Source organism: Macrobrachium rosenbergii, chromosome 54 (assembly GCF_040412425.1).
Source record: "Macrobrachium rosenbergii isolate ZJJX-2024 chromosome 54, ASM4041242v1, whole genome shotgun sequence".
NCBI classification, from domain to species: domain Eukaryota; kingdom Metazoa; phylum Arthropoda; class Malacostraca; order Decapoda; family Palaemonidae; genus Macrobrachium; species Macrobrachium rosenbergii.
This window is the reverse complement of record NC_089794.1, coordinates 38,448,711-38,592,889: the sequence shown is the minus strand read 5'-3', so window position 1 is coordinate 38,592,889 and position 144,179 is coordinate 38,448,711. Positions and strand designations below refer to the sequence as shown.

Genomic DNA, 144,179 nt, shown 5'->3' with positions numbered 1-144,179 from the left:
GAACAGACTTCTTGACTTTGCTCCCCAGAATGTAATCATATCAAGTGTGCTTGTCATTCTGAACAGACTTCTTGACTTTGGTCCCCAGAATGTAACTAGTTCTTGTTTTTCCATAGTTCATTTTACGACAGTCATGATGATGGTAATACAGTATTATAATTTGTGTTCCTTGGGCTTTTTTTTTACAAGTTTTTTGTGTTTTTTATTGCATTTCATGGTGAAAGTCTTTTTGTTAATGCCACTACCCACTCTTAAGTATTCTTTTTACTTTTATAGCCTGCTTGTTTTCCTAATACTGTACAGGATTCATTGGTTAGGAATTAGTAATTTTTTATACCAATTTTAGCTTGGTATTTCATTTAAAATGATTGTGAATAGTTTAGTGGCTCTTTAATATTTATTTAGAGAATTTCAGTGGCTTAGCACACTTCCTTTTTTTGTTATGCATGTAATACGTGATTTGTTGTGCATATTCACAGTGTTGATTTTCCTTATTTGGATTAATTCATTGTAAGTTGGGAAAAGTGCTCTGAGCTTGTAATGGATTTACGGTTATCTTGACAAACTTTTGGTTTAAGGTCTAGAAAGTGATTCAGGCTCTCATCATTAAGATATTTATTAATTACTAGTTTTTCATATTTAATTTTCATTAGCACCTGTCATATGTATTGAAGTAATGTCATGGCAAGCTTACAGACACTTTATTTATTTTTTAGGGATCAATTTTGTAACCTAGATGTGCCTCGCAAGTTATTAAGGGGTGGTCCCAGTCCTGTTGGTAAAACTATAATAGTAGAAAGCATTACAGTTACCCCAAGGCCTCACATAAGCATCTATTATCCTCTGATTTAGACATACCCTTCAGTTTTTGAGTTTCAGCTTTGTCTTCCTCCCTGAGACCACTGATTCAGTTCCTGTTCCCTCTTAAGACCTCTAGAATTGGGAGATTGAAAACCTGTCTCTGTTTCATTGTATAAGCAAATGGAATTGAGCTTGCGTAAGCTTTTTGAGAATCTGCAAAATAATTTGTCTCCCTCTTCTGAAAGAAGTGATCATTCATCAAGTCCTGCTTGTCATAGATCAAGTCCTGCTTGTCATAGTAGATGAACTTAATTGTTCAGCCTATATAGATGCTGAACCGTTACTTCAGCATTTGAAGTTAGTGCTTCACCAGGAGTTATTCCAGTAAGGTAGCACTATTTTGGGAATTGCCTAGCTCCCTTATTGCCGAATGTTAGGGGGCAAACTGGTGCACCTAGCTCTCTTTGTTTAATGGCACGCTGACAATTCTTTAGTCTAAGACCAGGGCCACTGACTCAGTAGTTGTCAAAGGGAGTGATCATAAGGCATGTTCACACTTCAGAATCAGAAATAAGGAAATGCTACCATCCTGCTAAACCCCTCGGTGGTTTTTGCTTATCATTATCCAGCAAAACCTTTTTCCAGGACTGCTAGTCAGCAGTTTTGTGCCTTAGAGTGTGAATGAAAAGATTTCTTTCATAGATTGTTTGAACACTCCTGTGGCAGCAGACTTATGCAGTAAATCCATATGCAAATATAGTAGCACAGCAAGTTTTAGCAGTCTTGCTTCTACTGATTGCCCTAGTTACTTACTACTGTGCAGTGAGGTTTATCAATCAACTGTGCTGTTTTGCAGACAGGTGAAAGTAGTGAGATCCTTTGAATCTGTACCCTTGGAAAGATGTTTTCAAAATGTAAGTGCTCATTGATAGGGCACACAATGAGTAACAATGTGTCTTAAATCAGTGCTTCCTTGCACACTTGCTAAACCAGTGGATATTGACTTGCATATTTTGAGTGCAGCCTGCTGCCTGCAGTGATTGAGTTACCCTTACCATCACCCTTACACACATCAGCTACCTCTGCCACTGATGACACTCATCGTTCATGCGGTAAGCTGGCAGACTCCTTGATTGATGCCTTTTTCTTCCCACCTTGCCCTCGACCAGAGCTTCTTCCACTTTGACATGATAGTTTTATTGCCAGTTACTGGAGGAATGTCCAGTACAGACAAAGCACAAAATTCCTTGTCAGTGCTATGTACAGTATTTATATTACTAGCAGACCTCCTGCAGTTATTTCTCCTGCTTCTAGCATTAATCAACTGCTAGGGAAGGTTGGTGTAGAGTCCTCCTCTCAGTTGAAAAAAGATCTGAACTTAGTTGTAGGGCAGCCCACTGATCCATAAATATGTATATATATATATATATATATATATATATATATATATATATATATATATATATATATATATATATATATATATATCTGAACTTAGTTGTAGAAGCAGCCCACTAGCTGATCCATATACTATATGTCATAGTATATATATATATATATATATATATATATATATATATATATATATATATATATATATATATATATATATATATATATATATATATATATCTGAACTTAGTTGTAGAGCAGCCCATAGCAGATCCATATACTGTATGTATATATATATATATATATATATATATATATATATATATATATATATATATATATATATATATATATATATATATATATATATATATATATATATATATATATATATATATATATTATGGTATATATATATATATATATATATATATATATATATATATATATATATATATATATATTATCTGAATTCAGTATTATTTTATCATTATTTTTCATGGGGGCACATGCCCAGGTCACCCCCCCAGATCTGCTAGTGGAGCAGCCTCCTTTGGATTCACCTTCAATTAGCACTAAGCTTGTTCAGAAATGTACATTTTACACCAGTCAGTAACCTCAGCATTTCTGCACAGAGGAGAAACCTTGTTCCTGCACTGCCTATAAATCAGTGTACAGTGTAGTTTATTGGCCTCAAAGAGTCAATGCTTTGGAGAGGTTCTTGAGATTTGCATTCTCCACACAGATTGTGAAGATAGTGGTTCTGAAATTCTCTTTCACTGTGAAGTTTCTTTAAATGAAGCTATCAACTAAGTGAGTAGGATAATGTATCTAGAAAAGCAACAGAAATCTTCCTGTTCTTGAGTATCCATCCTTGGGTTTTGAATTGCAGATAGCTGCTGTTGTGGATGCTATCCTCTCTGACAGAGGAGAGTGTACAGATCAAAGGCTCCCAGAAGGTACTATAAATGGGTGGGATGTTAAAACACACACACACACACACACACACACACACACACACACACACACACACACACACACACACACACACACACACACACACACACACACACACACACACTCTCTCTCTCTCTCTCTCTCTCTCTCTCTCTCTCTCTCTCTCTCTCTCTCTCTCTCTCTCTCTCTCTCTCTCTCTTCAGACAGGCATCCTCTGGTTTGTAAGACTAATATAATAAGGATGTTTCCTTGACCATACCAAGGCCCAAAGTGGTTTTGACTCCCATGGGGGTAGATTCCATGGAATTTTGCATGTGGGAATTGCTTGTCACTGCCAACTAACATGAATGGCTGTCAGGTGTGACAAGTGGACTCCTAGAGGGTACTGCAGATAACCCAGAGATTTTAAACATCTAACTTACCTGGTAGTTATATATATAGCTTAAGTCCCTGATGTCACGGCAGAATTTCAAAAACTCGTGGCAATCGCCGATCGGTAGTCAGGTGAACCACCTGTGCGCCCTCTACCCAGGTACCTGGAACCATTCCAACTATTCCTCAGATCTTCCCTGCCGCTGTGTCGGTAACATCGATGGAATTTCGCTCGTAGGCTGTGTTTTTGCAACTTATTTTGGTGAAGTACACTTTGGCTTGGCTTTCGCTTGTTCGCTTTTGGATTTTCTTATAACATATCTGACTTCATCAGTGTGAAAAATGTGTGTGTGGGGATGCAAGCGGCTTGCTAAAGTCTCCTTGGATCCCCACTTAGTATGTCTGAAGAACGGGAATGAAAGACCGGCTCAGAAGAGCCAAGAGTACTGTTTCTCACTCTTCTTGATATAACCAGGGAATAGTTAATTCTTTTCCCTTGATAACTATCCTATTGATCCTTCTCCGTAGTGGTAGTCTCTGAACCCCTACTGAAACAGGTAAGGACCCAATACTTAATGATTTGTTGGCTGCCATTCAGACCCTGGCCCAACAGGTAAAATCCCTCTCAGAAGACAGGGATAATATGTGATCGATAATAAGAGATCTAAAAATACAAGTGTTAATATGTTGTTAGTGCAAGTGCAGTGGAGGGTGCGACCGCTCGGTCCTGTTGTGCTCCTAGTCCTAGACCTCTTCCAAGCTCACCAACCCTGTGAGAAGGAAAGTCGACAGACGAAGGGAGGCAAGAGGCTTTAGCTACCGAAAGAGTCGTCCCCTCCAGCGTACCTGTTGACGTTTCCCAGGGCGCTCACCCTCGCCATAGGAAAGGCGAGGTTAAAGTGTTTTTCGTCCATTGGTTGCTGTATGTCAACCGGAGGAAGCTTTTGACCGATGTCGCACAGGCGGCCAGTTCTCAAGTAACCTCTAGGTTTGACGGGACAGCGAAAGTTAGAAGTATGGACGCCAGGGCGTCGGGCGTCGAAGCTGGACGCCAGGGCGTCGGCGTCGAAGCTGGGCGCCAGGGCGTCGGCGTCGAAGCTGGAGCGCCAGGGCGTCGGCGTTGGCGTCAAGTGTCGAAGTTAGACGCCAGGACGTCAGGCGTCATGAAGCTGGACGCCAAGACATTAAGCTTCAAGAAAATGGACGCCAACACGCCAGGCGTCAGAGACTGGACGCCAGGGCGCCAGGCGTCAAGATGATATTTTGAAAGACGCCGCTACTTCCGTCTTCGGAAAATCGGAAGAAGAGAATGATAATATCTCGCATTCTCCTGTGAATCCTATTGTAGAGATTTCTGACGAAGACAGTATAAAAGGCCATCAGCTTTTATCAGACTTGAAAAGGCTTATGAAGCTATTTTCGGAAATTTTTCCCAGAGAAATTTATCCTGACTGCTCCTCGTTCCCGCCTTCAGAATTTACTCTTGTGAAGGCGTCTAAGAGGGCAGCATTTACGAAGAATGGATACTTTCGAAGGAGAAACAATGAAAGACAGCCTTTGTTTTCCTCCAACCAAACTAGCTCAAGGTCTAGCGTTTAGTATCAAACTGGAGAATCGTTCGGCCTCGGAATACCTGCCCCCTTCCCAGGAACCTTCTCGAATCTTGTTGACTCTTCTCGTCCAGTGGCCATCAGAAGTTGTTGTCGTGGACCACCCCCTCAAAAGAATTTGGAGATTTAGGAAGGAAGATGGAATTATTCAACACGACTGACACCGAAGAACTCATATATCTGATGTCGTGTATGGATAAAGGACTCGGAGATAGTGCAACGAATCAACTGCACCTTTCTCAGCGGGACTCCTGAAAAAAAGGGCCCATCTTTGCTCTTTCCTGGCTAATGGGGTCACGTCCAATCAAAATCAGAATTGATTTATACCTCTTTTTTCCTCTCACCCCTTCTCTCAAGGTTTGGTATAGAGGCCTTTTCATCTTTGGCCCAGAAAACCACGTAAGATTTAAGATCTAAAACAGCAAGAAAAGTCCTACCTACGACTTTCATCGCTAAAAGAGTAAGGCTGAGGTTCCTGTGTTTCAGGTATCTCAGCTCTTTTCATGGTCGACCCTCCGATAGAGGTTCCTCTAGGGCGGGTAGATGAATGACAACGAGAAGAGGCTCTACACAGGGAAGAAGGAGGACCTGCCTTTCTTCTCCTGCAGACTGCGGTAGGAGCCGGACTGTCCAGCCTGAGTAGGCCCCCTCTAGTAACAAGACAATTCGACCTTTCTGCCAAATGCAACGACAGAACCAAGGCAAAGGTTCTACAGCAACAAGTGTCTATGATGTTGCAAAAGGAGACCAGACAGAGAGTTCAGGATCCGAATTCCCAGGATTCTACATTCGGTTATTCCTGATCCCCAAATGCTTGGGGGGTTAGAGACCGGTGCTAGACGGGATTGCACTCAATTTTTTTTTTTGTGCAATAAACAAAGGTCGCTATGGAAACGACAAAATCGGTTCTAGCAGCGGTCAGACAGCATGACTGGATGGCCTCATTGGACCTCCAGGATGCGTATTTTCACGTCCCCATGCACCCGATCTCCAAGAATTTTCTGAAGTTCGTCCACGGGAAAGGTTTTATAGTTTCGGTCTCTCTCTTTCGGCCTAAACAGACAAGGTTGACGTCTGGCTCTGGAGCCGAGACCTCTCAAGAGCAAGTTACCCAATATTGAGGGACGTCATGATAACACTTCATAGACTACAGATTGTAGCCACAGCAGCAGCCGAGGCTCTTCCCTTCCAGCCCCAAGGGTAGCTCTCCTACTAAGAACAAACGTAGACAGTTCTATTCAGTCAGGATACCGGGCTGCAAGAGCGTGGCGGACACTGCTCTGCCTTCCGTACATCCTCCTCTTCCTCCTTCGGATTGGTACTCGTCTGCGGAACCCCTCCACGGTCCATTATTGACGATGAGAAGGAAATAATTGCCGTAGTTGAGGCTTCCCCAGCCTGTCCCCAACGGCAGGAAGCCCCGCATATAGCTTTACTATAAAATATGCAGCAGACTTTGTCTTCCCGGCTGCAAGCGTGACAACCAGGAAAACAGAGGAAGGATAATAGACGTCCAACTAAAGCTTCTAGACGTCCAGAAGTTTAAGACGCTGAACGTAGTGAATGAAACTCTAGACGCTGGATGCAGTGGCGTCAAGCATCTAGGAGTGAAATACCATGATGACAAGCGTCAATGAACCCAAGACGTCAAGCGTCAAGGCATTGGGCGTCAGGGCGTCAGGCTTCAAGATATTGGAAGCCAAGACGTGGAGTTAGCTCAGGACGCAAGATGCACTGGCATCAAGCGTCTAACAAAGAATTAGGTCTACTGATAAACAGATAGAAATCTCAGCCGATCCCATCCCAAGAGGTTCTATGCCTTAGGATGAAGATTCAGAGTCATGATTTTCGGGCTTTTCCGTTTATTGCAAAGACAGGACAAGCCTCAAGAAAATTTCAGAACTTTATAAAGAGACAGTCATGCTTGGCAAAGGAATGGATGAGTCTGCTGGGAACCCTTTCCTCGCTGGAACGGTTTGTCTCCTTTGAGAGGTTAATTCTATGCCCGTTACAGTTTCATCTAAATCGGAACTGGGACAAGGAAATAGAACTGGAGACCAAGTGCATCCCCATTTCGGAACCAATAAGACCGTATTTGTAGTGGTGGAACGTCCCCGTCAAGCTCCAGGAGGTCCCTTCTCTATATTAGAGGAACCCAGACCTAGTGTTGTTATCCCCAGCGTCGGACTCAGTATGGGGAGCAACACGAGGGAAATAAAAAGTCTCGGGCTCCTGGACCAGAGAGCAGGAGAAGTTAAACATCAATTAGAAGGAACTAACTGCAATCCTTCTAGCTCTCAGGGAGTTCGAACACAGTGGGGAACAAAGAGGTGCAGGTCAACACCGACAACACGGCAGCGTTGGCCTACATCAGCAAACAAGGGGGCACTCACTCCAGGTCTCTATACGAGACAATAAGAGAATCTCTTCTTTGGGCAAAGGAGGAGAGTGTAAAACTAGTAACCCACTTTATCCAAGGGGAGAAAAAATGTGAGGGCGGACATTCTGAGCAGGAAATAAAGTCCTCTCAAAAGAATGAACGCTACATCAGGACTTTGGGGACGTCCTTGCATAGATCTCTTCGCCACAGCGCAAACGAAGAGGTTGGACACTTACTGCTCTCAGTACCAGATCCCGGGGCTATATACATAGACGCAGCGTTCCTGGTGGACTGGTCCAACTTGGACGTGTATGCATTTCCCTATTTCAAGATAATACACAGGGTACTGAAAAAATTTGTGTCACATGAGAGGACCGGAATGACCCTTGTGGCCCCTTACTAAACAACAAGAGATTGGTTCCCAGAAGTACTGGATTGGATGGTGGACATCCCGAGTAGCCTACCTCAGAGAGTAGATCTACTCAAACAACCCCACTTGGAAAGATACCAAAACCTACAAGCGCTACTAGTAACTGCTTTTGGACTATCGGAAAAACTCACAAGAGCCAGAAGTTTTTTGAAGGAGGCAGCTGGCGCTATCGCAAATCAAGGAAGTTATCCACCATTAAGGTATACCAATCCAAGTGGGAGGTATTTAGAGGATGGTGCAAGGACAACCATGTGTCCTCTTCCAATATTTCTGTAACCCAAATTTGTATATAGAGAACTCACCAGCATGGAACCTAGACGTGGTCCTGAGGTTCCTCATGGGGAGTAGGTTCGATCCCTTGCAGAGGACATCTTTAAAGGACCTCACCATGAAAACTCTTTTCTTGGTCAGTTTGGCCGCAGCGAAAAGAGTTAGTGAGATACATGCTCTCAGCAAGAATATAGATTTTATACAACTTCCTTGCAAAAATGAATACTCGTCACAACCCTAGCCCAGAACGTTCGAGATTCGAACCTAACGGACATAACAGGGGAGGAGAGAGAGAGAGTCCTATTCCCGGTAAGGGCTCTAAGGCTCTACCTGGATAGGACAAAGGACTTAAGAAGGAATTCAGAAGGGCTTTGGTGCTCAGTCAAAAAGCTCTCTGTATAGATGTCGAAGAATGCTCTGTTTTATTTTATCAGACAGTTGATAAAAGAAGCAAATATGGAATGTAGAGAGATAGACTACAAGATTCTGAAAGTAAAGACGCACGAGGTCAGGGCAGTAGCAACCTCTGTAGCTCTTAAACAGAACAGGTCCCTGCAGAGTATCTTGGACACGACCTTCTGGAGAAGCAAGTTAGTATTTGCCTCTCACTATCTAAAACAAGTCAAGACATTATGCGAAGATTGCTATACGCTGTGCCCGTTTATAGCATCTAATTCAGTAATGGGAGAGGGGAATACCCTACAATCCCATAAACCAATACCCTTTTTCTTACCTTGGAATTGAGAATTTTTATGGTTGTTTGTGAAGACTGGACGCAGTCTTCCGCAATCATTGGGATGAAAGTTCCTTGGTAGAGCCCGGAACAAGGGTATTGAGAGGAGGTCTAGTCACATAGAGGTTATACACCGGTTGACAGCCCCTAGAGATTTTCAGCCCCCTGGGTGGATCGCTGGATCTCTTAAGGAATGCAGACATAATGAGAGGGAGTTCATTGAAGTCAGCTTCCTTAATCCAATCCTATAAAATAATACCCTTTGTTCTTGCCTTGGAATGGTTGAAATTTGATGGTTGTTTGTGAAGATTGAACGCAGTCTTCCACAATCATTGATTTTAGTCAGATGATCATTTTGTTCCTTGGTGACGCCCAGAACAAGGGTATTATAGGTTGTCTGTCACATAGAGGTTGGTACACCGGTTGGCAGCTCCTAGAGGTCTTCAGCCCCCTGAGTGGATCGCTGGACCTCTTAAGGAATACAGACATAATGAGGCGGAGTTCATTGAACTCAGCTTCCATAATCCAATTCCATAAAACAATACCCTTTGTTCTTACCTTGGAATGGTTGAAATTTTATGGTTGTTTGTGAAGATTGAATGCAGTCTTCCACAATCATCAATTTTAGTCAAATGATCATTTTGTTCCTTGGTGGCGCCCGGAACAAGGGTATTATAGGTTGTCTGTCACATAGAGGTTGGTACACGGTTGGCAGCTCCTAGAGGTCTTCAGCCCCTGAGGGATCGCTGGACCTCTTAAGGAAAGCAGACAAAATGAGGGCGTTCATTGAAGTCAGCTTCCTTAATCCAGGTAAGGACCTTAAGTTGGTTTATTAACCCTTAAGCAAATTCCAACGATGTTGGCTGTCTCTGACCCTCCACCAAAGGTGTCAATCAGCTATATATATAACTACCAGGTAAGTTAGATGTTTAAAAATGATATTTTCATAATAAAATAAATTTTTGAACATACTTACCTGGTAGTTATATATAATTAAATTCCCACCCTCCTCCCCTCTAGAGACTAGGGGCATGGAAGATCTGAGGAATAGTTGGAATGGTTCCAGGTACCTGGGTAGAGGCGCACAGGTGGTTCACCTGACTACCGATCGCGATTGCCGCGAGTTTTGAAATTCTGCCGTGACGTCAGGGACTTAAGCTATATATATAACTACCAGGTAAGTATGTTCAAAAATTCATTTTATTATGAAAATATCATATTTAGTGAATTTTATATCCTTAATATCCAGATGGTGGCTAGTTTTCATACTAACCGTATCCTGAAGAAGAGAGATATTCAGAAAAGTCTGACTAATTTGTTCCTCTAACTTTGAGGGCCTGAGGACGTCTGACAGTGGGGATTCACAGGCTTTATACTACCCAGCTAATTGGGGTGGAGATTACTGAGAAGTCGCTACCCTTACCAGAACCACCATGGGGTTACTTGCCACCTCAACTCTGTCACTCACACCAGTATCCTAGTAGCAGGAATTGTAGGAACTTTTGTAGGTTGCTTGTTTCCTCGTATTTCAGGAGCAGACAGTTATATATGTCTTCTGCCTCCCAAGTCAGGAGGCCTGATGCTGACACACTCATTTCCTGTGACCCTGATTATTCCTTTTTGTTTGAACAGAGGATACCTCCCCAGATGGTTATTGCAGAGGGAGATGAAATTCTGGGCCACCAGATCCTCTTCTATTGGGGCTTATTTCCAGAAATTCTGAAAGCGCTGGTTTGAGGAATAACTGATCCTAATGTGTTTTTGATCTTGAAACTAAATTATTAGTTGCCCTTCCAGGAGGCAAACACCCCTTTGATGCCAGAGCCTAAATCATGACAGGGGAGTAAGATCAATGTGTTGATGAAAGTAGCCATAGAAGAGGTATCTGGTGATTCCAGGGGTTTTTACACAAGGATTTGTGTTGTCATTAACCTTTTCTTTACCGACAATTTGTTTGCGGGTACACAGAGTACCACCATTCAAGACTGTTGCATAGTAACAGGTGCATGAAGGTGGTGTGCATGTACTACTAACCTTCCTCTTGTCAACTGTAGACCTCTTATGATTTCGTAAATTTGGTTTGAAGGGTTTGGAGCAAAACAAGCATTATTGCCACTGCCAGGCATATGGTGAAATAAAACAACATAATTGCTGGGTCTAGATTCAGACATTTGGACATACAGTAAACCCACCCGTATTCGCGGTCTCACTATTTGCGGACTTACCTATTCGTGGATTTCTCTGTGGAATGTATATACTGTACACATTATTTGCGGAAAATTCGCCCATTCGCGGTATTTTTCATTGAAGGCTTTTTTGTGTTTAAACAATCAAAATAGGCAGTTCTAAGTGTTTTTAAACGGGTTTTAAGTATTCGCGGATTTTAGCTACTAGTGGGGGTGTGCGGTATGCATCCCCCAAGAATACGGGCGGTTTACTGTATACTGTACTGTGTAAACATACATGAATACATACACATTCGCAAAATAGTCTCTCTCTCTCAGATAAATGAAAAAATATAGTATAGTATTTGGAAACAAGTGTAATCTCTCTCTGAAATAGATGAAAAAGTGTTACATGGCAACACTCACTGTATTCATGTTTGGCGAGTGGAAGGGAACGTCATTTCGCTTTGTGCTTCTGGGCAGTATAGATGAAGTATCTAGTAGGCTCTGGATACAGTTGTGTAAATTCTCTCTCTCTCTCTCTCTCTCTCTCTCTCTCTCTCTCTCTCTCTCTCTACTTCCTTGTTGACTCATGTTGGTTGATAAATCTGTGGTTGTGTTTCTATCACTCTCTCCACCCTTTCTATAAAATATAATTTAGGCTGTAAGCACGTTTACGTGCAAAATGAGTGTCGTGTTTAGTACCAGCCCCTTGGGGATGTACGTAAAAAGCATTAATATATATATATATATATATATATATATATATATATATATATATATATATATATATATATATATATATATATATATATATACACATACATATACATATATATATATATATATATATATATCTTGTAATTTCCACAATGGTCCGTGGATGAAGTATATAATAAGTCCTCACGTGAAAATGAAAAATACACGATGGTACCAAGACTTTCCAACTTTTAATAAAAGTTGAAAGTCTTGGTACCAATTCCTTTCATTCACTTGACTGACTTATATATATATATATATATATATATATACAGTGAACCCACCATATTCGCAGGGGATCGTCCCACAACCCCCCGTGAATGGGTCAAACACGTTCCTTGAATGCTTAAAACCCCTCTAAAAACACTTAGAACTGCCCATTTTGATAGCTTAAACCAAGAAAAACCCTGTAAAAATGCTTATACCTGAATATTTTAATAGTTCTATCATAAAGAGTGCATTTATTCATGAAAATTATATGAAAATACAGTAATTAGTGAGTATTTCTCAGTGAAAAATACTGCGAATGGGCGAATTTTTTATATATATGAATGATGGCTAGATATGTTCCACAGAGAAACCAGCTTGACAATCGTGAGTCCATGAACCATGAGAACGACTTTCAATACGGTTGGGTTTACTGTATATATATATATATATATATGTATTTTACAAAAAACACATACTTAAAACATCTAAAAAGACTATCACATACACGTATACAGAGTATACATGCATGCACACAAAAACACATTATTATATATATATATATATATATATATATATATATATATATATATATATATATATATATATATATATATATATATATATATATATATATATATATATATATATATATATATATATATATATATATATATATATATATATATATATATATATAATATATATATATATATATATATATATATATATATATATATATATATATATATATATATATATATATATATATATATATATATATATATATATATATATATATATATACATATACACATACATACATACATACATACATACAGACATATCTCAACTAATATCAAACACTATTTGAGACTTGCAGATATGTAAAGTATGTCATTACTGAGAAATTTGGTTTGCAGATAGGCGAATGCAATGTTAAAGCGTCTTGAATCACATTTTGCTGACAACCTCTTTCTGGATGGAGACAGTATCTGCCTGTTGTTCCATTTGGAACAGCAACTTTTGGGCATCCCTGGGTTTGAGGGGTGTGCTTTTTTGGTCCCAGTACCCATGTTTCTTACTATATTACTCAGATTTGTCTGACTAGGGTTGTCTTTCAGATCGAGGACCTTTTGTTTTGGTATGGCCATGGCCTCACAGGTCTTCACTAGGGTCATGGTCCCAGTTGCTTTCTGGGCTCACAAGAAAGGCATCAGGCTGTTGAGGTGCCTAATTATTGACTGATCATGGTACCATCCTCTGTAGAACTTAGGGAAACACCTCAGTTTTCATATCACCTGTGCCAATACCTGGGCCTTACCATCAACTGGGACAATTGGACCTGGCTTCAGCAAAAGAGGTACAGACAGTCCCCGGGTTATGGCGGGGGGTTCCATTCCAGTGGTGTGCAGTAAGTCAGAAATCGCCGTAACCCGGAACATCATATGATAAGTGTATAAAAATGAGAGAGAGGCTTTAGTTACCATGCTTACGGTGCTGTAATTCCGGAACATAAGCCATAACCCGGTACCAATTTATTGATGAATATATCTGAAAAAGCTCCGTAAGTACGGATTTGCAGTAAGCCGACACTGCCGTAACCCAGGGACTGCCTTACTTTTATGTTGTGATGTGGCTGGATATGCCATTTTTGGCATAACCCAAGATCAAGATAATACAAAGGCTCCATGCCCTTTAAAAGTTTGTAAAAATCTCATTCCCACTTGCAAAGTTGTGCAAAGGTTGTTATGCCATGTGAACTCCTTGGAAAGCTAGTTCCTCACAGCTGGTTCAGAATAAGATTGCTGCAACTGGAACTGAACTGACAGTGCTTTTCCATATAGCATCCAGACAACCCCCCACCCTGTCTAACCCTTTGTGATGTCAGACTACTCCACCACAGTGGCTTATCTCAGGAATGAAGGTGTCACCAAATCTCTCTTGCAAAACACTGATTATGGGCAGATTATTACAGTATCACTGTAATCCCTAGAAACATCCAAGGGAAATACATTGTGGTAGCTGACACTAGCCTTATGAGTTCCGTGGACTGTATATGAGGACTAGTATTAACATTTTGGTCACTCCAGCTATCCCCATATGAATCTATTCCTTTTGTACATTGGAATTAGAATGAAATTTGTTGGAACTCATTCAGATGGATTGAATGGACCATAAATAAATAATTAGCAACTTATCAGTCCATGGTCTCTTGAATGGGAAGGAAGTTGGTTGTCTGCTGCATTTTTTTAAAGGAAGATACTAGTACTAATCCAAAATTTCTGTAGCCCAGTCCATCTCTTGGCAATTCTGGCCTTGTTGGAGTTATCAGGCCTTAGCTCTTCAAGTGGATGGGATGTTAGGTGATCTTAGAATGCTGTGAGGGAAGGTGAAGATCCTGTCCAAGATTTCCCCAGTATCATGCACATCCCCCTGTGATCTTGCCATCTTCAAGTTAAAGGTTGCTGGATTATGATGATATTGATGGTCTGGTGTAAGAATCAGGTGATCCTGAAAGTTATATAAGTGTACATTATGATTGGGGATGAAGCAGAGATTTGTGGAGTCTTTTTGCTGATGTGATATATTTGTGTGTTTCATTGGGGAAGCCACACCTGGGCCAAAACTTCTCTATTCAGCTACATGTTTAAGTCAGAGGTCCTTTATTCCTCACACCGTTGGACTGTGGAACAGTTTCCCTGAGGATTTTGTACAATTAGAACCTGAAAAGTTCAAGCAAAGATGCAATGCATTACCACCCTAAAACAATGTGCCTTGTATTTGAATAATTTACTTACATTGAAAGCTATATATTTATTAATTTAATTTTTTTTCTTTTCTGATAACTGATCTCTTCTGTATATATTTCCTATTACCTCATGTTAATTATTTCAATTGAAAATCATATATTGAATATTAATAATTGTTATATGTGCTAAAAAATTGTAGATTGTTTATCCCTTTGTATGTGCATTGCATTCTCTTTCCATCTCGGTATATTTTTTTAATTGGTTGCCCTTACAGCTTATCTGGTCCTGGGTAAGTTTTTTGGAGCAGACAGGACAAGTACTTCTGGCCAAGTGGACTTTATATCTTGAGAGTTGTAGCATGTTTTGGAAATAGTGGGGAACTCCTTTAATAGACCAAGCAACCAGCCCAGGTGAAAAGCTTGCAGAGTACTGCTCAGCTCTGACGGAGTTGGTGGCTTGAGCATTCATTGCTTTTATGGTCTGTGGGAAAATGTGGAGGTATTAGCATATCTACCCTGTTCCTTAATCAGGCCAATGTTGGGCAAACTGCAGCAACCCAGCAGTGCCTCGTGGACCCCCATATCCCTCTTTAGCTGAAGCAGGCCCAAATGTTCTGGTGGACCTCCCAAGAGCCCTCCATCACCGAAAGAAACTGCTCCATCAGCCTCAGCTTTGGAAGTACTACTGGATACTCAGCCTCTTTAATCCTCATGCATGGAGGCCGTCTAGCGATGTCTCATGAGGAGAGATTTTCACTGCTCGCTGCCTGTATTCTGCTAGTAAGGGACTTTTGATTTTTCTTGCAGAAATTGAGAAAGGTGGCAGTTTCTGCCATAAATAGTGATTGCTTTGCCCTCTCACTTGGATTTGAGAGCTGGGCATTTTAAGTTACACCCCAGAATGACTTGACTCCCAGACACAGTTATTCAGCAATTTACTGGCTTCAGGTCCTTGCCCTGAAACTCAGTGCCTAAATAGCAGCAAGTTTCCTGCTGAAGTAGCAGTAGCCATTCAGGCAGTCATATGACTATACTTGTTAAGCCAAAACTAGTACAGTTTTATCAAATCAGTATTTATTTATAGTATTTATTTTAATTTACCCTCCTACCAACCCTTTAGAACTTGCAGTCTGGCCAAACAGCACTTGACATGACCATTTTTGTAAATGGAGGCCCTTTGGAGCTTAAATGGAAAAATAAGAAGCTGGAAGTCTTTTTGAGTGTGTTTGGAAGAGAACTAACGTAACTGAAGGCAATTGTAAAGTGAGTGGTGGTTTGATCCAATCAGGTTTGTTTTAAAAACTGTTTTTTCACAGAATGTTCATTCCTAAGCAAAGAATCACATGATGCTCTGCCTGTTTTTTTTTCACAATGTTTCATTCTTAAGCAAAGAATCACATGATGCTGTGCCTGTTTTTTCACAGAATGTTTCATTCCTAAGCAAAGAATCACATGATGCTGTGCCTACTTGGGAAGAGATCTACAAAGAAGTCATAGTAGAGGGTAAAGGGGGTTTGTGCCTTTCCCTCAATGTTGCTTTTGTAGCAGTTCTATCATCTCTTGGTACTACGGCTTACAATGTTGCAGCTGATTATGTAGCAACCAACTCGAGAGGTGTACATGCGCTCTCGATTATTCATTTAAGTGATGGTAGCAATGTGAGCAAACCATCCCATGAACATTCCAAAAGCAGCATTGTTACAAGGAGTAAATCTGGAAACCTTGGAAAAGTTTGTTACAGTTATGAGGGCTTTGGAAGTGTTGAAAGTTACGATAGAGATGATGAAGATGCAAGAAACATTACAAGATTCAGTATGCACAAAGTGCCTAACAGTTGTGTCTATTTAGTGGATGTTGGATGTGGTTATCCAACTCTTCAAGCTATAAACTTGAAAGAAGATTTAGAGAAGGTTTTCAAGGATTGTGGCTTGGAATACTGCATCATTAAAAAAGGCCACAACTATCTGAGAATGCACCGTAAAGGTCATGATTTGGAAGAACCAGAAAAGGCAAGTATATGATATTCATTGTTTTTTATGAGTTTATCTCTAGATGACTGTACTTGTTATTTTGTTGGAAATTCTGTGTATCAGCTGTAGAATTTAACATTGTTGTTGCTCATCCTTTTCTTTTACATTATCAACTAATTTGCTATTTGTCTTCAGCAATTTTTATCATGTTTTGGTCTCTTGGTATTATATTTATTAAAGGTCACTTGAGGTAATAGGAGATAAAACACTTTACACATTTCTGTTTTATTCACAAATAAATACATATGCATTTACATATAAAACTAATACTCACATACATGCGCTTGTTAATTAACCCAATACTAAACTTGACCTATAACCTTCGTAAGTATTGGTTGGACAAATAATGAAGCAAAAGTTATTGCATACAACAATGCTGCCTTTATAAAGTAAGCAAATGCAACTTTGTTAGAGTTCACAATTTTCATAAAAAAAAAACCCTTAAGGAACTGATAACTGCACTGAAGTTTTTTTCAGAACACGTATCTAACATTAAAACGTTTTGTTCTTTTAATTGGATATCATATCTCAGTACTAAAGTTTATTCACTAGCCAGAGTATCATATACATGTTCAATACAAGACTCTCCAGTTAGAAAAGGACAGGATTCTTTGTTAATAAAAGTGTATCTTAATCCTTAATGGACGGGCATCATCATAAGATGATCTATAACAGGTTTTGAGTGATGGACGGGCTAACTCATACGAGTACAGTATTAATAGTATGCGCCATACGATTTGGATGAATTTAGCGGGAAAGATGTTCATATCACTTCAGCGGTTGATAAAAGGGATTTTGACAAAGGAAAAATCTATTTCTGGGGGAAGACCTGTGTCACCCAGTGAAATGGTTCCAATAGCACTCATTTCTAGGCATAAATATTGCTAAATATACCAGAGAAAAAGCTATCCACAATGGCGGGTTACTACCCCGGAGCGGAACACCATAACGGGTGTCGGTATGCACTAGGGGTGAGCGGATTCCACTATCACAGGCCTTCGTCCAATAGATCTCTCTATTCTCAAATTCCCAAATTGGGTGAGCCGCATCAAAGGTTGCCCACCCGCTTACCCACTAGGCGTCACCACGTGACCGCGTCGTCATCCCAATATTAGCACCCACCAAGCTTGGTATATCACCCGGGTGGGAAAGAAAGTGCAGGGATGGGTCACTGGGTGACACAGGTCTTCCCCCAGAAATAGATTTTTCCTTTGTCAAAATCCCTTTTCTGGGCTCGACCTGTGTCACCCAGTGAAATTGTAACAGAGAATCAGCCACACAAGAGCTTGGTGGTACGCATCAAAGATTACCTTAATGGAGCTAAATAAAACTAAGAGAAAACTTTACTGTGTTTTAATATTCTCAAGTTATAAGACCAACCACAAATTCAAAACTATGAGGCACACAGTCTAAAATCATAAAATTAACCAAACCAAGACACTTGAGGCTAACAAAATATGAACAAAAACAAGGTAACTGTGTTACGTGTATTGGTCAGGCTGTGAAGCAGATCTGACCTAAGGCTAGACGTAGGGCAAGCAGGCGAGGCAGGTAGGCTAGAGACTACACCAATAGGTAAACAAGGGTAACAAACCAAAAGGACAAGGAACAGTCATAAACTAATCTTGAGCAGGACCAGGAGGAACAATACTTCCTGCAGCTACTGTGGGATATTTAAGAGCCTCTAGGGACTTAAGATAGTGGCGTTTAAATACTGTTGGTGATTTCCAGCCCGTATATTTTTTAAGGTCATCAAAATTCATATTATGGAAATAGTTAGTTGAGGTGGCCACCGCACGAACATCATGTACCCCAGGTACTGACTCTGGGTTTGCTTGTTTAATGAAATAAAGAATTTGTTGCCTGATGGCCTTTAGGGAAATATTACCTCCATTTTCCCTAACAAAAAGGGGGCCTGAAGTTCTTCTAGATGTTCTATTTAAATAAGCTCTTAAAGCATTGACTGGACATATAGACAGATCCTGTGGAAGGGGAATAATCATCCAAGGAGACCATCTATTCTGTGGATCTTCGTTCTTTGCTAGAAAACTGGGGTCTGGAGACAACAGAACTTCACCTGACGGGAGGAAATCAACATAATTGGGCTCTCTAGAAAGAGCTGACAGTTCAGAAATTCTAGCTCCTGAGGCTAGACTTACCAAGAATAATGTTTTTCTTAACAGACTCGGGTATGAACATAAACCGTTATCAGTGTCGATGCCAATTTAAGGCACGTCATTTAAGTACCAGGAAACCGTATGTGGGACGGGTTGTTGGTCTAAAGACGAGCACATGCTTTAGGAATTGACGAAAAATAGGAGTCTGTAAGATTAATATTAAAACCACGTAAAAATATTTTTCTTAAAGCAGATTTTGTTGTAGTAATAGTACTAGTGGCCAATCCTTTCTCGAATAGTGATCTGAAAAAAGAGATCTCTAGGTTCGTGGTCATTTCATGAGCTTCAGATTCCTCAAAACAATGCTAACTTTTTAACTGCTGAATCATACTGTCTGAGAGTAGATTCTCTCTTATCTGATTCTATGAATAATGTATTAAGAGGGTCAATGTTAGTGCCTTTCTGTGCTGCAAATTTCATGAAGTCCATAAAGCTAGGGCATTCAGAATTCTTGAGGAAGCTGACAGTCCGAGTTTGCACTACTTGTGTCAACTGTGGGTTGGGGATATGTTTGTGCGTGAGCTTCAACTCTAGCAGTAAAGGAAACCAACTGCTCTTCGGCCAGTTGGGTGCCAGTAGTGCCACTTAACCTCTGAAGGATCTGAGTTTGTGTAAAACTTTCATTAACAAATTTATTGGTGGAAACAGATAGATCCTTTGCCACCTGTTCTAGTCGATTGACATCGCATCTGTGGAATAAGCTAGAGGATCCAGATTGGGAGCCACGTAACATGGAAGCTTGTGGTTGCTCTCTGTGGTGACGCCAGCGGGGTTGTTCTGGACAGTGAATCTGCAATGACATTTTGAACACCTGCCAGGTGGGTGGCTGACAGGTGCCAACGATGTTTCCTTGCTAGGGAGAAAATTGCGATCATTACTTGATTGATATGGCTCGACTTGGAGCCTCCCCTGTTCAGGCAATGCACCACTACTGTATTGTCCAGCACCAGTCTGATGTGAATCTGTCTGGCTGGCCGTAGTTTCTTTAATGTTAGAAATACTACCATTGCCTCTAGGATGTTGATATGGAACTGGCGGAATACTGTCAACCACGTTCCTTGAACTTTCTTGAGTTGGGAATATCCTCCCCAACCGCTTAGGGAGGCGTCCGTATGGATCACAAGTGAAGGAGGGGGAAACTGGAGAGGCACTGATCTCGACAAACTCTTGACTGTCGACCATGGTCGAAGCCTTTTCCTCAATATCTGCGGAATCAGAGACAGCTTGTCTCTGTTCCTGCTGTTGGCTCGTTTCCGCCATATTCTGTTTATATCCTTCAGTTTGGCTTTCAGCAGCAAGTCTGTTACTGAAGCGAACTGAAGAGAGCCCAGAATACTTTCCTGGGTACGACAAGAGGCTTTTTTGTTTTTGAGGAACTGTCTGGTAGCTTTGGCTATTTCCTTCCTTTTTGCTGGTGGTAGCGACAGTTTGTGTGTGCTTAGGTCCCACTGGATTCCCAACCACTGAAATTGAGCTGCTGGAACTAGACGGGATTTCTTTCTGTTTATTTGGAAACCCAGGTACTCCAAGAAGTTGATTACTATGTAAGTTGCTCTTCGACATTCCTTGACATTGGATGCCCAAATTATCCAATCGTCCAGATATGCTGCCAGCATAATCCCTTGGGTCCGCAGCTCTTGTACTACTGTCTCTGCCAGTTTGGTAAATATTCTGGGCGCTATGTTGAGCCCGAATGGCATGACCCTGAACGAGTATGTTTGTTTTCCTAGCCTGAACCCCAGGTAAGGGGAGAAGTTTCTTGCAACCGGGACGTGATAATATGCGTCTGTAAGATCTATAGAGGTGCTGACGGCCCCACAGGGAAGTAGGGTCCGTACCTGCGAGATTGTAAGCATGCGAAACTTGTCGCATTGAATGAATGAATTGAGACGAGACAGGTCCAGAATTACTCTTTGTTTGTCTGAGTCCTTCTTCGGAACACTGAACAGACGGCCTTGAAATTTCAAGTGTCTGACTTTCTCTATTGCCTTCTTTTGCAGAAGTTCCATTGCAAAGTCCTGTAAGTCTTGGGATGGATGTTGATAGAACCTGACTGGTGGAGGAGGCCCTTTGCTCCAGCTCCATCCCAGACCTTTTGAGATTATGCTGTGAGCCCACGGGCTGAAGGTCCAATGGTCCCTGAAGAGATGTAATCTCCAGCCTACCTGGGGTGTCTCATTGATTGGGGGAGGTCCTACTTCCTCTGATTCCACGGCCTCCTCTTCCACGTGAGAGGGACCTGGATGTTGCCCTACCTCTGTAGGCGGCTCTAGCTCTGCTTCCCCCCGCATGCCTATTGTAGCCTCGAAATGTCCCATGGCCCTCAAACGAGGCGTTGAAAGCTGGGGACGTCACGAAGGTTGGCGTAGCAGAGGCTTGCTGAGCCGGCTGCACCAGTACGAACTGCTGCTGAGGTTGTGCCTTAGATGTAGAAGGCTGGCCGACCTGTGAGACCGGTACCGCTTGAAGCACTGTTTGAGCTTGAGGTTTCTTAAAGCTCTGGAATCTCCTGAACCTTTTCCTTTCTTTAGGTTGAGGTACGGAGGTCTCAGAGAACTTCCTCTTGAAAGGAAGGCCCCACCGAGAGCGGAGACTCTGGTTCGCTCTAGTTGCCTCCGCCATGACATTATTGACCTCATCCTCTGGAAAGAGGTTAGGTCCCCAGATAGAACTCTTCACCAGTCTATTGGGCTCATGCCTGATGGTGGCCTCTGCGAAGATGTGTTTCCTGCAGTTCGGCAACTGTAGGAGCTCAGCACAGGACAGAGGGGGATCAGTGTGCCTTGAGACTTTGTGTGGGAATGTATTGCCCCTCTCTATCCCATGACATATTTTTATTTATTTGCTTGTAAGTATACCCTGGGATTGCTGTTGGTTTTAGTTCTTATCTTTTATGATACAGGCAGTCCCTGGTTAAGGGCGTGCTCGGTTAATGGCGATCCGGTTTTACGGTGCTTGTCTAGCGACGAAAATCGTCAATTTTCGGCGCCGAAAATTGCCAATTTCCGCTTATTGGCGCCGATACATACCTAACAAAGGCATCGATAACCGAAAATCAGCACTTTTCGGCACCGATAAGCCCCAAAAATTGCCGAAAAAGCGCCGGAAATCACCAATTTTTGGTTAGTGGCGATTTTCAGTTATCATCACACCTCCAGAATGGAACCCCCGCCGATAATTGAGGACTGCCTGTAGTATGTCAGCTACAGTTGTAATTTTACAAAGAAAAGTGCAAAGAAATATCAGAAAAAATATCTATACCTCACAAAAAGGTACTGCATCTCCTCATCTCGGTAAATCTCGTAAATATTTTACAATAAATATAAGCAGAATTTGGTCTGATTTTGGTTCTTATCTTTTATGATATTGTGTGAACTGTATTATAATTGTACAAAATAAAATAAAATAAATTATTAGAAGAACTTGTATAACTTTGCAAAATTAGCATATTTTTACAAGTGTCTTGGAAAAGATGCCCCACACTGGGTTGTAAATATTTACTTTCAACTTCCCGTGGAAGTTTTAATGTTAGGTAATCAGCAGTAGGTAAAGGTAATGTTTACCTTGTACATGGTTAGTTTGTCTGTGCCAGCATGGGCCTTTACAGAAAATTTTAAGGATTTTTTTCTTACACCAAGTGCATTTGCATATTTTTCTCTTTCCCCTGAAGTGTTATTTTCTTAAATTGGCCAACCTTAAAGTTTGCCCTGGTCTGGGGGTATGTTTGATATATATTTAGCCTGTTCCTTAAGGGTTAATCACTTCACAATTGCCTGAGTTGCACATACCAAGGAGTGGCGGAAGAGAAAGTACTTGTATACACTCTTAAGTTCTTACACTGTTCCTCACTACTTTTGAAGCGTTTGATATTTCTTGCATGCTGTAGAAGCCTTTTACTCTTTCACATGGCATCAGATTAGCTCCAGGCAGTGATGATGCCATCCACAGTTTCTACTTCTCCTACAAGTCAAATAAATCCCAAATTGAGAAACTTCCAGCTCATTGTGTTATCATTACAACAATCCTGGAAAAGAAAAAATTATGGGAAGGAAAACATATAAACAAAATAAAAAGTAGAATCCACATTATGTCTCGATCAAGGGTCGTGTTTTACTATACAGTACTTTAGTTTTCGTATGATAAAAAATTAGTAAATGCAGTATGCCCTTTATTTGGATTTGATGAGAAATATTGCGATAAAGATTAAAAATATTTGGTTATTGAGAAATTTTTCGTAAAAACCAGGCACTAGTACTAAGGAAATATATCATAAGTAGCATACTTCATGCTCACTCTAAGTTATGTATACTTTAAACCTTGTGTATTATGTATATTTTATGCCTACTTATTATTATTATTGTATTCAAGTTAGTGGATCTTTTCGCAGAATAATTGTACATTTGTTTCAGGAACTTTTTTTTATGTTATTTTAGTGTTTCTAATGAATAATTTCTGGTTAATCTTTCTTTGCAGAAGTGCCTTAACAGCAAAGGTTGGCTTCCTTTCTTTTCTTTTCGGAATGTTCCCCAGCCTTTCAGCTCCTTCCAGTGTTCAATGAGAAGTATCTATGTTAACAGAATTACCTCATCATATTTTTCTGAATTACATGCTGTTCGATATTTTAGCCAAAAAGAAATGATTGCTGTGAAGAATGAAGAACTTATCAAGTATTTAGGGGAAGCTACAGAGGAGTACACTGCAGATGCTCCGTCCAAGTCCGACGAAGGTTATGCAGAGAAAATGATGCAATTCAGAAACAGAGTGAAGCTGAAAGAAAGTGAACTGACTGAAGAGTTACACAAAAACTTCCCTATGATCCCCAGGTGGGAAGTTGAAAAAGCTGTGTTGTGTTACACCTCTCGGAATGAGAGTGGCTTGACGAAAATTGTGGGATAAGTCTGAGGAGAATAAATAGATTCATATACTTCGTGGTTAGATTGAAGGTAATATTGCATTCCTTTATCAAAATGTGGAGCTTTTGCTGTTGATATGCATGTATTTTCTTTTTTAGTATGGAATGTTTTGCATAGGTATTTGCCTCTTGTGTAGCATTAACCTTTGAACACTGAGGGTGAAAGAGCCCACTCATAAATTGCATGAAAGTTATTTCTATGTAAAGTTCCTTTCTGTTAGGTTTGTGAATTTGATTCAGGGAATTGATGTCTTATGTGTATGTAACGGAATGATATGAAGGAAGTTTACTGTTTTTTGTATCAGAGACTAAGAAATCGTTTTTCAGGAAACACCTAATTAGCAAATAGATAAAGGTTTTCTGCTCTCACAAATATAAGTGTACTTTTGACCATTCAAGTTGCTGATTGACTTCATATACCCTTTCATTTTCATGAGGTAGTCCAAGTTCACAGGTTGTGGCATGGTGAGAAGCTGTGGCACTGATCTCCTTACTAGAAGTGGGTTTTGGAGATTTCTTTTGGCTGTGCTTCAGAATACTTTTGGTAGGAGGGGCTCTCTAGAAATGGGTCAGCAGGAAGAAGAATCTCTTTCAATGAGGTTAATCAGTAGCAGAGGATGAAAGGTCAACCACAGGCAGCTAGCACTCATGCAGCTGAAAACGCAGTTGTGACTGCAGCCATTTGATATGTCGTACAGTATATAGATGCAAGTGAATATAAGGGAGCAGTGACGCCATGGGGACAGTCAAGACTACAGTCGTCAGCAGTTACCAGGGTGCACAATATCACTGAAAGTAAGGTGGTTAGTTGAAAGTTTCAAAACTGAACGCGATTACTTCAAGACAGCAGGAATCACAAGAAGTGGCAGTGACGTCTTAAGGGTCACTGGAGTGATCTGGGCATGTGCAAAAAGTTTTTGTCTTTCAAGACCCATGAAGAATGCAGTTCCAGAGATGTGTGGATGGAAGGAGGATATGTACAAGTACAGTAATCAGTTTATAGACAAACATGTCTTAGTGTGAAATCAATGTATCTTATGTGCCCAGACGATGCGTTAATAAACGTGAAAGCGCTTGGTACTGAACTTCTGCCTGTCATTTTCCTGTGGGATTCGCTTATATCTTATACATATGTATAAGTAATAGAAGACCAGTACCCAAGTCCTTTTCCTTTAGTTAGAAAGGCGTTCTGTTTGTCTAATCAGGACCAGTTGTAAGGGGTTGCCTAAAGGGAAGTTGTAGTATTCATAATGTGTATACATTATTGTAGAAGTCATATGTAAAAAAAAAGGGACAAAACTAACTAAGGTACCTGTGCAGGGTCCCCCTGGGTTACGATGATTCAGTTTACAATATTTTGATTTTATGATGGTGATAGTGACAATACCCATCCAGCAGAAACAGTATTCCAGGTTTTGAATTTGGATTTTTATATAATTAACTTACCAAGTAATTACATAGCTATAGTTTCCTCTTGCACAGCATCCTAATTTCAAAAATTTGTGGGTAACGCTTCGAAGTTCAGTGCAGACGACTGGTCCCACCCACTAATGGGAATACCAGGAACGACTTAGCAGACAATCTCATTCTGTATCTGCTGCACTCGAGTAAACACCGAGTGTCGATGGCAGCTTTGTTCTTAAATTTGCCAGTTGGAAACCAGAATTCAGTGAAGTATTATCATTGATTTCAGGTAGCCTTCAAGCCTACAATTTTCAGGATCAGTATTTTATTGTTTTGTTATTAAGATCTGGGTCAAGTTTACTATATTTCACTACAGTAGCAATTTTGCAATCAAATGGTTTATCTCTGGTAGCGTAGTTTACCGTGCTACCACCTTTACTGGTTAATGTAATAACATAAACATTGCATTCTTTGCTGAGCCAGTATTTGCGGTATTGAATTACTTATCTGCAAGTCTCAATTAGACCTGTTGCTGGTCCAAGGTATCAACAGATAGCCACTGGAAAGGCATCTTACTGGATGTGTAGTGAAGGGGTAGCTATCTGGTCCCTTGGATCTCCTAAACCGAGTTCCTGTCAGACTCCCATGCACCAGGGAGGAGGCATACTGAAGTCCATGGGAGTCCAGAGGGGTTTGCCTCTTGGTAGTTACCCCTCAGTCGAGCCTGCTGTCCGTAGGTGTTGATGGGCAGCCACTGGAAAGGCATCCATAGAGATGTACTTTTTTGAAGTTTGGTAGCCTTCGGTTAACTCTTTCGCTGTAAAACTTCCAATTGTGCTGTGCTAGCCAACAGACTTCTCCTTTGCTGCAAAGCTGTCACTTAAGTAGCAGAAGCTCCTGGCTATATCACCACATTGCTACAGGTTAAGTGAAGTCCTAACCAGAGGCATGCAGAGTGCCAGTATTGGCGCCAAGCGGAACATCAGCGCCCGAGCGCTTAGTAATGTCTGAACTTCCAATGGCGCCAGAGCTCGTCTTCATATAGAGATTCCAGCACCAGCTCTCATGCATCTGGCATGACGCCAGTCTCTCTTTAGCTTGGCGCCTGTCTCTTCTAAGAATGTACTGTTGTTCTTTTTTGTGTGCAATTTCCAGTTGAACACCTCTTCAAGTGGCCAACTCTAGTCTCTGCTCATCGGGTGTCCTCCTTCAATATCGGACTCCCTCCTTTGAGTACCATACAACCACTCTCAGGGAGTTTTGTCTCTTTTCAGCCTGTTCCACCTTTACCTAGAGTTCCAGACGGGCCAAATTGCTCACTTTTGTGACATCAGTTAGTGTCTCAAAGCTCTGTCTTTTGCAGACAGGGACTTTTGTGTACAAATGTATGAGCCTACTGAAGAAGGCTGTCACCTCTACAGGGAATTGGGAGTCTGACTGTGGTTTTTTAAGGAAGCAAGACAAGTGTTTTTTGTCCTTCCCTCCCTCTGAGGCTGAGACAGAATGAGTCTTCCTGGCTGAAGTTCTTGTCAAGATTTTGAAGTAAGGGTCTATCTTGACTTACATCAGGAACAGGGGCTAAAAAGATAGAAGTCTCTCAAGTGTCGCCAAGGGACATTGCTTCGCAGCTACTTTCAGACAGCATATATCATCGGTTGGTTTTTTCCCTTTGGTATTACGATATCTTCCCTGGTGACCATTCTTTTATGGAAACTTTTCTTGGGCCCCAGGCAGAAAGAAGCGCCATCAACCCTCTCTCTAGTGGCGCTCATTCCTGAGCGCCTGATCATCTTCAGAGCTCCTGACTCCAGCTTTATGGTACCTGGCACCGAATCCCAAGCACCCGACACCTGTTCCAGAGAGCTCGGCTCTTTCTAGCCATACTAGGCTCCCAACGCTGAATGCCTAGTTCCTTTTCACATTTTTTATTTTTATTTATTTATTTATTTATTAATTTTTTAGAGCATTGTGTTGGACTGCAGCAGAAGTCATTACTTAAGGTTTTGTTCAAGACCGTTGTTACCCATGGCCAGACTTTTGTGTATCTTATGGACTTTCCAAGTTCTTTTAAGCGTGTCAGATATTAGTTTTTAACCAAGTACAGTTCCACATATGTTGTCATTTTGTATGAGGTGTCATTGAGTCCACGCAAGGCATTATTGCACTAAGAAGTTGACCCTACCCTGATGGCCACGTGTCCATGGCTGTCAAGTATCGACAGGGTCGGGAACTAGTCCATTTGGTTGTCTGTGAGTCTGCACAAGGTTTTACAGGTTTGTTCTCTTGCAGAGAACAACCGTACCGTCATGTCGTCCATTCTCCAGGGCAATTGGTGGAGTTCTTGGATATGTAGGATACTTCAATTCATGTCCACATGCAAACTCCAAAAGATATCTCACCCCTGTTCTACGAGACAGGGTCTTCCAGTGCGAGAATTTAGGCTTCAACATCTAAGGCATAAGACTTCTCTCAAGTCCTCGCTCTGCTTACTTTTGTCTTTCGTTCTGAACATGAACTTCAGCCTGTCCCACAAAACCAATAGGGACAAAGAAACATAACTGGACTCCAGTGTTTTTCCCAAAGACCTGGTTTTCATTGGACTTAAGGTGGTATCTGTCCGAATTTAGACTTGGAAGAAGTCCCTCATCATGAGGCTGGTCTTAGACTGCTTCTCACTCCTTGCTTTAGCAGAGGAAACCTGCTCGGGAAACCGGGAAATATCTGGGACGTGCCCCAGGGGGAACGAACCCTCACATGTATGTCAGAGAGCTGAGAGCCATTCGTTTAAGACTTCAGTTCTTCTCAACCCTCGCTCACTCCTAGACTGTGGTATTACTTCACACAAGATCACAGTCCTTACTTTTTTACATTAGCTCTCACAGTCCTTACTTTTTTACATTAGCTTTCACAGTCCTTACTTTTTTACATTAGTTCTCACCACCAAGTGACAAGAGGGTTTTTCTGCGGACGATAAATCGAGTTTTTTCTAGTCCAGCTGGAATTTCTGGTGGTTAAACTGAGCTGTCAGAAAATCACTCTTACTCTCAAGTGGACCTTGAATCCCCTGAACAGTCGGGTTATGTGCCTCTATGGGGCAGGCAATCATGACTGTCTGCCACCTTAAAGGAATCTTCTAGTCTGGGCAACAGACCCTTTACTGCAAGACCATTCCAACCTAGGCCTCTAAGCTCTCCCACTGTTCGACATAATTTATGGTTTCCAAATTGCTACAGTTGATTGGTAGACTCTCCAAGAATCCTTCCACTATTGTTTCTTCTCGAAGAACCTCACTTCAAGAGACACTAGATGGTGGTACGCACTTACGCAAACAGGCTTTGGGCTTTCTGGGTGCTTGTCAGGAAGGAGGTGCTTTTTTTCAGAGAGACATTTGAAGATGCAGACATCATCTTCTGGCTCAGTCTACCAATCTTGAGTGAACGATGTTCCGAATCAGGTGTCTCAGACTCTTAGGTTTCTTCTTGTGAGACACTTATGACTCAATGACAGCATTACCTTTTTTATTGGAGAGGATTTAGAATCTCTAATGTTCCTCTTTTTAGGGGTATTGAGCTATGCCTGACTCAGTAACGCAGTTTGCTCTTTTACACTCAGTAACGCAGTTTGCTTTTTTACCTTGGGGTTTTTAACTGAGAACGAGGACACTTTCGTAACCAGGAACTTAATGGAAGAGAAGACGGTCTTGACAGCTGGGGACAGTGCTTCGGGCTCCCAGGAGCACCCTCTAGCCTGAGCCTTTACCTTCGTCTGACTTCCAGCTTGCCTGGCGCCAGCTCTTCCCCGAGCTCCTAGGAGTGCCTGTCAGCTCCTGACGAATTAGTTATCTGGCGTCCAGCTCGGCTGGCGCCACCTACACCCGGGCGCCAGCTTCCGATCGTTTGGTGCCAAATCTCCCCACATCCTTGGCTCTGGGGAAGAGTAGGGAGCTCTCTTTTATGTTGGAATTTTCAGGTATTACCTGAGCAGGATTGGAAGCACAGAGGGCCAGTCATAACCTTTAGTGTTCTGACAAGGACCCTTTTTTCGCTCTGTTAGAACGCACTGATCTTCTTCATGTATGGATTTGCTTTATGAGACCGTTCTTAGTTCCAGGAGAGTATTGGGCCTACTTTTAAGTGAAAGCTAAAGATGCCAGAACAACTTCTACCTCATTAGCCTTCATGCGTATACGTCCCTTACGTCCATCGTACAATCGACCTACTGGAAGTGTAATCGATTTTTGTTTCTCACCTTTTCAGAAAAGTTTAAACTGTGTTAAAATTTTTTTGCAGTACCTTGTTATTATTAGTAACTGGCTTGGGATTGCGGAAGGAAGCATAGGATTTTCTCCTACTATCCCTTCACCTTGTAGTAAGGTGCCAAGTTTTGTGAGAGCCAGGGGTTACTATGTACCTGGAGCACCCACCACTCTCAGTGGATGGGTTGTGGTCTTTATTTCAGTGCAGGTTGTTTTATTGTGGTACTGTGCCCAGGGCAAGGGCACGTTTTGAAGTTTTGCTAGCCTTCGATTAACTCCTTCACTGCAAAGCTCCCACTTAAGTAGCAGACGCTCCTGGCTATATCGCCACGTCGCTACAGGTTAAGCTGACCACCAACCAGAGGAAGTTTTCTGCTGCAGGCTCTCTTAACTAATAAGGAATGACAAGCATTGTTTTCAATGCTAGCAACTTTTCTATTTCAAATTCATTACATGTCTTAATGTTTTGGAGTAGAGTTTGTCGATGTATCCCACCTCCTGTCAGTGTGGGAATCAGCTATGCAATTCCTTGCTAAGTTAATTATATAAAAATTACATTTTTATGATAAAGTTTTTTACAATATATGCTTAACAAGTAATTACATGATTGGAGCCCTCCCTCCCGTCCGATGGACATATGGCATAAACAGAATGAGATTGTCTGCTAAGTCATTCCTGGTATTCCCGTTAGTGGGCGGGTCCAGTCATCTGCACTGAACTTTGAAGCGTTACCCGTGAATTTTTTAATTTAAGCTGCCATGCAAGAGGAAACTATAGCTATGTAATTACTTGGTAAGCATATATAAAACTTTATTTTATCATAAAAATGTCATTTTTGCAGCAAGCAATTTTTAGTATGATGCTCTCATGTGAATGCGGGGCATCTAGGGAGCAGTAGTGCTCCTCATCTTCCAGATTACCACATGGCCGCTAGCATATACAACAGATATTTCAGTAGTGTTCTGTATTGTCATTATATTTCTGATACCCCCTGTATCTATATTGTGTTTTTCTGCATCCATCATGTCTACAAAATGCCCGTCTGTGTCTTTTGCTACTGATGAAGAGAAGAGAAAGGTAGTTACTCGTGAGCTAAAACTTAAGATGATCACAAGCATCAGGGTGGTATGCCTGTAATGGCCATAGCATGGGAACTTGAACTTTCATAGTCATGATCTTGACCATCTTGAAAGATAAAAAACAAATTTGTGATGCTGTAGAATCTTTGGCATCCAGTAAATTCACTGTCGTCATGTAAAAAAGATCTGGGCTGATTGATGAGATGGAGAATGTGTTACATGGATGAAAGACCAAATACAGAAAAAAATATATACTGCTTTACTCATTGAATCCAGGCCAGTCAAGAGGTCTTTTTGAAACCCTTAAAGATCGTGTAGCTGAACCTATGTACATGCAGCGGGTGGTTCCAGTGCTTCAAAAGGTGTCATAATTTTCATAGTGTGGAGGTGGTAAATATATCAGTGTTTAAGGAAGAGTTGCATTAGGTAATTGTGGATGAAAAATGTTTTACCATTTAATTCTTCAAACTTCCTCAGGCCCAGTGGTGTTTTCATATCTGTATGTTATCAGTACATTATTATATTATTCAATAAATTATGAGATGTTCAACAATTCATTATAAAATATGTTTGATATTAATGATTTTGCCCTTTGTTATGCTACTGTATGTGTTCTGAGTATAATTAAGGTAGGCTAGGCAAGGCTAGCCTATGAAGTTTAAGATATGTAACGTATACCTGTATTCAAATTTATTTTTAATTTACGACATGTTCACTTTAAGGTATGTTTTATGATTACTTCTGACATCTGCATTTGCTTGAGAAAAATATTGTCTGGTGTTGCTTTTTGTACATTGCAAGAGAAACTGCATTAGAAACTTCCTTCTAAAGTTCAATGTATGTTAGTTACAGCAGAGCTGGGTTAAAGCAAATTGTAGTGAGATTTTAAAATTTTCTTCCAGATTTTACCCCATTGGAGAATCTGTGCAGAGGTTGCCTCAAAAGGACCTGGTACTTGGTGGTTATCATATTCCTGCAGGGGTTAGTAAAGACTTAATTCGGATTATTGTTAGATTGTATATATGTAGTAAAACAGAAATGCTAGAACTATTTACCTCAACACAAGATCATAGTCTGAATCCTCTAGATATTATATTAACATATTTTTAGAAATTTTTGTATGTTTTGTTTGTTTTTATTTTAAAAGTGTAGCATTGTAGATCTTATAATTGACTTGGTGCATTTCCTGTAGTCCATCTCATGAATCAAGCAAGACAAAAACATCACAGTAGTCTACAGTTATGTGTTGAATGGCAAAGTGGTACAAGTATTTCCTCTGGGAAAACATTGGGTGTGTTCATTTTCTACTTCTTTGTAACTTGGTCTCCATTCATTCATGGTAAACTTAAAGATGTAGACATTCAGGGTTACTAACTTCTACGTCTCAAATGAATGGTAGGTGTGTTTCTGTGCCAAATCTGAGGAGACTTAGTAATTAATTACAAGGATTTTGTTTTTTTACTGTATGAGGTCACTCATGCCCGAGTTATCAGAACCTTGATCCCTGACTGATAGAAACCCCCAGTTCCTTTCTGTGATCTCCCAGCATATGGAAACACCTGAATTCCAATTTGAATATGTACAAGATTGAAGGGGCCATACAGTGAAACCAGTTTTTTTCTTTACAAATTTTTTTTGTACAGATCTATCACTCACATGTGAGTTACCTTCTCTCAGCCCCTCTTAATCCCTTCATAATCTACACAGATGGATCCAAAAATGAAGCTGGAGTGGGCTCATCAGCCTATTCAAGTGATAAAACTATCCAAATGGGCCTTCCTCTAATATCATCAGTATTTACAGCAGAATTAACAGCCATACAATTGGCTCTCAAGATTATAACAAAAAAGGAATTCCTTCAGCACTCATATTGAGCGACTCAAGAAGTGCAATTGAAGCAATAGGATCATTTAAATCAAATAATCACCTTGTCCAAAATATACAACGGGAAATACATCAGTTAATTACAAACGGCCTTCAAATTCAAATTTGTTGGATCCCAGCCCATGTAGGCATTGAGGGTTAATGAGAAAGCAGATAAAGCTGCAAAATTGGCTTGTACAATCCCCCCAACTACTATGAAAGCACCCATATCAGACTGGCTAGCATCAGTTAAACCCTTAATTTATAGGGATTGGCAAAATGATTGGACAAATATACCCCACAAAACAAACTAAAACAAATTAAGAACGAAGTTAAAAAATGGCATTCTTCTACCCAAAAGCAAAGAATCAATGAGGTTATTTTAACAAGACTCAGAATAGGACACTCCAGACTCACACATGGTCATCTGATGTCAACTCGCACACAAACCCAATAACTTGTGAAAGATGTAACATCCCAGTAACAATCAAACACATCTTGATTGACTGTCCCAGATGGCATCATGAAAGAAAGACTTATTTACAAAATAAATCAATAAAGGATATTCTAGCAGAAGGTAATAACTTTTCAATTAATAATATCATTCTCTTCCTAAACAAAATTAAATTGATAAGTAAAATATAATCTTCCCCCTTTTTTTTTTCTCGATTGTTTTTTTTTCTAATTCCCCTCCCCCCTTTTTTATTATTTATTTATTTAGTTAACTACTTAATTTTTTTATGTACTCTTTCCCCATTCTTTTCCCAGCCCGAGAAGAACCCTAAAAGAGTTCAGAGGTCTGGTTAAAACAGAAAAATTTTTCCTCTGTCAAAATCCCTTTTATAACTAACTCTCAGCCCCTCTGGTCTTACAGCTTCATTTCCAGTTTATAAGAAAAGTGAGGTAGAGATGGATGGGTATTGAGGGTCCAGGTGTGGTAGTCATGAAACCACCATTCTTGTTCTTACTGTTAGATAAGACTGTTGAGTCTGGGGTCATTTGAGACTTCAGATGTAGGCACAAGTGTGATTGATGAGTTTGTGTGAAGTAACAAGTATTGTGTGATAGAATTTTTCATTTTGGTGTAGATTTCCACTTATTCTTTTCTTTACAGACTTATGTGGATTTGAATCCATTTGTGTGGTTACAGAGCGAACAATATTTCAAAAGGGCTAAGAGTTTCCAGCCTGAGCGTTGGCTAAGAGAGGCTGGCGTAGGACCACTTGTTGATCCATATATACTCAACCCATTCAGCATTGGTACTCGTATGTGTGCAGGTTTGTAGTTCACTTTTCAGTTGGCAGCTGATCAGTTTATTTGTATTGTCTTCTGTTTGAGTGTACAGAAACTATTGTTGGCTGTGATGGGCTGCTCGTCAATGATTGTTGCACTAAACATTTTTATTTTTTGGTCTTGGTGCTTTTGTGCTGGAGACATGGTTTTAAGATTTTAGTTTGAGATTGTGTGTAGTTGATAGAAGTTTCCTTTAGGAATAAAAGTGAAAAGGTATGGAAATCTAAAATTATTTCTTCCAATATTGTGTGAAAAAATTTCTTTGCAAAAATTAAAATTGAAAATAAAGATGTTATAGCCTTTATACAAAGTATCTTGAGGATAAGAATAAACTCTTAAAAGCTGAGGAATTTAATTTCTTTTGCTGTGAATCAGCCAGTTTTTGTGGAATGGCTTTTCTATCGAGACTGGGCATCATAAAGATACTTTCTTAACCATTTTAGAGAAGACCTGTCTGCTGGAGGACACCCTGACTCAGTTTGTTTTTGTTATTATTATTACTAATATATATACAGTACATATATAATGTTTATGCATATTATTCATTTGTCTGTTTCTCTTTATCCATTCTCTTTTTTTTTTCATACATGAACATTGTGGGAACTTGGCCTTTATGCCTTTCCATTTGAATGTTTGATAATTTTGAGTAAACATGTAAATAACAACCACTGATATTAATATCTAGATACCCATTCATCTGACCTAAGGAGTGTGTTAAAAAGGACCCAGAATATTTGAGCATGGAAAAGTTTTGAGTCGGACAGCAAAGAAGGAAGAGTTCAGTGGTAAGAATTAGCAGCAAACACAGCAAGTTATGTTGCTAGGGCCAATGAGATGCTGCAAGTAATCTGTAGTACAGCCTGTAGTGTTATGTACAAGGCTGATTGTAGGCAGAATATGCATGAGGCCTTCTTAAAAAATCTGTGGGAATTGGAGAGCACTTTGGTCATACAGTACCTAGGTGCTCAAGCATTTTTTTTTTTTTATTTTACAGGACGTAGGTTTGCAGAGCAGGATTTATACGTAGGGCTGTGCAGACTTCTGCAGAAATTCCGAATTGAAGCCACAAGTTATGAGCCTCCTGAACAAGAATGGAGAATTTTGCTGAGACCCAAGACACCCTTACCTATTCGATTTCTTTCCAGGGAGTAAATTTCTGTTATTTGGAATGAATTTTACCTACTGTTAAAGTTAGCTTATATCTTTGCATCATTAGGTGCAATCGGCATTCAAAATAAACAAAATACATGTAACACTTGGCTAACCTGCTAGGATTGTCTGTAATCACCTGTTTCCCAACCAGGTGGCATTGGAATGTTTATGGTCTTGACATAATTCTTCCTGCTGTGTCCATGTTCATATGGTGTGAGTCAGCAGTATTAATTTTGACTAATTCTGGCTGATTTCCTCCTGTATGGTATTGTGCTTGTTTTCTGGTTTTGTGTTAAGTCATTTTGTGTGCTTGTTCCATGTGAATAGGTTTCATCTACTGAATTAATAAATAATAAATAATTCACAGAAGCAGATATAGAAGCATTAGGCTGTACTGGAACAAGTTTTGTGTAAACCAAATGTTTTGTAGCTCATGATGGCCATGTGTGTGTGTGTGTGTGTGTGTGTTAGCTTACCTGTAGGGACATGAGTGTGCTTTTTCTTCTCATTGTGAAGAAATAATTAGTGATCTGATGAAAGGATGAATAATTTTGTGAATAATTTGGGAGATGCAAGAGGCTGATAGATTACATATGCAGTTTGTTAGGGCCGGCCATAAGCCTACTCAGTCTTTTCCTTTTTGTTTTGCTTCTGGTGTTGATTCTGTTTTCACTCCCTCTACTCTACCTTTTTATGCTCCCTGTGTGGTTCAGGATAAAAAGGGTAGGTGAATTTAAGAATATTCTTTTATTGGCTAGACATTTGACTGTATATATTGTGGGTGAAGATCACGGTTCCCCCCATAGTGATCGACCTTTTTTGCCTTCCCCGTGAGAGAGGAGGTGTTGGAGCCTTTGTATGTTTGTAGCCTACCCTCTGTACTGCCATGTCAGTTGGTCTTCACCAATGACAGGGAACCAAGTTGTCTCGGGGCCAAGGTCTTTGCCCTTCTCCACCTGTCTCTCAACCATCTTCCTAGTCGAATTTGACGCATTCTCCGAAGGATTTATTTGGTAGGGTTTGGTGCTCACATTTACTAGCTCGCATATTATCCTGTTTTTCGAGAGACTGAGAATGATGTGTGTAAACTGGTGGAGTTATCTTGGGATTATAGACATGGTATTACATTTACTTCTGTTGTTAATCATTTACTTGCCCTGTATCGTCTTCCATGTTCGACGTTAACCCTCCCCCTCTTTCTCAGTTCCTCCTATCACCTTGTATTTGTTGCCTTTGACAAATGTTCTTATTTGTACAAGCGACTCATCTTCGTCCATTGCTCTTTGTCTAGATTAAGCTAGCCATGTGCTAGGATGGGCTCTTGCTCCTCAGCAATCACCTTTTTAAAGCATTGTGAAGATGGCTCCAACTATCCACCTTCCGTGGTTACGTCATACAAGAACCCTGTACCTTCTCCCATCCAGCTGTCTTTCTCCCAGCTGACTGGTACTTATCACCGTCAATGTTGACGTCCCCAGGTATGTCTCCCTCTCTGGCATTTATTGTTTCTCTGGCTACACTAACCCACCATCATCATTCAGTGAGGTAGTCAACTAACTTTGACAGTAGGTAAGATTCATTTCAAATAATGAAAATTTTTATGATAAAATTAATTATTTGGTTATTTACCTACTGTTAAAGTGGAAACTCGCCCAGCCTCCCCATATCTTAGTGGGTGGTCATGAAGAATTCTGACAAGAAAGTAAACATTCCCACACTACCAGGTGGGAAACAGAGTACTAGCGGGTTAACCAAGCATTATTTTATTTATTTTGAATGTCTGTAACACCTAATGATGTGAAGAAATGAGCTAACTAGTAATAGTAGGTAAGTATCCAAAGACTTAATTTTACCATGAAAATTTAAATTTTTTTTAAGAAAGTAGAATTTGGACCACTGTTATCAACTTTCAAGCCCTATTACTGTTTTTATTTGAATGAAATTGCAGTGCAAAATATATTTGATCAGGTTGTAGAAAGTGGAGAGAAGACTAACAGAAGATAGGTTTGAAAAGACCAGAAAGATTGATAAATAATAAACCTATGGTAGAATGAATACAGTAAACCCCCCTTATTCACGTTCTCATGGTTCGCGGGTTTCTCTGTGGAACATATCTAGCCTTTATTCGCGGAAAATTCGCCCATTCGCGGTATTTTTCACTGAGAAATATTCACTAATTACTGTATTTTCACATAATTTTCATGAATAAATGCACTTTTTGTGATAAAACTAGTAAAATACTCGGGTATATGCATTTTTACAGGGTTTTTTTGTGTTTAAACTATCAAAATGGGCAGTTCTAAGTGTTTTTAGAGGGGTTTGAAGTATTTGCAGATTTTAGCTATTTGCGGGGGGGTGTGGGACGCATCCCCCGCAAATACGGGGGGTTCACTGTAATGTAAAGTCTTTCAACATTATGGTTGAAGTTGAATTTACGAAAGTGGTCAAATGACCATTTGAACATTCCATTTTTTACTTCTATGATATATGGTATTTCTAAGAGGAAAAGTGATATGTTCATTGATTATATGGAATTAAGCTAGGACCTTGCTTTCTTTCGGCTGCTAAGTTTTGGGAATTTCTTTTAAGTTTTATTTTTACTGACTTTTAGTGTCCCAGCCTGTAAGAGGCAGATAAACTTATCATCTGGGATCAAGCCCCACTCTGTGGCCTTCGCCCTTCATTTCCTTGTTTTGTATTGGGCTTAGGCTGGACATTGTTATTACATATATATTAAACAAGATCCCTGAGACACCTTTCTATTCTAATATGGCTTGCCCTATGTATTACTTTAACAAGATCCCTGAGACACCTTTATATTCTAATATGGCTTGCCCTATATATTACTTTAACAAGATCCCTGAGACCCCTTTCTATTCTAATATGACTTGCCCTATGTATTACTTTAACAAGATCCCTGAGACACCTTTCTATTCTGATATGGCTTGCCCTGTATATTACTTTAACAAGATCCCTGAGACACCTTTCTATTCTGATATGGCTTGCCCTGTATATTACTTTAACAAGATCCCTGAGACACCTTTCTACTCTGATATGGCTTACCGAGAGGATGCATTATGAAAAGAGTGGAAACTGGTGCAAGGTGATGTTAAAGAAGTTGGTCAAGCGTAATGGAAAAAACTAAAAGGAAGAGATGACAAGTAGTGGTTCCCCCTTGTCTGTGGGTGTAATACCCCTAGATTCACTCTTCCATAGTTTATTGCTGTCTCCTTCCCTAAAAAGAAATTAAAGTACAAAGCTCCAGAAGAGTGAACACTATAAGTTTCCATCTGCTCAAGAAGTGATTACAGTCAGTAGCTGAACCGGGTTTATAATTGTAATGATGATGTAAAACATTCATTATTTGTATATTCACCTCTTTAGCTTTGGTATATACAGTGTATTTATGCACATTCATGAAAATCACATTACGTATTGGGTTACGTATGGTTCACTGTTTTCTGCAGTTTCCACTTTCGCTATAGGTTCTGGAAAGTTATCTGACATATGGATATGGGGGTCTACAGAGTACAGTAATGTATGAACAGAAAATATAGTGAAATTCATGCCCAATTTGTAATAATCCTTAGTTTGCTTGGTGAAAATTATCAGAATATTTGAAATGCTCCCTGTGGAGTAATTATTGTTGGTGTTACTATAATATTTAACATTCCTTTTCTGTGAATTAAATATTAACATATTTTTTATATTGAAAGATTACATTAGTTTTCCAAATTGCTATTGTAGATTGTCAGAGCCTGATAAAGACCTGCATGAAGTTTTTGCTAAGGATACTGGGAGGTATATTTTGACCAAAATTTCCAAAAATTATTAGCTGACAAAACTTGAAAAATTCAGTTTCACAAAGTAATGTGAGTGTTAATGCATGAATAAATGAACGTACTTTTAATGTTACATACTAAAAATATGAATAAGTATGTAAAAAAAATTTATTTGTGAATTATGTAAAAGAATGATACAGGCAACCCAATATAACTTAGTGAAGTGTGTTTTTGGGTTGTAAGTGTTGAAACTTCGACAAGAGAGATTGTACTCTCCCACAAGTTGTGGTATAGTTTTATGTATTCTCTTTAAATTTATGTAAAGTGGAAATGCGTTTTATGCAGAAGAAGGATGTTATGTTTTGTTGTGCTTGTATTTAGTAATGGAAAGTTGTTTTGGGTGTTTCGTGTATTTAATTGTAAGTATACGGGTAATAGTGCTTAACTACCGGCATTGGTTGTTTGCCCGGTGGTTAGTCGAATGTTTGGTGTTGGCTAAAGATGGCTTTGAGAGTCAGTCTCTTCACAGCTTTGATACAGTGTGGTTCGAGCTAGTAAGGACTCAAAAGGGGAATGTAACCATAGTTGTTGGTGCCTTCAAATCCACTTAAGTATTCCTTGTCATCTTAAAGTACATTAGGGAAAAGTTCCTTTAGGAGATATGCATATCTAAATGTAAGGAGAATTTCTCGAGGTGTGCTTTGGATGAGGGTTACAAAGTAGAGATTGTGCTCATGCCAATCTGATTCTACCATATTTCAAGCTAGGAAAATTGAATGCGTCAATGGTAAGTTTACTGTATATCCTTTATGTTTAGATTAATATACCCAACGCAATGCATTGATTTAATTGCAATTTGAACTAGCATAAGAATGAAGTAACCTGGGTGTTGTAGTATAAGACTTAGGCTGCGATTAGGTTAGCATGTTTCGAACCGTATAGGCTATACAATAACACTGACAATTTGAAATGCTCTACTGTACTTATTCTGAATGAGTCAGAATAAATTGGTACTGTGACCAGGATCTCAGCGATTGGTTGTTATAGCAGAGATCTGTATAGTTGGGTGTTTATGAAATTTTAAGGATGTTGTGTTACTTGGCGATAAAGATAAAAACGAGACCGGCTGATGGTGGCAGCCATTTTAGAATTATTTGTGTTAGCCTAGCCTGAAATGGATGACATACTTAAGTGAATTTTAATTTGAAATAAAACCCAATGTTGTACATTGTGCATATATGTGTGTAGTCAAGGGCACACACACTGTATATATATAATATAACTGGAAGTGATCTACCATTGATTAATTTGGAGAGGTGTTGCCAACTTCTGAATACTATATTTGCTAATGCAGTATACATATATATATATTTATATATATATATTTTTTTTTTTGGAGCTGGCAGTTTGTACACTTTAGTAATTAAGAGTATATATATTTGGTTTTGGTAAATCATAGGCTAAGACATCTGACCTCTGACCTGGAATAGTTAAAGAGGAGACGGGGGTGGGGTTTTAAGTCTGTGATAACTAACTGGACAAAAAGGTTGAAACCACTATTGATGCAGGTGATATCAATAGTATTTCTTCTTTGAGAGACTCATTGAAGGGATATTTGCAGAAAATCCAGAAATTGGATAATGAAATATTGGATCTAACAGATCCTGGAGGACAACCTGACCAAATTATGAATCAAGCTGAATGTAGCCTAAAGGTAGGCACTTAAATTCATAGACTAAACTCCTCCATCACAAGTCTTTTAGCTGTAAGAGGTGAACCTAAGCACCAATACTGCCTGATAAAGCTAGTGTAAAGTTACCTAAATTAGACCTCAAACATTTCATTGGTGATGTATCAGAATGGAATTCATTTTGGGAACTTTATGAAGTATCAGTACACCAATGTACTGATTTTGAGAATATACAGAAGTTTTCTTATTTGAAGGGCCTATTGGAAGGTGAGGTTCTGGCACTGATATCTGGTTTTAAATTAGAAGGTGATAAATATTTACAAGCAGTGAACCTATTAAAAGAGACCTATGGCAGAAAAGGCGAAATCAAGTTGTGTTTAGTTAGAAAACTCGTCCAAACTGAGACTCCCAAGGCAGATGCAGAATCGCTACAAGGTATTAGAGCTCAATTCGAAGGCTGCATAAGATCATTGGAGAGTGAACAGCTGGAATTGAGTGAATTGTATACATCTTGCTCTAACCAAACTACCAAGTAGTGTAAGTGAAATAATAAAATGAAGGTGTGGAGAAGATTGGCTAAAATTTGACACCTTATTGGCTGAAATTTGACACCTTTAAAAAATATCTTGAAGAAGAAATATGCAATTTGAGGGCATTTCCACAGACAACCAGCAAAAGCTAATACATTGACAACGGTATCTGCTTTCGCAGTAGAACAAGGACAATCTGTGAGACCAAAATAAACATTGGTAAGGCCTAAAGAAAGTATGAACAAAGCCAAGGAAAACCAGGATAAAGGATGTGCACTTTGCGGAGGCAATCATATATGGCCACATTGTAAATCCTATATAACCAGAGGAGGAAAGATAGAATGACTCAGAACTCTGGGTTTGTGATTCATAGCTGCATCCAATAAACACTTCAGTTCCGACTGTGGCAGGCAAGGTTGTAATAATGGCTCCACTGTTAGACATCATAGTGCTATATGCAATCGAAACCAGCCAAATAAATCTAAGATAGGTGGGGTACAAGTTGGAACTCTCTCTTTGACAAATACCGGCCAGGGAAATAAGATGGCCAGGAAGTCGGTCTTACCTACAGCCACAATAACCCTAAAGGGTAAAAGAGGTCGTATTGTGCAAAAGAGAGGGTTGTTGGACACCTGTGCCAAGAGATCATTTATAAAGAAATGTGCTCTTGAGGGACTACACTATAAAAGCAAGGGAGTTGAAAATATATCATTGAGAGGTTACTTAACTTTACACCAGTTAAGGAATATGAAATGGTGAACATCGCTGTACCTCACCGGGGTAGATTAATAAATATGAATTGTATAGCCTAGGCGAGCTACCAGAATTTACAAAGAAGTTCGACGTTAAAAAGAAACTTGAGGTCGTTGTGTAGAAGGAAAATCAGCTTGGCTGATAAAGATTTTGATCTACCCATAGAGAAACAATCACCTATTGAATTGTTAATAGGGGTTGACAATGTGTACATCTTACACCCAGGGTTAAGGAAATTTGAAAATTTAGTATTACTACCGACCATATTTGGTTGTGTGGTAACCGGGGCATGTAGTTCTCCTCCCACCAAGGAGAAACTGGCAGTAGAAACTGACAACATAATTATGGCTGAAGGGGCTACTCATTTAAAGGATCCAAAGGAAGATCTTGAAACTTTATGGAGTTTAGATCATTTAGGTATTGACTGCAGTGAAATAACGGAACAGGAACGGAAAGTATGGGAGAACTTTGAGAGTACTATAATTTATTCTGAAATTGACAAACAGCATGTTGTGGCATAGCCTTGGAGAGGCAATAAAAGATCAACTTCCAACTTTGGGTTGGCTTTGAATAGATTAAAACAACATTGTGTCAAGTTTCAGAAGGACGCTCAGTATCTAGAACACTACCAGAAAATCCTGAAGGATCAGGAGGATAGGAGATTCATAGAGAGAGTGGAATATTTTAAAAGAGAGGAAGACTGTCATTTCTTGGCACATCATGGTGTTAAAAAGGACAGTGCAACAAACCACTATTAGGATAGTACTTGACTGTTTGGTCAGACAGGGGAAAAGTGGGTTAAGCTTGAATGATTTTTTGTGGATGGGACTACATATAACAGCTGACCTGCTCAACGTTCTGCTGCAGTTTAAAACAAAATTGTTTGCCTGTATTAGTGACATAGAGAAAGCATTTTTAATGGTGCAACTCATTGAAGAAGATAGAGACTACACTAGGTTTTTGTGGTTGGAAGATCCAAAAGATCCAACAAACCCTAACAGTAAATTGTCAGTGCATTGGTTTCGAGTTGTTTTGTTTGGAGCTACGTGTTCTCCCTTTCTGCTGAATGCAACGATTAAGAAACGCCTATCTACGGTAGAAGGTGACATAGAAAGGATGAAAAGAGGACTATATGTAGATAACTTGCAGTTCACTAGCAATGATGATAATGAACTGGTAAATTTTTTCTTTGAAGCAAATAAGATATTTGCACAGGCATATCTGTATCTGAAAGAATGGATGAGCAACAATGACTCATTGCAAACTATTGCGAGAGCATATGGGATTAGTGCCAGAGCGCAAACAACTCATAAGGTCTTAGGTCTGAACTCGGACAAAGAAAAAGATACCTTGACGTTACAACCGACAATAAATACTGTAAGTCCAGCCAGACTAAGAGGGAAGTGTTGAGAACTGTTGCACGGATTTACAATCCATTAGGGCAAGGATATACCTGCAGAATTTGTGGAAGCAACAGCTAGATTGGGATGAACAACTCCCAGACCCATTACAGAACCAGTGGGTTGAGTTATCCGAAGACTTGGAAAAATGTCTTGATATTTCCTTTCCTAGGATTACTAGCCTAGGAAAGGGGGACTCCTTACACATATTCTGCAATGCCAGTGAGTTAGCATATGGTTGTGTAGGTATAGAGTTAAGAACGAAAACTCTTATTTAATGATGGCAAAGGCAAGAGTAGCGTCCTTTAAAGAATTAACTGCTCCAAAACTTGAGTTGATGGCATTGTTGTTGGCAGCAAGAATGGCCAAATTTGTTAAAGAATCCTTTGAGAAGGATGAGTTTTCAGAACTGTTTGATTGGTTGGACAGTAAAGTCGCCCTAAGTTGGCTATTATCGAATAATGTTCTCTGTATTTGTGAAAAATAGAGTACAGGAAATAAACTCTTCTAATTCCAGAGGCGGTCTTGTCCTATGTGCCTACAGATGATAATCCCAGTGACTGGTTGACACGTGGGAAAAGGACAGAAATGATCTTGGATAGTTCTTTCTGGTGGGAGGGACCCCTTGATTAAAGAATTCCTCTTGGCCAATAGATAGGTCATGTGTTGGTGGATCACTTGTGCGGGGTAGGGAAGAGAACGTTTTGGTCAATACGGGGACAACCTGAATGGTAATACTCACTTGCTGAATTGGGAGAGATTCAGCAAGGTTAAAAAGGTCTATAGGACCACAGCATGGATCCTACGATTTTTTAACAATTGTAGGAGTTCAACCAGTATGAAGAGGCTTGGTGAACTGACCTTGGAAGAAGTCCAAGAGACAAAGAATAAGACTATTGCCATCATACAAAGGGAATTTTTCCAAGGGGACTACGAGAGTTTGATGAATGGAGTAAGAAAACCAAAACTAGCTCTTGCACACCAGTTGAATCTTTACCTGGACAACGGGGTAATAAGGTGTAAGGGTAGAATAGAACATGCACAGATACCCGAACCTGCTAAGTTTCCTATACTATTGCCGAAGAGTTGCTATGTTACTCGGGTATTTATTAAAGAATATCATGATGCTAATGCTCATATGGGTGTAAATGCAACTGTGCCGAATGTCAGACAGGAGTTCTGGATCCCACAGATAAGAGAATTAACTAAGAGTATAATACACCATTGTGTTATTTGCAGGAGAACGCAGGGGAGGCCATATAGGCCCAATATAGTTCCTCCGTTACCTGACTTCAGGGTGCAATGTAAGTAACCTTTTAATACCACAGGTGTGGACTACACTGGCACATTATGGGTTGAGGGAAAAGGACAAGGCCCTGAGAAGGCTTATATCATCTTATTTATGTGCCCCTATAACCAGAGGCATACATGTGGAGCTAGTTGATAACCAGTCCTGTGACTCGTCCCTCATGAGTTTTAGAAAATTTTGCAGCAGACGAGATTTCCCAGCACTCGTGTTGAGTGACAACGCCACCACGTTTGTAGCGGCATCAGAATACCTTAAGACCATGTCCGAGAATCCCAGGGTAAAGGAATATCTGTTAGATATAAAATGTAACTGGAAGTTCATTCCAGCGAGAGCACCGTGGTTTTGATGCTATACGGGAAAGGCTGATAGGACTTTTTGACTTTTTAAGTCGTCTAAAAAAGATCGTGGGTCAAGCCTTACTCAGTTTTGAGGAACTAACCTGTGTGCTGGTGGAGCTGGAAGGAATTACCAGCGACAGACCATTAAGTTACACGCCCGGGGATTTGAATCAGTTGGAAATTTTAACTGCTAACCATTTGGTCCTTGGACAAAAACTTAAGTCCTTCCCAAGAGAAGTAGTAAATTGGGAAGAGGTCTCTGGTGACCCTACCTATGGACGGAGAGAGTTCACCGAGAAAAGATTCCTGTACGCATCCAAGTTGTGTGACGACTTGTGGAAAAGATGGGAGAGGGAGTATTTAACAACGTTAAGAGAGACCCATCGAGTAGGAATAATGCATGGCTCTAGGCCCAGGTTAGGGGAAGTTGTCCTCATTCACGACGAGGGGCCAAGGAGCAAGTGGAAGTTGGGCCAAGTGATCGAGTTACATTTGGGGTGAGACAAGGTCCCAATAGTGGCTGCCCTAAGAATGGCACATAGCCAGCTTATGAGACTTGTAATTAAGTTATATCCCTTAGATCTGTGGCAGGAGATGAGGGAAATTAATCCTGCAACAGAAAACATTCAGTCAAGCACCCGCCCGAGCAGAAGGACTGCCCAAATAGCTGCAGAAGCCAGAAAGGCATTGATAAGAACAGGACTATTGTAAATAATGTAGGCATATGTTTTTCTTGCAGGGGAGTAAGTCAAAACTTCAACAAGAGAGATTGTACTTTTCTGCAAGTTGTGGTAGAGTTTTATGTATTCTCTTTAAATTTATGTAAAGTGGAAATGCATATTATGTAGAAGGGTATTATGTTTAGTTGTGCTTGTATTTAGTAATGAAAAGCATTGGTTTGGCTGTTTCATGTATTTAATTGTAAGTTTACGGGTAATAGTGCTTAACCATTGGCATTGGTTGTTTGTCCAGTGGCTAGTCGAATGTTTGGTGTTGGCCAAAGACGGTTGTGAGAGTCAGTCTCCTCACAGCCTAGATACAGTGTGGTTCGAGCTAGTAACGACTCAAGAGAGGATTGCAGCCATAGTTGTCGGTGCCTTCAAATCCGCTTAAGTATGCCTTGTCATCTTAAAGTACATTAGGGAAAAGTTCCTTTAGGAGATATGCATATCTAAATGTAAGGAGAATTTCTTGAGGTGTGCTTTGGATGAGGGTTACGAAGTAGAGATTGTGCTCATGCCAATCTGATTCTAAAGTATTTCAAGCTGGGAACATTGAATGCACCAATGGTAAGTTTACTGTATATCCTTTATGTTTAGATTAATAGATTAATATACCCAACGCAGTGCATTGATTTAATCGCAATTTGAACTAGCATAAGAATGAAGTAACCTGGGTGTCGTAGTATAAGACTTAGGCTACGATTATGTTAGTACGTTTCGAGTCGTTTAGGCTATACGATAACATTGATGATTTGAAATGCTCTGCTTATTCTGAATGAGTCGGAATAGTAAGTTTGGGGCTGTTTGCACTTTGAGTCACTTATTTTTTAACATGAAAAGTCAGGCCATATATATTCCTTAGTGCACATTTTATGATTCCTCTACCAAATGCTTTTGACCTATTATCATTACAATGCAGTAGGACAGTGATAATTTGGGGTGCAACAGTGCCCACTGTTATATCATGCATATCTGGTTCCTCTCCTTTTATACACTCTGCAGTTGTGTGGACTAAGCTTTGACCTGCTGCTTCAGTGGTTGGTGGTTTGAATGGCTTGGGAAGGAGGTTATTGTTAGCATCTGTTTTCAGGTGATACTGCCTGGTGGCAATGAAGACTGTCAGTGTTAAAACTGACCATGGTTTTGGGATCCATTTTATGCTTAAAATGAATCCCTATAATACCCGGTATGTTTCCTAAAAATGATTGAAGGATTTATCAGGGAGATTTTTAGATCCCAGATGATACATTAAAAAGTAGGTAGACGAGACAAGTAGTGTCATGGTACTGTACAGTATTATGATATTTGCTTCATTATTAAGTATAGGTATCTATCTGTGTGCGTGAATTTTACTGGAAATGACACATTTATTGGTATTTAACACTCCATTTTTCATGAAGAGAATTGCTTTGGTTAAAAGTGGGGTGGTACTCAAGGTTTACCCTTGGATCCTAACCTGGTGGGGAACTTGTGACTGGTACTTTATTTTTTATAGCTCATGTATTTACCTCCTTAGTTTAAGCTATTAAAAACATGCATTAGTTTAAGCTATGAAAAACATGCATTCTTGTGTGTTTTCCTTCAGCTAAATTTCCTCAACTTTTTCATATCTGGGAATAACAGCAGCATTTGTTAAGAGTTGATAATTTTTTTTACTCCATACCGTCTAGAATTCTTATTTGGGTTGCAGCATAGGTAACTTATGAGAGTAAAAGTCATTATTTTGTGCCTTTTATTAGCAAAAAGCAAAGTAATTTATTATTTTATAAAAAAAAATATATATATTGAAACTAGCGTGATCAATAAAGATATCCACTATTGAAGGAAGACGGCTATTGTCCAGGGAAAATTCCTACTTATCCAAATCAATGCTATTCTATTTCATGATAGCACAATAATTTATGATTTTACACAACACTAGTGTTTATATGTAATTCCATTTTACATATACCCAAAAGCAGTTCATGGAATATATAAAAATTAACATTTCTGGGTCGACCTGTGTCACCCAGTGAAATTGATTCCAATTAGCACATTTCAGTGCGAGAACACTAAACTCACTCCTTTCAAAGGGACTTTCACGATGTTCTCTACTGGCGATGCCATTCCGACTCCTTGCACTACTAAAATTGCGGAGTTGACTCTTCAAGCGGGTTTGGATGGCAAGCCTATGCCTCAGCTCCAGGAAACGGATTCCACCTCTCTCCTTTTTCCCGGAGATTCAGAGTGTTGGTTGGGAGCTCCGGCAACTTTTACAGTAGGGAAGCTCGATCCTGAGTGTGCCTCCGCCTTGTTCAGTGAGCATCTTCCTCGAATTCCAGAAGCTTTGCTCAAAGCAGAATTTGAAGCCAGGTGCAGGTTAGGTCGTTCCCTGCACGCAGTCACTATGTCAGAAGTAACAGCTCTAGCCTATCATGATGAGCCCTTGTTTCAGGTGGTTACAAAGTCTGTTCTGGCTTCCTTCCAGTCAGATCTTTATGACTTTGTAGTAGCCAGACAAAATTGCAGAAAACACATCTTTACGGAGACCACCATCAGACATGAACCTGGCTAATAAAAAGTTCTATCTGGGGACCTAATCTCTTTCCGGAGGATGAGGTTAATGCTGTTATGGCTGAAGCTACTAGAGCCAACCAAAGTCTCCGTTCTCGTTGGGGCCTTCCTTTTAAGAGGAAGTTTTCTGAGACCTCCGGCCCTCAACCTAAAGGGAAGAGGTTCAGGAGGTTCCAGGGCTTTAAGAGACCTCAAGCCCCGACTGTGCTTCAGGCTGTTCCAGTTTGACAGGTCGGGCAGCCCTCCACATCTAAGGCGCAACCCCAACAGCAGTTTGTTTTGGTGCATCCGAATCAACATGCTTCCGCTGCACCAACTTTCGTGACGTCCCCAGCTTTCAACGCCTCGTTTGAAAGCTCGGGAACATTTCGAGGCTATAACAGATATGTGAGAGGAAGTAGGGCTAGAGCTGCCTACAGAGGTAGAGCAACATCCAGGCCCCTCTCACGGGGAAGGGGAGGCCGCGGGACCAAAGGTAGCAGACCTTCCCCTAATCAATGAGACACCCCAGGTAGGAGGGAGATTGTATCTCTTCAGGGACCGTTGGGCCTTCAGCCCGTGGGCCCACAGCATAGTCTCGAAAGGACTGGGTTGGAGCTGGTGCAAGGGGCCTCCCCCATCAGTCAGGTTCCTTCAACACCCATCCCAGGACTTACAGGACTTTGCAGAAGAACTCCTGCAGAAGAATGCAATAAGGAAAGTCAGACACTTGAAATTTCAAGGCCGTCTGTTCAGTGTTCCGAAGAAGGACTCAGACAAGCGGAGAGTAATTCTGGACCTGTCCCGCCTCAATTCATTCATTCAATGCGACAAATTCCGCATGCTTACAATCTCACAGGTACGGACCCTACTTCCTCGTGGGGCCGTCACCACCTCTATAGATCTTACAGACGCATATTATCACGTCCCTATTGCGAGAAACTTCTCCCCTTACCTGGGATTCAGACTAGGAAAACAAGCCTACTCCTTCAGGGTCATGCCATTCAGGCTCAACATTGCACCCCGAATTTTTACCAAACTGGCAGAGACAGTCGTCCAAGAGCTGCGGTCCCAAGGGATCATGTTGGCTGCGTATCTGGACGATTGGATCATTTGGGCACCCAGTGCCAAAGAGTGTCAAAGAGCAACCCATATAGTCATCAATTTCTTGGAATACCTCGGTTTCCAAATAAACAGGAAGAAATCACGCTTAGTCCCAGCAGCTCAATTCCAGTGGCTAGGGATTCATTGGGACCTCAGCACTCACAAACTGTCTTTGCCACCAGCCAAGAGAAAAGAAATAGCCAAAGCTACCAGACAGTTCCTCAGAAACAAGCATGCCTCTCGTCGTACCCAGGAAAGGATTCTCGGCTCTCTTCAGTTTGCTTCGGTAACAGACTTGCTGCTGAAAACCAAACTGAAAGACATAAACAGGGTTTGGCAGAAACGAGCCAACAGGCGGAGCAGAGACAAACTTTCTCTGATCCCCCAGATCTTGAGGAAAAGACTTTGCCCTTGGTCGACAGTCAAGAGCTTGTCAAGATCAGTGCCTCTCCAATTTCCCCCTCCGTCTCTCGTGGTACATACAGACGCCTCCCTGAGCGGTTGGGGGGGATACTCCCAACACGGAAAAGTCCAAGGAACGTGGTCGAGAGTGTTCTGCCAGTTCCATATAAACATCCTAGAAGCCATGGCGGTGTTCCTAACGTTAAAGAAACTTCGCCCGGCCAGACAGATTCACATCAGGTTGGTACTAGACAATGCAGTTATAGTACATTGCCTGAACAGGGGAGGCTCCAAGTCAGGTCATATCAATCAAGTGATGATCGCGATTTTCTCCCTAGCAAGGAAACATTGTTGGCATCTGTCAGCCACCCACCTGGCAGGTGTCCGGAATGTCATTGCAGACTCACTTTCCAGGACAACCCCACTGGAGTCGGAGTGGTCTCTAGACAAGAACTCGTTCGTGTGGATTTGTCTTCAGGTACCGGGTCTCCAGGTAGACCTGTTTGCCACAGAGAGCAACCAAAAACTTCCCTGTTACGTAGCTCCCAATCTGGACCCTCTGGCTTATTCCACAGATGCAATGACAATCGATTGGAACAGGTGGCAAAGGATCTATCTGTTTCCCCCGGTAAATTTGCTGATGAAAGTTTTGCACAAGCTGAGATCATTCAGAGGCCGAGTAGCACTGGTGGCACCCAACTGGCCCAAAAGCAGTTGGTTTCCTTTACTTCTAGAGTTGAAGCTCACTCCCAGACCTATTCCCAACCCACAGTTGACACAAATAGTACAAACTTGGATTGTGTCAGCTTCCTCAAGAATTCTCAATGCCCTAGCTTTATGGATTTCATGAAGTATGCCGCGCTTAAAGACGCCAAAATTGACCCTCTTAATATATTATTTATTGAATCTGATAAAAGAGAATCTATCCTCAGGCAGTATGACTCGGCAGTTAAGAAATTAGCCTTGTTTCTGAGAGAATCAAATGCTCATGAGATGACCACGAACCTAGCAATCTCTTTCTTTAGGTCATTATTCGAGAAGGGTCTGGCTTCTAGTACTGCTACTACAACTAAATCTGCCTTAAAAAGAATATTTTTACATGGTTTTAATATTAATCTTTCAGACTCGTATTTTTCATCTATCCCTAAAGCATGTGCGCGCCTTAGACCAGCAACCCGTCCACACATGGTCTCCTGGTACTTAAATGATGTTCTTAGGTTGGCATCAGACACTGATAATCTTTCATGTTCATACCCGAGTCTGTTAAGGAAAACTCTGTTCTTAGGAAGTCTAGCCTCAGGGGCTAGAATTTCTGAACTGTCTGCTCTTTCTAGAGAATCTAATCATGTTGATTTCCTCCCGTCAGGTGTAGTTCTGTTATCCCCAGATCCTAGTTTTTTAGCAAAGAACGAAGACCCGCAGAATAGGTGGTTTCCTTGGAAGATTGTCCCTCTTCCACAAGATTTATCTCTGTGCCCAGTCAATACTTTAAGGGCTTACTTAGATAGGACCTCTAATAGAACTTCGGGTCCCCTTTTTGTTAGGGAAGGGGGCAATATTTCACTCAAAGCCATCAGACAACAAATTCTTTATTTTATTAAGCAAGCAAATCCGGAATCAGTACCTAGGGTCCATGATGTTCGTGCAATGGCCACTTCTACTAACTTTTTTCATTATATGAATTTTGATGATCTTAAGAAGTATACGGGTTGGAAATCACCAAAAGTATTTAAACGCCACTATCTTAAGTCTTTAGAGGCCCTTAAATTTTCCACAGTTGCAGTGGGTAATGTGGTTCCCCCTGGTCCAACTCAAGTTTAGTTATATGAATTTAGTCCCTGACCCCCTGTCTCACCTGCTTGCCCTACGTCTACCCTTGGGTCAGTTCTGCCCCTTAGCCTAGCCCATTTATTTCCACAAATGCCTCATTGTCATTTATTTTTGTTAGTCTTAAGTATCCTAGTTGGATTAATATCTAGTATTCAAGATTTTTATCTGAGTACCTCAAAATTTTACTGTGTATTCCTGAATTTTTTTACCTGTGTGCCTCTGAATTCTGATTTTGTGATAATGTTTGAATTGTCAGTATTAAAACACAGTGAAGTTTTCTTTAAATGTTTTATTTTAGTTCCGATTGTGTATTCTTTGAGGCGGGCCACCAAGCTTTCGTATAGCTAATTCTCTGTCACTATTTCACTGGCTGACACAGGTCGACCCAGAAAAGGGATTTTGACAAAGGAAAAATCTATTTCTGGGGGAAGACCTGTGTCACCCAGTGACCCACCCCTCGTTTTTTCCCACCTGGGAGAAATACTCAGCTTGGTGGGTGCTAAATTTGGGATGACGTGTCAGTCTCGTGATGACGCCTACTTGGCGGTCGGGTGAGTATTCTGGGTTACAAGTGTGTAACGGCTCATCCAATTTGGGTCTTTGAGAATTGAGAAGTCTATTGGACGAAGGCCTGTGGAAGCGTAATAGCTCACCCCTGGTATATATCGACATCTGTTTGAGATGATCGAACTGGAGGTAGTAACTCCAGCATTCTACATAGCTTTTTTCTCTGGTATATATAGCAATCTTATACCTAGAAATGTGCTAATTGGAACCAATTTCACTGGGTGACACAGGTCTTCCCTCAGAAATAGATTTTTCCTTTGTCAAAATCCCTTTATTAGTACTGTATAATACGGTATAGGTCGTAGAATAAAAGTTGCTTGATATTTTATTGGAAAGTGATGCTTGTGATCTCTTAACAATAAAGGCATGTATGCTTACACATTTAAATGTATAGAAATGTTTCTTAAAATACTGTTCATCATTGGATCTGAATCACTGGGAGTTAATAATTTGTTGTCTTATTCTTTGCTGTCCTCCTCGTCATTACTCTCTTGCCACAATAAAATCCCACTATTTTTTGAACAATGATGTGACAGTTTCTGCACAAACACTTTTGCAAAGTTGCACAATACCTCAGTGGTAGAATGTGCATAATGCCACTTTTTGTGAATGTCTTTTGGATATCAACCATCCACTTGTTCCACTCCTAATTAATAGTGTCTTCAAAGTCCTGTTTAGGGTTTCATTGAGAGGTCTAAGCACATGCATTAATCATCATACATTACTGCAGTTAAGCATTGTTTCTTTATAGATACTTCTGGGCATTGTTAGGCATGATGTGAAAATGTCCAAAACTAGCAAGCACTTTTTCCTTTCTTAAACCACTAGACCACCTATCTGCACATCGTAAATTAGTAAGTGGAGTCCGTGTCATCCATCCAATCTTTCTCATGAATGTAGACAAAAACATTAGAGGCAGCTTTATGTTTGGCATGTTTTTGGCTTAAATTTAACCACTGTTTAATATAGTTCGGTGTACATGGCAGATTATAGTAACAGTGAATTTTATACTCTTCATGACTTTTTATTCAATTGTTTCTTTATTTTGGAGTCAACAGCTTCATTATGAAGTACTGTACAGTATATCGAAAAGCAAGGCATTTCGTCCATATTATCAGTCTGATGCTGTGGATAATTGTAATTATGTTTTCAAGGTCTGCTGAAAGTTTCTGAGCAAATAGTCTTCTGGTGATACATTACACTTTCATATTCATACAATGAGGAGAAAACTTTGCAGTTGCACTGAGATCTTTGGTTTCATCTAGATGTACTTTTGCCCATGTAATTGTTTGCTTCTGTATGCTAGTGTCAAGTAATTGTGTAGTTATTTTCTTTTATCCATCCTTTTAGTGTAGGGCAACTGCTGCTTTATTTTATTGGTTGCATACTTTGCAAAATGTGTGCCAAGTTATTTGAAAGTGTTTTGGTTAGTGTTTTGCCATAGTTTTATGGCTTAGATTTGTAATGTAGCCAGTTAGTGTAAAGGCTTTGGGTTGCCATTATGGTTTGGGGGTTGGTCTAACCCAGATTTTTGAGCTGAGTCTTGATGTGACTTATATGCCAGATTGGCTTGTATGCTTGCCATTTGCAGTATTATGTCTGGAATGTATATTATGCCATAACATAATAGGATTTTGCTGAACAATGTTAGTTATGTGTAAAGTAAGCATTTGGAGTAGCACAAAATAATTATAATTTCATTATTTTGCATTTTTGTTTAGGCAATTCATAACATGGTTTTTATACCAAGAGAAGTACTTATTTTAAGATTGCATAATTTTAAATGGTAAGTTTTTATACTTTATGAAGTAAAGTTATATTTTGAGATGATGTTCTTTTATTTCTGTGATGCCCAAACTAAGTGCAGGCTCTGCTGGTAAAGGATTTGAAGCATTTGTTATGTCCTGAAAGAATTTTATATGTTGTTCCCAAAAACATGATTATTCAGTACATGATAGGAGAAAACTTGGGAGTAAGGCAAAACCGAAAAAATATAGGAATTACAGCATATGAAAGGAATCTACTCTGATGCCCACATCCAGTACAGTACTGTATTGGGTATCATATGCCACAGTGTTGTATTTGGTGTGACTAGATTGCTATAATACATTGCTGGAGTGCTGTAGGAAGAGAATGTTACAACTGAGGCAGCTGCAGAGAGAAGGTTATTAGTGGCTGGAAGATAACCCTTGACCTCAAAAGACTGAGATGGGTATAACGAGAAAGGACTGAGGAACAATGTCAGAAAAATGGTAAAAATAGAAGTAGCAGGGAGAAGACCAACAGTGGAGGCTGTGCAGAACTAATATCATGTCCCACATTGGAAGCTTCGCTGGAACTTGAGTGATAGATATATTGAGTGGAGGAAAAGGTTGGAAGCACTTCTATCATTTCTCAAGTTGAGGGCATGCAAAACTGACAAGGGTCACAGATTAACCTTGATAGTAGCAAGAGAGCCAGCATGTTGTTTATTAAACGGGTGAAAAAGTGTGTTAGGTTTGGAATAGTGGCTTCGAGGGGACACATCATACACAACCACAAAGCTTGCCCACTTGCCTCATAAAGGATTGTGGAGACGGATGTGCTGGGAGGGGCTATAATGGATGCAGTGATCTCGGAAAAACCTCTCTTTCTGAGGTTTGCTTGATAACCACAACAATCAAGATTCAGCATCCAAGGATGAGGATGAAACCTTTCGAATTGAACTTGCTTCAGAAGAAACTCCAACCAGGAAGAGACCTAGGAAATCCACGAAGAATACCAGAAGGCCCAGGAACCACGCCTGCTAAGGATTGGATGTTATCCGAGACCTAACAAACCAAACATGCTTCGGGAAAGAATTTGCAAGGGGAGGGGGGGCCAGTTAGTCTCATCCTCTTTGTTTGACCCATACTCCACTTAATTCACTGTCACAGCACTCATAGTATGAGACCCATGCAAGTTTGATAGGGTCCCTCTGACTTGTTTAATATTTTTAAAGATATTTTAAAGCCCTACTACATGGTTCCAGTATGACTTGCAAACCTTTATTAGTACGATGGTCTGATTGCTTGACCTTGTCATATGCGGAACAAACTTGGGTCGTAATGTGAGGATAAATTCTAGCGCCAGCTGGAAACCAATAAAAATCATATAAAATTGTAGAACAAGGAATTGGTGGCAACGAGGTTCGGCCAATGGGATGAGAGAAGAGGCATCCGCCGACCTCCTCTCACCCATGATGCCTTGACGTTTTTATTCAGTATTTCAGTTTCTTCCTTACTGCCGTTCAGGTAGGATGTTTGGTTGCTCTTCCTACCGAAGCCAGGTTTTTCTACTCTTTTTGCACGTGTTTTCTTTGGTTTGATTGCCTTTTCTTTTTTGTGAACTAGTGTTATATTGTGTGTTTGTGCTAGTTTTGCTTTTGAGAATGCAAATCCAAGACTCATCTAAGCCATCAATTATAAGCCTCAAAGAAAATGCCCTGGTGTTGGTAACTACCCTTGCTCTCGTTTTCTTGCCTTGGTTGAGACTGACCCTCATTCAACTTGCAGCAGATGCAGAGCTAATGTTTATAATTTTACTAATCCTTGTTCTGAGTGTCGTTCTTGGTCTACTGAGCAGTGGAGGATCTTTACCAAGAGGAGGCAGCATAGGAAGAAGTTGGAGACGCCATCTTGCGAAGGGTTTTCTCCTTCGATGGCAGCTTCTCAGGCTCCTTGTTCCATCACGTGTACTGACTAGAGCCTACAGTACATACTTCAATTGGAATTTCAGCATTTCTATTTTTTTTAACTTCATAACTTCAATCTTTTAACTCATCTCCATTATTTGTTATCTATGATTTTTTTTCAAGGAGAATACCAGTCACGCCGCACGGTTTTTGTTCAAAGTCCAGGCTAGTCAGGATAGTATGAGCAGGAGTATTTTTAGGCTGTAGCTTAATGTGAACCGACGAATAAAATGCTTTACTCATCTTCACCACAATAATATCCGCTGTTTGAGGAGGCGTTTTCACAGATAAAATGACGTAAGTTATCCTTTCATAACATAATGGGCAAGGGTGTTAATTAACGTACTAAATGTACTCATTACTATAAATAGCTGTCGGAGAGTAATTTGATGTGTTCCGTATTGAACCTTGCGGAACGCCTTTGACCCGTATTTTTGTCGTGAATTCACTAGCATCATAATTCATCACTTTTTCTTTCACTATGTTAATATATCTATTTGACAGTACTGAAACTGATAGCATCTGGTGATAATTATTGTGAAATGGCTTCTGTACATTTTAAGTACTGTACTAGCAATCTAGCAGGTCAGGGGCGTCATTTTCTTGGGGGGAGGTGGGAAACAGGGCCCCCTCCAAGCCTCAACTTGCCCCCCCCATACTCCCCACAGCCCCAAGAAGTAACAGCAGCTGATTTTCCATTTGTCGTACCGAAATTCAAATGTGTCATCACATTTGATTTATAGTGTATTTTCATTAAAATATAAAACAAGTCATGTTTTCTTTTCAAATGTGTAACCATAAATATATGAAATTTCTCGGAAATATTACGTTTCTTGATGAGATAAATAAACAGTAGTGGGAGTATATAATTTTCCTGAAATATCTTGCTCTTGTGGTTTCAAAAAGCACATAAAATAGCTCAAAATAAAAAAAAACAGCTGATTAGGCTCACTTCGCTCGCCAAACCGTCTCCTCCCCCCCCAACAAAAAACTGAAATTACGCCCATGCCAGTGGCCATGGTCTGCCTCGCAATTCGGAGACGTTTAGTGTATTGTTGAAGAAAGTATATTTACAACGATTTAATAGTTCTCCTGGCTTATTGATGCTTGCATTTTTACTTTATAAATTAAACTCAAAATTGGGTTTTAGGAATTTGCAGGTAACGTAAACAGCTATTTGTTTCTCTCACCTCCCTCCAAACCTCAGTGTTGGGATAATCCTTACCTCCTGAGCTGGAGGGGTAACCCTACCTGTAAGAGTGACGAAATAGACTAAGGGTGTTATTGTGACAATTCATAATGCTACAAGTAGATTCTGCATCGATTTTCACATGTTCACGAGCGTTGAAATGGAGAGGTTTCAACATTCTGCTAAGCTAAAGTGGACATGTGGCTGAGCTCGATTTTTCAACAAAATGCAGAGGCAGTCGTCCTAACGGATAGGCAGAAAGCGCGAAAAAACTAGGGGCCCCATTTTCTACGTGTTCGGCCTAATTGACGGAAAAAAAATGTGCAGCTCGGAGATTAAATATTCTAACATCCACTTGAAAGGTGATAGAGAATGACTTCAGCAAGAGAAGAAGAAACTTTCCCAGTGTTCTCGTTAATAAACGGTTTTGAGATTTCCTAGGCAATTACTGAAAAGAAAGTGTACAGTATGATTAACTTTGCTCTCAATGTTATTTCGGTAAATATGAAATCGCAGAAATGATGTGTTTTGTTTTGGCATCATTCGTTCACGCATAATCGGAATTGGATTTTAATTTATGATACGTGAATGAATTTCCGGGCCTTAAAAATATTGAAATATGCAATGTGTGTCTACATTTCACGGAAGTTAATCGTTCAACCTTATTAATAGTGAAAAACTAAGTATGATAGACGTGTATTCTTAATACCTTGGGTAAAATAAATGAAATTAATAAATTATAATAAACTGAATTATCGGTGATATATAAACGGTACATTTAACACTGTAAAGGTTACTAAGATTTGACTCTTTTGACAGAATTCACGAACAGTGCCATTTATAGTGTAACCGACCTGGCCATACCAAACATTAAATGATGAATTTTGAAAGTAAATTATCAAAGGAGAGAGAGAGAGAGAGTGAGCGGAAGCCCATGATTTTTAACTGTGCAAGGTATGACGCCATATTTGACGTTGGCATTTGATACTAGATAAAAGGCCACTTAAAATTGTGGGATAGATCACGTGCAACTTTTCTGTACATGTTTTCGTGGTACAGGACGAGTTAAATTCTTGAGTTACGGGTTTTCTCGGTATATTATCAAGGGGGTAAGAGGAAGGCGGATGAATAATAGCAACCGCTCCGTTTTTGAGAAATCCATTACAGTTTGTTTACATGGCGTTGCCAGCTGAATGATGGTATTCAGCATTTTGCCTGTGCGACTATTCGTCTTATAACAGTGACATAAAATATTCACGAGTAGTAAACGATGATTTATAGTATATCAGCACATCATTCGTGAAAAATAAATATTACGCAACTGTTTCAAGGGTTATTTTTTTCAGGCTGCTATCGGCGGTTTCATTGTCAACTCTCTAATTGATTCTGGGAACTGAGACATTATTGAGTCAGAGGAGATAAGACGATTTTTGTCGTGACTGTGGGAAAAATATCGAATGCTCATCGAGAAGTAAGGTACATTATTCACTGCTCTGAATTAAGATGCAAAAATAAACCTAAGTTAGTGAGTATGGTCTGCGTTATATGACAATGCTCATATATATATATATATATATATATATATATATATATATATATATATATATATATATATATATATATATATATATATATATATTATGAGCAGTCATATAACGCATACCATACTCACTGGCTTAGGTTTATTTTGCATCTTAATTCAGAGCAGTGAATAATGTACCTAATATTTAGATGACTAGGATGGTTTCAAACTCAGTTGAAGAAACGGAAAAGATAAAGGAAAAATTACCCCCTGGTGGAAGTATTTTTCTCCCCATGGATAACAAGAGCCAGCGGCATTACACATTCGCCATACCGTAGGTCTCCCAGTAAGAAGCGAAGTTTTGCAACACTGGCCCTACTCACTACTTGGTTAGGATCCCTTAAATAATTGCATAAATACGGGAAAGGTTCGGCCCAAGAGCCAATTTATCCTTCATTGGTGGCAATGTGACACCCATCCGAATACTGACCGAGGCCCAGTCCAATTTTGGTTTTCGCATGTCAGTGTGTTCAATTGCCGCTCCCGCCGGACCTCTATTTTAAGCAAATTGCAGCGAAGCCACCCCACTTTTTTTTTTCATATAATGTATGGACATCGTGCTCTTACACCCACTCTTATATCCGAGATCGGACCTTTGGAAGTTTGCAAATCGGGCTACTTCTCATTAAGGGAACTAAAATTCAGAATAGTTAAGCTTGGCACAGAAACATTGACCATGAAGACTAAACGTGTACCGCTGCCAAATCTGAAATTCTTTTTCTGTCTAAAGGAATGTTGTGCGAAAGTCGAAACTACCTGATCTAAAAACGACACCGGTACATTTTATTCAGATTAAACAAACAAGGCACCATCGTGACCCGAATTAACTAAGAATACGTTTAATCTCGTTTTCACGACGAGAAATCCACGTTGGCAGAGCTGCCAAGCTTATCCTCACATACGCGACGTCACTGGGCAACAATGATGCAACCATTGATTTCCCACTGGATGTGTTCGTATGAAACACGTATGAGAGGACGTACGTACAAGTCAGCCGTGTAACTATGCAATATGCATACGTGCGCGCAGTCCCACACATAAAGATTGCGGGACGCAGCTCATGAATCATTGTGAATCGAAAGTTGGTGAAGTTCTGAACTACGTGATTAGAAGCCGTCACCAAGCCATTCCCGTGACCCTTGTTACAGACGTATAGGCTTATTGCAAACAGTAAGTGAAGATATTTGAGTGTATTAGTTGGGATCTGGGTTGTGCTTACTGGGTAAATAACGTGTGCTGAATATTGTTGGGTTTTGAGCTGTGTGCTGAACATTGTTGGGTTTTGAGCTGTGTGCTGAATATTGTTGGGTGTTGAGCTGTAATTGTGTAAAATTTTTACGGTTATAAGAAATCTGGTTCCAATGATTGGTTGTTCAACTGTAAGACTAAGAAACGTTTCAGTAGAATGAAACTAGTGATTGTGAGGTCCCCCTACCGTCAAGTTATCAGGGGCGTCCGGGTTACACCATTGTGAACACGTAGTTCCGTTTCCTCGACACGTAGCCTGCCTCAAATCTGTGAACATTAAACATTCAAGATTAAAATTTATCCCAGTTCCTTTTGTCGACGTAGTTAAAGTGTTCCAGTGCCGTCGACTGTCCAAATACAGTTGAGTTGAAGTTGGTCGCCAACACGGCCTTTCGCTCTAAGTGTGATAGGTAACTTAACGTTTTAGAGACCTGCAGAGGAAGGCCGGCGATGATCAGCCAGTTGAAATCGATCGAAGTGTTTTCCGAGTAGTGGATTGTGCAGCCCTTTCACTAACATGCTGTCGCTTTACGTGAAACAGAGTATTATATTTTGTTTTTTGGTTACCAGTACATTTACTCGACATACCCATCATTTTGTTCTTATACAATAGCCTACGGTTTTCGAGTCTCCTTAACATATGGATAATTAGTCTAGTTACGGTTTTGGAATCAAAATAACAATGTAGGAAATACGTAGGCAAAGGCTAATTAAGAAATAAAATATTCCATACCTAATAATTCCTTATTCCAAGTCTTTATTTTTATTTCTTTTAAGCAAACATCACGACATATTTAGGCGCTGTTCAACATCGCTAATGATTATGTGCTATTGATTAATGTCAGTGTACCGGTTGGTAACCAGAGGCCTGATGTTTTAATTTTTTTAAACCGATCAAGTAAAGATAAGTGCTTAATCTTTACATACCTAAATTACGAAGTGCTTATATTTCCTTGCTCAAATTAGGGAGTGCTAAACTATACTAGGTAAACCAATTGGTTCTTAGCCACGTAAAAGTAAATCTAAGTTACGAGTCAACAATTTACTTTTTCTTAGAAATACATCTAATTCGTTGACGTCAAGCCCCCAAACATGGACCGTTCTCTATATGACCGAATTAGTAAAGCGTTGTTTGGTTGAAGACCCGCTTCCTGCAATTAAGTGGATAGGTTCTGTGGGACGATTGCAAGTCAATGTTGGTGTGATTAAACTCTGAATCCGTTGTTTATGCAATCAATAAATGTGTCAGATATGTTCGCCCATGAATTTCAAATATAATTTGTTTCTCAAGTAATCATTTAAAAAACGGTTGTTGTAATTATGACTGTCATTTAAAATTTTTAAATTTTTTTTGAGTTAATATTTTTTATAACAATATAATGCGTTTAAGTTTGAAAACATACTTCACCAATGGCGGGAGTGCTTAACTGTACTTGTTCCCATAAGGGAGTGCTAATGTTCACAGGGTCACTAATTGGGGAGTGTTTTTCTAGACTAGTCGCTTACAAGAGTGCTTATCTTTAGTGATCCTTTTAAATCTACTCGCCGATTTGGCATACATCGCAAATTAAAAGCTACAAACAAAATAACCTAGTAGGTCGTGTTACTTAGACGGGGAGGCTCCGCACCCCAGACACCCAGCCCCCTCCCCTCCCCGCTAGAAGGAAACTCCACTTTTTACCCAAACCTCTGAAGTTAAAGTCGAGTAACAAAATATAACTGTAAATTCTTGAACCAACCAAAATACTATAGAAAAGGTCAATTTCCAAGGTAATACCGATGTGGAGCTAATACTTAGTTCTACCGAAATTAATTATAAATGATAAGAATATTTGTTTTTATAAAGACACTTCACTTAAAAAGGTTGTTGACCAGCAATTATCTCACAATACTTATGAAAAGTGTCGTTTCGGTTTGTCTCCGGCACCTGTGAAGATCGATCCTTTTTGAGGTCGATAAATTCTCAGCCTAACTGAGCAAAATTTCTCACAAAGCGATAAAATGTTAACGAGGTCCTCGAAGAGAGACGAATTATTAACGAGATTCTCAGAATAACGAGATTCCCGGCAAGAGAGAAAATGTTTACGAGATTCTGGAAAAGAGATGAATGTAAACGAGAATCTCGGAACGAGAAAATGTTAACTAGAATCTTGGAAAGAGATGAAATGTAAACGAGAATCTCAGAAAGAGAGAAAATGTTAACGAGCTTCTCGGAAAGACGTAAAATATTAACGAGATTCTTGGAAAGAGGTGAAATGTTAACGAGATTCTCGGAAAGGGATAAAACTTTAATTTTCGTTGCGTGATATTTATTTTCTCGTAATTCTCTTCACTGTAATTAGTGTTCTCCAATCAAGAGAGAGAAAAAAAGCAATGGTTTAAGTTTCGTAATTATTAAGTCCAGTTAAGCACTCTCCTAATTTTTTATAATACTTATACTTTTTAGGGAGTGCTCAACTTGACTTGATCCCAGTTATCTTAGACCAACGAAATGCTTCACAAAGGTGATAAGGCTTGAAATCCTCTCTTACTCATTTCCTGTTAATCTCGAGTGGCATTATTGTCACTGGTTACCAGTTGCTGTTGTTGGTTAAGCATGCCTTAAAAAGGCCTTCTTTCTTCACCGACACCACGTAATTAGATCAGCATAAACATCTCTGTAAATCGGTATCTTTTGAACCCCTGATAAGGAACCCTTTGCTATCAGATTCCGTCTGTATTAGTCATTGGATGTTGGTATATGCATGGGTGTAGAAAATTTGTTTGCATATGTTAATTAATGTGCTCGCATCTTTATATTTGTTCACAAATATACTCCCACTCTATTACTGGATTTATGGGCCTGGTTCCTGATCACTTTATTACTGGTTTTATGAGTCTGCTTCAGGAACCAAGCCTGTGCTAATGTGAGACAAACCACTGCACAGAAACATATAACTGCATATTTGACATACATAGGCCTAATAAGAATAGTAAACAACTAAGTCACACACACACAAACACGGCTGAATCATACTTTTGACTCTGTACATTTAAATTTACTAGGTTACTAGTGAGAAACACAAGGGACAGAGTCCACAGACCAGTAACAATGTCGCATGGTTTCAGTAAGCATTCGTAAACCACAATTGTATATAATGGGCTAATGAATGTTTTCATTTAATGGGTATCATTAACCATCGTAGTCATTGTAAGCAACCATTTTTTTTTACTTCATGGTTTTCGTGTTCTCTGTGCAATGTCAAGCGTACGCAGTTTTGCGTTGTTGTGGCTGACCGCGCGAAAAAAAAAAAAAACATATCAACCATCAGTGTTTACTGGCGACGACGCGGTGACGCCCCCTTCTCTCTCTCTCTCTCTCTCTCCCCAAAAATAGAGAACAACTTTGAATCGATTCGGAGCAAGTGCACAAGTGAATTCAGTGTGTATTAGAAATTAATATTTCCGTCAATATAATTATTAACCTGTCGGTTCATAGGCTACAGCCAAAGCAATCAAGGTCCATCATTCAAGCCAAGCTGATCGTCAAACCAAAGCAGAAATTTCCACCATACGGGACCACTATTCCACTTGTACTCGTCATCAGTTATTAATCTGTAAACACTCCTTTAATTGCCTTGCACATTACTTTATGTCCGCCTGGTCTTGTAACCACTGTGTGAACAGTGTTTTGCCCAGCAGGGGTTGTTATGATGAAATGAAAATCTTATGTATCTTGCACTGTATGTTTCGTTCTCCCGTTAAAATTTCTAATTGTTGTCATCAGTGTCAGTATTTTTGGTTGAAGTGTTTATGTTCTAGCTTCAGTATAATTGTTTTTGTAACTTGCGTTCGTAGCCTTCCGTTGTTGTTGCAGGTCTTTGTTTATTCGTCAAGAATCTATTCTTGGTTGCTGTTTCGTTGTCATAATACTTTTTTTTTAACTCAAGGTGATGATGGTTTTCGTATGCTTTGTTTACATCCATGTATAACGTTGAATTTGCTTAATTTTCCGATACTGTCATTTCACCGAACAAGAGCTGATACTGTACTACCAGAGACAAAACAAAATATAGTTCACTGCCACGTACTTTCAACTAATAACTTTGAATTGTATACGAACCCTTTGTGAGGAAAACTTCTACAACTTGCCACTTTAGACACCCCTCCTTATACGTTTTATTTTTAAATCATTGTCGTTAACATTTGCCTCACTTGAATACCTATAGAGCAACTTATACGTCCAGGAATTATTGAATACATATCGTGTCTTTCCTTAGTAGCCTTTCAACACACAATTTTCTCCCTTTTAAGGGGGTTTCCTATTCCTAGTAACCCCCCCCCCTACCCCATCCCATGTACATTTGCGCTGACTCGTTACGGAAGGTTGGGATTGAACCCCCGCACTGACTTTGCAATATGAGCCATGTGTTTCCTCTCCCCCCTTATACTCACTCTCTTCTCTCTCTCTCAAGTACAAAGCATCTCTTTCAGCGTTCGTCCAGCTCCTTTCAAGTACGGTCACAAAGCAAACCTGTACATTTATCAATCGTCTATAGTTAAATTTTATAATTACCATTAACATGGCGCAACATGTCGCTGGGTAATCTCACCTCAGAAATGTATTCTGTTAGGTCTGATCAGCTGCTTTGTTCATAGTCGTCACGTGTCCAGAATTTGATGCAGCGTTTATAATGTTTTATCTCCATAGTCATCAGATGTCCAGTTGTTGCATTGTTACAGCCGCAAGCCATGCATTTTTCTTAATAGTAATAATTGTAATAAAAGCAGTGAAACTATTAAAATATAATAAGTTGACTTTATTAAGGATTCGTCTTCGATTAATCAGTTAAATCTTGAATGTTAGTAACCAACTTTCCTCAGAAACCGCTTAATTTTGTGGGAGACACTGTTGAACTGGAACTGAATACTATTATAGTAACATTGATGACAATAATCCACGCCTCGTTGGTGAACGACCTTGCTTGCCAGTGAGACCAAGGTCTAAAGAGTGAGTGAGACCATCATGATCGATCCCACGGGACGAGAGGCGAAAGGGTTGGGGGTGGGTTTTCGTTGACCTGGTCTCTTTCTTTCACGAATCCACTTGCGAACAATGCTAGAGAATGCCGTGTGTCTAGCATTTTCATCCCTAAACGAATCGCAGAGAACCGGGTGTTAATACGCCCAGGAGACATTCCCTCTAAGGGGGAACAATTTAATGCTGAAAGCTGTAACGAACAAATGCCATCGACGGCCAGGTTACTGCACTGTGAAGAGATATATTTCCTTGTTCTGTTGTTGAATACCTCATCGATTTCAAGGTCCCGCGTCGGTAAATCATCAGTGCACCAAATACCAAATTTACTGTGCGGAACAATCCTACATTTTCGTGTGTCGAACATTCCTACATTTTCGTGTGTGTTACTAGAATATATTCAATATTGTGTGTGTGTGTGCGTTTTACTAGAATATATATTTAATATTTCTTTTCCATCAAAATTTATAACTTAGAGGAAAACGACAATGGATCTCTCTCTCTCTCTCTATGTTGGTCTTCTATGTGAGGTCTTGACCTGAAAAGGAACTGTAGGAACTTCATGGTGATAGTCTGTGTGTGCGTGAGTGAGTGAGTGGGTGGGTGGGTGAGTGAGAGAGAGATCATAGATGGGTGTAAGCTTCACGCACTCTAAATATCTTTTGTTTTTGTAGGTATGGTGAGGTCAAGTTAGTTCACTGCCGTAGCCTAATGCTTGAAAACTCCGCGTGAGTCTAAAATCCAGAGCTTGCAGATAACCTTCAGGCAGCTGATGGAAGCCCATCGCATCAAAACGAACGGCCAAAGTGGCCCAAAACCGGGAAACTGGTTTTGCGAAAACTGCAGGTGGAGGAACTCAACATCTTCGAGACAGTGTCAGAGATGTGGCATTTTTAAGAGTAAGTGGTTCTTCTACTGTATGACATTTTTAGACAGTAAATTTTATGAGAAAATGATCGCTGACTCCCCATCGTGAAACCTCTGGATTTTTATTATTGTAAGTTTGGCAGTTTACTTTTCTTTAGAAGTTCCTCGCTGGGTGAGCCGGTTCCGTTCTCAGCTACCACTCTGTTGGTCGCGAGTTCGAATCTCCGACCGGCCAGTGAAGAACAAGAGGAATTTGCTTCTGGTGATAGAAATTCATTTCTCGCTATAATGTGGTTCGGGTTCCACAATAAGCTGTAGGTCCCGTTGCTAGGTAACCAATTGGTTCTTAGCCACGTAAAAATAAGTCTAATCCTTCGGGCCAACTGTGGTCTGGTTAAACTAAGATATACTTAACTTTTAACCTTTCTTTAGAGTGCTTTTTTAATTGGAAATTTAAGTTGAAAAGTTACTTTTTCGTAAGTTAAAAGTTTTAGCATTTTGGAATTTTTTTATTTAATGAAAATCGTTTAATAAGAAGTTTTAGCATTTTGGAATTTTTTTATTTAATGAAAATCGTGCAAGTTTCTCCTAGGAATTCACATTAACTGGAATTTGAGCCAGCTTTATGGATTTTTTTTTTTTTTCACAAAAAATTTTGGAGGTGTCCCTGGAATGAATTTATTGGAATTAGAGTTTTAGCCCTAGGAATTTTTTAAAAGTTTTTTTACTGTATGAAATCATAATAGTTTTTTTACTGTATGAAATCATGTTGGGTTGTTTGACCGGCATGACTTAAAGGATCATGCAAATAGTTGTCATAAGTTTTTTTTTTTTTGTAGGGTTTCTCTGTGAAAGGTAATTTATTTAATGGAAATATATTTTAAACTTTTAAATATGTTTTTCGAATTGGAATTTCGATAAGTTTAGCATTCTGGAGTGTTATTGATATAATTTGAAATTTTTAATGTTCTGTCTCTTGAAAGTTTGTATTTAATTTATTGGGAGTTTGTCGGTATTTTCTTCAGGTAATTTTTTTTTTTTTTTTTTGTAAGTTGTGCAGTTTTTCTCCCTTGGCGTTCTTCATCAGTTGTAGTTAGGTCAAATTTAGTTTACTCAGGCTATTTATTTATTAATTTTAATTTAATTTGGTAAACTTGTTACATTAGTTCCCTCAAAGTTACTTTATATTCCGGAATTTTTGGGGTTTTAGCCTTTGACAGTTGTTTTTTTCCTTTGTAAGTTGAGCAGGTTTTCTCCTTGGGAAAATTGTTAGTTTTAGTCCTTCGTATTTTATCCAGTTAAGTTACTTTATTATACTTAGGGCAAATTTATCTTAACACTTCATTTGTTTTTTTTCTATTGGAGGTTTTTTAAGCTCTTTATCCTACGGAAGTCAACTTTTTTTTTATCGAAAGTGTATTGGATTTAACTCCTGGAGTCGTATTTTTCTGTTTGAAAACTTGCAGGTTTTTCCAAGGAAGGTTGTTTATTGCAAGTTTGGCAGGACTACTTTTTGGGTTTTTTTTTTTTTGCAAGTCTTTCCTTAGTATTTTTTTTTATCAATACGAGTTATTTTTTCTTTTTTTGGAAACTTTGCAGGTGTTCCATCTGGAAGTTGAGTTATTGGGATTTGAAGTTTTAAGCTGTTGGGTTTTTTTTGTTGTTGTTGGAAAGTGTGCAGGTTTTCTCCTGAAATTTACTTAATTTGAGCAACTTTTCCTTTCGGCCCTATTTGCCTTATATTGAAAACTTAGTAGGTTCTCCAGAGAGTTACGTTATTAAAATTTGGGCTAGTTTTGCATTTTTGTTATAATATTTGTTGTAAATATTGAAAGTGTTATCATGCAGGATGTTATGGGAAGTTTTGCAGTTTTATTCGTTTGGAGTTGTTTGTTCTGTTGGAAATTTGCAGGTTTTCCCTCCTATGCTCACATTTAACAGATGGAATTTGGTCAGATGTATCTTTCAGGATTTATTTTTTCTGCTGCATATTGTAATTTTCAGCCATAACATTTTTTTTTTTTTTTTTAAGTTAGCAGTTTGGCTTTTGGGTGTTTTTCTTCTTGGAAATTGTGCTGGTTTTCTCACTGGAACTTACTAATATTAATGGGTATTTGAGCAAATTTATATTGAACTATACAGTAATTTTTTTTCACAGAAATTTGGCAGGCGTTATCCTCGGAAGTTATTTTATTTTAGAAGCTTGGCAAGTTTGGCAATACTAGTTCATGGGTGTGTTTTTCATGTTGGAAATTGTGCAGGTTTTTTCACTGGAAGTTACTTGACTTACTGATTGGATATTTGGCCTTTTTTGGTCTTTGGAATTTGGAACTTGTTTTCTTTTATTGCAAATCGAGCAAGTTTTCTCTCCATGGAATTTATTTTTGTCAATTGTGATTGGACAAATTTATCATTCTGGTTTTTTTTTTTTTCCTGTTGAAAGTAACTTTATTTCTTTGAAGGTTTCATTTTTTGCTAGTTATTTTTTCTCTCAAATTATGCAGTTGCTCTCTAGAACTCATTTCATCAATTGAAAATTTGGTTGAATTAACTTTCTGGACTGATTTTTCGTCTATTGAAATGTTACAGGTGTTCTTTCTTGAAGTTTCTGTAATTTTTTTTTTTTTTTGAAAGTTTGGGAGTTTTAGCTATAGGTAGGCATTTTTTTCTAATGTAAATTGTGCATGTTTTCTTCTTGGGAATTAATTTATTTTATTGGTTTGCCAGTTTTATCCTTTAGGATTTTGTTTTTTCAGTTGGAAAATTTTGCAGATGTTTTGCATTCCCGGAAAATATCCGGATGTTTTCCTGGAAATGCATCGTCTATTGGAGCTTGGGCAAATAAAGGCCTCAGGAGTTAATATTTTCAGATGGAAATTAGCAGTTTTTCTCTCTAGAAGTTATTTTGTTTTTATTGGAAATTGGGGATATATAGCTTATTGGAGTTATTTTATCCAATGAGAGGGTTGTTACACTTGGTGGTGTTTGAGGTGTTTTCAGTCCAGAGAAAGCTAGGTTTGGTTTGGCTAGAATGAGTCACTACAATACTGCTGTTGCTACTACAAAGCACACAGAGGGAGTTACTGAAGATCTGTTCTTTTGAGATGAAAATAGGATCAAAGATAATAAAAGAGATGAGTTAGATAGGAAGTGACCAAATGGAACAAAGAAAAACATAAAACAAACTAAGAAGATAACCACCAAATGTATCGGCGAAAAACACTAAGTCAAAAGTAGTGCATTTTTAATATACAGTATACTGTATTTGTGGTCTGCTTTGAAATTTTACTTATAACTTCTGTCAGGGTGTTTCATGTAGGCTTCCAGTCTGAAAGAATGTGGTGTTTCAGCATAAAATAAATAAGTTTCATGGTTTTAAAATTTGTTCTTGAATCCGAAGAGTAAAATTTGAGTAAATTTTGAAAAAAAAGAAACTATGTTCCTTTTATTAGTTGTACAGCTGTTGAATGTGTTTTAAATCTGAAGAAGTAGAACACATGGAGTACCTTAATTTTCTTGGAGTGTTATGTAAGGTCAGGGATGACTAGCATTATGAAGCCTAGGAAAATCATTATAATACTGATGTTTAGACTTACTGCTATCTTTGGTTTGCAGATTCATTATTTGATTAATCCCAGAAAATGATTGTTTCAATGAATATGAACGTTGGTTTTAGTAGTTTTAATCCTAAAATAATTTTTTCTTGAATGATTCTGTGATTTATACCTAGTGCAATAACATTTAAACCAGAGTGATCCTTACTCTATCAAACTTTTTCTTGAAAATGGTTTAGGTGATCACACTAGAAGAGTTCCATTCGCTGGTAATACGAGAACTGGCCAGAGGAGACAGCGATCCAAGACTCCTTGCTCGCAGAGGAGAGAACCATCAACCACAGCAGGCCATGATAAAGGAGCTAGATTTAAAAATGTAAGGGGTTCCCAGAGTTTCCATGATCTAAGTGCCACCATGAACAAAACTGATAATAAGAACAACAATTCCAAGCAGACATTTCAGAGGAGAAAACGGGAATACCCCATTGGCGTTAAAGCTCTTGAAAAGTTGCTGGAGCAACACCCAGAAGAAATAGTGATGCAGTTGCAAGTAGAAAGTTCAGGTTTTGAGGTAATGCTGAATAACCCAGATGATATAGCCATTAGCAAGATGTGCCTAGTGATGCAAGTATTGGCCAAAGCAACAGAAACAAGGTCGAATACAGAATCCTTGAATGTACTGCTGACTGAGGTTTTCAAGACTGCATTTACAAATTTTTTGATGAGATTTACAATAAAAATTACTTTGGAGAGTGTTGAAGCACGTCACTTACGTAGCTACTTTGACAACCTGTGGAAAGTTTTAGATAAAATTTGCCATGTAATGCCAAATCTAGCCATCAGTCAAATCTTGTTACTAATTGGAAGTTGCCTCATGGCAATGAGACAAGTGTCAAATTCCCTGCCTCAAGAACTTCTCTCAAAGTATGAAGACACTAAGACCTACCTTGAGACAGAAAAGAAAAATTGGCAGACCCAGTGTCAAGAAACTTCCAGAGGGCATTGCAGAAGATGGCAAGATGAACTTCAACCACCTGAAAACTTCAGAGAATTACCAATTGTGCCAACGGCCGAAGAGCTCAATGACACAGATGTACCATTTCTGAGAAGAAATATAATACAGGGAAAATACGAAGATGCTGAACATTATTTAGATGTACAGTTCCGGTTGCTGAGGGAAGATTTTGTGAGGCCATTAAGAAATGGCATCCAAGAAATTAAGAGAAATGAACGATCAAATAATAGAGATCTTTATGTTTACAGAGATGTCCTGTTACAAGGTACTGACATTAAAAATTTCAAGTTGATGTATGTTGTCAAACTCACATTGCCTGGAAAACTTCAAGCCGAGAATTCCAAAAGACTTATGTTTGGTAATCTTGTCTGCCTTAGTACCAATAACTTTAAGACTATTTTATTTGGCTCTGTTGCTGAAAGGAGTCCTGAAATGTTGAAGAAGGGCATGGTGGGCATAAAAATTGAAGAGCATGTTGGAAATAGATTGGGGAAAACATTTACCATGGTTGAATCCAGATCGTACTTTACAGCTTATAAACATGTACTTCTTGCACTTCAGGGAATTACGGAAAATACCTTCCCTCTGGAAAGTTTCATTGTCAATGTTGATAATGATATGGTTCCTCCAGATTATGTAACTCCTGAAACTAGGTATGATTTGCGTGTTATACTCAGTCGAGATATGATGAAGACCTCTGAAGTTTACAGCACGTTATTCGCACCAAGAAAAAACTCCCCTGCACCAGCAGCCCAAGTAGTGCCTGCTCTGCAAAATGTGAATATAACAAGAGAGCTTAATAACTGGCCATCCTGTGATGATTTGAGAGTTGATGAGTCACAGCGCAGAGCTTTAAGGAGAGCCCTTACCAGCAAACTTACTATCATACAAGGTCCACCAGGAACTGGGAAGACTTTCATAGGTCTTAAAATAGCTCAGGTTTTGCTCCATAATAGTGAGCACTGGAAAAGAGAGAGGAAAATGTCACCCATATTAGTAGTGTGCTTTACCAACCATGCACTTGACCAGTTTTTAGAGGGAATGATACCATTCACAAAGAGCATCGTTAGAATTGGAGCAAGAACTAAGAGTGAAATCATTAAGGACTTTCAGATTAACAACCTAGTAAAAGATATTCGTTCTAGACGAATAATGCCAAAATTTTTTCTTGAAAATTCTGGTGAAGTTATAAGACAGCTGAGACAACAAGAGTCAGAAGTCAGAACTATTCAAAACAGTTTGCAGGAGCTAAGAAACCCAACTGGAATTTTGAATTTAGATGAGCTGATAAAGTATGACATTATCCCTGAAATAGTTGTTCAGCAGTTCCAAAGGCAAAAATTAGATTTGGCCACGTATCTGCTGGACCCTCGTTTCATTAATGGCATTGATCATATGTTATTAAACGCAACCCTTCCTACTAAGATAGAAAAAGAAAAGTCTGCTGACCGAGATTCGGAAGATGGAGATGTTTGGCATGATGCAATAGATCTTTATGCTGAAGAAGAAGATGCAAGAAAGTTGGATGATGACCTTGACCTGGAAACCACAGGTCTGAACTGTAGCAGCTCCCTTAGGCACAGTGTAACCCTTCAGGGACTGAAAGCCTCCATAATGGAGTACAGGAAATTTATGGAAAGAGAGGATGTAAGTGAAAAGGACATTCAAACATGTGAAAAGGAAATTCACAAGCGAATGGTTAGTCTCGAACTGCTTACTCATGGGTTGAAGGTCCCATTGGATGATAAAAGAGCTAAAACTCTTGAAAAATGTAACGTATTATCACTGCATTTTTATGATCGCTGGTGTTTGTACAGACTATGGATTGATAAACTAGCTGAGAAATTTCTCAAGGGTCTACAAAGAAAAGAACGTAAATATGAGCAGACTTCTGCAGTGTATAGTGAAGTAAAAGATCATGAGTATTTGTATGTGATGCGTCATGCTGCTGTAGTTGGAATGACAACAACAGGTGCTGCACAGTACACTAACATACTTAAGGCACTGCAGCCTTCTTTAGGTAAGTCTTCCTAATTTTGCTTATTATTTTTATTTTGAGTATATATTTGTAGATCAGAAATTTAATTCTAACAACTCCACACTGTGGAAGAATGACATCCATGAAGGGCCACTACCCATAGAAAGTATCATTCATTAATTTACTTATACTGTATAGAAGTAGATATACATGAATTGTGAAGAATGAGTGTGACTTTAAATCATGGACATATACAGTATACATTTAAATATATAATATTTATAATACATAGTATGTATGGTAAATTAAGTGCAGTTCATAATCCATAGTTGATGTATTTTTGCCTAACTTGTTCATCCTTCAAGGGGAATGTTTATCACAACCGGATGAAAAATTTACTAAAACAATGGTGTGGTGTGAGATTTGCTTTATTACAAAATCACAACTAATAAAGCCAGCCAACATGCATTAAAAGATGCTTTAAAGTAAGAACAGAAGTAAAAAATGTACTATACAGTAGTGGCCAAATGCATGAGACTAGAATACCTACAGTAGGTACGTAATTTTTGCTGCAGAAAATATTTCTGTTAGAAGAAACTTTGGGATTAACATGTCAGTGGACAGAAAACACTTCTTCAGGTAATGATTTGTTTTAATCAGTTTATTGGAGTAATCCATGCCCCATTAAGAGTTTGTGTTTATGAATTAAATTTGCAACTTTGACTGTTTTCAACTTTAATTGTAGTTCCATTGGTTTTTGTAACCTAATTACTCTTCTTAGAAGAAAATGTCAGGGAAGTAAAATCTGTCTTGGAGGTATCTGTATTAAGTCAAATTTAAGGAGTTGCATTGTGACGTTGTTTTAGGGTGTGAATGTGGGAGCAGCTGTGAGGAACTTAACTTTTCCAGGGATACCAGGTACCCAATTAACTCTTGCTAAGTCTTAGCTATCTTGTGAAGGATGGTTAAGAAACATGCTGCTAATGTCTTGAAGGTTGTAATCTGCCTTCTGATGAATACACCAATTCGGTGAAGCTGTTAACTCTGGCATTCCAGAGTTGACCTTTTGTATGGGGAGTCGCAGGCCTGAGGACTGATAGGAAGTGCAGAAGAACCATCAGGCATTTTCTTCAAATCATCCCTTGAAGGAGTCAGGCAAACCATAAAGCTGCCAGCCAGTTAATGTACCTTGGCAACAACTGGACAAAAGATATTCTACTTGAGGAGAGCAGATGATTTGGAGTGTGAACGTTCTCACTCTGTCTGTTGAAGCAAGGGACAGGATCATTTCAAGATTGGCAAACCCACTCACAGCGGGCCCACTATTCTTTACAAAAAGATTATTGGGTTTGTTATTCTTTACATGGGAATAATTGCATTCACTGTTCTAGACATTGAAGTGTAATTATTCGCTGTTCTAGACATGAACACTTCAGTACCAGACATTTGATCCCCCAAGGGCTAGTACTAAACAAGGCAAAATACATTTGATACCCCCCTGGGCTACTACTAAACTTGGCAAAACAGTGTAGGTGAATCCCTGTATCGCCATGTTTAGTACTAGTCCTCATTTGGAATTAGAGTTCGGACCAGAAAGGGTTGGCCATTCTTTGCATGAGGTGGTGGGTTCACTAAGCTTGACATGATCCGGGACAAAACATGAAACAAACCCCAGTCCCTCCATGTAGAAGAAATGCAGTCATAATAACCTACCCTAACTAAGATATAGGTCTCCATCCTCCCAAGGACTTTGGCGGTAAGCAAAAGCTGACTGTAGTATTCTGGTGATCTAGAAGAATCTGCTGTACTTTGGATAAGAAGAGGTGACTGGAAAAATCTTGACGGTACCCTTTTGTAGCATGAGGTCTCCACTTTAGGAACCTGTCTCTTCAGTGTACTAGAGTGGTAGCAGAGTGGGGTGGGGTTTTACTGAAGATTGACAGATGGTAACCAAAGCAGAGAACTAGTATAGTACTCTGAAGCTGGGAAGCAGAGTAATGCTGATGTTGCAGATACAGACAGGGCATTGTACAGGTATAAGCGTATGAAGACTGCTGATGGTTTGGCATGATGGATCTGTGTTGAAGGGTGGAGAAACTTTTCTGTTGGTGAAGTGACATGGGTTGGGAAATGGATTGCCCAGAAGATGATGATGGTTTAGGTGATTATTCCCTAACAACTATACCTGGCATTCTGGGAAGGGACCAGGATCCATGGAATTGGTGATCAGCAGGGAGAAAAGTTCTGCTCTAGAAAGATGTTCTGAACTAGCCTGCATGTTCACATCGTTCATTGCAATGTCTATTGACATGTATCCTAGTAAAGAACATTAAACACAGAAGATTGGCCTAGGGGAACAACAAACCAATGAGCTGTACTTATAATTTCAGCAGAAGGTGAATCACCAGCTAATAGGGAACTGGCCTGGCACCTCTAAGCCCCCATTTCTGTATCACCAGCTAATAGGGAACTGGCACCTCTTAAGCCCCCATTTCTGTAAGTTCAAATGGGCTATGTGCTGCTGCAGAACTGGCCATAATTGAACATAAGCATTCATGACTGAATTTAGCAGTGCTGATTTCCTGTAAAGGTTGCATAATATCTATTGAAATTCTTTACCAGCAACCTGTAGCAGGCAGGTTGGGTAGAAATTCTTCATACAAGATAGATGAAAAACACCAGGCCAGTAATGTAGATTTGTAATTTTTTTTTTTTTTTTTTTTTGAAACTTGAGGAAAAGAATAGTAGGCTATGCATTACAAACACACACACACCTCCAAACTTAAGACCTGTTACTGTATATTAGTATCTCGTGTCCATATTGTTAAAATTAAATCTGGATGTCATTGAAAGGGGAATTACAAAAATATTTGGGTGTCATTGAAAAGGGAATTACAAAAATATTTGTAATATTTCTTCAAAAAGCATGTATTGTATTTATATGTCCTGTATGCTTTCTTAATAGTAGAATTTATATCTGATTTACAGTGGTCATTGAAGAGGCAGCAGAAATTCTGGAAGCGCATGTAATAACAGCCCTAACACACCAGTGTCAGCATCTGATCATGATTGGTAAGTGGAGATTATCTGTAATGTTTTCAGTGATGACAGTTACAACTGGCAGGAGATCATTAGCAATGTTTTTGAACTGATGGTAGTAGTGACACTTCAACTTAATGGACTTGAACCTCTCAGATTTCAGTGTAAAGTACCTAATGTGCATATATAGGTATAGTTAAAATTGTACTTTGGTTTTGAAAAGTCAATGTGTCTATTTATCTGGCACACACATGCTAAAGGCATGTTTGTTTGGTTAAATAAAGTGTAAAGGCATGCATATATGAAGGTGACTTACATTTCAGAGTGGCTAGTCACAACATTGCAAATCAGTGGTGAATCACAACATTGCAAATCAAACAAACGAGATGTTTATGGTCATTTTTAAAATGTTTTGAGTTTTGTTTGTTTTTCATGTCGTATAGCCATAAATACAGTATGTAGGATTATTCTAAATGAATGATGATAACAGAATAACAGTCGGGATAGGCTGTTAAATACTTCATATGGCTGTCGAGATGCCACATTACAATTTGCAGGATTTCATGCATTTCCCAATATTCACACCCATAGGTTCACATTATGAGAAGGCAGTGTTATATGCATGTGAAATAACAAGCCCAAAAGTCTTGTTCAGTGAGAATGTTTTTAGTTTTTGTGAATGTTTTTAGTGTTTTCTTTTAACAATTGGATTATCCTGATGACTCTTAATTCCATGACAATATTACCACTTTTTTTTTTTTTTTTTTTTTTTTTTAGCACACTACCTCCTGTTCAGAAATTTTTTTTTTTTTTTTTAGAACACTACCTCCTGTTCAGAAGTACACAAACCTTACCACTGTGCATCAGTTTCAAAAATATTTCCTGTGCACCAATAATTTTTCTTATGCAGTTAATGAGCTAGTCAATATTCTGAGTTACACTAACCAGACAACTACTGTATGTCATTTATTGACATTCATGTGTAGCCTAGACAATTTGTTTAAAAGTGAGAGATGAGAATGGATGGAAGAAGTGGACACCTGAGTGGGAAAAGACTCAAAGTGAATGGGTGAAAAATGTAAAAGACCAAAGTGAGTGGCTGAAAAATATGTCGGAAAGCAATGCAGCTATGGCCTGAAGGGACACTGTAAGAAACATCAAGCATGCCACTTGACATCAAGTGTACCACTGTAGGCAGTGGTCCACTGAATGTTTATATGTTTGGTGCACATAATCTTGAAGTGCTATTGCTGTATAACAAATTTGTTAATTCTTTTAACTCTTTCATAGGTGATCACCAGCAGCTACAGCCTAGTGCAACCGTTTATGAGTTGTCCACAAAGTTTGGATTAGGCACATCCCTTTTTGAACGACTGATTAAGAATAATGTTGCGTAAGTATATTTTGCATAGTTAAATGACGCTTTTAGCACACATTACTGTATTTGATGGCGTATAAGACCCCCTTCTCCTCCATTCCAGTGGGAATTAAGAAGAAAATTGTTGTACGTGTTTATGGGTAAGCATTTAATGTTACTGAAATATTTTCATTCCATCCTTGCCCACAAACCCTTTTGAATGAATATGAATGACACAACACACAACACCTTGCTATTGTTTTCTTTAAGGCAAGTTTTTTCTCATATTTGTGAGATTGCTAACTACACTTTGGTGTAATTAGTTGTATAACTACATACTGTATTTATGCGTAACAATGTATATATTATAATTGTACCTTTTACTCAAACTGTTGAGTACTGTAATTATTATTGTTTACCTTTTACTGAAATCTATAATGTATATTTAGTTTCTGTTAAGCTGCCACACAGTTAAGTTTACATAATATATAAAACAACAAATTCTGTGTTCTCCCTTGCCCTGCCATGTAACAGAAATCCAACATGGCGCAGTGATTGGTTTTGTTTATGCTGTCTACTGTCGTTCAAGAAGTACAGTGTTAAATCTTTAGTACCTGTACACGATGGAGAATCAAATCGAACAACTGGCAGCACTTGTGGCAAGGCAAGCAGAGATGGCTCATCATGCCCAAGAAGCAGCTACGAAAAGGGAAGAACGTTTAACCGCAATTCTAGAGGGTTTTGCTGGTACCTCGGGACATCATAGGAATCAGTCTCAGGCAAGGGCAGTTCCTGCACCACACTTGTCGTCTTCTGTATCTCTTAAAGAGTTTGGTTCGTGGCGTCACAAGTATGAGGGACATGCAGTGTTGACAAGAATGTCATCTCTCTCTTGCTGAGCAGCGGTCAGCATTGATTTCCGTGCTGGACGATGACTGGACCCGCAGACTCTGAGATATGGTCTCTCACTGGATGATGGAGCAGACTTGAAGACTATATTGGATGCCATGGAGTTGCACTTGCGCAACCAAAGGAATGTCATTGTGGACCGATGCGACTTTCATACAAGAGTCCAGGAGTTGCACGAGACCTTCGATGGTTTTTTGTGCGGCATTAAAGAGATTGTTTCTTTCTGTGATTTTTGTGAAACCTGCATGGACAGCAGACTACGAGACAGGATCGTCGTTGGAACCAGAGATGAAGAGGCTTTGAAACGTATGTTAGAAGAAAAGAAGCTCACTTTGCAGATGGCTATTGATATTTGCAGAGCATCGGAAAATGCAAATGCCAGTCGTGCTGTTATTAGGGGCAGTGAAAAGTATAATGTTTCAAGAGTGTCCCAATACAAGCAGGTCAGAAGGCAGCCCATTTAAAGCAGCAGTGCTTTAGATGCGGAGGTGACCGCCATCTTGATAAGATGGCATGCAAGGCTCTAAACAGGGACTGCAAACAATGTGGTAAGAAAGGTCACTTTGCAGTGGTGTGCAGGTCAAAGGGACAACCACTGTCTCCTCAGAAGAAGAAAACGAATAATAAAAGCACGTTCAAGCCTTCTAAGCAGAATCTATATCGTGTCATTGGAGATGTTTACAGCAACTGTGCGTCATCACGTCCAACCCCTCAGATTTGCATCAGTACCACTCACCCCAAAGGATCAAGTTCAGTTATGTGGACACCTGACTCTGGAGCGGAGACAACTGTGATAGGACTTGAGAACGCTAAATCTCTTGGAATTCATGAGAGTTCACTGGAGCCGATCATTATGGGTGGTCTTATTGCAGTAGATCGTCAACCTCTCACTAACATGGGTACTTTTGAGGCTTTTTTTAACTTTGGGGAATCGTAGTACGACAACAGTTGTGTCAGTCATCAAGGAAGTGAAAGGTGCACTTCTGAGCTGGTTTGATTGTGTAGCACTAGGAATATTACCAGAAAACTTTCCAGCGCAAATACAACATGTTACATGTTCAGTGTCGCAACCACATATAGCATCGAGAACCAGGAAGGTTTTGGAGCCACAAGTGACTTCTAACACACAGGATGTTGCGCAATCTGCAAGTGCCAGCAGTTTGGTGTCTGTGCCAGTGGCATTGCCAAGATGGCCACACAGCAGAGACCCTACAGAAGCAGAGCATGCAGAACATGCAGCTTCCATCATTTCTGCTTATCCTCATGTGTTTGATGCTTCAGCTACTCTAAGGGAAATGCAGGGAGGGCCTATGAGGATTCAGCTGTCAGCAGATGCACATCCTTTTGCAGTGACCGCACCATGCACCATTCCGTATTGTTGGAGATCGGATATTAAAGCTCAGCTAGATGACCTGCTTGCTAAGGATATCATTGGTGAGGTTGATTACCCCACCGAATGGTGTCATCCGATGGTCCCTATTGCAAAGAAGATGGGTGGTGTGCGGTTGTGTGTGGACCTTACAAGACTTAACCGCTACGTGCGCAGACCTACATATCCAGTTCGATCCCCTCACAATGCTATATCGTCTGTGGATGCTGGAGCCAGGTGGTTCACTACTTTGGATGCGAAGATGGGATACTTCCAAATCAAAATTGCTGAAGAAGATCAGGATCTTACTTGCTTCATCACACCTTGGGGACGTTACAAATTCAAACTAGCTGTAATGGGGCTTGTATCATCTGGAGGTGAGTACAATTGTCGAGGAGATCAAGCTTTGGGAGATATTCCACGCACTGTCAAAATTGTTGATGATATTTTGGTGTATGATTCTAGTTACCGTGACCACTTAGCCCATGTGATCACACTTGTGCAAAAATGTGACAAATTTGGAGTAACCTTAAATCCTGACAAAATTTTCTTTGCTCAACCTAATGTTGAATTTTGTGGTTACAGTATAAATCATGAAGGTTATAGTGTGGATTCTCGGAAGGTGAGAGCTATAGCTGAATTTCCAAAGCCACAAAATATCACTGATCTCAGGTCATTCATGGGTTTAACCAATCAGCTTGGGAGCTTTTCTTCTGCGATTGCAGCCGCTGCACAGCCACTCAGGGACCTGCTTAAACCTCGGAATGAGTGGTGCTGGACCCCTCAGCATGACGTGGCTTTTGAGAAAACTAAAGAAGCACTCATAGCTCCTCCTGTTTTAGCTCATTTTGATGCATCTTTACCTACTATGCTCCAAACTGACGCATCCAAGTTACATGGTATGGGGTTTGTTTTGCTGCAACAACATGGAGAGGCTTGGAAGCTCATCCAGTGTGGATCCAGGTTTCTAACGGATGCGGAAACTAGGTATGTCGTAATTGAGGTTGAGATGGCTGCTGTACTTTGGGCAGTGAGGAAATGCAGTGTTTACTTGGCTGGTTTGCCTTATTTTGACCTGGTAGTAGACCATCGACCACTTATTCCTATTCTCAATTCAAGACCATCGACCACTTATTCCTATTCTCAATTCAAAACTTCTTGGAGAAATAGAGAATCCTCGACTGCAGCGTATGAGAATGAAACTGCAGATTTACTTTTGCTGCACGGTGGCAAAGTGGGAAATGTCACAGCATGCCGGATGCACTCTCTCGTTCACCAGTTCAGAGCCTTGCTGAGGACAGTGATGTGCTGGATGATGCAGATCCATTGCATACTGCTGTTGTATTGTCTTTATTAGCTACTTGTGAGGAGGGCATAAGGTTAGCACCTCTACGGGACCAGACGCTGGATAAGATTCGTGATGCTTCTGCACATGATGGTGAATATCTGTCATTAAGAGATGTAATAATGAAAGGATTTCCAGATCATAAGCATAGCTTACCAGAAGAGTTGCGAGCATACTGGGGAATTCGGGACATGCTGGCCATGGATGATGGTTTGATAGTTTATGGACCTAGACTTCTCATACCTCGCAGCCTGCGAGCGAAAACTTTGCAGTGTCTACATGATGCTCACCAAGGAGTGGACCGCACAAGCGTCGAGCACGCCAGACGGTGTACTGGCCAGGGATTGACAGGGACGTTGAGAATACAGTGAAGTCTTGTTCTCGTTGCCGAGAGCTGTTACCAGGTCAGCAGAATGAGCCTTTGATGCAGGAAGACTTGCCAAGTCGAGTATTTGAGTCTGTGTCTGCTGATTATTTTCATGTCTCTGGCAAGACATTTCTTGTTACGTTGATCGCCTATCAGGTTGGCCGTATGTATCTTCGTGCAATGGATCAACTTCTGCAGCTCAACTAGTTAGTTTGTTGAGGGCAATATTTTCAGACACAGGTGTGCCTGTAATACTGAAAACGGATGGAGGACCGCAGTTCGCTTCATCAACACTGCGGCATTTCCTTGCACGATGGGGGGTGGAACACCGCGTGACATCGCCATATAATCCAAAAGCAAATGGTCATGCCGAAGCTACCGTGAAGATTATCAAGAAGTTGATTTTGACGACCACAGGAAATGGCAAGCTGGATGAGGATGAGTTCGCATGAGGGCTTCTTGAGCTCAGGACTACTCCACGGGCGGACGGTAGATCTCCAGCGCAAATCTTGTTTGGACATCCTTTGCGTTCCAAGATTCCTGCTCATCATCGTTCATTTGCAAAAGAATGGCAACGTACAGCTGACGAATGTGACATAAAGGCTGAGTACCTTCGGCAGCAGGCAAAGGAACAGTATGATGCCACTGCTAGACCACTCTCTAAGCTGAACCTTGGTATGTACGTGGATCTGCAAGACCCTAAGACAAAACGATGGGATAAACCAGGAGTTGTGGTCGGAATTGGCACGAGGAGGGATTACCTCGTGAAGACTGGGAGTGGGCGCATCTATTGGAGAAATCGGAGGTTCCTACGACCTCATCACCCTTTTTTGCCAGGAGACATTATTTCTCCGCCTATCTCGGTGTTGGGTGGTGAAGCTTCAGGATATGGAGATCGTAGATCACCTGCAACATCACCTAAGCCTGATACTCAGTTAACAGTTGCCTTACCAGTACGACGTAGTGGACGTCAGACACGGGCACCAGAGCGTTTAAAAATAAGATGGGACTCGAAATCATATGCTAAATAAGGACCTTAAGATGCCAGGTATCCTTGTATTGCACCTGCCACCTTGGGGGGAGGTGTGAGATTGCTAATTACACTTTGGTGTAATTAGTTGTATAACTACATACTGTATTTATGCGTAACAATGTATTTATTATAATTGTACCTTTTACTCAAACTGTTGAGTACTGTAATTATTACTGTTTACCTTTTACTGAAATCTACAATGTATATTTAGTTTCTGTTAAGCTGCCATACAGTTAAGTTTACATAATATATAAAACAACAAATTCTGTGTTCTCCCTTGCCCTGCCATGTAACAGAAATCCAACAATATTAGAAAAGGGCCGGTTTTATACCATCAGCACAACATACCAGGTCTTAGGGGTCCTGGTGTGTCATTTCATGACAATTGGTTTGTTACTATGACTGTTTAGGCCCTTTAATACTAATGTTGGATGGTACATTGAATGGTACAGGAACACCATTCATACTCGTATTACTGTTTTTGCCCAGTTCAAAAGTTATTTTCAATGTTTTTTTTTTTTTTTTGTTTTACAAAATTATGGAATTTTAGTATTTTAGTTATAATTCACTGGCAATGCAGCAGTGGTAAATGCTACCTTTTCATAAACCTGTAATACAAACCTTCTTTTCCTGCAAAATACTGGCTCCCTATTTCTTCTGATCTCTTCGCCTCATGTATTAGTTTGGTAAAGTTGAGTTTTCCTAATTCCTTTCATTTATCATCCAGTTTTTTAACTCTTCCCCGAGTCCTAACCAATGTGGGTGTTGACAAAGAAGGTTATGTTTGCCCTTAGTAGCAGTTTGTAACAGCTGTTCTTGTTTCCTCCATTACTGTATCACTTTTGCCATAGTTGGTGTCCCACTCTCTTTGCTGCTTTGTAACCATGCTCCTTAGCACAGTTACCACTTGTAGTTTGTAACCAATAGTTTTTGAAAAGGTGGTCTTAATGCCATGCATAGGATAATTCGAATTTAATGATTATCAGTCTTGCAGCTTAAAAGGAATGCTGATGTAGGGAAAAAATGTGATGTAATGGAAGTAGTTATAGCTGGGAGTACTTATTAGTATTCAGATCAGCTGATTGAAATTTAATGATGGAGAAATATTTAATGATATATACTCTATATATATTTAGGAATTTTAAGGACCAGTGGAAATTAAATGGTATAATTTGAAGTTCATTTATCAGTACTACCCTGAGACTTAGCCTATTTCTATTTAGAAGTGACCATTGGAAATATGTTTTGTTCACAACTTTTCAGGTATGAGACACTGGAGTACCAGCATCGTATGCGACCAAGCATTTCACGGTTGCTAGTCCCATCCATCTATCCGAACTTGAAAGATCACGAATCTGTTCATGAATACCCACATGTTAAAGGCTTGCTGAAGGATGTCTTTTTCATCACTCACACACACCATGAGGACAAGGTATGTGATTTTATATTTTGGATTCTGACGTCAGGTCACAAAGTACTCCACAGTAACAGCATTGGGAATTTTGCTGGACAGGACTACATCCTTTTTAGACATACACCAACTTATTTAGTTATTTAATGTTTGTAGCAAGACCTGAAAAAATTTTGTTTTTCTAAGCTTGTATCTGTTTATTTAAAGAAAGGAGAAAGATAAAAACTGGGTAACAGTTCCTGTCCGAAAGTAGAACATTCCAGTTGAGACCTTTCATTAGCTGAAGTAGGGTAAACTGAAGAATCATTGATCATGAGTGTGTAATGTGAATTGAAATAGTTTATAATATGAACATTTCAATTAAGTTTATAATATGAACATTTCAATTAATCCCAGCCTCAAAAATAACCAACAAAGTTGGGTAACAGTTCTGAAGGTAGAACATTCCAGTTGAGACCTTTCATTAGCTGAAGTAGGGTAAGCTGAAGAATCATTGATCATGAGTGTATAATGTGAATTGAAATATTGTATGATATGAACACTTCAAGTAATCCCAGCCCCAAAAATAACCAACAAAGAACCAGAATCTGGAAGACAGCAAGGACACTGAGCAGATTGAAAGGGTGGTGGTGGTATTATAAGGCTTAAACATCAGAGGTTGGTTTTCCTTTGGATTTCCATTGGATAGCAAAAACTAATGTCTTTTGTAAAGGCAGAGTGTCTTTAAAGCTAACTAATGGAAACAGCTGTGCAGGTGAGAGTTTTGCACTGAAGTTGACTTTGAAGTCTTGACATCATCATGTTTTACAGATACAAAATTTTTAAAGATGATTTGCGGAACAAAATTTTTTAAAGATGGTTTGCTAGTGCTCTAAGCCATGGAAGGAATCCCATAATTAGTCAAGTTGAGGTCCTTAAAGGAACAGCTTGTACCTATTTTCCTATCTTTCCCCACAAGAATGTATGTTTAATGAAAATGAAGATATAGAGGGATGAAGAAATTTGTTTTTATTTAGCATTTCCCAACGTTTTGTGAGAGAGAGAGAGAGAGAGAGCGAGTGTAATTGTCGTTGTGAGTGGTTCGGTTGTTGGAGTTCGTTTTACGGTGCTGTCTGTCTGTCTGTCGGTCTGTCGGGAGTTTTTCGGTTTTGGGGAAGTCTTGGGCAGTTGAGGTCCAACCTTGAAAGTGAACGGGAAGTTTGTCTGTTTTTTTTTTGGTACCAACATTAATGGTTCATGTGTCTCTTCTTTTTTTTGTTTGTTCGTTGTTGGTGGAGGGTCGGTTTGAAATTTTGTTTTTGTGGTTTCTGTGTGCTGTGATTGGCGACCGTGGACCTTTACCCATCTCCAGCAACCGAAGATCAGCGTGAGTGTTGTTTTGTTTGTGGGTTAGAATTCCGCCACATAATATTTGGCGCCCAACGTGGGGCAGCTGGTATTGCAGCTGCAAGTGAGATTGGTGGCTGGTAGTGTGACTGAAGAGAAGGATGGAAGAGGAACTGGTAAGGTTGAGAGAGGAGAATTCGTGGTTGAGGGGTGAGAATGAGAGATTGAGGAGTCAGTTGGAGGAGGTGGAGGGAATGCTAAGAAGTGCAAAAGAAGAAATGAAAGGGGGAGATGAAAGAGTCAGAAGAGAGAATGGAAGAGAGGATGGATAAAAAGTTGGAGGGAATGATGAAAAGTGTGGAAGAAATGATGAAAGGTAGGTTCAAGGGTGGTTTTAGAGAAGGGGCTGTTGGAGGCAGGTCCTCTGGAACGTGTGAAGGGGCAAGAGAGAAAGAAAAGGAGGAAGAAGTGAATGGAAGCGTGAGTGATGAAAGTGATGTGGAAATAGGAAGTAAGAAACGAGAGAATGAAAGGCAGGGGTAAGGAAAAGGGAATGAAAAGCAAGGGAAGGAACGGAGGGAAAGTAAGGATAAGTCAGGGGAGGAAAAAGGGAAGAAGGGAAAGGGAAAGGAAATTGGTAAGAAGGGCAAGGAAGTGGGAAAGGCAGGAAAGAAGGGAGAGGGGTGAAGGCAGTAGTGATAGTGAGGTGGATGGAGGTGAGTGGATAAAAGTGGATAAAAGAGGGGAAGAAGAGTGTAATGAGTAAGATGAATGTAAGTGCGGAAGTGGACTCTTTGTATTTGGAAGAGGGTATGAAAGGACAGAGTGAAAGTAGCGAAAGTGAGAGTGAAAGTGAGAAAGAAGTGAGAAAGGCTATGTATGTGAGGGAGGTACCCGGTGAAAGGTATAATGAGTATGGAAGTAGGGATGTGCATGATTTCTTTAGGGAGTATGAAAGGTTTTGTCAGGATAAGTACGGGTAGAGTAAGAGAGTGTGGGCACGAGAATTAGGAGAATATTTGACTGGATTTTTGCTTGATATGTATAGGGTTATTATGAGTGTGGGAGATGTTGAGTATGACAAGGTGAAAGCTAGACTAGTTGAGCAAGCGAGGCGTATGAAAGCGAAGTGTTAAGTATAAGAGGAAGAATGAATTTGATGAGGCAAGAATGAAAGCTGGGGAAACCTTGTCACTGTATGCTTGTAGGCTGAGACGTTGGCAAGGAAGAAGTTTGGGGATGATGGGATAGATGAATGTAAGGAGTTAGTACGGAAGTTGTTAGGGACAGTGCCAGATGGAGTTAGAGAATTTGTGAACTTGAAGCGGAAGGAGAAGAAAAGATGGGATGAATGAAAGGTTGACTTGGGGAGAAATTTTGGAAATTGTAGAAGATTATGAGCTTGACAGGGTTATAAAAGAGAGTAGAAGTGTAAGTGTAAGGGCTGGGGTAGATGAGAGAGTGCCAGAGTTTGGAAGCTTTAGGGATGCAGTGTTGAGGGGCCCAATGAGAATGGCCGATAGTGTAATAGATAGGAGTGTAAGAGCAAGTAATGTGGAGGTGCCAGTGAGGATGAATGATGGGTTTGTAAAGGGAACAACGGGTTGGACGGGTTAGGGATAGTAGTGTACAAAGGAAAGTCGGTGAGTGGAAGTCGAGCGAAGTGTTTTAGATGTGGAAAGGAAGGACATACAAAGAATGAGTGTAGGTGGGCTTTAGGAGCGTGTTTCGGGTGTGGGCAATCAGGACATTTGGTAAGGAGTGTACTGAAAGATGGGGGTTAAATGCTACAGGTGCGGACAGGTGGGTCATATTGCTAATGGTTGTAGGGGTACTCGAGTGAATGTAATATGTGGCAACTGTGGTAAGAATGGGCATTATGCGAGAATGTGTTCAGAACCGAGAGCGAAGTGTGTCGAATGTGGAATGGAAGGGCATGTATCAAGTGTATGTAGACGTAAGAGGGTGACTATGACAGCGAATTCGGGAAACTGAGTGTGTAGGGGGTTCAAATGGGTGGATCCTCCAGGATGCAAGCGGTGCGTGTGATGCATGTACGTGAGGGGTTGTTGCATGAGGATCAGCAATTTGTTTTGATAGAGTATGGTAAAAACGTAAGAAAGGGAAGAACGTAAGTAAACTGAATGGTCGTAAGGTGTGATAGGGGTGTGAGTGCCAAAGTGGAAATGAGTGATAAAGCGTTTAATACGGATGAATGGGATGGTATGGATAGAACGTATAGCATATGCGGGTTTGATATAACTGAGTTGACTGAACGTGTAGGGTTAGTGAACGGTTGAGGCGAAATAAAGTATAAGAGTAAGAGAGCGTAGCAGTAATATACGAGTGATTGAAAGCATGAATGAATCATTGCAAGAATTGGAAAGGTCAATGAGCGAATGGGATGGGTTAGTTGAAGAATTGGGGAGGTATTTGGGAACGAGTTAGAGGGTATAGATGAGATTGTGGATGAAATTGAGAGTGGTAATAGTGAAGAAGATAGCGTGAATCTGAGAGAGAATGGAGGAGAAAATGTAAATCTGAATGTTGCTGGAAGAGAGAGCGAGTCTGAGAGAATGATTGCATGCCCGCGAACGCGATCTAGAGTACCTGCTAGTGAGCATCCATGGGTGTTGCGTAAGGCGATTTGAAAGAGGTGTGAAAGGTGTTGGTTGGGAAATGCTAAAAAGGGGGGAGAAATATAGAGGGATGAAGAAATTTGTTTTTATTTAGCATTTCCCAACGTTTTGTGAGAGAGAGAGAGAGAGAGAGAGAGAGAGAGAGAGAGAGAGAGAGAGAGAGAGAGAGAGAGAGCGAGTGTAATTGTCGTTGTGAGTGGTTCGGTTGTTGGAGTTCGTTTTACGGCGCTGTCTGTCGGTCTGTCGGGAGTTTTTCGGTTTTGGGGAAGTCTTGGGCAGTTGAGGTCCAACCTTGAAAGTGAACGGGAAGTTCGTCTGTTTTTTTTGGTACCAACATTAATGGTTCATGTGTCTCTTCTTTTTTTTTGTTTGTTCGTTGTTGGTGGAGGGTCGGTTTGAAATTTTGTTTTTGTGGTTTCTGTGTGCTGTGATTGGCGACCGTGGACCTTTACCCATCTCCAGCAACCAAAGATCAGGGTGAGTGTTGTTTTGTTTGTGGGTTAGAATTCCGCCACAAAGAGCCATCTACTTTTAATTAATATTTTTGGGCTCTCAGGTATTTCAGCTTATGGAGATGTCACAGTAGTTAAAATTGTTAAATGTAATTAAATTGACATTTAGATGCTCTATTTTCTTAATCCCAGTCACTAAAGTTGCTTTTAAACTTGGCCAGCCTTGTTTGTAGAATGGCTCTATATTTTTGGGCCTTAATCTTGTGTCTCCCTCCTCAGTAGTATTGAGTCTAAGGCAGTTTGTTTGATCACTGACTGAAAAACTATTGACAAATAATAAAAGTCCAATGTATTTTGAAATTTACCATCATTTTATGAGAATCAATCTTATGATTAGTTGTGCATTATTTTACAGAGTGGCAATGACAGCAACACCAAGGCAAATTCACATGAGGCGAAGCTGATCATGGCACTTTGTCGTCACTTGATGCTGCAGGGTTATTCAGAAGAGGACGTAACTGTACTGACCCCTTACACAGGACAGTTCTTCCTGCTGAAGAAGGTATTTATATTTATTGTGTATATCAAGCATAGGAAAACTCTTTTATTCATTTTTATGAAAAAATATCTATAGAAATTTGCACATTTTTTTGTAACTGTGCATGCAAATTAATAAAGCCTTTACAAAGATTTAAAATAAAAATGTGGAAAGTGTGTGTGACATATTAAAGATGCCATTGACTAAGTGGAGACTGTTTCTTTGTTGTTTTAAAGAATGGTTGACTGAAATTTAACAACAGTTTCACTCGGTTGACCATGGCTTTTGCACAAAATGTCAGTTCTGCACAGTATGTGTGGTATATAAACTTTGTTTCATGTATTTTACTGTGACTTGATCAAGGAAATATTAGTTTTTTTTTTAATATAAACAAAATACTCGTTGCCTTCCTCATCCCCATTATTATCCCAGTGCTAAGCGGGTCATTTGATTGATGAGCTTACTCCAGCAGTTCCTGTAAAAAGCATCTTCCTCCAAGTCCTCCCTCTACAGTAATCCTTCGCCCCTCCCTTGACCTTCTATCTCTTTTAGAGGTTCCACCCAAAATTCTCTCCACTCCTCCCATGCTCATCCTTACCACATGCCCGTACCATCTTTGTCTTTACTGTCAGACTGGTAATCTTTACCGATCTGACACTTCTGATTTCGTCATTGTCCAGCCTTTCATGCAGCGTGATTCTCAAAATCCACCTTGGCATCCTCATTTCTGTCGGCTCCAGCTTCCTTTGCTCCTTCCTTCTTAATACCCATCATCACTGGCATGGGCATACGAGGTGAAGCTCATTTGGGAGGGCAACACCAAAATTGCCCAAATTTTAAACATCACAAGATTTTTCTCTCTTTTTTTTAATCACCATATTTGTGTAACAAATACCAGCAGCTGTTAAATTATGTACAGCAGGTACAAATTTGAAAAAGTTTAGCAAAACTACTTAGCTGTTATTCTATTCTTTATTCAGATTATATACATGCACCCTCTTATGTATGCTTTTAAACTGAAATTCATTCAAATAATATAACGCCGAGGCAACTTTTAAGATATTACACAACTTACAAAAGGAACAGACTATCAATATTTATTTTTACATTATCTTTCATGAAAAAAGGCATGACTAGCAAGATCACCAACTGTGAAAATATATACAAATCAGGCTTGGAGCAAATACATATGCTTTATATGAATTATAACAATTACAGTTATAATTAACTGTGCTATTATCAAATTACAACTACAATTACAATGAGGGAACTTCTCAAACACAAATACAATAAAAATTAATTTCAAGCACTCAAACACAAATACAATGAAAATTAATTTCAAGCATTAAAAATTACAGTTAAAAATACATAACCATAGAAAATAAAATGCAGATAAAAAAATATGGAAATTTGGTCTCCTTTTAAAATTAACTCACACAACAAAATTAATAAGTTGTAAAAGCTTTAGTACAACAACAAATGAAACATATTTCTAAAATTTTAGACCTGCAGAAATTAATGTTAGCTTGAATAATTCTCATCCGAAGGTTACTTCATATTTGAAAAAATTCTGTTGCAGTTAAAATTACCATTTGATAGAAATAAAGAATTATAAGTATAATTCCATAAATGTGTAACTAATTACTTTTCTATTAAATTATCATGGCTCCAAGCCTGTACAAATACAATTTATAACATATTTAGAGATAAATTAAGAGAATATTTTGTCCCTTCCATTTCGTTAAAAGAATATTTTGTCCCTTCCCTTTCGTTTGCCAAATAGATCTATTTTGGTGTTCATGTCCATCCTGCTGACATAACCTCTTTCAGTGCAGAGAAGTCCTAATGCTGAGACCCTATCCTGACCCATAGCAGATCTAAGGTAAGTCTTGAGTCTTGTCAAGCACGAGAAGACCTCTCTGCTGAACAAGATGTTGCGGGTAAGGTTGCCAGGTTTTTGTCATCTCACTGAAGTGTGGCAGAGTTTCACGCAGAGAATTTGAGTAAAGATACCTTATCACTTTATTTGCAGTATTCAAATCCACGCCTTCCAGATTGTGAAAAATGGCAGTTTCAGCCATTAGGATGTTGATCTACATTCTAGAATTCAGACACTGCCTTGAAATCATCCTCTACTGCATTCCCTAATATCATTTTTGCCAGGCATGTCAGGATATGTGTATCCCTGTTTGCAAATCTCTCTCTCATTTCGGTGAGAACTCTGTCTGAGGTATCATAGTAAGCAATCCTGGCTCTTTGATGGCCTGTAAAGGAGATGGGTTCTTCAGGAGTTCTCCTGAGAGTGTTTGCAGCCTCTTGGATGGTTTCTTTTGGCTCTTTCCACCTCTTCAATGTCTGGTGCAATTTCAGTCATGTTTGTTGTAGTTTTTCTGGCTTTTTCCCAAATAAGAGAAAACCTATCTTCCTCCCTGCAGTTTTTGAGGGTTTCTAGTGTAGCATCACAAGTGATCTTTGCAGTCGTCACATCAAGGCATTTGTGTTGGAAAAGATCTCTTTTAAAGTGTGCAAGCCAATGATGACCTGGAACTTAAGCATAGCTTTGACAAGACCCTTGCATCCACAGAAGTTTTGGCATCTTTTTCCTTAGACAACTCAATTAGAGCAAGTAGAATTCTCTCAGGTTGTTGCTCTACAGCTTTCACAGCCTCCCATCTACAGGACCAGCGTCTCTCACCGAGAGATTTCAATTTGATGTATGGACTGTATGGTGTTGGGTCAATATCTGGCATGTGTACAGAATGGAGAACATTCTCTCGCCTATAAGTATTAAAGAAGTTGTGGATGGACTGGGCAACTCCAAGAGCATTCCTGATGACAGTGTTTTCCTGCAGTGCAAGGTTAAGTGCCCATAACAGTGGACAGAGATGGCCTTGGGTGCAACCTCTTGCACTCTTGTAGCCACACCTTTCTCTTTGCCACTCATGTTAGATGCCCCATCATAGCACTGGCCAATTACATCCTCAATTCTCAGCTCCATTTTGTGAAGTACATGCAATACCAGTTGGAAGAGTCATTTTTTATATCTATAAAAGGTTTAATGAAAAGTTAACAGACGGAAACACGTTTCTTTTTCTTACCTACAGCATATATTACTCACATAAAAATAATTAAACAAGGAATACCGAGAGAGGAGTCACAGGAGTGTCGACTGTCTGCCTGCTGTGCTTCCTGTTTCGCTAGCAGTATAGCCAGAATGCATAAGAGCATTGTCATATGGTAACTTTGCTGACCATAACATTGACTTATCATTAGAATGTTATTATGTATTCAGTTTCTAATATTACAGTTTCCCTACTGATTACCATTCCTTATTACATTAATCTTTATCATGTACTTCGTTGTACCTTTATATTCATTACAAAGTGTGTTGCCTAACTAAATTATCTGGCAATAATTCTATGGAATTAATGGCTAGAATATCGTATATTCCTGTACACTAGCTGTAGCCGATGGTTGATAATTAATGATAAATACATATTGAACGATATTTGATATATAACAGAAAACTATAATGAAATCATCGGCACAATGATTTAAAGGGACTTTTCAAGACCCTGTTCTCTAACCATGAAATCAGCAATGGATGCATTTCAGCCTGCTGATGGTGGTGAGACTGGAGCGGCTCTCTTTCTCTCTCTCTCTCTCTTGCACGACATATTTGTTCATAGTATTAGCTTCTAACATATTCTCCAAGTACCATATATATTACTTATATACTCTCAATTGTAATGGTAATTCACATGCGATTATTTATTATTTGGTTACTAGTACAGGTTTATATTTATTTTTATTCTTATGCTTATTAAAAAAATAAAAAAAAAGCTTTCCCGAAAGCCCAAATATCTCAACCATTTGCCCGACAAGTTTACCTGTATTTTTACTTTTACTCATGTTATTTTATTTTTTTTATTCATTATTATTTTTTTTATATAAAGTAAAAAATTCCTTCCCCGAATGCCCGAATATCTCGACCGATTTGCCTGAACTTCAGCATTGCCCCGCCTGCCCCCCTGGCCGGTACGCCTATGATCACTGGTATGATTATGGCACAGTACTACCATGCCACCTCCCTCCATGTCCTCTAAGCTGCTGGTATCCTACATTCACCTACAACTTCACACCCACCTTAGTAGCTTAAAATAGATCTCTATTTGAAATTCTCTACCTGTTTCAAATGTTGGCTTCTCTGTCCTGCACAAATAACCTATCCCCTCCCTGCCCTTCAAGAGATTCCTGCCACTCTGTAACCTTTTTTGCAATTCTTCTTCAGTGCCTGCTGTAATCATCAGATCATGTGCCCAGCATTTCCCATACATTTTCATTCATAATCTCTTCACTCTGTGCTGTACATCCATAACCAGTAAAAAGCCAAAACTGTCTTAACAGGAAAGGTTTATTACTGCACATTGCCATATACCATAGGTTAACTGCTGTACATGATGGCTAACTTTTTTTTATACAACCAATTGAACTTGCAGATGAGCTCTCCCGTAAGGGAATACCTGTACAGTACTTGCATGTTAAATGCAAACATTACAAAAAACAGCCTGCCAAGTGATAACAAAGCAGATCGGTAATGCCTTGGATGCATAATAAAAAAGATTACAAAGTAAATAAGTAAAGAAAAAATAAACAACAGTAAACTTAATCATCTCAACAGGAAAGAGAAAAAGAAAAGGTGTTCTCAATGAAAGTGAGAACCTCATGAGGTAGTAATAGGTAAACGCTCGACCTATAGAACCATTACCAAATTTACAGAATGGTGATAGATATTTAAGGGTAAACACTAGATGCATAAAATCTCAATCAAAATCTACAGAATGATGAAATGTGGGATGAGCACAGAAACACTTTGACATAGAGTGGAATGAAGCAAACAGTGCAAAATTAAATTACTAATTACTTGGGGTTAGTTGCACGATATGAATAGGGTAGGGGTTAGTTGCACGATATGAATAGGGTAATGCATGAAGACAACATTGTGACTAAACAGTAGGAGCTTTCAGGAGCATCTTTTTTGTTACATAAGTAGAGCACTACATTGAGAAAGGGTATAAATGATGATTGGATTATGAAAAATGGAAAAATAAAAGTTCTAACGGCATATTATGGTGTTTGGAGGAAGTCAACCAGGGAATCTGTGCAGCAAAGCTGTTACCAGTGCTGTAGGTTCACAAAAAGTAAAGAAAGCAATTGAGTGACACCAGAGGGCCCTGTTGGCACATGGGCTGTGAGACTTCTGTTATTTTTGTGTGTTAGATAAAAGACTGTTAAACCCTAGGAATACTTGGGACCATGATGTATGCATAGACGTGACTGAAGAGGTGGTGAAAACGAATTCTGGTTTGCAAGACAAAGCAATGATTTCTGCAAGGAAGAAACGTGTGTGTGTGTTTTTACCGAGTATGTCTTGCCCATACACTTAGGTTCCCCCTCCCTCCTGCCCTTCCTTTCAGTTGGCCATACACCCATCAGTTTTGCATAAAAGCTTCATGCTAATTAGGGGTTTCAGAGAATTTGGAAAATTTTCCCAGGTTGTGGAAGTTGTCTTGCTCCTTAAGTGAATAAAATCTTGTACTAATTTATAACTGAACACTTTAGAACCAAAGTATTTGGCAGTAGTAAGGAAGTGGTTTTAATTTATAAAACAAAATTTTGCTGTTTTAACTTTTAATCTGCCTTTTTTTTTTTTTTTGTAAGTGAGCACATATACTGTACAGTAGTCTGAAAAATGATTGTTCTGGAGTATTGGTTTTATAATTCTATGTAAATTTTAAGATGTTTTACTAACAACTGACTTTTAATCTGCCCCTTTTTTTTTTTTTTGTAAGTGAGCACATATACTGTACAGTAGTCTGAAAAATGATTGTTCTGGAGTATTGGTTTTTTAATTCTATGTAAATTTTAAGATGTTTTACTAACAACTGACTTTTCTGTTTGCTATTGCAACAAAAGTGATGTTTTACCAACAACTGACTTTTCTGTTTGCTATTGCAACAAAATTGTGGATTTGTACTAACAATTTATTTTTCTGTTTGCAGTTGCAGCGACAATATGTGGAGTGCAGTGGAGTGAGAATTAGTGTTGTAGATAATTTTCAGGGTGAAGAGAGCAACATAATTTTGCTCTCTCTTGTCCGAAGTAATGAAGAAGGTAAAGTTGGCTTTTTGCGAACTGAGAACCGTATCTGTGTGGCACTTTCTCGTGCTAAACATGGACTCTATATCACTGGAAACATGGAACAACTTCAAGAAAACAGTGCGTTGTGGAAAAAGATTCAATCAGATCTTGAGGTTGCTGAGGCTATTGGCAGTTCACTTGCAATTAAATGTGAAAATCATCCAGATGATGTAAGTCTGGTATCCTCTGGCAAGGAGATTTTATTCAACCACCCTGAAGGAGGATGTACGAAACCTTGTTCTGGCCTGCTGCCAAAATGTGGCCACAAATGTCCAAAGACCTGTCATATATTAGATTCTGAACATTTACAAGTCAAATGTCCCTTACCTTGTCCTCTAGTGCCATGTGAAAGAAAACATCCTTGCCCACAGAGATGCTGGGAAGAATGCAATCCTTGTATTGTCCAAATTCCTAAGACCCTTTCATGTGGACATACCCATGGTGTACAATGCAGTACTTACAATGAAAAGCACCTGTGTCCAACACGTGTTGAAAAAGTACTCCCTGATTGTCAACATAAGGCATTTATGGCTTGTCACGTTGACCCTGGTAAATTTAAGTGCCCTGTACCTTGTGACATTCGCCTACCATGTGGTCATATGTGCAAAAGAAATTGCCATGTTCTATATGATCCTGATCATTTGGGATACATGTGTGATCAGCCATGTCCACGGTCACCAGATGGGTGCTCTGATAACCATAAATGTAAAAGATTGTGCTTTGAAGACTGTGGTCTGTGTTATTTGCCTGCAAATAAAAAAGCTCCTTGTGGTCATACAAATAAAGTGTATTGTTCTACACAAGTGGATGAAATAATTTGTGAAAAGAAGTGTAAACGAATCTTACCATGTGGACATCATTGCCCAAAGTTGTGTAAGGATCCATGCGGTGACTGTCGAGTCAGGGTGGGAAAACCTGTTCCAGAATGTCAGCACATAGTACAGGTGAGACTGTAATTAAAACATAGTCTGGGATTATAATACTCTTAAACCAAATGAAACTTTCCCCGGTCTGTAGAAAATTTTGTGGCATTCCTTATGACTTGCAAATGCAGACCTCTTATTTTACAACACGCACAGGGTTTTGAGCTTTACATCTTTAACTCTCTGTTTCAGAGCACTTTATTCTTTTGCTATCAAGCCAGCCTATGAATTGCCAATCTAACCTTTCCAGTTAGCTATTGAGTGTTTTTTTTTTTTTTTAGCATCTTAAATATCCTTTCTAAAGATGGTGAACAATGAAATGTAATTTTTGAAAATATATTTTTGTATTACAAACCCAACATTTTTAATTAAGTCTCCCAGCACGCCCTGTCTCTTGCAACCATGCCTTGCCTTCATGGAAAGCAAGTTTCTAATCATCATATAACTGGAGGGTTGAGTTGCCCTGCTGCAAGCTGCATGGCAGAGAATCCTCTGATAATTGTTATTTGGGAATGGCATGCATAGGATTTGCAAGTGAACCAGTGTAATGAAAGATGGGTTTCATACAAGATTTTTTTTTTTTTTTTTTTAAATTTAACACACTTTATTATAACTGTGTAATTGTAGGATTTGCAAGTGAACCAGTGTAATAAAAGATGGGTTTCATACAAGATTTTTTTTTTTTTTTTTTTAAATTTAACACACTTTATTATAACTGTGTAATTGTAGGCTATGTAGTGCAAGAGGATCAAATTCATTTGATCAATATTGGGAGCACATGGTAAACCATTTGAGGGACATTTTGCTATTAGTACAGGAATTGTGAGTGAAAATTTATCCTTTTGCACTAATCATGTGTTAGCAAACTTACCCCAGCAATCCATGCCAGAATTTTGCTAATATAATTTTTTGTGTGCATTTAGGTTGAGTGTGGTAAACCTGCAGAGAAGTCAGACTGCAGTGGAAGATGCACACTGGATTTACCTTGTGGCCATAAATGCCAAGCACGCTGCAAGGATCCATGCAGTACCCAGTGCATGGCTCGTGTCCTGTCAAACTACAAGTGTCCCAGAGGTCATGTCATAAAGTTACCATGCCATCTTCTTAACAAAGGTGAGAGAAAAAAATATATCCTTGCTGATTGTGTGGATTTCTGATGTAAAAAGATTAATAAAATTGCCAAGAAAAATAACACCCAGGATTTTATCAAAGACTAGTGTAATTATTGCTTTACCAAAGCTTATTATAACTATGGATGAATGACCAATTAAGAATTGACAAAGGTTATAATCTTACGGGCCCAACGATGAAAGGTACCTTGTAAATTCCATAAGCCCATTTGTCTCACCTCACTTTTAGTGTGAAGCACAGTCCTACAGATTTGTCTGATGTAGTTTTCAGGTATGTTGTTCTTCCGCTCTTCACTCACTCCTGTTACCGTTTAGTTCCCTTCTAGCCACACTTTGTGTCGTTACTTACAATAATGACATGGAAAATCAATTGTTATTGAATATCTGTTTATGTTGTATATGAAAAGTGTTCTTTTATATCGTGTGGTGTCAAGTGGAGATGTGCAGGTTTGTGTACAAATGAATGTTTAATTTATATTTAGTTGTAATAAGCGTGAATGGACGAGGCCAAAGTCGTGGGTATGGGTGAGAGAGCGAACGAATTATTTTCATAGTGAGAGGTGGACACGCGGACCGCACTCGGTTCGTTCCTCAACTTTGTAATGTGTGGTTAGGTAGCCGGAGGATTTAGTAATATTTAAGTGAACAGAATTTCGCTTCGATTGGATTAAACATGTCGTTCCTTCCCAGCGTTTAATGAAGTAGATGGATGAATCAGCCGAAGTTTGGATAAGTATCATATATTTGATTTGCCTTGATCGGGACATTCGCTTGGGATATGCATATCACGCGTGGGATTCCATGACTGAGTAAATTGAATATATATTAGTGGTATCGTGGTTTACCCGTGCCTATTGTAATCCAAACCCGGCAAATGCGTCAATAACATCATATAAAAACTAGTAAGTAATAATTTATGGGTAAAACATAATATAATATGTTATGTCCTTTTATGGAAATCTTTATAACACAACGCAGTGCATTCTTTAAGTAGAGAAAGGGTCTTGAATTCTCTAAACGAATCTGGTAATTCATAATTTTTTGTAATTGACTGAAGTCATTATGTGTTGTCGCTCGTTTGACCCTAATGAGTAACAAGACTTTGACATAAATGTCTGTGCTAGAAAAGAAGATAGTTTGTAATCTTCTTTCACCTTGCTTTTATCATCTGGAATTTAGGAAAAATGCCTCAGCCACTTGGCATTCACAGCTATGCTGCTAATGTGGCACCAAAGAATATTTTCTGTAGCATAGCTTTGGCCCCAACTTCAATCTCTCTGCCTTTTACTTAACATATAATATGTTTCCTTTAGTCTCTTTCCACCAGGCACCCCAACTTATTTCTTATAAAACAAATCTTTTGGACAGGCCTTTTAAAAGTCTATAAATATGACTCAGTTGTCTTATTAAACTAATAATGATAAATACCATCATCATCATCATTTAGTCGAGTCTTAGAAATGGCTAATGCATGATTTTCAACCACATTTTGTGTCCGTATAGCAAATACATCTAAGTGCACTCCAGTTGGCAAAATACTTTGGTTGGCATTGTATTGGTGCCACTGAAATTGATCTTGGTCATTCAGATAACATAACTTCCTCATTGGTGCTGTCACAGGGTGAAATGGGGTAAAATAAGGTGGCCTACATTGTCAGAGTTTTAATAAGTCCCTCGAATCTTATGGTAATCTTTCATGCAAGAACTACACTTAGTGTGTGTGTTGTCTCATATCACCTTTCTTAAAAGGCTATAACATCTCAAGGTTTTCTCCATGCTCTTGTTTGCAACAAAATTTTATTTGTAAATCAGTGCCTAGTGACTAAAAACCTAAAACACATATTCAACTTAGTTGTGTCATTCATGGGTTGATATATTGTCTTCTTTTGGGGTTTCCTCCAATCTTTTCTCTTTCATTTAGGAAGAATTAAGATCTAATCTCATCCATTGCTAAATTTAAGGCACTAGTAGCCTAGGGACAAGACATCATGACCAAGGTTTAAGCTAAACGGCCTAAACTACTGCTTGCCCCCCCCTTCTTGTGCACCAAACTCTCATTGTTGTCAGTCTGAGTTGTCACACAGATATTAATGCCACTGCTATCAGTGCCAGCCTTCTTAACTTGGAGGGAGTTCTTCCTGAAAGAGCGTGGTTCTCATGATAAAGGAAGACACAGCTAGTGTATGTACAGCTAACATCAATGAGGGCAAAGGCTGGGAAATCCCTTATATACCACCCTTCCCAACTATCTTGTCAAAAGTTCATCTCCACTTGTACTGAGAGTAGGTGTCCCTTGGCCAGCATAAAGACTCCAGGTATTTATCTCTCCAGGAGAAATTCTTCCTAGTGCATCAGAATCTTTTTTTAACATATAAACACCAGCCAACATGCTTTTGAAAAATCAGCCTTCTCCAGTACCCAAGTACTGTGTGGTCCTCATTTTGGTAATGAATGCTATTGAAAGCTAAAGTACCAAAAACACATGTTGTAATTTAAACATTTGTTGTAATTTATTAGCTGTAAATGAGACAAAAAATAAACATATTGAAGACGGCAATTACAAGTAGCCTAGTGATCTACTACTAACTTCGGGCCTTGCAAGAGGCCTACTGGCTCCAATTTTAAACCAATATAAACCTGCCCATTAAAATTTTAAGGAACTGAAGCTTTTCACTGGGTCTTAAAACTAAGTGGTACTTAGCTTGATTGGTCTTAATGAGGGAAAGCACAAAAGTGAGAAATGCATAGTTGTAACACAATTTCTGGAGCACAACCAGAGGACTAATGAACTCTTGGACAGACCAGTGTAATGAAGGTGGTGGAAATATGGTGTCACATCTGTGTGAGTGAGACGTAGAGAGCTGAGGTAGTCGCTGTAGGTGTTACAGCCCTCCTGTCCTATCCCGAGTCCATTATATTCTATCACTGTGCCAACGAGCACTGTTCTGGCCGAGACCAACTGTAGAGAAAACTTTGTAATTGTTCTGTCTTATGGGGCCCTGGGGTAACCTTAAAAGTGTAACTCCTTTGAAGATGAACACTGGCTACACTATCAAAAAAACGTGTTTATACAGGCAGTCCCCGGTTTACGACGGGGGTTCCGTTTTTACGCCGCGTCGTAAACCGAAAATCGTCGTAAGCCGAAAAATCGTCGAAAATCGTGAAAAATCCTAAGAAAACCTTACTTTTAATGCTTTTGGTGAATTGAAAACGATGTAAACTGCATTTTTATTGAGTTTTTCATCAATAAAACCTTCAAATTTTGATTATCCTGTCGTTTTGGAGCCATATTTCTTCTGTCGTAACCCTGGAACATGCGTCGTAAACCGGGAAATCATTTCTGATGAATATATTTGAAAAGCGTCGTAACCTCGGAACGTCGTAAGCCAGACCCGTTGTAAACTGGGGACTGCCTGTACTGTTAAGGGAACTTCTTTAGTATGTAATATTTTTTCAATTAGATAAAAAAAAAAACTACTACCAAAAACTGGTATAGCATTACTGTATACCGTTTATTTGAAAGACCACACTGAATCACAAGAAACAAACTACAGTAATTCCTCACCAAACTCAGAATACACAAACACTGACCCCTTTCAATTTCTTGCATAACTGAGTTTGCATATTAGAGATAGGCTGAGTAGTGGGTAATATAGTTCGTTATGCGTAATTTGTAATGTTTACTAGAGGAATGCCATGCAATTCATAGGAGTAAAGAAAAAAAAGAGATCATTGTAAGACGGGGTACTCAGTCTGGGAAAGCATGTTCATAGTGAGTGCAGTTCCAATTAATACCCCAGATGTAAATGTCATCTTGATGAACTCGTGTCTGTTTAGTATACTATACATAATTCAATATTTGTCTGGCTTTGTTGAAGTGAAAAATTTTTAATGCCTTATTGATATAATAGTGAACATTAAAATGTCCGTTCAATATTTGTCTGGCTTTGTTGAAGTGAAAAATTTTTAATGCCTTATTGATATAATAGTGAACATTGAAATGTCCAGTGTGTAGGAATAAGTTATTCATGAGCAACTAACTAGTCATCTGGAATGTTTAAATGGTTTGCAGGACAGTAAGTTAGCTTGTAGACAGTTATATTCTACAGATACACACTTTAGTATGTTCTGTGTTTTATGATCTGTTGGAAACGATGAACAAGGGCAAATATGGTTCTCTGCGCTACTTTGATGGCAGTGTATGAATTTCTAAATAATATACACTCCACTAGAATCATTGAAGAATCCTTTGATTATTTAAAAGACTACCTGTGTGACAGATACCTGTGTCCAGATTAGAAACTCCTATTCCTTATACAAAACACCATAAAGATGGGTGTACTAAGTGTATTCTACCCTAAATTCTGTTTCTCTGTAAACGATGTTGAAGAGACATGCCATTCTAAATTGTGTTCTTACCATTGGTAAGAATTGATGAACTTTAAGCATTAAAATTTAATGAAAATGAAACTGAATTTATGTTTAAGGAAAATACCTTGAGAAACATGGGTAATATTTGGTTAAATATAAGTAGTAATCTAGTTCTGATTGCTAATAAAGTACCTGTGTACAAGGGTTTCTGGCCATCATCTTAGAAATGTTGCTTTTGTTGATAAATATCCTGTTGAGTGTTCTATAAAAAAAAAAAAAAAAAAAAAAAAATTATTGCAGTAGTACTCAGAAGTGTACTACTGCAGCTCTTGTATTCTACCGAGGATCTAACATAGGAAGCTGAAAAATTAAATAAGAGTGCCAAGATTAGTAAGACATGTGTCACCTGGGAACAGGATAACCTCTGGATTGGTTGAGTTGCACTGGCTCACTGTTTAAAAAAAAAAAAAAAAAAAAAAAAAAACTTGGATAATGTTAAAATGTGTGTAATGACTCGTCCAGCTATCAAGACGGTGTCTGAAAATTTGAAAGACTCGGTATATAATACAGCTTACGGAAGGAATCAACACAAGATTAGCTACAAATTGTTTCAAGTTGAGCCAAGATGCACTTCACGTACTGCATTTAGAGCTTTTAAATTTGCATTGCAAGTCTGTACAATGGGCTCCCTCTTGAAAGCGAGAACACTTGAAATATCGTCTTTCGAGGAAAAATTGAAGACTTTTTCTGGGTGTTAACAGCGTTGGATTGGAGGTATAAATAATATGGTGTATGCCATGCAAAGCTCAAATTGTGCAACATTGTGAATATGAGTTGTTATATGTACTGTATATATAAACATACAGTATATATATTATATAGACATATATAGTATATATTATTTGTAGATTTTCTCAAATTGACAAAGCTCATGAGGAAAGTACATAATTCCAGGTTATTGATGAAATGTAATTTATCAATACTTTAAGAAAAGCCTTTTGGTCGCTCCTGGTTCCTGTGGGCAATATTATTTTAGGAGAAAGTCCAAAAATGTGTACATTGCTTTCATAATATTTTGCTTTTTCAGTTACTGAAGAGGAGTCGTCGGTTTACTGTTCAGAGCCTTGTGGTGCTTTGTTAGATTGTGATCACCGATGCAAAGGACAATGCGGTACATGCTTACAAGGCCGTCTCCACAGAGCATGCATGGAAAAGTGTGAAAGGCCACTGGTTTGTGGTCATATGTAAGTACTCTTAAGCAGTTGTATAATGTAGTTTATAATATAACTTTCTGTGGTCTTTTGTCATAAAAAATCATGTTCAAAATCAAAATTTCTTTCTTTGAATATAATTGGGTTTGGATGAGTACATAAAGCATCTTTTAAAATTGGTTTGCCAAATCAGTGGTTGTTTAGAATGCTTAAACATTATTGTTTTAAATTTGGAAGTTAGATGCTCTATTGTTATTTACTTAGTCTTTGAATAGGTATAGTGTGACTGGTCACCTCACACTCTTTGCTTAAAAAATTATCATGGTAATTATAGTGGTAACAAGTGGAACCAGCTCAGTAATAAGAACAGGACACCAAGAATATGCACTGAAAGTAGACATACCAAGTAACTTAACAGTAACATAAATTTTCAACACAAAGAATATAAATGCAGGCCCTTTGTATTTAAAACATAGAAGGAAAAGAGCATGACCAGAGCAGTAAATTCAAACCAGTGCATGAGCGGTATGAAAAAAGAAATAAGGAATGAACAAGATTAAAAGTTACTTTACATCTCTTAACATCTTAATGCTAAACACTTCGTTTACATTACATATACTACACATTCTTCTTATATCTTGATTCTCCCACCTTTCCTGTACAGTAGTGATATTCCAGTAATCCGTCTCACCATCCTCGTCTCATTTCTCTCTCACAGTCCCTCCTCTTTCCTCTGAAATGCCCAAGTTTCTGGCCATATAATAGTATGGGCCTGATAACTGTCTTACAAATCTTCATTTTGAGCCTCGGTGGCATTTTCTTGTCTAAAACAACTCCAGTCCCTCCATTTTCGCTGTAGATAAAACTCCTGCTTTCACTAATTCATCAGGAAACATCAGTTCCCACAGTTGTGTGTTGCTCCTTAAATCTGATGTCAAAGTGTCTACAACAACGAGGAACAAGAATGGACTCAGAGCTGATCCCTGATGGAGGCTGGAATGCCTCAGTCTCCCCATATTTTGTCTGTATACTGGTTCTTGCCCCTTCATACATCGTCTTCACTAACCTAACCAACTTCTCTGTTACTCCTCTCTTTTGCAAACACCAATAAACTACTCATCTTGGTACCCTGTCATACGCCTTTTCAAGATCCACAAAACGTAAACTTTCCTGTCCTTGTAAATATTTATCTTGGACTTGTCTTACTATAAAAATAGCATCCACTGTGCTCCTTCCTTTCATAAACCCAAACTTGCTGCTCATGTGTATCTGTCAATTTTCTCAACCTCCCTTCTGCTATTCTTTCTAGTATCTTGAGTACATGCTCCAAAAGCTTTATTCCTCTGTAGTTCCCACAGTTTAACACGTCTCCTCTTTGTTTATACATTTTAATCATCCCACTATCGTTCCAGTCCCTTGGCTATACATTTTAATCACCCAACTGTTGTTCCAGTCCCTTGGCATTTCCTCTACATCCCAGATTTTTTCCAATAATGTGTGCACCCATTCTTTGCCTAGATGACCCCATGCTTTAATCATTTATTGTTAACTCTTTCCTGCAGCTTTATTTACTTTTCCTTTATAGCATTCTCGACTTCACTCTCTCTCATTTTTGCTGTTGGTCCTTGTACTGGAGGAGCATTTTCCAGTTATTCACACTCATTCTTAGTGTTTAACAGTTGTAAAAAATATTCTTTCCATCATCTCACGACCTCTTCCTCAATTAAGATATTTCCATTTTCATCTTTAATAATTCCTACCTCTCCTACATCCTGCCTATCTTTTATTCTGGCTGCTGCAATTCTGTAGATTATCTTTTCTCCCTCTGGTGTTCCCATCTTCTCATACCACTGTCTCGTGGCTTCTCCCTATGCGATCACTACCTTTCTCTTTGTTTCCCACTTTGTTCGTCTATACTTCTCTCTTGTTTGGTAGTTATCTTCTTCCCACCCTCCTCTGGCTGTACTTTTCTTTCACAGCTTTTAGAACCTCATGAGTCCATCACAGTGTTTCTCTTTCCTATTGCTGCTTACCACTCCCACACCTCTGCTGCTGCTGGAACCACAATCCCTGTCATATTATCCCATATCTCTTCAGGCAATTCTGAGATTTCATTTACATATCTCTCTTCTCCGGCTCTTTCCACTTCTGAACTCTCTTGCCTTCTTCCCCATCAGCTTCCATGGTTTGATCCTCCTATTCCTGGCTGGGGCTTTTCTTTTCCCTACTGCTTTCAACCTGAAAGGTGTCAGTACCAGTTTATGTTGAGCTCCAACAGATTCATGTGGAATAACCTTACAATCCGTAATGATTTTCTTGTCTTCCTTCCTAACCAAAATATAATCAATTTGTCTCAATTTAACCACTTTTGTATGTTACCAGATGACTTCTCCTTTTCTCAGACTGAGTATTCAGGACTACCAGATTCATAGCTTCTGCTAATTCAACAATCTATCACATTCCTGGTTTCTTCTTCCAGAACCTCTTCCTCCATGTATTCCTTCAAAGCCATCAGAACTCTCGCCTACATGGGCATTCGTGTCCTCTGATAACACTAATAGTTCACTTCTTGTAACTCTCTCTATATATTCTTCTAATTTCCCTCTTGAACTCCTCCTCTTCCTCTTCACTACACCCTTGTTGAGGGGCGTATGCCGAGATGAAATGACATACTGTACTCTTATCTTTCACAAACTTTAAGCCCATGAGCCTGCCACTGATACGCTCTACCTCTGTGACATTCTCCTGCAGATCTGGATGGAGAATAAATTTCTACCCCATTTCACCTTGTATCTCCCCATGTTGTAAACTTTATACTCTTCTCCAAGCGTTCTTGCACTTTTTCCATTTGGTCTCTTGTATACATAGAATCACAATTTTCGTTTTGTGCATGACATCAACCAACTCTTTTCTTTCCTGTGAGGCTACCAACATTCCAATTTCCAGTTCTCATCTTTCCTTTTGTTTTCCAATCCTGTCTCCTCACTAACTTCTTTAGCTGCAGTCGTGACTTCTGCGGTACCCTTTGCATATTTTTCGTTGCTGTCGGGATACTGCAGCGCGTCACTTACGGGGTATGCTAACCCTATAGCATCCAATTATAGACTCGAGATTCATTAAATTATTTAGTTTTTGCCACTGTTTTCATACTCGGTTGGCTAGACCAGGCAGCAACTCTGCCCATTTATCTGGGCTTGAGACCAGCAGCAAGGTGGACTGGCTTGTCTCCCCCCCTCTCCACTTGCTTGGTTGTGAACCAGCTATTGACTATTCTGAATACTAAAACTAACAGTGTAAGGGAACACTGACTGGAAAATACCCTGAATACAAAAGCTAACACCCTAGAATTCATTGGTAGATAGGAAACCAACAATGAAACCCAAAGACTACAGATTTAAAAACATTCATTAAATGCGTAAGAAACTTGAGGCCTCTGGACAAAAGCATGAAGGGGAGTGCATACCAAAGGCATTCTGAAATGTACCTCTGAATTGGTGATGGCACAGTCCTAAGTTGAGAATCAGTCTGAAAATTTTGGGTTAATATTTCACAGAACAATAAGAATAATTTAATTAGGAAGGAGTTAGTTTTTGATTGCTTGATATGAATGAAAAATGAAAAAGTGACAGAATCATGAACAAGTTCCCCCTAGGGGGTAGTCCTGTCAGTGCACATCATGCAGTGCACTGTAATCTTTAACTAATTCTTTGCAGTATCCCTTCAACCCAAATGACCTCAAGGGTCCCAGCACTTGGCCAATGTCCTAAACTCTGTCTGCCATTCCATTCCAAAAATCTTCGAATATCTCGAGCTGTGACCTGGTCAGAAACTCACAAGAAGTTAGACAGCGTGGCTTTTGGGCTGTTGGGAAACTACTTACATATGTGTTATCATGTTGGATGGGTATATAAAAAGTAGTTTTTTTTTTCTTGTAAAACGGGGATATTTTGAGACCATGTTAATGTAATGCGTCATGGGGTGAAACAAGGTAGTTAATTAGGCCACCAAAGCAGATTGCTTGACTTGCACATGTTTTGGCCAAAGGATTGGATTCTTGAAGGGAAACAAGGTAGCCTAAGGAAGAGGCCAATGGGAATGGATGAAAAACACAAACCAATGTAGCCAGGCTCAGTGGATGGCATAAAAACCATTTATTACTGTTGGCTTTGTAAGCAGTAGTAAGGGAACGTGACCTCAAGCAATTAATACTGCAGGGTCTCTTAAATTTGCTGTCAAAATTATCTGATTTTGACAATAAAAACATCCCAAGTAATGGACGGTCAGCTGAACCCCAAGACTTGCCAGCACATCACACAATATGAGAGTACTGTAAGTGCAAATACAGTGGAAATGAAATGGCACATTTCTTGACATGACAGAAGTGCTGAAAAGTCGTGGAAAGAATTGTGGCATATCTGCTACTCGCCGAGACTAGATAAGTTTGCATGCTGGAACTGCTGGCTTTTAAATCCTTTACCTCGGTGTCTGGATGTATTCCACGCATTTAAAGGTTATTTTATGATAAAAGGCTTGTTATAAAAAAAAAAAATGGTACAGATAAGTTGAAGTATAAGTAGTAGCTTTCAAGATCATGTTCCTTTGTATCACTAGTCTTGATTTCCAAAAGTTGGCGGTCTATTTTTGGTTAATTTGAAAGTTGTCTAATTTGGGGGACAGTTTGGAAGCAGAAATACCAGATGAAAAATATTTTTTTTAATTTTTAGGGTATCCTTGTTGGGGGACCATATGAAAGATAGGTTTTTCCTTTTTAAGGTATTCGTTCGGTAGGAACCAGATGAAAGATACTTTTCATTAATAAGTTATTCATCGTTTGGGAAATGTGATTTTTGTGTTGTTTTCTTTGACCTACTAGTGGATTTAATCTTTTTAATCCAGATGGCACACTAGATTTTGGTCTTGATAATAGTTTCTAGAATTAATTTTCAATGTTTTGTCAAGGAATTTTGCAAATTCATGCATTTTCCCTTATACCTGTGGTACAGCAAAATTTTCTCTTCACATAAGTAATTGGGGATGGTTCAAGTAGTTAGTTAGAAAGAAATTAAGTTATGTATCCATTTGTTATTGTTTTTGGAAGAAGTGGAAAACAGTCACTTCTAGTAAATGACAAGCTTGATGTTTTGTTAATTATCTGCAACTGGGTGGGCGTGTGTTTTTCATATATTCAGCATAGCAAAGTATTACAATAGTTGTGATTTTATTCCAGATTTTACCTCCATTTCTTTTTTCAGATGTAAAGCGGATTGTAGCAGTGCATGTCCTCCGTGTCAGGCAGCATGCCCAATGAAATGTGCTCATAGCCGCTGTACGAAGAAGTGTGGTGACCCATGTAGTCCATGTCAGGTAGGCAAAAAAAAAAAAAAAAAAAAAAAAAAAAGTTTGTTTTGCCTTAAATTTGTATCTTCCATAGAGCCCACAAACTTGTATCATATGTAAAGCCCTTATTCATGGTCTTTTGAATATTTTGGACTGCAGTCTTGTTAGAAAAAAAATAGATAAAAAAATAAAAAGATAAATACATATAGAACAGTATATTTACTACCAGGATCCTTAGACACACACACAAGGCCCCTCCGAACGATGTATTTTCTACCTGCATCCTTAGACACACACAAGGCCCCTCCTTAACTTGACACGTCTGTAAGGCTTCAACAATTGAGCAAAATTCCCTACACTGTTCATGCAATTGTTGTTCTATTACCTAAAGCTTGTTGATCTTAATTCATTTTTTTTCTTTTCCACCTTAGTTTACTTTTTTATTTTTACACATTAAGTTCCTGTGTAAGTACAGTGATTACTGCTTGTTTTCTGGAAAAAGTGCTTAATTTGCAACTGTTAACAAGTGTCAGCATTTTCTTAATTGTATTCCTGGGTATTTGAAAACTTTCACGTTTTTGATGTTGATAAATTAGGTTTAATTTTGTTAATGGGAAAAACGTCGATTAGCCAGTACTGTTGTTTCTGACGAGTTTATTATGTATTGTGTGATAAGGTTATTTTTCACCTTTTAATTATTTGCATTTCATTTCACTTTTTCCACGTCTCTTCTCAAAAAAAAGCTTGGTCTTAGGTGCTCGCTGATACAGTTTTTTCAACTGTAACCTAGTTGCCTCCTCAGATGATGTTTCTCAGGTATCTCCAGTGTTGTTAGGATTCAAGACACCTGTTAATTGGAGTACTGCTGACCCCCTCTCTCCCCTTGGATATTACCAGTCATTACCACTGACCCTTCTTTTGCCTGAGATATTAACAGTCACAGATACATCAAACAAAGGCTGTGGAGCATACTGACTAACAACAAAAAGGAACCAGCTGTTTGTAAGACAAAGGCTGCACATGAACTTCCAAAAACTTGAAAGAACTTCCAAAAATTTAAAAGATGCCACAGAGGCCTGTGGTGTTAACATAGTAAGCAGATTAGCTTTACCTTGGTAGCCCCTGTTGGTGTTTTGTGCTGTCAGTGCACCTCTTTGGTACAGTACACTGCAGGCATTACTGAAGGATGTTTGCAGCATCTCTCGTTTCTTAGCTGTACCCACGATTAGCCTTTTGCTTTCTTCCAGCTTGCTGTCCAACCAACTACCTCTGTTTATTGTTTTAACCACTGAATAGCTAAAAGCACCCCCTGCTTTGCCTTGCAGACAAATTTTCAGATCAATCTAGCAAGGTAGAAAGTGGTCACTTGATATCCATGGGGTGGTTTTGTTGTTGGTGGGGGGGGGGTGTTCAGGGTCTTTCTGAGTGTTTACTGCATTCACAGATTTGTAAGTCACTTTTAAGTTACAAGCTGCCAGTTCAATGTTCTGTCTAGCCAGGAGAAGATGTTATTAAAAGCCAGGAGGGAAACCCATAATGGAGCTTATCAACATAAGGCTGGCAAGAAAATGTAGCCAGTAACACCTTGGCTTAACCTCAACTTGCCAGACTTCTGTACATAACATCCACATTATGCTGATGGTTTTTTGCCAGGCTACCATATTAGATGTGATATATTTATAGATTAACTTCCAAAATTGAATGGTAAGGTTTACAGTAGAGGTTACTTGAGGCCGAAGACTTTGTGGAATTCCTGTTAGCTGTTGGAAATCTAGAATATTTTCAAGTACAGTCTGTACTACAGGTTTTTTGTTCCTTGCCAGAAGGCCAGATCCCTAGAGTTGAGCCTTGTTTGGTTCCCTGTGCTATTGTCTTATCTATGATTTAATGAGATAGACTAGAAAATCTGTCCATTATTGACAGTTATTATAGTTTCACTGATGTGTATTTTACATTGTAGCTCTCCTCAGTATAAGAGGTTATTAAGTCTGCTCATCATTGGCAATTAGCCAAGTATTGGCATAATACCTAATCAAGATTCCTATTCCTTAAGTGTCATGCCCACACAGTGTCAGGCACACTTCACTTCTTCTAGAGCTAGGCTTTGAGCTTTGTAACAAAAAATGACCTTAGGTAATTACTTCATGTCCACAATTTTTCTAGTTTTACATTCTGTATGGTGTCATTCTTATGTTGGACACTGATTTCACTTATCCAATGTTTCTTCCGCTAATAAGATTTTTATATAATGCCATTGTAGTTCGTTTATTTACTGATAATGATTGTGCCTATTCCAAGACCATTAATCTTCTGATAAGCAATACTACTTTTAAATAACTCCTGTGAAAACAACTGAATCAGTGCAGTACCTTTCAGATCTTGTAACCTCATGTAATTCCCTCCTGAAAATTATAGTGCTACTGCTTTACTCAGTTTTTTGAACTGCAAATTAGCATCGGTAATGCATGACATTCTTGTTCAGTCATTCTCTTTTGTGCTGTTGGATGTTGCTGAGGTAGTATGTCTCCAGTTTTAACAACCAGTGCTTCATAATTTACATCTCTTATTGTTAGTATATCATGTATTTTCCCGATTTTTGTGCAGGAGGTTTTTTGGTCTCCAGTGATATGTCAAAATCCTTTATTTTCAATAATTCGGTACTTGAGAATGAATACTCATAATTGTCCTCAGCCTTGTACTATTATTAATTCACGCCACCCGTGTGTCTGATATCTAACCCTGTCTCTTACGATGCTCCTGATTGGCCATTGATCAGCCAGTCACAGGGCTGGAAACTCATCAGTCTGTACCAGCTGTCACCAAGTAAGCATCTACACTGGGACCTCTCCCCATGAAATATGTCCTTCAAAAGTTATAACTTTCATTACACCTCAGTTTTACCTGAAGAAAATTAATGTTTCTCAATTTCATCACTAAACATCGTCAAGCCAATGATTTAAGGATTATAATGATAATGAATTATGTCTTCAGTAAACTTAATGCTAAAATATGTACTGTATAGTGAAATAACATGAGTATCTTGTCTGCGTGCATCCCCACTCATTTTAATATTCTTGATCTTTTGCTTGTTATTTTCAGATTGATAGCCCTACCTATGAATTTTTGGTAGCATTGTCATCCATGACGTTTAAGCTACGATATTGTATGAAACACAAGACGATAAATGATAAATGCACTGCGATGTCATGTAAGGAATGAAAGAATATATTTTATATTAAAAATTTCATGTTTATTTCACTGTACATGTTTTAGCATTAAGTTTACTGAAGTACATAATTCATACATCATTATACTGTAATCCTTAAATCACTGGCTTGATGATGTTTAGTGATGAAATTGAGAAACACTACTTTTCTTCGGGTAAAACTGAGGTGTAATGAAAGTTATAACTTTTGAAAGACATTTTATGAGGAGAGGTTGCAGTGTAGATGTTTACTCGGTGACGGCTGGAACAGTGTGATGAGTTTCCAGCCGTGACTGGCTGATCAATGGCCAATCAGGAGCGTCGTAAGAGACGGGGTTGGATATCAGATGCACAGGTACTGTGAAATGATAGTAGTTTCCATATTGACTTTTCAAGGTCCAATTTATCGCAGTGCCAACATCCTGTGCTAAAGTTCCGTATTGTATTGATTCTAATTGAACCCTTTTTGTGAAACTCGTCTTCATTTTCTTTCTCATCTCTTTCAAGGTCTTTTCACTCTGATCATTAATACTCCTCTGAATTTTTTTTTACTTCCCTAGCCTTTTCCAGGGCTTTTACATCATATTTTCTCAATTCTTCTATCCTTACATTTCTGCATGTTATGTATTTTGTCCTCAACTATGTCATTTAATAGTCTTTGCTCCTCAGAGCTTATTCTTATTGGCAGCATATTATTTTTATTCCCTTATTGTATAGACCAGTGACAGCATCTTTAGAGTATTTCTAGGATAGCATTATCAACAATTGTTAGGAATACTACAACATTTTGATAAAAGATTCTGCATGCCTTGTATTGATTGTAGGTTTATTTTATTATAAAATTGTAAAAAATTATTAATTGATATTAACAGGAGAAGTGCCATAGGGCTTGTAAGCATCAGAAGTGTGGAAATATCTGTGGGGAAAAGTGCTCTGGGAAACTTTGTGAGCTACCATGTCCCAAAAAATTAAAGTGTGGTCATCCTTGTGTCGGATACTGTGGGGATCCTTGCCCTCCCCTCTGTCGCATTTGTGATCAAGAAGCACTCACAGAAATATTGTTTGGGTCTGAAGACGAGGAAGATGCCAGGCAAGTATATCCCCATGATATATCCAAAGTTTTATTCAATTATAAATATATTGAGTTATGTAGGTAAACATGTCTTAATTGTTATTAGGCCATTACTTACTATTGTGATCTTATTCAAATTCAAAATATGTTACCATTGGTTTTCATTAGCAAATTCATTTGCATGCCACTAAAATTTCTCATTTTCTGGAAGTTTGCCTTGCTTTAATTGTTGCAAATAATTTTTTCCAAGTTATTTTGAGAATGCATAAGAGCCACCATTTAGTGAGGATATCTTGCTGCTTTGTCAGCTACTGAGTTGGAACTAAAATTTTGTTATTTTATGTATGATGTTGGGGGTTTTTGTACGACATGAATTTGAACAAGAAAAGTGTACAACGAAAGGTGCAAAGAACATTTTGGGGGTGTTGAGCTGCCTTATGTCATTAAGCTGCTTTATATCCTTGAATTTAGTGGGGTGCAAGTCACATTCCTTCAAACTCTGCTCCATTAGGAGATGTACAACTCACGGACAGAGTAAGGGGAAGAAATGCAAGTCTTCCTCCTCAGTGTTGATCTCTTCCTCCTCCTCTTCCATCCTAGGGAAGTAGTAGTCTTGGAAGCTCTCTTGCAAGAAGTTCCATTGAACATAAAAGTGCCCGTCTCTTCCAGGTGTTGATGACATTTTTCACACACCTGGCAGCAGACATTTGCTTCAGGTGGAGTTGATGCAGGGTTCTCTTGAGCATGCTTATGAACCAGTCTTTCTGTTTACTTGTGAAACACGAGAACTGTCCTAGACTCTTAACCTATTCATATATCTGGGTAGGTACACACACAAGAACCCAGTGCTACTTCCTGCCTTGACATATCTTTTACTTAGCTGAAGAGAGTATGACACTTGGACAAAGTAAGGTGAGGAAACACAAGAATGTGTCATTTTCTCCTCGTTGTCCAGCTCTTCTTCCTCGTGGGGGAAGAAAGGAGGTCTCGGAAGCCCCTCACAAGAAGTTCCATTGGACTAAGGGTGAGCACTTTTTTTGGGGATTGGAGATGCGAGCTTAATGATCTCAGGGAAGGAATTACTACCACCCTGTTGAGATCTCTGGGAAGGAACTACTACCACCCTGTTGAGCCCATCTCATCATTAGTGTGTGTTTTAGGCTGTTTCAGGAAGCAAAGCACTTATTCTGACTGGTATGGGTACTGCTTCCTCATGACATCTTAGCTCAGGTTAACAGTTGACTAGGTTCCCTGCTGTCTGGCAGGTTGAGCAACCTACTTTCCCACCAGTTACATGCCAGAGTAAACTCTAGAGCATACCCCTGCAGTTGGACTTGTTTGTCTCTGGACTAACCAGTAACCTCCATTTGGTAAAATCTGATAAGAAGGTACACTTTCTTGGCTGTGGAGTCAGAAGCCATGGGGGCTTCTTGGTTTTTGTAACTTCATTGTTACAGGCATCTCTTCTGAGGATGAGAAAGGTGAAGTTCAGGAGGTTGCTGACTTACATGTCTTGAGAGGACGTAACATGGTGTCTTCTCTCTTCTCGAGGCAAGTTTTGACTACATATAGTCTTTTACTACTGAGCAATCCATTGCTAGGAACCTTCTAAGCAGCTGGGAACATACCTGGGCATGATTATAGATATCACAGCTTGGCAGTTGTTAGTCTTTACTTTGGACTTGCATGTTACCAGTCTCAGGGAAGTTTCAGTGCAATTCCTGCATTGACAGGAGCAACCAGCTCAGTACTTCCAAGTAATCCTCAGTCACATTCATCTGTGGAGAAGCATGTCACATACAGGTGACTTAGCCTGTGTTTCCTTCAGTGGGAACAAGGTACGTTGGTCAGCCTCTGGTGATCGTCCTTCTCAGCTCATGCCCTTGAGCAGGAATATATGGATGCTTAGAAAGAGAGGTACGATGCACACCTGAGCAGTATGCATGCGTGCGTGCAGAGAACAGCAGTATGCATGCGTGCGTGCAGAGAACAAAGTCATCCACACAACATTTTGGAAATGCATTCCAGAATTGCAAGCATGGGGAAAGAATGGAAGAGAGTGGGACATTTCTCATGTTTCCAAAGTAAATAGGACAACACTAGTTCATGAGCGTATTTTGGAGAACCCTGTGTCAACCCTACCTATGGCAGATGCCCCAACAGGTCACTAACCGCTATGAAGGAAGACACACGAAGTCCGATGGAACTTCTTGTGAGAGGGCTTTTGTTTGTTTACCCTACTCCATCCATGAGTTTAGTTCTTCCAAGCAAGTAATCAAGAGGATGGTGTGCTTGATACCAAATGCATATCTGGGTTCACTGTTACTGAGTACAGACTAGTTGCTTACTTTTAGATACACTCACCAAAGTCATAGAGCTTCTAAACTCTCAATTACATCCTTTACACTTTTCCCTTGTTTATTTTTTCAAATCCATGTTGAACGAAAAACAAACACTATGCATATTAAAAAAAAAAAAAAGATGAAACCAGTTTCAACTTGGCAGTTGGCATGAGCATAGCACGGCATGAGCATAGCACGACATTCTCACTTAATGTGGACTAAAGAGTAAGTGCTACATAGCACGACATTCTCACTTAATGTTGGCTAAAGAGTAAGTGCTAGGTGAGGTCAGGCAGATGGGTTTCCCCACTTGCCCTCTTACCACTGGCTCGTGCTGAAGGATATTCCTAAAAGGTGATGGTTTATATCCTCTTGAGAACAAAGCATTTCTGTATTCAAATGCCTATCCCTCAGATACAAGTGTAGTGTCTCCTCACATTTTAAAACAAATTGCAACACCTCTGAACATTTTCTTTGGAAGAATTTGAAAAACTGTTTACAATGAATCGTTGGCATGTGGATGCCCACTGCACAGTAGTTTTATTTGGTTTATACTTTGCAGATTGACTCAGTAATTGTCATATTCTGCGCAGATTTACTCGGTAATTGTCATATTCTGCTTGTAAAGGTTTTTTAAAGTTTAATCTTTTAAAGAACGTTATATACTTATCTGCTTCTATATAAATTGTTTTCCCTGATATATTTTTCAGATTTGTTCTTTTAGAAGACTGTGGACATGTCATTGAAGCCACTGGGTTACAAAGCTGGATCTCACAAAGTAATCATGAAATAGGAATGATATGTTGCCCACGATGCAAGAATCCCATTTATAATAACCGTCGCAACTTTGAATTTGTCCTGGAAAGTTACAAGAATGTTAATGAAGTGAAACGGCAGTATTTCAAGAAAGATCCAAAACAGCATGTAAATGATGTCAAAAAACTCTCAGCAGGTATTTTTCTTTAGTATTTTGTTTTTTAATTGCAGTAGGCTATGAAGTTTCACTATAAATTTTAGTAATGCAGATGTTTTAATTTCTGGTAATGTTAGGTCTTACTGGTGGGTGTAGGGGTAGGGTTTGTTTATTTTTTCTAAGGGCATGGAAACAGGTTTTTTTTTTTCTATGGGCTGAGGAAACAAACATATTTTATCCCTTTCAGTATTTGTATCTGAAATATAATGGAGGTTTTGAAAAGTAAGGTTTTGTTTCATAAACACAAACTATTGCCTTATTAGAAACTGTCACAGGCACATTGCAGGAGCTAAATAAATTGTCAGTTGGCTTGTTCAACTATATTATAATAATAATATAATAATCATAATAATAATATAATAATCATAACCATAATATAATAATTGTAATCATAATACAGTAGAACCCCGGTCCTCGACTGTACTAGAACTCCAAATAATCGGATTTCAACACGAAATGTTGAGTAAATTTTGCGTCGGAGTTCAAACAACAAACCGGAATCCGACCCGATGAATCATATGATGTTTGTAGAAAAAAAGAGTTTCGGGCGGCTGCTGCTAGTTGGCGTTGTTGGTGGCGTTCTTCCCATGCTTATTTAAAAGCATTTAAAGCCCACACATGCTGCTGCTGTTGAAAAACAAGCCATATCACATGAAATTAATAATACAGTATTTATAAACCGAATTACTGTATGTCTATTATCATAAAATTAAGAAAAATTTCCGAGATTACGTCAGAACTCGGCAGCTTGTGGCAGATATGTTTATGTAATTAGTACAGCGGTACACCACCAGGGCGGCGCTCTGGTTTGTTTATATCGCCACCAGGGCGGCGCTCTGGTTTGTTTATATCTGCCACAAGCTGCCGAGTTCCGACGTAATTTCGGAAATTTTTCTTAATTTTATGATAACAGACATACAGTAATTTGGTTTATAAATACTGTATTATTAATTTCATGTGATAATATGGCTTGTTTTTCAATGTTATCATTATTAACAACGGTTTTCATGTGTACCTGTTGCAGTACATTCTGGTAGTGCCTATAAGGCTACTTAGCCTAGCCTATGGCTCTCGGTATATCATCAGTAATACGGCCGCATTGGTCATAGGCCAACTTTTTTGATACAGTATGCATTTAAAAATGTAAAAAGTGCTTCTGATACGGTAAGTTATTCAACTCTGAACCTATTTAATTGTAATTTGTGTAAAGTTTTGTATAAAAAGGCAAGGTTGGGGCAATGACTGGTGGTCAGGAATGGATTAATCCATTTTCAGTTATTTCTTATGGGAGAAATTAACTCAGAATTCGACAAAATCGAATCTCGACACTTCTTCTGGAACGAATTAGCGTCGAGAACCAAGGTTCTACTGTAATAATAATAATAATAATAATAATAATAATAATAATAATAATAATAATATTTATCTTATATAGTGTCTTTTCTATCCTCCTTATGATTTGCTTTTCAGGCTCAGCGATGTTAGTCAGTAACTGGCTGATATTCATGTTGGAAAAGGACAGTGTCCTTTTCCAACATGAATATCAGCCAGTTACTGACTAACATCGCTGAGCCTGAAAAGCGAATCATAAGGAGGATAGAAAAGACACTATATAAGATAAATTCGCATAATACAGCCATCCTTTTTAATAAGACCTGTATAAAAGAGGGTCTACTCCCTTCAAATAATAATAATAATAATAATATATAATATAGTAATATAATAATAATAATAATAATAATAAATATAATAAATATAATTATAATAATATAATAATATAAATATATATTAATAATAGTCACAGCCACAATTACACAGTTGATTAACCTTATTTACCAAGGAAAATGATTGATCACCAAGGAGAGGAAATGATGCCTCAAATTTAGAAATGTCATGTACATAATGGAGGGCCCCAAATAAACAAATAAGTATGTAAAAGCTTTTCCATTTTGAAACATTCTTAAATTGATGCACATGCATCCAGTCAGAAAGATTAGGCCAATGGTTTGTGTCCTTAAAACTAGACATAATAAAATTTTGTATTGATACGTATGAAGTAAAGACCTTACTACAGCTGCCTATGTACAGTACCAGATGGGAAAGTAATAGCAATAGATAACAGCTCTGGGATAATATCAGTTAAAAGGGTACTGTACAGCACTCGAATTTGTCATATCATCAACCTAAACTGGAGTTTGGATTACTGTATACATTATGTACTATTGATTCAATTACAGATTGAATTAGTTGTAAGTGATTTTCATTTATTACAAAATTATTATTCTTTTCAACTTGTGTAGCTGGTTTAATGAACTTTTCCAGTGTTTCTAACTCTTAACAAATGGCTTATTACACGATTCCTTTTGGAAGATGTTTTAGAGACAAGCCTTCCTAACTCACCCCTCCCCCTTTCACTTTTTCAGGCTTGGGAAATCCTCTTTAAAAGTTGATAGCAAAGTACAAAACTTTGGAAAGAAGCAGGTTGTGAAAATAATATACAGTACTACGTATACACTTCCATAATTATAGATGATGTAATTTTGTTATTGTTAGTAATACATGTTAAGAAAGCTAGCTAGAGGGTGTAAGTGACGCACCCACCTAGCTGAGGCCAGTGCTCCGAAAAATGTGATCATGGAATTGAAAGATCCTCTAGAGAAGCACTCTTCATGGGCGTGAACACTCAACTAGACCGATGTTTTAACGCAAAAGAAAAATTGTTAGAGCTTTTCTCTCAGAAGGATGGCACATCCTACAAAACTTAAAGAGGCCAGGTTGGTGCCCAGCTCTCAGACACTTGGTAGAGGACAGAGAGGTAGCCCTTGATGATGGAAACTTTCTCTGATATTTGCAGAGAAAGGTCTGGTATCCTGTATTTGCATAATAGATACCAGGTGGAGCAGAGCCATACCTACCACAGAACAGTCCACAAAGCCTGTTATAGCTTGCTGCAGATTGCTTGCCACAGTTGAAATACCCTCAGCCTGATTCATGAAGCCTCTCTTGACTAGTCGAGATAGCCTCCCCCTTGACTTGTCACAGTAACTTCCATGCATGAAGATAACTTGAGAGATTCTGCTGGTATCTTCCATTCTGGAAGGGTGCTTGGGAGATCTGGGAACCAGGCTTGCTGCTACCAAAGTATGGCTCTGAGGTTCATGTGGACATTGCTGGACTACCATAGTTTTTCAGCCCAGGGTGCTGGATTACTGTAGTTTTTCAGCCCTGGGCTGTTGAAGATTGGTTGGAAATGTCTCAGATTATCCCAGGGAGCCTTAATAGCTTTGCTTGCCCGTGCTGCCTGGTCTGAACAGTAATAAGATAGTTCCCCACTGCTCTCAAGGAATGCTGCAAATCTCATGATGCAGGGAACAGTTGGTTCTGTATGTCCAACTTTGCAGGTACCACATTGTATCAGGGCATTAATCCTTTGCCCACAACAGAATATTCACTATCAGTAGGCATATCACACGAGATATGGTGCCACCTGCTTTCTTGAGACAAGCCCTTGTGAAATTGTCCAACATCAGAGTTATCATGTTATCAGACAGTTGGTGAATTTGACTAGAACATTTGTGCGCATGCTCTTTTCTATTTGTGTCTATAGGCCTGGCATTAAAAAAACCAGTCCGTAAAGAGCAGTGAATGTGGAGCAGGAACACTTAACTCTTACATATCTGGATGATTTTCAGAGGACCATGAGTTTCAGCTGCAGAGACCTTAGTCTGAACAGGCAGTGAGTAACTAGTATCTCTATGGACCTGGGGTTGTGCTTGTGTAAGAAATGTATTTACAGTATTGCCATTTCTAGACAAATTACCTCTTGCTGGTGTTTGGTCCAACTTGTCCCAGTTGATGGTCAGGCTGATGAGGTAAGCGAGATATTCTAGAAGTTTTGCAGAGGAAGACGCCACAATCAGCCATTTGTCAAGGTAGTACATAATGCCTCCTCTATGAACCTATTCTGATAATTAACTTTTTAGCCATGACATGAATAAAGACGTGGGGCTGTGGTCAGCCAAAACACTATCTGCAACTGGAATACCTGTCCTTGCCAGCTAAACCAGAGAAAAATCCTCCGAGACCTCTGGTTTTAGACATGAAACTATGCGTCAGTCAATTCCTGGGATGCTGAAAAGTCACTTGTCTGAATGGAGCAACTTTACTGAGGAAAGGTGTTAGCTGTTGGAAGGACTGATATACTACGAAAAGGTGTTGGCTTCAAGAGATGTATGCGAGAACTATGGTCAATAACTGTTCTCCGTCTTTCTAGGGCTTTAAGAATAAATATAGCCTTCACCAATCGCCTCTCTCTTATAAAGACAAGAAGTTCCTAGCTAGGTTCTGATGTTAATGGAGAGTTTGTCTCCAGACAAGGCAACTGATAACCTCAATTTTAGATCAAAGAGTGACTCGTATGTGGGTCTGCGTCAAGTCTCCAACTAGTGATTCAAGAATTTCCCCAGTCAAGCCTCCACCAAAAGCGGCACTGAATGTTGATGAGCTTGCTCTCTCCTCCTGCACTGACCAAAGGAACATTTTTAGATAGGTGGTCTCTCTCACATGCTAAAACCCTTGGGTGAGTAGGTCATCTTTGGTTATCACAGGACAGGAAGGGGTAATAATAAAGGCTGCCTGGTCGTGATTGCTGATGTATATGATTATCTACTCCAGGAATAAGAGGGTGCAGGGAACATTTATGAGTTCCTGTAGATCCTGTTGCTTAGAAACTAGTACTAGCAAAAGAGAGTTGAGCTGACAAGTGACTCGCAGTGGTGAAATCTAAACTCTTAATAATCTACCTAACCAATTGGATAGGATCCAAGAGAGGTTTGGGTCCTTAATGTCTGCCATCTTCAGGCTCTTGAAGTCAGGGAACAACAAAATTGGATGGATATGTCAAAAAGATGTTCCCCTTCTTCAGCATGCTGTCAGCAAGATAATGGGGACAGAAGCCACCACACCTGGCTAAATTCTTTCAGTTACCTACAACTTCATTGAAGAGACTACTAGCCGCACCCAACCATTATTCCTGCCAGTTGTCAGTGATAAGTCTTTCCTTCAGGAAATGTTCCCGGGAGTCTGATTCACTGGAATTGAACCATATCAAGGGCAACCTTGCCTATTTATAATGCTGTCTAGACCTGGTAATGGGGAAAATTTTATAGTTTTTTCATTTTCTTATCTTTCCATGCTGTAGAGCCTTTGCCCTGCATCATCTCTAACTTCAAGAGGATAGCATCCATAGCAACAGCTATCAGAAGTCTCAGGAGAAATGTCAGGAGGCTACTGAGACACCTGAGAGATGGGCAGATCATTTCAGCCTCCTCTAGCTCATCAGTCTGTACCAGTATTTTGGTCAAGCCATTAACTGGTTCAAGTGGGATATGGCACCAGCAAAGGTAACTATCTGGAAATGAAATAAGATGAATCAGTATTCTGGCACTATCAGTAACAGAGAAGAAGCTTCAATACGTCCTGAAACCTCTTAAAAACCTCAGCCCTGCCTGCAGAGGTGTGACAAAGGTGTGTGACAAAGGTTGCTTAATCACCTGAACTAATTGGAAAACTAGATCCTCTCAGGAGATCCAGACTAGGGTTGCTTCAACTGGAACTGAACCAGTAGCAGTTTTCCACAGATCAGCTGGACAACCATTGTTTTTCCCTTTGTGGGTTTTAGCAAACCTAGTTTGGTTGCTAGACAAGCAGAACCTATGAGTTGAGATCCCAGTCTTGGCCTGCTACAGATATTGCTCTTTACAGATGCCTCAAGGGAAAGTGTGGCCGTGGCACTTTTCACAAAATGTTGCCCTATGGCTTGCAAGAGAGGAAGGGCCTGCCAATAAAATAAAATATCTGGAACAGGTAGCCTTGTTGTCATTTGAAAGCCACCTGTCTGCAGGATGTTGGACAATTCCACCATGGTGGCTGATCCTAGGAATGAAGCCAGTACCAAAATCTCAAGTGAAAATCCAATCTGATGTGGATATACTGTTATTGGCAAAAGAGCAGGCAAAAGATCACAGTGTCATATCATCCCCAGATACAGCACACCCCAGGGAATGCAGTATGGTATGTGACACTTAGACAGGACCAGGTACCTGGCCAAATGGCCTCTACATCAGATCTGCAGTAGGCTTTGGAAAAAGTGGGAGCTCCCCTCATAGGCTGTATTCCACCATCCTCAATTGCAAGCTTACAAACTACTGCTCAGCCATACCAAACAGTGTAACCTAGGCAAGCAATGTTTTCATGAATTCCTGTAACAAGTGGTGCTTCACGCATTTCCTCTCTTCTTAGTCAAGTCAGTGATGAACAAACTGGCAATACAGCAATGTCTCCAAACCTTCAGAGCCCCATTTTGGGCTCAGCATGCCTGTATCCCAGACCTAATCACTCCTTTTGGTGGACTTGTTACAAGCCCTGCAAACTAAGAGCCCTTACACTTTGGTAAAAGCTCTTCCATGAGCCTCACAAAGTGAGAAGCCACCAGAATTTCAGCTGCCTCAATCTCCATTCATGAAGGCTTTCCAGCAATGTTTCAACAGGAGAGGCTTATCATTCCAGGCTGCCATCAAGGGCTACCACTCTTTTAAAGAGTCCTCACTCTGGTATTTGATACTGTTATTAACCCTTAATGGACGGGAATATTTATATGAGTACTGTATCGATAACGGCGTTTGAGTGATGGACGTGACAACTCATATGAGTATTAATATTACGTACCATTCGGTTTGGATAATCATAGCACGGGAGAGACATCGATCAGTATGCCTTCAGATTTCACAGGGAAAGTCCTGCCTGTCTGCAGCTCCAGGATGTCTTTTTATTTATTTACTCATAAATAACCAGGGATTGCTGTTGGTTTTAGTTCTTATCTTTTATGATAGTATGTCAGCTATAATTGTAATTTTGAAAAGAAAAGTGCAATACAAAAAGTTACTGCATCTCCCAATCTCAGTAAATCTTGTAAATATTTTACAAGAAGTATACTGGGAATTTGTTACTGATTTTAGTTCTTATCTGTTATGATATTGTGTTAGCTGTAATTATAATTTTACAAAATAAAATAATCAGATAAACATGCATAACTTGGTAAAATTGACATTTTTGTATAAGTAACTTAACAAGTAATTACGTAGCTATAGTTTCCTCTTGCACTGTAGCTTAAATTAAAAAATTCGTGGGTAATGCTTCAAAGTTAAGTACACGTGATGGGGCCCGCCCACTAACGGAAATACCAGGAACTATTTAGCAGACAACCTCATTCTGTTTCTGCCGGCATACAAGTAAACATCGATTGTCAAAGGCACCTTTATTCCTAAATATGCTGATTGGAGACTGGTTTTAGGTGCTGTATTATTATCGATGATTTCGGGTAGTCTCCAAGCCTACAGCTTTCAGCATCGGTATTATATTTTTGTTATTAATATGATTCAAATGTATCATATTTTGCTACAGTAGCAAATTGCATTCAAACTGAGTAACTACCAATAGTGTAATTTACCGATTAAACGTAAACGTTGTGTTCACTACTACCTTTGCTCATTAGCGCAATAAAACGTAAGTATTGTATGCTACCGAACCAATAATTTTGATAATGAAATCCATATCTATAAGTTTCAAATAATATTTGATAGGAATTGAGATATGTCTGTATATTTTAAAGGTCACCTTCCTTTTCTGAGCATCGTAATAAGACGTAAACATTGCGTTCGCTACCGAACCGGTTTTTGGTAATGAAATACATACAGTGCTGTATTTGCAACTTTCAAATAATGTTTGTTAGGAGTTGAATTATGTCTGTATGATGGTACTCAGGATACTTCAAACCTTTTTCAGTAAAGAATTAGGTAAACATCTTTTTATTACACTTTCCTTTGCAGAGAACTGAAAAAGTGTAAGGACAGAATGTAGTTAGGAGAGAATGTAGTAAGGAGAGAATTTGTAAGGACAGAATGTAGTAAGGAGAGAATTTGTGCTTGTGTTGGTGGCTCTGGGCTTTTGGAAGAAGTGACGTTTCTTGACAGCTGAGAATTGGCGCTGATCACCCAGGAGTGCTCACCAGCTCCCAAGTTCTTGGCTCCTGAGCTGCTACCTCGCCGGGCACCTGGGAGCACGCAGCGCCAGTTCCTGGTTGTTTGGTACCAACTCTCCTGCTACTAGCCGTTTTATTTCCACTTGCTCCCGCGCCTGGCTCCCTCACTTCCTTTCCATGCCATTGCCAGTCTTCTGTCTGGGTTAACAAAAGTTAACCTTGTATTGAAGTGTTGTGCAGTGGAGGAGGTGGCTACTCGTCCCCCAATGCTCCTAGACAAAGGTCCCTTTCAGACTCCCATCCACCAGGGAGGAGGCATACTGTTATTCCAAGGGAGGTCTGGAGGGGAGGGGGTGGGGCAGTTACTCACCGGTAGTTGCCCCCTCAGTTGAGCTTGTTGTGCAGTCCCAAGCATGGACAGGTTTGTAATGAAGGAGGTAGCTGTCCAGCCCATCAGATCTCCTACTCAGCCCCAGTCAGACTCTTATGCACCAGGAGGAGGCATACTGGAGGAGGCATACTGGAAGCCCATGGGACTCCGAAGGGGTTTGTCCCCGGGTAGTTGCCTCCTCGGTCGAGCATGTCTGCAGGTGTTGATGGACAGACATTGGAAGGACGTCCATAAGGATGTGCTTTCACTGTAGAAGTGCTGATGGTGTGTTTTCTAGTGATTCTCAGTCACTGAAGAGGCTCGTTTCGGCTGCTGAGTGTCTGAGCGCCCAGTCATGTGGGCTAGTGGTGTCGACAGCATTTTTTCTAGTGATTCCAGGCCACTGAGAATGCTCGCTTCAGCTGCTGAAGTGTCCGAGCATGCCCATTGGGATCTGAGTGCTCAGTGTCTAGCATCTAGTGTCTTGAGTGTTCACCTGTGTCCACCTGCAGTTTGGCACCAACTGTCAGGCATCCGGTGCCATCTCTTCAGTACCAGGCTGTACAACCACCCCACAAGTGTTTTGTCTCTCTTCAGTATGTTTCACTTTCTCCTAAAGGCTCAAGATGAACTGACACTACTTCCTTTTTGAAACAAATAGTGTCTCAGAGTCCTGTCATTTACAGATAAGGACTGTTGTGTCTGGAATTTGTGAGCTGGTTGTAGAAGCTCCCTTCTCTAGCATTTTCTTCGTCCCCCTGGGAGTCTCTCAGGGAGTTGAAAGTTTGATTTTCTTTGATTGGGTAATATGGCTAATGCCTTTTGTCTTTCCTCCCTCTGGTGCTTCGACAGAACTTGGACCTACTTGTCGAGGATCGTGTCAGGGTTTTGAAATAGGGTCTTTCTTGACTGAACAGGAGTACTGGTTAAGAAGATAGAGGACTGGCAGTTATCGAGAGGCATATCCTCGGAGTGTCTTAGTTCTGTCCGGTGTGGACAAGAACAGTGGAGATAACTTGAAAGTGTTTTCCGCCCTTTTCTTTGGATCTCTGGAAGAGACAGCTCTAATACACAGTAGTAATCAGCTTACATTACAGTCTCGTCTCAAGAGTCGGCCTTTGGGATGTCAGTGTCAAATCTTGGAACATTAGTGGATGAGTCTACAGGGACTCTGTCTTTCACAGAGTTGTTATTCAAGTTTGACAAACTTCATAGGAGGGTTTTGGTATTCTTCCTTTAGTTTTCATCCAGTTCCTAGGTTTAAGGCACAGCAGTAAATACTGTACCGTAATGGTTTTTGGTTCTTCACAGCCACTGAAGATACGCATGACGCATGCCGTTTTCTGTTTCTGTCAACCAGTAAGGAGGCTAGCCTCATCTCTCAGCCTTCCTACAGTTTCACAGTGTTTTCATCAATCTCTTCTCCAGTCTGTCTTCCTTGGAATGATGAGAGGAGATCTCTTCTGAATGCTCTGTTGATATCTCTTCTGAATGCTCTGTTGATAGTCCTTACTTGGGCTCCAACTAAGAAAGCACCATGATCCCTCCAGGACCAGTGCTTCCTATCGGCGCCCGGTCCCGAATGCCTGGAATCAACTTCCAAGCTCCAAGCACCATCTTCCTGGCACCAATTCCCTAACTCCTGACTTCTAGAGTGCCCGGCACTATCTAGAGAGTATTGTGTCGGGCTGCAGGAATTTGTCATACCTGGTTTTGGACAGGCCTCTGTTATCCTGTGACCAGGCTTTTGTGTGTCTGATGAATTTTTCAAGGTTTACAAATGTGCCAGATATTAGTTCTGCCATGTTCAGTTTCGCATATGTCTTCGGTCTGTACAAGGTATCGTCAAGCCTGCACAAACCGTTTTTCAAGTCCAGTAAGTCGTTCTTGCATGGATGTCTTCGTGTCTACATGACTGTCGGGGATCAACAGGGTCAGCTACTAGTTCATTCAGTTGTCTGTGAGCCTGCACAATGATACGCAAGCTCACTCCATTGCTTGTTGAGTCCGCAAAATTGTCAGCGAGTCTGCATGGCATGCAACTCCCCTCTATCTCTCTCTGATGTAAAATGAGGTTCTAGACAGAGACGAACCAGACAGCCTAGCAGTCCTCTTTCTCTGACATTTCTCTTCTGTTTCTGGCCATGCACATCAGGTTTTTCCTGAATATAGATGACTGATGTATTCGTCTCCCTTTGAAGAAAGATGGAGGGTTTTGAACACATACTGGGACAGGGAATCACAGCTGGCACTGAAGTCCCTCATCATGTTTTGAACACATACTGGAACAGGGAATCACGGCTGGCACTGAAGTCCCTCATCATGAAACCAGTCTTAGACTGCTGCTCTATCTCCTTGTTCTAGTAGGGGGAGCCCGCTAAGGGAACCAGGAAATTTCCAGGACGTGTCCCCGGGGGAACGGAACCTTCACATACATGCCAGAGAGCTGAAAGCCATTTACTTAAGGCTTCAGTTCTTTTCAACCCTAGTTCACTCCTAGACTGCGGGTGTTCCTTTAGACAAGACCACAGTCCTTACGTTTTTTACATTAGCACTCGCCACCAGGCAACAAGAGGGGTTTACTGCAGACAATAATCGAGTTTTTTCTAGTCCAGCTGGAATTCCTGGCAGATGAACTGAGCCGTCAGGAACTTGCTCTTATTCCCAAGTGGACCTTGAATCCCCTGAACTGTCAGGTTATGTGCTTCTGAAGGGCAGGCCGACCTTGACTGCCTGCCACCTTAAAGGAACCTTCTGGGCAACAGACACCATACTGCAAGATCGTTCCAACCGTTCGACATGACCAAGAAGGGCTGAACTTTTTCGGGCTCGTCAGAATGTTACGACATGCCTCGTAGCCCCATTCTGAACTATAATTTATGGTTCCTGAATTGCTATGGTTGACTGTTGGACTCTCCAAGAATCCTTCCACTATTTGTTTCTTCTCGAACACCCTCACTTCAAGAGAGACTAGATGGTGGTACATGCTTACGCGGACAGGCTTTGGGCTCTCCGGGTGCCTATCAGGATGGAGGGTTTCTTTCAGAGGTGCTACAAGAGACATTTGAAAGATGAAGACATCATCTTCTAGCTCAGTCTACCATTTTAAGTGAACCATGTTCCGAATCGGGTGTCTCGGACTCAAGTTTCTACTTCCAAGACACTTATGACTTAAAGGTAACATTCTTTTTTTATTGGAGAGGATATAGAATCTCTGATGTTCCTCATTTTTAGGGGTATCGAGCGACGTCTGACCCAGTAACAGAGTTTGCTCATTTACCCTGGGATTTTTTAACCGAAAACAAGAACCCTTCCATTCTTGACAGCTAGGCACAGTGCTCCGGGCTCCCAGGAGCACCTGCCAGCCCAACCCTTTTCCTCGCATGGCTTCCAACTTTCCTGACACTAGTTACAGCGTGGTGTCAGCTCTGCCCCGAGCTCCTAGATGTGCCTTCCAGCTCCCAACCGATTAGTGATCTGGCAGCCAGCTCAGCTGGTGCCATGCACACCCCTGTGCTAGCTTCCGATCGTCTGGTGCCAAATCTCCCAACATCCTTGGCTCTTGGGAAGAGTAGGAAGCTCTATTCTATTGGAGTTTTCAGGTATTATCTGAGCAGGATTGGAAGGACAGGGTCCTATTCATAACTGTCAGTGTTATGACAAGGACCCTTTTTTGCCCTCTTGCCTAAGAAAGCATTGTTCTTTGTCATGTATGGACATGGTCTATGAAACCATTCTTAGTTTCAGGAGAGCATTGGGCCTACTTTAAAGTGAAAGCTAAAGACGCCAGAACAACTTCTACCTCATTAGCCTTTATGCATATACGCCCCTTACATCCATCCCACAGTTTGGAAGTGCAGTCAACTTTAGCTTCTCACTTCTTCAGAAAAGTTTAAACAGTGTTAAAAATGTTTCCAGTGCCTTGCGATTATTAGTAACTGGCTTTGCATAGCGGAAGGAACCATAGGATTTTCTCCTACTTTTTTTTTTTTTTTTTAACGTTAGTGGTCTGGTTAAACTGAGTTAATATTAACTCTCCTAGGGCTGGCCCGAAGGATTAGACTAGCTATTTAAACTCTAATAATTTAATTAAACCTAACGACATATGTTAATCTAAGAACTAATTAAGTTAATTACGAATATATATTATAAATTATTCTATGAATCTTATATTTTATCATATAAATGATTAAATTTAAGGAATTTTAAAATATTAAAAAGTGAAAAATTGTCATTTTCTGACAGTATATCTTTGAAGGAATATCTTCTAAATAAAATGTCTCTTTGGATTCTATGTTTTGGACATACCTTTAAAATATGCTTTACTGTTATTTGTATATTACATATTTCGCACATAGGTATAGGGGCATGGGGGTTACTCATCAGGTAACCATGTGTCAGTTTAGTGTGACCAATTCTTAGCCATGTCAACATTACTGAAAATCTGCGGCAATTCTGATAGGATGATGGCCACGGGTCTACAGTTTCTTTTATTTCTCTTAATTTATTGTTAAGATTGCTTTCCCTCCAGTTATTTTGCCATTTCTTCTTAATCACCGCTTTACTGTATCTAGTATAATCTTCTAATGGTAATAATTCTGCTGATATTGGGAGTGTTCTAGCCTCTTTTGCATAGGTGTCAGCTTTTTCATTGCCTTCTAATCCTAAGTGAGATGGTATCCAACATAGAGTAACAGATATCTTTTGCATTTTCATTTCATGTAATGTATGTCTAATTTCATTTACAATTTGATTTTTTGGAGTATAAGAGTTTATTGCATTTATTGAACTTAGTGAATCGCTAAAGATGGTTACTTCATTAAACTGGTTTTCATATATAGTTGTTAATGCTGTTTTTATTGCTAGTAATTCAGCAGTGAACACTGATGCTTTGTTATGTAAAGAGGCTTGGCTCTTTATATTGTTTCCGTAAACAGCCAGTCCAACTCCCATATCATCTTTGGAACCATCAGTATATAAATGATTATTACTATGTACCTTGATATGTTCCAGAGCATACAGTTTCATAGCAAGTGGGTTATTCAGTTTATTAACTGGTATTGTACATAGTTTGTTACATATCTGGGGAGCACTCATCATCCATGGAGGCATTATTTTGTTAAAATTGTTGGGTCGTGGTCTTCATTTCAGTGCAGGTGACGGTGTTATCTGGTTTTTTATTGTGGTACTGTGCCCAAGGCGGCAAGGGCACTTTTTGAAGATTAGCTAGCCCTTGGTTAGCTCCTTTGTTGCAAAAGTTGCAATTATGATTTGCTAGTCATCGGACTACTCCTTGGCTGCAAGGTTCCCATTTAGGTAGAGGCGTTCCACGGCTGTACCGCCACGCCACTACAGGTCAAGTTGAGCACCAACCAGAGGCAATTTTCTACTCCAGGCTCTCTTAACTAATAAGGAACTACTGTACAAGCATTGGTTGATAATGAAATTTAGGTCTTGAAGACCAAGCGCCGGAACCCATCAGGATTAATTACAAGCATTGTATTCAAAGCTAGCAACTTTTTCCATTTCAAATTCATTATGACTTAATGCTTTGAAGCAGAACATGTCCATGTATCCCTCCTCCTGTCAATGTGCGAATCAGCTATATAATTACTTGGTAAGTTGCTTATAAAAAAATGACATTTTATAATAAAGTTTTATATATACTTACTAAGTAATTACATGACTGAAGCCCTCCCTCCTCTCCTCCGATGGACATACGTCATAAACAGAATGAGGTTGTCTGCTTAGTAGTTCCTGGTATCCCCGTTAGTGCGCAGGACCAGTCAATATTTTTTCCTTACACCTTGTGCATTTACATATCTTCCTCTTTCCATTGATGTGGTTTTTTTTTTTTTTTTTTTTTTTTCTCTTACATTGGCCAACCTTAAAGTTTGCCCAGGGTGTGCTCGATATATATGTAGCCCTCCCTTGAGGGTTGAAACTCGTATCCAGTTGAGGATACCAGGAAGCATTCATAATAACCATAGCATCAATTAGGAAAGTGAGGAGAGTTGTGGGCTCTTTGTCTAGTGAGGTTTCTATAAAAAAAAACCAATCGTATTTGTCTTTCCAAAGTCACTGATTTGTAATGAAGAGACAGACAGCTAGCCTACCTCTCAACCTCAACTTGCACCCTTACTTCATCCTTGTCTTTTCAGAAACGTGGCAAAACGAAAAACAAAAATTAAAAATAAGACCAGTAAGGGATTTTTTTGTGCCACGATCATTTACGGTTAATCCTCTAAAGTCAAAAACCTTTTAGTCATGTCCCAGTAAGTTGCTCCTTCTCAAAAAAGAAAGAGGATACAAAAAAGAAAGAGGATACAAAAAAGAAAGAGGATACTCCTGACTGTGACTCCTCTTCCTCCTAATCTTGGTCACTTCCAGTTAGCTGGGTACTTGATTTTATATTGTAGAGGATCAGTGAAGAGTGAATGGTTTTGTTCAGTGTTGAATTAGTCCTTTGATGAGAGAGATTTGAGTGTTAATACTAACCATTTCATGACCCCTTGTAAGTCCTTAGAACTCTTGAAATCCCAGACCCAGTTGTTCAGCCATTTGTTAGTTCAAGTCCTTGAGAGTTGATGTCCAAATAGCTGCAAGTCTTCTTTCTACAAAGTAGTTATCCACATAATTGTAAATTGATGGTAGCTTACTGCCAAATGAAATTTAATTTTTGAAAAACAAAATTGATTATAATACAAAAGCCATCACTTCATTAGGTAATCTACCTTCCTCCCAGCCTTCCAGAGCTTTCAGACAGCTCTTGTTAGACCATTTTATACTGATAGAGAATCTTAAGTATAGATGGCACACATGAAGCCACTAATTTAGTGGTGGATTGTACCAAAAAATTATTTTGATAATAGTTTCACAGTTAAAAACACTATGCAAACCATTAGACAAATTACATATTCCCCACTTACTTGAGATGATTGCTGAAGTTGTGGTTCTATTTGAGGTTAGAAAAGTAATGTCATAGCCCAAGGAGATAGCCTTTCTTCTGTGCAGTGCACCAAGAACAGAAGGCTTTGGTACCCATATGAAATGGGAAAAATACCAAAAATACCAAGCTATTTGTAAAACACAAATTGAAAATTCCTGATTATCATGCCTCCTATTGCTTTAATTTGACAGATTATGTATTCTATTTTCTTTCAGATTTAGCAGTGATAACTGGAGAGGAAATGAAGATTGAGGTGGAAAAAATAAATAAGGCTCTCTCTCACATTACTACAAAGACTGCAGTAAAAGTTCACCATGCAGTTAGTGACAACCAGATGGTTCTTTATAAATTCCAGGTCCAAGTTCTTAAGGAAGTCCTTTCTATACTGAATAACAACAAAAAGTATGATGCTCTTCTAAGGCCAACATTAGATTTTGTGAGAAAGCGTGTGATGGGGCAGAACATGCGTATTGCTCCACAGATGGTCGAAGAGATCACTTGTGAGCTTCAACGCCTGACTGTCCTACCTTTGTGCATGGATTTATATGAAAGATCTAAACAATACAGTCGTCCTGAACTACAACAGATAGTAAGTAGCATCAAAATCCTTTTGGATCCAACCATTAAGTTTGACAAGGAACAAGAAGCAAAAGTCAAGAGATACCTGAAGAAAAGCGAGAAGTATGTGGGAGGTCTCGGAATTACTGATAGAGAGAGGCTTCAGGTCTTAGAAGCCATGGGGCTGAAACAAGGTCACTGGTTTAAATGCCCTAATGGTCATATCTATTGCATAGGTGACTGTGGAGGAGCCATGCAAGAAGCAGTTTGTCCTGAATGCAAAGCTGTAATTGGAGGGGGTAGTCACACCCTTAGGACTGATAATGCCTTAGCATCAGAAATGGATGGAGCTATAATGCCTGCATGGCCTCCCCGTCAATAATGCCAGTTGCAAATAAAAGTTGCATAATCTACATATAACGCAACCTCCTTTGCTGAATACCTAGTGTCTTCATTCTTACCAATGATGGGAATACACTAGATAAATACTACAAAGTATAAAATTTTTTTACATAAATTTAGTTTTGTAATTTTTTTTTTTGTAATAAATTTACAGAATATCCTTCTTTGCCAAGTTAGAAATGTCATTAATCTTTTAAATAATTGAGGGTTCACATATAGCAGTGCTTTTGTCACTTGAATTTTTGTGAATTTGCTTTTATGTGAAATAACTTTGTTAGGAAACAAATCATATAATTTAGATGTAATTGTAATGGTATCTTTTATTGTGAAATAACTTTGTTAGGAAACAAATCATATCATTTAATGTATTGTTAGGAAACAAATCATATAATTTAGATGTGTGTAATGATGTCACTGGAAGATCATTGATACACAAACTGAAATACCTTTCCTTTTGTTATTGATAAACTGCATAACTAAGTAATAATTTTAGCTTACACTCTTCAGTTTTTATTTTATTTTGTAATTTACAAGGATATTTGTTGTAGTTCATAATGTTGACAGGAAGAGCTCAAGAATTTTTATCACAAAGTTCTGTATGTACTCTCTTGTCATTGTAATGGTTAAAACGCACTTTAAGCAAAAGAATAAGTTTGACCTTGTACTGTATAGACAATTATTATTAAAGGAAGATTTTTAAACTAATTCACAAGGTTCAAAGTTTAAAAAAAAAAAAAAAAAAAAAAAAAAATTACAAGCCTCACAAATTTCAGGCTAAAATATATTTTGGTATTATTAGGGTTTTAGTTAGTGTAGATTTAAAATGCTAATAACATCTTGTCTGCTGAAAACTGTCATATGATAATTGATTGTAAATTAACCCCTCTTATGTTTGGCATATAAAGTCCAACGGGTTTACAGGTATGTCCAAAGTCGGTTCTTGTTAATACTGACTAGTAGCTTAAAATCCTAGCCTAATGTGTATTCAAAATTGTATTGAATTGAAAAAGGAGATTAGTATCTGCTTTATTTTTATATAATCTATATCAACTCAAAGAACAGTTAAGACACCTGCAAACAAAATGTCCCACTCGGAAACTATCTTGATTGATTGTCAGGTAACTTGAATTGAACGCGTGAAATCCAGAATTTTTATAGTGTCTGTGTTGAAATCCAGAATTTTTATAGTGTGTGTGTGTGTGTGTGTGTGTGTGTGTGTGTGTGTGTGTGTGTGTGTGTGTGTGTGTGTGTGTGTGTGTGTGTGTGTGTGTGTGTGTGTGTGTGTGTGTGTGTGTGTGTGTGTGTGTGTGTGTGTGTGTGTGTGTGTGTGTGTGTGTGTGTGTGTGTGTCCCCTTTTTTGTAATCGAGTCCGTTATTTAACATTAACCTAATTTTACAGGAAAAGTCCATTCATGGTTGTGTTGTGGATCTTGGAGGGAGTTTTTGAGGGGTGCTAATATTTATTTTATTTTTTTTTAAATGAAGATCATACAATTATGTCATTCCATTTTTGAAAACTGGCAGCTTTGCTGTAAAAGAAACTGATGATTGTTTTACCATATCTTTTATATTTTCTCCAACATAATATCTGTTATTGTAGTGTTGCTATGATGACTTTGTACTGTTTTCTATTTTCCTTTCATTGTCTGAATGTTTATAATTGTACCTTTTGTTTTGACATTCCTAATAAACTTCATGAACCCCCCTTTTTTTTTTTTGACATTCCTAATGAACTACATATTTCAGCAGATCTTGTGTGTGTGTTGCACCAGTTGTAAGGGACGAGATATTGCTTCCACAGATTTTGTATGTTTGTAGTACTGTTGGCCAATGAATGGCTGTAAGTTGATTAGTGCTTCTTGACAAGGTCACAACACTGGCTGTAAGTTGATTAGCACTATTGACAAGGTCACAACACCAGTGTCTACCTTGAGGAGGAAACACTTATACATTTAGCCTTGCAAGGGCATACTATAAACAATACCAAAGTTGTTTTAAAGTTGGTGTTTTGCATCGGAATCTAGAAATGTGACTTGGTACAGTAGTATTTTTTTTTTTTAAATCTAATGGTGATATTACGGTAACAATTTATTTTTTTCAAATCTAGCTATTGTTGGTAGTTCTGTAACAACCACATCAGTATGAAGAATTTTGATGGAGCTGAGATTACAAAAAGGAACCAGAGTCAATGGTGTAGGTGGTATTCTTGGATTGAACTTGGGATAAAATAATGCCGATATTCTTTTCAAACCTACATATTCTGTTGCTGGGATTTCTCAGAAGTATGTAGGAAACGTTGAGTTGAGTATTCTGAGTAGCCCAGCTTCTATTTTAAATATTTTCCCAAAATAATATAATAGATAAAATTTCATATAAGCATTTACCAAAGCCTAGAGGGTTGTGGACCATTCAAGGGAGGCTATATATCCCTTAACTAGGGCTAATAAGCCTCTTCTAATGTCGTAGGCAACTCCAATTTTACTCCTTGGACATGCAAGAGAAATAATAGCATCCCTGCCACTCCATGATGGGCAGTCCCCGGTTATCCGCGATCCGGTTAATGGCGCTTGTCTAGCGACGGCGGTAACTGGAATTTTGACACCGATACCGGCGCCGATAACCAACAATCGGTGCTATTATTGCCGATTTTTGGTTGGCAATTTTTGATTATCGTCACACACACTGGAAAGAAACCCCGCCGATAACGGGGATTGCCTATTGTGCGCTGATATTGCAAAAATCAGAGAAAGGAGGTTGTAACCATATATTGTCTGCTGATGATACTATACAAAGTCGGAGAATGGAGTTTGTAACCCATACTGTGCACTGATATTGCAAGAAGTCAGAATGGATGGATGCCAAGTACTTGGGTACAGTAAAATGACTATGCTCTGTTTTGGTATTGAAATGAGTCCATAGGGCAGTGTGTGCAGTAAGGGAATAGAACAAAGGCTGAATGTGCTTCGGGTAGCTTAAAAAGTTCATAGCAAAAGTTAACATTTGTAGAGTCAAGACGGACTGATGAAATGTTGCAAATAGTTTTGTTGATTGTTTTGAGATGATTTAGTATGGCAGATTGTTCATTGTTTTGTTCATTGTTTGGAGATGAATTAGTATGGCAGAGTAAAGTTTGTATTAGTAATTGTATGCTATTTAGGAAGGGAGAAGAATGCAAGTGAAAGAGTGCTTCTCGGAGAGAATGTGAAAGTATGGTTAATTTAACTGAGAATGCAGGTAATAGAGAGGGAGTTTTGATGGGTGTGGCATTTCTTGGGTAAGAGAGAGATTGCAGAGCTACATTCTGAAGTGTGTCTTAAAGAAGAAATGAAGATAAAAGTTGTATTTGATTAAGTGTCATTATTATTAAGTATTATGAAGAGCAAGCAAATGGATGTAATGATGAGAAGGCTGGTGGGGGGTATATCAGAACTTATTTGAGTACCTGGGCAAAAATATCATAGGGGAAGTGGGAATGATTAGTTAATAAAACAAGATAGGATAAGTGAATGAACGGTTGTTTATTGAAAGAAAAATGGACTATTGGAGGAGCATTAATTTGACGAGACCAAAAATAGTGGTCGAAAAGAAACTGAAAGAGAGAAAAAGGGCAAGTCGTGAAAATATGGTGTGCCAGAATTACAGGGAGGCGAGTTGTTTCAGGGATACATGACAAATGAAACTTGTAAAAGATGCCAAAGGAGAGAGTATTTAGTAAATGCATTTTTGAGGTGATGGAATGCCAGCTGTTTTCGATGATTGGTTGAATGAGGAACAAATATTAATTAGAATCTACGCAAAGTGACTGGTTTTAAGAATATCAATTAGGAGATTAAGAGCCAAGTTAAAAATGCATGAAGGTGTTAGTGAACCAACATTCTTGCTTGCAGATAAAAAATAAAAACTTGAAATTTTAATGAATTGTTGCCAGTTATGAAGAAGAATTGTAAGTGAGAGAGATGTGGAGATGCAGGTTTAGAAAACTGTACTTGAGTGTTGAAATGGTTTTTGTTCATGTGGAGAAAACTGATGATGCGGAGGTTTTGGGAAGGAGGTCTAGGTAATGGACTGATAAAAATGGCAGGCATTAGAAAGGAGGCCCTTAAATATCTATGAGGTACTCGTACTGATAACCAAAAAGGTCCTAGTGCCAGGTCATCAGACCAAACTTTAAATAAAAATCAAATATTAGGAGCACATGAGTGTGTTCAAGATACAATAGAGGTGAGGGCTCACTGTACTAGATGGGTTTATTGGTTTCGATGGACTACAGATGAATGTTATGGTTGACCTGTGGTCCATGAGTGGAAATACTCACTTTAGGTCAGTGAAAATCTGAGAGGTAAGGAAACAATTTTCAATAAAGCAAACAACATTTACATGTACAGCAGACCAAGACTTGGAACCTAGCAGTACAGTAGTTTGAAATTAATTTCAACCATCACTAATGCATTGTATGCTTATTGTAAGTATTTTACAAGAAGTGTAAAAAGTCCAAAACCAAAAGAATACGGATGACAAACATACAAGAGGCCCATGTATATAATAATTACAAAAGCAAACGAAAGTCCAGCCAATGCTTGTGTATGTATACACTTCTCATACCATACACTGTGCTTGCTTTTTATACCCAAAGAGTATATATAAGCAGCAGCAGTTGCTCAGCTGAAATGTCCTTTGAAGCTTACCAACAAGGTAGTTAAAATATTTGGAGGGGGAGAAAGGGAGTGACTCCTTGCCCACCTCACGCTCACCACTTTCTTTGGGTGCCATCAAAGAGGGCCTATATGATGGATTTTGGATGAGTAGCCTGCTACCATTACTCCTTATACCTTGTTCCTTCCCTTGTGTATTGTGTGATTACTTTTTGATTGTTGCTTTTTTTTCTCAGTTATGGAGATTGAACAAGCCACCATATAGTCTCTCATGTCTCCCACAATGAAGGACACATGTACGTATTGTACTAAGTACTTGTATGGGAAGGAAGTGTACTTGTTCCCATCCAGTGTTAAAAATGTATCTATTGGACTTCGCCTCAGTGGAAGAAGTATGGTAAGAGGAGGAGGAAACCTAGCAAAGTTTATTTGGGTTCACCTCCGTGGTGCCACTGAACCCCTCTAGAACCTTCCTGTCTTCAGCTACCATTCCGTATCCTCCTTCCTATGGCTCATCTATTCCTAGGAGGGCTTTGTCACCTGAGAACTGTGAACCCATTCATCCATTATCTGAAGATGAGGAGAGCAATGAATTATCCTCTGATTGATTGATTGATTTATAGATGTTAGGCATACATGTCAAGCACTAGGACAACTACTGTAAGGCCATTCATCACTGAAACGGAAATTGACAGTGAAAGGTTTGAAAGGTGGAACAGGAAGATAACCTCGCTTGCTTAGAAAAATCTGGCCAAATATGAACACTTAAAGTGTTCCATCACTTGCTGCATTCCAGGACTCACTCAGGAAAAAAGGTTGATCAACCAACCACAGACATGTCTGTTGCTACCTCTGCAGTTCCAGTGTCTTCCTTGTCTGCTACAAGTGATCCTCCAGTGGCTTTGGTGGTGCGGAGGGTCCACCTCTCTGACTGGATGATGTGTCAGTCTACAAACTGGCAAGCAACTTCCCTCTCAAGAGACTCCCCCGATAGGGGAGGGGGGGGCAGTGCCATCAGTGCAACTCATGCGATGCACTGCAGGCATTACTTAAGTTTTCCTCCTGTAACACCTTTCAAACCTTTCACTGTCAATTTCCATTTCAGCACTGAATGACCTCACAGGTCCCTGTGCTTGACCTCTGGCCTAAATTCTATATTCAATTCTCAAGAGACTCCATCAAGAGGACTTCTTCAATGCTGTGAAGGCCAATGCCTTGGAATCTGTAGCAATGGTGTTGGTGCAAGCAGTCTTGGCTGGACCTGTGGATGGGCACCCTTCACTGACATCATCACAAGCATTTCTTCTGCGGACAAAAAAGCAACACTAAAGAGGTTGTTGGTGTCAGGTGGTAAGGCCCTTTCACACCTGGTCAACCAGATATCTAACCAGGGGAAAAATCTTAGTCCTGTCAAGGGGAGAAAGCATTCTCTCATCGCTTTCCAGCCATGTGCCGCATAAGAGCAGCCTCTCATTACAGAATAGATCTATGCTGCGTTTGTGAGAGAGGTGCGAAATAATGAGCAGGGAGACAAAGTACTGCTGATTTATTGATAAAAAATAGCTGCTTATAAAGTGGGATGCAGACGTCTGCAAAGTGCGCAGAAACTGCTGGTACAAAGATTTACAGGTGACCTGAGGTCAAACTGGTTCCTTTAAAAACAGGACAGGTTCATACAGAGAACATAGTGATAAAGAATGTCTGACATATGAAATAAATAACTTTTTGTATATAATAAATGACTGCTTGGAAAGACAACATATACATAGTTTAAAACTGTGATAATAAATATATATTCCGCTCGACCTTAGGTCACGCAAAGGCACCGCAGAAAACGGGATGTTCTCCACAGAGAACGTGTTGAGCGGGGACTTTACAATACTCCCCCCCAAGATGGAAGTAACGTCTGATTAAACCAGGTATCTTCTGTGGCGACGAAGGGGGCCCTCTCTTTCTTGATGTCAACTGGAGAGGGTGGTCGCCTTCCCCAATGTCCTCTGCAGTGGTTTTTTGTGGTGCATTTTCGTCAGGTTTCTGGGTTTTCCGGGGATGCCCTCGCCTCCTTCCTGAGACCGGGGTTGTTTGAGGGGCTGCTGTATCCTGCCGAAAATTTTGGGTCCACCTCCGTTGCCCCCCTCCAGGAATGCGGGTTTGAGACTATCTATTGACACCCAGTCTTCCCGCCCATGGATGGATATTCGGAATGCCTTCTTGTTCCTTTCCAGGACTAGGAAAGGTCCTCTGTAGGGTCTGGTCAAGGGTGGGCGTAAAGCGTCGTCCCTGATGAAGATGTGGGTGGAGAAGGACATCTCAGGGGGCATGAAGGGGGATGTCCTGTCGGTGAATGCCTTCTGGCAGGGGGCGAACTTTCCAACCCTGTCTCGGAGCCTCTGTATTTCTATTTCATCCCTGTTCTGTGCGACGAGTTCCCCTAGGACTACCAGAGTCTCCCCGTAGACTTTTTCTGCTGAGGAGGGGTCGCTGTTGGCTCTGGGGGCTGTCCTCAACCCGAGGAGGACCCAGGGTGGCTGGTACTTCCAGTTTTCAGAAGAGCAACGAGCCATGAGGGACGCCTTCAGAGACCTGTGGAACCTTTCCACCATTCTGTTGGCTGCAGGGTTGTAGGAGGTGGTGCTGTGGTGAGTGGTCCCCATTAGATGTGCCAGGGCGGTCCACAGCTCGGACAGGAAAGCGGGTCCCCTGTCTGTCTTTATGTCATCCGGGACACCGAACCAGCTGATCCAGCTCGAGAGGAGGGCTTCCGTGTATGCACTGGAGGTGGCTTCTTCCATGGGCGTAGCTTCGGGTCATCTGGTGGAGCTGTCGACAACTGTCAGTAGGTATCTGGCTGCTCCTGATGGGGGAAGAGGTCCTATTACGTCGACATGGATGTGACCATCAACATGGATGTGACCAAAACATCTCTTTGGCTGGGGGAATTTGTCCACCCCGATTCTGTGTGCTGCCCCACTTTACTTGTCTGCCATGCCAGACAAACTTCACCGTTAGCAGTTTGGCTGCCGTCCTTCTGGAGGGGTGGGATAGGCCGTGGATGATGTTGAAAACCAACCAACGTCTGGAGGCGGGTACCAGGGGGCGGGGGCGTCTGGTACTGATATCGTTCAGTAATGTTGATCCTCCTGAGCCGAAGGGCACGTCCTTCCACTTCAGCGACGTGACGGCTGTACGGTAGGCTGGGGTCTCAGGGTCAGCAGCTTGTTCGCGGGCGAGGTCCTCGTAATTGATCCCGAGCTGTACGGAATCGGTCTCGATCCTCGAGGGGGCATTGGCTACCAAGTTCTTCCTGGTGGGGAGGTACCTGATGGTGCAGGTGAACTCCGCGATGGCTGTGAGGTGTCGCTGTTGCCCAAAGGACCATGCGTCACCCAGCTTCGTGAAGGCCTGGACCAGCAGCTGGTGGTCGGTCCATATTGTGAAGGGCGTCCCCTCCACAAGGAATTTGAAGTGCCATACCGCCTGGTATGCTGCGAGGAGTTCTCAGTCGAAGGCGCTGAAGCAGGACTCAGTGGGGTTTAGCCTCCTACTGAAGAAGGCAATGGGCTGAGGGGTCCCTCTGATGATTTGTTCCAGAACTGCCCCGCAGGCGACATTGCTGGCATCCGTCGTCAGCTGGAGGGGAGTGCTGGGATCCTGGTGGGCCAAAGATGTTGCTTTGGCGAGGGAGGCCTTTGTCAGGAGGAAAGCCTTCTGCTGGTAGGTCTTTGGATTTCCCTTCAGGACCTCCGTCAGGGCGGCCATTGTGTGAGCGATCCCCAGGATGAATCTTCTGTAGTAGTTGACTATCCTGAGGAATTCTCGTATGGCCCTGATGGAGGTACGGGTGGGGAACCTCTCGACGGCTTCAACCTTCGATGACATCGGGCGGATGCCCTCCGGGGATATCTCATGGCCTAGGAACTCCACCTTCTCGACGCCGAAGGTGCATTTGTCAAACCTGATGACGAGGCCATTCTCCTGTAGGCACTGCAGGACCTTCCGGATGTGTCACAGGTGTTCCTCCCAGGACCTGGAAAAGATTATGATATCGTCGACGTAGCAGACGCAGAAGTCCAGGTCCCCCAGGATGCTGTCCATCAACATCTGGAAGGTCAACCCGCATTCCTCAGGCCGAAGGTCGAGCAGGCAAAGACGTAAGACCCGAAGGGCGTAATGATGGTGGTCTTGGGGATGTCCTCCGGAGCTACTGGGACCTGAAAATAAGATTTTAGTAAGTCCATTTTGGAGAATATCCTGGCCTCATGGAAAGAGGAAGTCAGGTCCTGCATGTTTGGCACGGGGTAGTGGTCCGGTTCTGTTTCCAGGTTCAGCCGCCTGTAGTCGACGCATGGCCTCCAGGTGCCGTCTGCTTTCTGCACCAAGTGAAGAGGGGAAGCCCACGGACTGGGAGCCTTTTTTGCATATGCCCATCCTTTCCATCCCTACGAAGGCCTTTTTGGCCTCCTGAAGGTGCTGCGGGGGAAGCCATCGGAACTTCACATGCGTCAGGGGCCCCTTTGTCTTAATATGGTGGTATATCCGTGTTTGGCAGGAGTCCCAGGCATCTGGCGGAGCTCGGGTTTGAAGACCTCCGGGAACTCCTTCAGGAGGGAACCATACTGGTGGGGCGCGATGGAACAGATGGCGGGCTCCCTGGGGCCTGGCAACAAGGGCAGGGACTGGCAGAACTGGGTGTCTAGCAGGCGTTTGCGGCCGACGTCAACTGCCAGACTGAAGTGGGCGAGGAAGTCCGGCCCCAGGAGCGGAGTCCTGACGTCCACGATGATGAACTCCCAGTTGTACCTCCAGCCAAGGATGGAGATCGACAGGAGCTTGGTGCCATAGGGGAGGATGGGGGACCCGTTTGCGGTCGTCAGGCAGGTAGTTGGGTCCGGAGGACGTCTGAGGTCCCGTGACAAGTTCACCCAGGACTACGAGGGGCTCCCCATATTTTCTCCGCTGCGGACAGATCACCGTTGGGGTGTGCGGTCGTGGATGCCCGCTTCGCTGCCCTTGTGGAGTCCATCAGCCACTGCGCCGTCCTGATCAGGTCCTCGAGCGGCATGGTGCAAGGGTCGAGGATCTGGGTTCGGACCTCTGGGAGGAACTGATGGAGGAGAATCTCCCTTGATAGGCTAACCTCTGACTGCCTACCGCTGCTGTCTGTCTCGGGAAGGGTGAGGAGGTCCTGGATCACGCCCCAAGTCTCCAGGATGTTCTGGTCATGCTGCAGGTTGTTGACGAGGTCAAGAGTGTGGGTGGCCCTCTCAGAGACCGGCAGGGAGCAAGTCTCGACGAGAGAGGATTTTAGATGCTGGTAGGCAACAGGGCATGCAGCAGACACCCACGGGACGAGCTTTCTGTAGACCTCCTCCGGTAGGGCGTTGATCACGGCGTCGGCTTGCAGCACCTTGTCAGCGAGTCTCACCAGTCTGAACTGTCCCTAAACCCTGTAGAGCCGTGATGATGGGTTGCTGTGCGTGAAGGGCGGCAGCTTTATGGCGAGGGCGGATTTAGTCTGTTCCGCCAGGATGGGCAGCGCGCGGGGCGCGGGTAGCAGCATGGAGGAATGCGTGATTTTTGGCAGGCGGGACATGCATGAGGGAGACATCTGAGTCCACAAAGTTCACAGTTAACTGTATGTGGGAGGGAATGTCGAGGTCCACACTCACTATTGCCCTCTTAATTGGAGTGGGCTACTCGCGTCAATACGCACTTGGGAGCGCACCGTGTGGGTCCGCTAATGACGCTGGTGATTTGCCGACGAGAGTCAGCACGCCTGAACGCTGGTTACAGTGTCGTTTTTAGTCCGTTAGGGGCATGGGGTAGTTCATGGAGCCAAGACTAGGTCGTCGTATGAGTCCGCTAATGGCTCAGGGAACCACTCCCCGGTCACCACTTTAAGAGGTGCTAAATAATGAGGAGGAGGACGGGTACTGCTACTTTATTCAGAACGCAGGCCGCTTATAAAGTGTCGTGCGGATGTCACACAGAGGAATACAATAGAATTTCGGTGACCTGAAGTCAATTACTCGCGACAATAATTACAATGGATAAATACAAGTAATGTAAAAAGTGAGTTGACAAGAATTGACATAACATTCTAACACATGTGCAAAAGAAGCAGATACAAATGAATTAGTAATAGATACATATTTATACAGGAAAACTATGGCTAATTCTGCTTGACCCAATCCTATAGGAGCGGTATTGAAGAAAACGGGTGGTTCATCATAGAAAACTCGCTCAGGGGGACTTTACAAGAGTGCCGTAGTTAGTCTGTTATGGGTGTGGATTAGATTTATCGGGCCAAGACTTAGTCGCCGTTTGGGTCCGTTAATGGCTTCCGAGAACCACTCCGGGGGTCACCACTGTGAGAGAGGTGCAAAATAATGAGCAGGGAGACAAGTGCTACTGATTTATTGATAAAAAATAGCTGCTTATAAAGCAGGATGCGGATGTCTGCATAGTGCGCAGAGACCGCTGGTACAAAGATTTACAGATGACCTGAGCTCAAACTAGTTCCCTAAAAAACCGGACAGGTTCATACAGAGAACAGTGTGATAAACAATGTCTGACATATGAAATGAATAACTTGTTAGTTGTACATAATAAATGATTGCTTGGAAAGACAACATATACATAATTTATAATTGTGATGACAAATATATATTCCGCTCGACCTTAGGGCGTGGAAAGCACTGCAGAAAACGGGATTGTTCTCCACAGAGAACGCGTTGAGCAGGGACTTTACATGTTTGCCTCTGTACTTTCCTTTGGAAGAGGAAGAGGCAGCGGTTTAACTTTGCTGGGAGGACTTTTGGGACTGTTCACTTGCACAGTGGCCTTTCAGGTTTAGCAAAATCCTCCACATATGGTGGGCAGAATAGGTCCAGCTTCAGAAGCCAGACAAGAGTAGCAGTCTTCTTCCTATGTTAGGAAGGGTGGGGAGCCTCTGCAGCCTTTTCATCCCCCTTTCTCAAGCCAGTTCAAGAGGGGAGGTAGATGGTCTATGAAAGCAGCTATCCCCCTCCTCTTATCACAAGTGGGGCGGTTGCCTGTCATTCCTGTAATGACTTGGCTGACAAGCATTACTTACTACTTATGAGGTTACTTAGGTTATACTGATACTGATCACTACTTCGTGGTAGGATAGGCTAGGGATATTGTATCTTAGTAGGACACACTCCTCTGGGTGGTTAGTCTGCTGCCACTCATTGGACAGCAACCAGAGGTCTCACGATAACACCATGAAGTAGGTACATAGGCTAACATAACATAACATTACAGACTAATGAATGTATATACAGTAGTACAGAATTTCCAGAGTACACTGACACTGATCTATAATAATACTTTAAAGTAGGCAAGGGAATGGGAAAAAGGATTGGTTAGTATGGGATTATAGGGTAGGTGCTAGAATAAGGATAATTTAGGAGAACTGCCCAAAGCAACATTTACCCAAGTACTCTGCAACATGGCTTCACATGCTGTTGCTATGCTCTCTATATAGCACCCTCTAGAATAATATCACCCACTACAACTGGGTAATGCTTCTCATACAAAATATTCAATTCCTTTTATATAAGAGGAAGGAAACTGAAAGACATCCTTCTTTATTATATATATATATATATATATATATATATATATATATATATATATATATATATATATATATATATATATATATATATATATATATATATATATATCCACAATCACATACTACTCCATCACACCCCTCCCCCCTACAAATCAAGCCAATCAAGAGGCTTGACCATTCTAGCAGAACTGAGTACTGGAGTAGCCTGTTTGACTGGAGCTTCAGATATATGGGTCCTCCTGACCTCCCTCATTCTTTCAGTCCCTATAGGTAAGTGAGTAGACAAGCTGTCACTAATGGGTGAATTAGTCTTCAACAGTGTGATCGGAATAGTGTTAGTTGACCTCATCTTATCTGATCCTGATTACGTCTTACCACGCTACCTACTGGCAACTCACATTTATACAACACAGGACCTGTCTGTTTCAAAACCTTTGCTGGAATCCAATTATCCTTGGAAATGGCTGAATAGTTTCTCACCAAGACAAGTGACTCAGGCTGTAACTGTAGCCCCTGAGGAATGGTAGCATCATAATTTGACTTTTGTGTCTCTTGCTTAAACAACACAGTCTGTTTTACACACTTATCAGGATGGACCAGATCTAGTACTGTATGTAACTTCCGGCCAAACATCAACTCCGCTGGAGACACTCCTGTAGTAGAATGATGCGTTACTCTATACTGAAATAAAAACTGATCCAACTTCAAACTCCAGTCTTCCCCAGAGCTGTGTTTTAGGAAACTCTTTAGTTTTAACAGTATTCTCAGCCTGTCCATTTGTACTAGGCTGATATGGTGCAGATGTGATGTGACAAATTCCATTCTTTATTAAGAATAGTTCAAACTCTAGACAAAATTAGGGCCATTGTCCAATACTAGGTTTAAATGTAGGCCAAAATGTGACAAAATATTCCTGATTAGGTTAACAGTAGCAAAAGAACTA

At 39.8% G+C, this 144,179-nt stretch overlaps 3 protein-coding genes across 12 annotated transcripts in view; all 3 read left to right on the top strand.

The window, feature by feature from the left end:
- LOC136834992 (probable cytochrome P450 CYP44) overlaps nucleotides 1-38,561 on the top strand; it is a 144,239-nt gene extending 105,678 nt beyond the window's left edge. For 4 of the 5 annotated variants that reach the window (XM_067097987.1, XM_067097988.1, XM_067097985.1 and 1 more), the window contains 3 exons: nucleotides 31,588-31,666; nucleotides 33,663-33,825; nucleotides 34,836-38,561. In XM_067097987.1, coding sequence (XP_066954088.1) covers nucleotides 31,588-31,666; nucleotides 33,663-33,825; nucleotides 34,836-34,993 — 400 coding nt within the window. In that variant the 3' untranslated portion in view covers nucleotides 34,994-38,561. Of the gene's footprint in view, nucleotides 1-23,508; nucleotides 25,033-31,587; nucleotides 31,667-33,662; nucleotides 33,826-34,835 lie in introns of those variants that run through there. The other variant, XM_067097989.1, reaches the window with a different exon arrangement.
- Nucleotides 38,562-42,468: 3,907 nt separating this feature from the next.
- LOC136834648 (uncharacterized) lies at nucleotides 42,469-43,158 on the top strand. Its single transcript, XM_067097231.1, has one exon. It carries the CDS (start codon nucleotides 42,469-42,471, stop codon nucleotides 43,156-43,158), a length of 690 nt encoding a protein of 229 aa, XP_066953332.1.
- Nucleotides 43,159-59,381: 16,223 nt separating this feature from the next.
- On the top strand, nucleotides 59,382-132,686 carry LOC136834990 (NFX1-type zinc finger-containing protein 1-like). 6 transcript variants are annotated; one of them, XM_067097978.1, is made up of 14 exons: nucleotides 59,382-59,605; nucleotides 65,375-65,599; nucleotides 69,361-72,156; nucleotides 75,103-75,186; nucleotides 76,444-76,546; nucleotides 82,797-82,965; nucleotides 87,777-87,923; nucleotides 93,962-95,044; nucleotides 95,947-96,136; nucleotides 101,612-101,768; nucleotides 106,988-107,099; nucleotides 111,150-111,367; nucleotides 114,402-114,643; nucleotides 130,237-132,686. In XM_067097978.1, exons 2-14 carry the CDS (start codon nucleotides 65,473-65,475, stop codon nucleotides 130,959-130,961), a joined length of 6,153 nt encoding a protein of 2,050 aa, XP_066954079.1. In that variant the 5' UTR covers nucleotides 59,382-59,605; nucleotides 65,375-65,472; the 3' UTR covers nucleotides 130,962-132,686. The 6 variants fall into 6 exon arrangements, with proteins under 6 accessions (XP_066954079.1, XP_066954085.1, XP_066954080.1 ...); XM_067097979.1 differs by lacking the exon at nucleotides 59,382-59,605 and adding an exon at nucleotides 59,883-60,043; XM_067097980.1 differs by lacking the exon at nucleotides 59,382-59,605 and adding an exon at nucleotides 59,883-60,093.
- The last annotated feature ends 11,493 nt before the right edge of the window (nucleotides 132,687-144,179 follow it).

Coding starts and splice junctions, on each gene's coding strand:
- LOC136834648 (XM_067097231.1), top strand. CDS start 42,469: ATGGTGTTAAAAAGGACAGTGCAACAAACCACTATTAGGATAGTACTT.
- LOC136834990 (XM_067097978.1), top strand. CDS start 65,473: ATGGAAGCCCATCGCATCAAAACGAACGGCCAAAGTGGCCCAAAACCG. Junction 87,924..93,961: donor AGTTCTTCCTGCTGAAGAAG/GTATTTATATTT, acceptor TTCTGTTTGCAG/TTGCAGCGACAATATGTGGA. Junction 107,100..111,149: donor ACCCATGTAGTCCATGTCAG/GTAGGCAAAAAA, acceptor TGATATTAACAG/GAGAAGTGCCATAGGGCTTG.